The sequence below is a fragment of the Cupressus sempervirens genome, chromosome 3 (genome assembly GCF_028749045.1).
Source record: "Cupressus sempervirens isolate cs-2001-9-10 chromosome 3, ASM2874904v1, whole genome shotgun sequence".
In the NCBI taxonomy this organism is placed as follows: Eukaryota; Viridiplantae; Streptophyta; class Pinopsida; order Cupressales; family Cupressaceae; genus Cupressus; species Cupressus sempervirens.
This window is the reverse complement of record NC_143120.1, coordinates 805,067,414-805,211,592: the sequence shown is the minus strand read 5'-3', so window position 1 is coordinate 805,211,592 and position 144,179 is coordinate 805,067,414. Positions and strand designations below refer to the sequence as shown.

The window sequence follows — 144,179 nt, the reverse complement described above, 5'->3', positions numbered from 1 at the left end:
ATAAAGGTATCAATTTTCTAGTTTGGTATCATGATGGGTGGGAAAAAAATTGGAATAGATTTGGAAATGCTTTGAGGCATTTCAAAACTACCTATTTTTCAGATCACCACTTTTTGGCACACCATGGTTGTGCACATACCCATTAAAGTTAAGGATCTTAAGATGTAGGTAAGTGGATATATGTAGATTGGAGAAAAGTTAGGGAATTAAGAAGGACTCATTGAGCTTGATGGTGATGAATTGAAACATTTAAATGATGAAATGGTGTGGTAACTCTGACAGTTGTAGAAGCAATAGGTACTAAGCTCTAGGTATTTTATTGAACTTATTAGTAATTACTAGAGTCTACTTTCCCAATTGTAGAATAATAATTTATAACATAGTCTAATGTCAAACAAAAATCTATGCTAGATGATATTGTCAATCATTCAACTCTTACCATTAATATTGATTTCTACTTGTGTTATTAAGCTCATATGATACATTTTTATAGTATAATTCTTGTATTTTCATTTATTTATTTTTAAAATATAGCAATTCATATGATATGATTCATATTGATTCTCATTAATTTATACACACATGGTAATTGGTAAAATTCAATGAATTTATTTTGGAAAAGTTAAATTTTGTTACATAATTTCAAAATAATAACCCTTAGAGTTAGAAAATGATCATGAATTCCATTTTTATAGAAATTAGGGAGAAAAAATACCTTCATGTCAATGTACCTCATGGGAAGAGTGGCAAAAAATTCAGTATCACAAACATATTTGCATTTAAAAAGCAAGTCAACAAATTAGCATATGGATTTTGTAACATTTATAATGTTAAAGAAACAAAGTACAAACTTTAAACTCATATCAAATGATTAGAAAGAGAAATAAAATATAGACTATAATATGGGGTAAGTGCACAAAGTTGTGGTGCCAAAAGGGGGGTATAAGTGGACACCTTTTTCCTGAAATCAGCAAATTCTGGACTTCAACAAGAATTTGAAGATAGTTACGCTCAAAATTTTAAGATATGACAAAAACAAAAGTTGTAGTCCTTTGAATCTAGTTTCTAAACTACTAATTTTTTTTCAAAATTGTTTAGTTTTAGGTCCTCAAAAAAGGGGGCCACAGAAAGTGGTACTGTTTATTCCAAAAAAACATAACATAGTACAAAGTGTGGCCCCCCTAAAATTTTAACTTTTTTTTTGAAATTATTTAATCGCTCTGGTCAAAAGTTACCTAACACTATGAATTTTATCCTAGATTTTTCAGGTAATTTTATAATGTGTATTTTTTTTTAATGAATTTTTAAATTAGATCCATCCCAAAAATGTGAAATATCTGTGTGCTCCCCCTAGAAATGATTGAAAACTAATCTAAAATCAAAACTTCTTTTTTTCAAAGTGTGTATAATGGAGTCTAGTTTCTAAAAAACTAAGTTGTTACAAAATTCGATGAATGAGCTAAAATCTACAGCCCAATTAGTACATGGTGGTTTTTGACAAAAAATGAACATACATTCAAAAGAAATTATAGATGAAAGACTTAAAATAGTTCAAATTAAAAATAAATTATATGGTTAGATAGCTAACACAGAGACCTATAATGTTATGTAACCTGATCTTATTGATACCCAACCACGAAAAATCTTGAAGGGGAGCACACAAGAAAAATCAATCATTTTTTGTATGTTTGCTGGGAAACACGTCTCAGACCTATTTATAAACTCCAAACCTTTGGGTTGGATCTCTAATGCAAAACCAAGCCTTAGGCTTGGTTTTAATGCAAAGCTTTGAATAGTGTGTGCGCCCTATAGCGCGTGCACCCTATAGCGCGCACGCCCTATTAAAACGCTATTAAATTCGAGGTAGTGCGCATGCGCTATAGTGCGCATGCACTATTGAGACCTAAATTGCAAACCAAAACCAAGAGAGAGCTGGGGGGGTGGGGCGAGGGAATGGCTATTTGTGTGTGTGAGACAGATAGAGAGAAAGTAGGGGATGGGAGAGGGGAGAGAGGAAGTGAGAAAGAGTAGGGGTGGCAGAGAGAGTATAGGATAGGAGATAGAGGAAATGTGAGAGAGTAGGGGTGGCAAAGAGAGTACAAGATGCAAGAGAGAGGAAGTGTGAGAGAGAGAGTAGAGGTGGCAAAGAGAGAGTATGGGATGGGGGAGAGAGATTGAAAGTAGGGGATGGGAGAGAGAGAAAGTGTGAGAAAGAGTACAAGTTGGGAGAGAGAGATTGAGAGTAGGGGATGGGGGAGAGAGAGAGTAGGTGGTGGGAGACAGAGTGGGAGAGGAAGAGCGAGAGAGAGGAGGATGGGAGTGCATGTGTGTGAAAGAGAGAGAGTAGGGAATGGGAGAGGGGGAAGATAGAGTAGCTTGAGAGAGAGTAGGGGATGGAAGAGAGAGTAGGCGATGGGAGAGGGAGTGGGAGAGGGAGAGAGAGAGGGGGATGGAAATGTGTGTAAGAGAGAAAGAGAGAGTGTGAAAATGTGAGAGAGGGTAGGGGGTAGCAGAGAGAGAGTACAGAGGGAGAGAGTGAGAGAGAGAGAGAGAGTCTGAGAGAGTGAGAGTAGGCAGTGGGAGAGGGAGAGCGAGTGAGAGAAAAAGTAGAGGATGGGAGAGGAGAGAGGGGGGATGGGTGTGTGTGAAAGAGAGAGAGTAGGGAATGAGAGAGGGGAGAGAGAGATAGAGAGAGTAGGGGATGGGATATAAAGAGAGTAGGCAATGGCAGAGGGAGTGGGAGAGGGAGAGAGAGGGTGGATGGAGGAGAAAGAGATTAGGCAATGGTAGAGGGAGTGGGAGAGGGAGAGAGAGGGGGGCTGGAAGTGTGTGTAAGAGAGAAAGTAGGGGATGGGAGAGAGTGAGAGAGAGAGTAGGGGTGGCAAAGAGAGAGAGTGAGAGTAGGGGATGGGAGAGAGAGAGGGAGAGGGAGAGAGAGATAGTAGGCGATGGGAGAGGGAGAGGGGGAATGGAAGTGTGTAAGAGAGATAGAGTTGGGGATGGGAGAGAGTAGGCAATGGGAGAGGGAGTGAGAGAGAGAGAGAGGGGGGGGAATGGGAATGTGTATAAGAGAGATAGAGTAGGGGATGGGAGAGAGTTTGAGAGTTTGAGAGAGAGTAGGGGGTGGTAGAGAGAGCTTGTACAGGATGGGTGAGAGAGAGAGAGAGAGAGTATGAGAGAGAGTAGGGGATGGAAGAGAGAGAGTGAGAGTAGGGGATGGGAGCGAGAAAGTAAAGAGGGAAAGAGAGTACTTGAGAGAGAGAGAGATAGTAGGTGGTGCAAGAGGGAGTGGGAGAGGGAGAGAGAGGGAAGATGGGAGTGTGTGTGACAAATCTAGAGAGTAGGGGATGGGAGAGGAGAGAGACAGGGGGGGATGGGAGTGCGTGTCTATGAAAGAGAGAGAGTAGGGGATGGGGGAGAGGGAGTGGGAGAGGGAGAGAGAGAGAGGGGGAATGGGAATGTGTGTAAGAGAGACAGAGTAGGGGATGGGAGAGAGTGTGAGAGTGTGAGAGAGAGCTCGTATGGGATGGGAGAGAGAGAGTGAGATTAGGGGATGGGAGTGTGAGAGAGAGTAGGGGATGGGAGAGAGAGAGTGAGAGTAAGGGATGGGATGGGAGAGAGAGAGAGAGAGTAGAGAGGGAGAGAGAGAACTTGAGAGAGAGAGATCTAGTAGGTGGTAGGAGAGGGAGAGGGAGAGAGATAGGGGGGATGGGAGTGTGCATGACAGATGTAGAGAGTAGGGGATGGGAGAGAAGAGAGTGGGGGGATAAGAGTGTGTGTGTCTGTGAAAGAGAGAGAGTAGGGGATGGGAGAGAGTGTGAGAGTGTGAGAATGAGTAGGGGGTGGCAGAGAGAGAGTACGAGATGGGAGAGACAGAGTGAAAGGATGGGAGAGATAGAGTGAAAGGATGGGAGAGAGTGAGAGAGAGAGTAGGGGGTGGCAGAGAGAGAGAGAGAGTATGGGATGGGAGAGACAGAGTGAAAGGATGGGAGAGAGTGTGAGAGAGAGTAGGGGATGGGAGAGGGTGTGAGAGAGAGTTTGGAATGGGAGAGAGAGAGTAAGAGTAGGGGATGGGAGAGAGAGAGTAGAGAGGGAGAGAGAGAACTTGAGAGAGAGAAATAGTAGGTGACCTGGGAGAGGGAGTGGGAGAGGAGGAGAGAGAGGGATGGGAGTGCGTGTGACAAATCTAGAGAGTAGGGGATGGGAGAGAAGAGAGAGGGGGGATGGGAGTGTGAGTGTGTGTGTGTGTGTGTGTCTATGAAAGAGAGAGTAGGGGATAGGAGAGAGTGTGAGAGTGTGAGAGAGAGTAGGGGGTGGAAAAGAGAGAGTACGAGATGGGAGAGACAGAGTGAAATGATGGGAGAGAGTGTGAGAGAGAGTAGGGGATGGGAGAGAGTGTGAGAGAGAGTTGGGAATGGGAGAGAGAGAGAGAGTAAGAGTAGGGGATGGGAGAGAGAGAGTAGAGAGGGAGAGAGAGAACTTGAGAGAGAGAAATAGTAGGTGACCTGGGAGAGGGAGTGGGAGAGGAGGAGAGAGAGGGATGGGAGTGCGTGTGACAAATCTAGAGAGTAGGGGATGGGAGAGAAGAGAGAGGGGGGATTGGAGTGTGAGTGTGTGTCTGTGTCTGTGAAAGAGAGAGAGTAGGGGATAGGAGAGAGTGTGAGAGTGTGAGAGAGAGTAGGGGTGGCAAAGAGAGTACAAGATGGGAGAGACAGAGTGAAAGGATGGGAGAGAGTTTGAGAGAGAGTAGGGGATGGGAGAGAGTGTGAGAGAGAGTTGGGAATGGGAGAGAGAGAGAGAGAGTAAGAGTAGGGGATGGGAGAGAGAGAGTAGAGAGGGAGAGAGAGAACTTGAGAGAGAGAAATAGTAGGTGACCTGGGAGAGGGAGTGGGAGAAGAGGAGAGAGAGGGATGGGAGTGCATGTGAGAAATCTAGAGAGTAGGTGATGGGAGAGAAGAGAGAGGGGGGATGGGAGTGTGAGTGTGTGTGTGTGTGTCTGTGAAAGAGAGAGAGTAGGGGATAGGAGAGAGTGTGAGAGTGTGAGAGAGAGTAGGGGGTGGCAAAGAGAGAGTACGAGATGGGAGAGACAAAGTGAAAGGATGGGAAAGAGTGTGAGAGAGAGTAGGAGGTGACAAAGAGAGAGAGAGAGAGTACGAGATGAGAGAGACAGAGTGAAAGGATGAGAGAGAGTGTCAGAGAGAGTAGGGGATGGGAGAGAGTGTGAGAGAGAGTTGGGGATTGGAGAGAGAGAGAGAGAGAGTAAGAGTAGGGGATGGGAGAGAGAGAGAGTAGAGAGGGAGAGAGAGAAATTGAGAGAGAGAGAGAGAGATAGTAGGTGGTGGGAGAGGGAGTGGGAGAGGAGGAGAGAGAGGGATGGGAGTGCGTGTGAGCGATCTAGAGAGTAAGGGATGGGAGAGGGGAGAGAGAGAGGGGGATGGGAGTGTGTATCTGCAAAAGAGAGAGTTTAGGGGATGGGAGAGGGGAGAGAGAGAGAGTAGCGGATGGGAGTGTGTGTAATAGAGAGTAGGGGATGGGAGAGAGTGTGAGAGAGAGTAGGAGGTGGCAGAGAGAGAGAGAGTAAGAAGTGGGAGAGGGAGAATGGGAGTGTGTGTGAGAGATCTAAAGAGTAAAGGATGGGAGAGGGGAGAGAGAGAGTGTGTAGGGGATGGGAGAGGGGAGAGAGAGTAGGAAGAGAGAGAGAGAGTAGGGAGAGAGAGAGAGAGAGAGTAGGGAGGGTGGAGAGTGATGTGTTCTAATATAGTTATGTGAAATCACCTAAAAATGGTCAAAAAGCAACTTTAGGGCCCGTTTCATTCATTCTCTACTTTTGTTCTATTCTACACTCTGTTATCTCGACAGAAATCATGGGTTTCAACACAACAAACATTCTTTCAAAGTGGAAAACACTATTTCAAGCTAACAAACACTATTTCAAGGTGGCAAACACTTTTGGAAGCTAACAAACACCAAATTCAATCATTGGATACACAATTTGAAGACTTTTTGAATATTCCTTGTATAGAAAAGGTTAGTGCAATCTATTTTAAATATTGTTTGTTGATATATAGATACAAATTTGATTATAATTTGACATGTTGTTTAATATATAGTGAATTCATTGAAATTTGTATGTTTCAATGAAATGTTATTTCAAAATGGTTACAAATTTGACAAGTCATTTTATATATATATTGTGTATTCATTCAAATAATTATAATTTTTATATGTATTTGAATAATTTGTAATTTACACATTTTAAGTAATTCAAATGTTTGAATAATTTGACATGTAAAAATCATCATCATGCCAAGGAAGAAACCAAAAAATCAAACAAACGAAGATAGGGAGAGAGATTTGGCAATTAAAAGAGATAAAATGAAATTACTACATGAGCAAAGAAAATTGCAAAGCAATAATGAAGAATTAACTTTCGAAGAGGATCAAGAACCACCGGTACCAAGAAACAAAGAGGAAGAATTGGAAAGACAAAGAGAACGAATGAGACGGTTACGCTCAAGAAGACAATTGAATTGTGAAGCTACACCATCTTCTAATGTTGGAGTCATATCGTCCGCTACACCATCTTCCAATGTTGAAGTCATATCATCCTCTCATGTTGAAGAGACACTAATTTGTAGATCCGACGATATACACACTCCATCATGTCATGTTGAAGGCACAACATCAACACATCAAGTAGGTGATATTCCATCTTTTTCATCTTATTGCCAAGGCACATCATCTTCGGTTCAAGGTACGCAATACACTCAACCTTATGTTGATGTTCAAAATGTTGAGAGAATTGAAGAGATTATAACACCTTCTAGAATTCATTTTAGAAGACCAAAATATTTGATTGATATTGATAGTAACATTTTGAAATCAATGCCTGACAAGATTAGCAAGCGTACTTGTCAAAGAAAAGTTAATCGTATGTGGAGATTATTTTTTGATGAATTAAATATTACAGGTCAATGCCAATTATTTGTTGAAATGATGAGGAATTTAAAATTTAGGCCTATCATGAAGATTCTTGGGCTAAGAACGATGGATGATTCAAATAAAAAAAATACTGTAAAGAATCTAATGAATGCTTATGAAAAAGTGGGTTCTAAATCACACACCAAAGATAGTAATATCGCAAGACAAGTACTTACATCGACAATAGTAAGTAGCCAAATGAACAAAGCTCGACTCATGAGAAAGACAAGAAAAATATTAAAAATTGGTAGAGGTACTCTAAGGAGAGCCATGCTAAGGCGTGAGAGATTGGAAGATCCAACAAAAAATGAGTTATGGACATTTAGCGGTAGACTACCGCGAAAGGATAAAGAAATTAGTGAAGCCTTGAAATCATTGATCGAAGATTTTTGGAAAAATAACACACGTGTTTCCCCTAATCAAAGAGATGTTGTAAGAAGGAGGATTGGTAGCCAAAATCGCGAGCCACATGCAAAACATTTTTTGGACACAACTTAGACACAATTTTTTGCAAAATTTATTGGTATGTATCCTCAAATTCGAATAAGTCAATGATTTTTTGAGATGGGTAAACCTTTTTATGTGAAGATAAATCACACACGCACAACTTTTTGTTGTAGGATACATATTGAATTTTCTAACCATTTTGATGTTTTTAGGCATATATGCATAATTTTGCATTCTCAGTTTGTTTTGCAGGATTGTGACATAAATGAGCCACCAAAATCTTCAAGGGAATTCATATCCAAAATTTTATGTGAAATAAGGGATGGCCAACAATTTTACAAGACATCATGCTTGGGTGGTACGTGCTTATTTTGTGGTTCTTTGCAACTTTTATCAACTTGTCAACATATGGATAGTACACATGCAATTGGAAATGAAATAGTAGATTATGGAAAATTTAAGACAGTGACATATGCTCTAAAAGATGGGAAACATGGTAAAAGATGTGATTTAGTCATTGAAAAGATTCCAGTGTTTGAGTTCATGAAGATTTTTGGTGAAAACATTATTTACGAGTATGCAAGGCATACCCATAGAGCTCGATGGCTGGATTTGCAATTCAAGTTGTGCAAGGATACGTTTCCATTGGATACCATTGTTTTGGTTGTAGATTTCATAGATAACTACACACTACAACCACAAAATGAGGTGCAAGAAAAGTATTATACTTCTCAACAAGTTTCCATATTTGTTCACATAACATTCATGCATTCACCTACAAGTACAGAGGATGACAGGAAGATTTTGAGGGAGTACCATTTTTACATCAGCAATAATCGATCACATTCTATGGAGTTCGTACATGGTTTTTTTCAACTATTTTATGGAGATTTGGCTAACAGGGGCATCACATATCGTCAGCACATTATTTGGTCAGACAATTGTGCATCTCAATTCAAGAATGCACGGATGTTCTATTGGTTGAGCAGGATGCACAAGTTGTGTAGAATTCAATACATGTGGAATTTCACAGAGGCTGGTCATGGAAAGGGAGAGCACGATGGTGCAGGCGCATGCATCAAAAGAGCCTTAGCTCGTGAAGAACTAAAGTACAAAGATGGAGCAATATTGATAGATGCAAAATCCATCGTCCAGTGGTGTAACGCTACAATGGGTCCAGGTAAGGAAGGTGAGTCTATGGTTCGTAGATTTTTTTGTTTGATAGATAATACTAACATTGCACCATATCAGGATTGTTGCACACTAACAGGATCCAGTGAGTTGCACTCTTTTAGAAGCTCTGATGCAGGTTCATGGAGTATCCACACACGAAAAATGGCATGCTATTGTCCATCATGTGCAGAGGAAAATTGGGATGACTGTGAGTCGACTGAATGGGTGGACAAATGGGATATACGAGTTTTGGACCCAATTGACAGCTATCATCCTCCACAAGCACTAGAAATGGTATAGATGGAATCGTCTATTGACTTTGATTGCTTGTCTGATCTAGTGCAACCTGGTAATATATATTTATATATCTTTGTAATTTCAATATGTAACTTTATAAATTTTACACAAGTATTTTCTGAATTAATGACCGCATTTTGTACATTTGTCACTGCAGGCCATGTTTTTGTTGTTATTGCACCTGAAGAAAATGAAGAAGGGACAGATTATTATTTGTGTCATTGTGTTCAAGCCAAACAAAAATTGGATCACTTGGTTATAGATGGTGAAGGTTTAGAGTACCATGTCGGTGCGGTGGTTGTAACCGGCACATGGCTTAGACAATATTCTATGAAGAACCCTAACTTGTAACCCTCGCTTTACAACTCATCAATATTTGCATCATCTATAGTAGTTGTTTCTTGCAACTCATCTCTTATACTTTCTCAATTTTGCCTCTTCTAGGCTTGTTCCAACTAGCCCTTGCCAGTCCTAAACTATTGGGTGATTAAAATACCCTTTTCCTCACTCTAAAATATACTCCAAAACCAACTACACTTGTTTTGTAAAATATCACTCAAAACTGGCTATTTCAGTCTGCCAACTAGGCCTAGTTTGAGGCCATTTACAAAGCAACTCACAATCCCTTGACTTTTTGAACTCCCATGACCCAAAAAAGTCTTAAGACACGACTCAAATGCAAGGATTCTTTTATTTTTTTGGTCTCATGATCAACTTTACAATGGTTTTTACAAAACCCTCCTTTCTAGCCCCTTTACCCTAGGGCTTTCTAGAACTCTTACTTTGCAACATCTCTAGAACCCCAAAATGGTTCAACCACCTTCACTTTGGTTATATTAGATGACTTCAAACATAAAATGCAACTCTTGTTTGGAGAAAACACTAAATCCACCTTGGGAGCAATCACATACCCCTTTTTATGCACTCAAATTTTAGGGAAAACTATGCAAATACTTCTTAAATGGTTTCAACACTCAAGTTTTCAGATGGAAATGGTTATTATAGACTCAAACCAATAAGAAAAATCCCAAACTTGAGGTTTCTCAACACTCAACAATCAAATTTCAAAACTATAACCAGCACTTACTACTAGGACAATTTCTAGTTTTAATGGTCAAACTCCCAAACCATACAAAGGACCCCCCACTATTTTTGCATTTTTAAACACTCTTTTTGGAGACCTACAATAACCTCTCTCACTTTTTGGAGATCACACTCCGTTTTCATTTTACGATGCCATCTTGGGTGATGCTGAAACTTGCAATGTCGGCTAGTACAAAGTTGCCAACTGCCAAATCTCTCTTACCTTTCCTCGTGGGATTGAATTGTCTACTCTGTTAGCTTCATGTGGTTTTTAAACCCTATCCCAAACCTCATCCTATCCCCTTCAGTGCTCGAACGTTCTCAGGCACGCCAATCTAGAATGTCCCCAAGGGTCACTAAATGCCATAGGGCTTCGATCTTTGATGGGGCATATCTCGGAGCTCGTGTCAGGTATGGATGCGATTCTAGTTCCTACAAGACTATGTTGTGAAGACCTACAATAACCTCTCTCACTTTTTGGAGATCACACTCCATTTTTGTTTTACAACGCCATCTCGGGTGATGCTGAAACTTGCAGTGTGGGCCAGTTCAAAGTTGCCAACTGCCAAATCTCTCTCACCTTTTGTCGTGGGATCGAACTGTCTACTCTGTTAGCTCCGGGTGGCCGAGAAAACCCTATCCCCAACCTTGTCCTATCCCCTTCAGTGCTCGAACGTTCTCAGGCACGCCAATCCAAAATGTCCCCAAGGGTCACTAAATGCCATAGGGCTGCGATCTTTGACGGGGCATATCTCGGAGCTCATGCGAGGTATGGATGGGATTCTAGTTCCTACAGGACCGTGTTGCGGAGACCTACAATAGACTCTCTCCCTTTTTGGAGATAACATTCTGTTTTCATTTTACAACGCCATCTCGGGTGATGCTGAAACTTGTAGTATTGGCCAGTACAAAGTTGCCAACTGCAAAATCTCTCTCATCTTTCATCGTGGGATCAAACTGTCTCCTCCATTAGCTCTGGGTGGCCGGGTAAACCTTATCCCCAACCTCTTCCTATCCCCTTCAGTGCTCGAACGTTCTCAGGCACGTTGAACCAGAATGTCCCTAAGGGTCACTAAATGCCACAGGGCTGCAATCTTTGATAGGGCATATCTCGAAGCTCGTGCGAGGTATGGATGCAATTCTAGTTCCTACAAGACTATGTTGCGGAGAGCTACAATAACCTCTCTCACTTTTTGGATAACACACTCCATTTTTGTTTTACAATGCCATCTCGGGTGATGCTGAAACTTGCAGTGTGGGCCAGTACAAAGTTGCCAACTGCCAAATCTCTCTCACCTTTCATCGTGGGATCGAACTTTCTGATCTGTTAGCTCTGAGTGGCTGGGTAAACACTATCCCCAACCTTGTCCTATCCCCTTTAGTGCTCGAACGTTCTCATGCATGCCAATCCGAAATGTCCCCAAGGGTCACTAAATGCCATAGGGCTACGATCTTTGACGAGACATATCTCGAAGATCGTGTAAGGTATGGATGCGATTCTAGTTCCTACAGGACCGTGTTGCAGAGACCTACAATAACCTCTCGCACTTTTTGGAGATCACATTCTGTTTTCATTTTACAACACCATCTCGGGTGATGCTGAAACTTGTAGTGTTGGCCAGTACAAAGTTGCCAACTGCCAAATCTCTCTCATCTTTCGTCATGGGATCAAACTGTCTGCTCCATTAGCTCCGGGTGGCTGGGTAAAACCTATCCCCAACCTTGTCTTTTCCCCTTCAATGCTTGAATGTTCTCAGGCACGCCAAATTTTAGAATGTCCCTAAGGGTCACTAAATGCCATAGGGCTGTGATCTTTGACGGGGCATATCTCGAAGCTCGTGCAAGATATGGATGAGATTCCAATTCCTAAAAGACTGTGTTGCAGAGACCTACAATAACCTCTCTCACTTTTTGGAGATCACATTCCATTTTCATTCTACAATGCCATCTCGGGTGATGCCGAAACTTGTAGTGTTGGCCAATACAAAGTTGCCAACTACCAAATCTCTCTCATCTTTCGTCATGGGATCAAACTGTCTGCTCCATTAGCTCCGGGTGACCGGGTAAAACCTATCCCCAACCTTGTCTTGTCCCCTTCAATGCTTGAATTTTCTCAGGCACGCCGAACCAGAATGTCCCTAAGGGTCACTAAATGCCACAGGGCTGCGATCTTTGATGGGGCATATCTCAGAGCTCGTGCAAGATATGGATGAGATTCCAATTCCTACAAGACTGTGTTGCAGAGACCTACAATAACCTCTCTCACTTTTTGGAGATCACATTTTGTTTTCATTCTACAAGACCATCTCGGGTGATGCTGAAACTTGTAGTGTTGGCCAGTACAAAGTTGCCAACTGCCAAATCTCTCTCATCTTTCGTCATGGGATCAAACTGTCTACTCCATTAGCTCCGAGTGGCTGAGTAAACCTTATCCCCAACCTCTTCCTATCCCCTTCAGTGCTCAAACGTTCTCAGGCACGCTGAACCAGAATGTCCCTAAGTGTCACTAAATGCCACAAGGCTACGATCTTTGACGAGGCATATCTCGGAGCTCGTGCAAGGTATGGATGTGATTCTAGTTCCTATAGGACCGTGTTGCGGAGACCTATAATAACCTCTCTCACTTTTTGGAGATCACACTTCATTTTTGTTTTACAATGCCATCTCGAGTGATGCTGAAACTTGCAGTGTGGGCCAGTACAAAGTTGCCAACTGCCAAATCTCTCTCACCTTTCATCATGGGATCGAACTGTCTACTCCATTAGCTCCAAGTGGCCAGGTAAACCCTATCCCCAACCTCATCCTATCCCCTTTAGTGCTCGAACGTTCTTAGGCATGCCAATCTGAAATATCTCCAAGGGTCACTAAAGGTTGTGATCTTTGATGGGGCATATCTCAGAGCTTGTGCAAGGTATGGATGCGATTCTAGTTCCTACAAGACCGTGTTGCGGAGACCTACAATAACCTCTCTCACTTTTTGGAGATCACATTCTATTTTCATTTTACAACACCATCTCGGGTGATGCTGAAACTTGTAGTGTTGGCCAGTACAATGTTGCCAACTGCCAAATCTCTCTCATCTTTCATTGTGGGATCAAACTGTCTGCTCCATTAGCTCCAGGTGGCTGGGTAAACCCTATCCCCAACCTTGTCTTGTCCCCTTCAATGCTTGAATGTTCTCAGGCATGCTGAACCAAAATGTCCCTAAGGGTCACTAAATGCCACAGGGCTGCAATCTTTGATGGGGCATATCTCGGAGCTCGTGCAAGATATGGATGAGATTCCAATTCCTACAAGACTGTGTTGCAGAGACCTACAATAACCTCTCTCACTTTTTGGAGATCACATTCCATTTTCATTCTACAATGCCATCTCGGGTGATGCTGAAACTTGTAGTGTTGGCCAGTACAAAGTTGCCAACTGCCAAATCTCTCTCATCTTTCGTCATGGGATCAAACTGTCTGCTCCATTAGCTTTGGGTGGCCGGGTAAACCCTATCCCCAACCTCTTCCTGTCCCCTTCAGTGCTTGAACGTTCTCAGGCACGCTGAACCAGAATGTCCCTAAGGGTCACTAAATGCCACAGGGTTGCGATCTTTGACGGGGCATATCTATGGGCTATCAATACTTTGACTATACTTTAAGTCAATGATTATCAATATGTGAAAAAATGGAACTCGTTGTATTTTGAAGTACTGAGAAGATGGCCTTGCCCTTCCCCAGGAGTTTCAGAAATGGGAGACAGTAGGTAAGAGAGTGAAAATGTTACTATCACTTCAATGCACATGATGCAATTGGAAATGCAAATTTTGATGGTAATCATTTTGTGATAAGGGAGAGACTAGGGATGATCATTGTTACTACCTCTTTAGTAGTGGAATTTTTTTTTCTCTTGAATTTGGTGGTGGGGGATCAGTGGTAAGACTCCTTGGATATTCCTTCTTATGATGTTAGTGACAAGTGTTGCTCTTTGAAAACACTTGTACAATCTTTTTTAAATTATTAGATAAAAAAAGAGAATTGTAAGTATTAAACATGATTAGCCTTTAGTTCCTAGAAGATCTTTATTTCCCCATCAATGCATTTAGAAAGTTAAGTTTGAAGAAGATCATAAATAGAAAAAATTAGAGAAGCGATTTAAACATTTATATTGATTGGAAACATGTGAGTCTTGAGTTTCCTCTACCTTTTAAAGAATGTTCCTTAGCTAGCAGACCTAATTCCACATTCCATAAGACTGTCATTGCACTAAAGATTTAGGAAACCAACTGCTCTAAGATAAAGCTTCCCGGTCAATAATAATCTAGCCTATTGAGGTACATAATACTTCTCAATTAAACTTGTGTTAATTCAGTATTAATTTTGTAATTAACTACAATTTCAGTATCTGTGTACAGGGGGTGACTAAGAAAACTATTTGAGGTCCAATTTGAAAATATATTTGTAAGGATCTCGACCAAGGTTCACAACTTCGATGATTAATACATTCATTCAGGCCAGAACCTCACTACAAAAAAATAATATATAAAAAAGGTAGTGAATAACGTCATGTCTAGACCCAAATCAACCAATGAAAGTCAAATTAGCATAATGTGGAACGACAATATATGCATTGAGTGGGTTGTCATAAAAAAGCTTCATAATAAAATTGATGTCTAGAATTAAAAGACCTTAAAGAACATTGATGCTTGTAACACAAATGGCCATTCAAAACTAAATATGATTACAATATGTGAAATAGCATTACAAGAACTTGTAATGCTCTTGTGAACATCGTGTTAATTCTTGTAAGAATCCCTAAGATGCTTGTTATACTCAAAATTTTGTTGAAATTGAATTAATTTTTATCCTGTCGGTTAATTGGCTTAGGGTGATATATGCTTCTTGGATGGAATAATGAGTTCATGATTAACTCTGTATTAAGATTCATAGCATCTTCTAGTTATTTGCAAAGGAAATTTATAAATTACCTTCTAATGTCATATGGCTTGCTTGAGAAAGATGTCTGTGTTCTTATTGATGGGTACTAATGACTATCCACATTTAGTTCTTTAATATCCTATTTGACAAGCTTTCCATAGACATTTCTTTGCCATACTAAGTATTTTTGAAAACATATTTGAGTAGGACTATAGTAGATACTACCAGAAACAACTTCTTTGCAATTTTTAAGAAATACTAATAAAGCAAAAAAGAACATCTACTAGTTGGTAGACATAATGGCAACTCTCTAGCAATTGAATTTAATTTCATACATGCACATATCTAATTTAATGTCATACACGAACATATCTAATTTAACGTCATACATTAACAAACATATAATATAAAATGATAACCAATAATGTCATATACATTAACAAACACATAATATATTATGATAACCAATAATGTCATATATGAACAAACATATCATATATTAACCAATAATGTCATACATCAAATATGTCATACATCAAATATAGAATGTCATATGTACATCAAATGTGTATCGAATATGTCTCTCAGATGCCTATATATATACATGGGGAAGGAAACAAGTCTCTATATATATGTATCAAATATCTCAACTACATCTTTTCCTTCCCACGAGGGGAAGGAAACAAGTCTCTCGATGTCCTCTGCCGTCGTGTGGAGGGAGACAGTGGAGATGACGGGGCCTTCCTGACACACTCACTTGACCTCTTGTTGAGGCTCTTCTCCAAGTCGAACTAATACAAAGAAAGTAGATATGAATCAATATTTATTATATGTTGAAATAAAATATATGTACTCACAAAATCAATTATTTTCTTACCGCCAACAAATAGTCACTCTGTAAGTCCACCTCAAATGCTCGTGGATGATCAGGCGTGGCAAGACCCTACAACAATTCAATAAATATAATCACTTATAAATAACATTAGAAATTTTGAGATTAACTATTATAAACAACAACTAAAATGAATAAAATTCTTTCATACCTCCGTCAGTGGCTATGAGCTAGCCACAGCTGCGGCCACTCCACTATCAACAGATTGTCGCAGATGAGGAGGTGTGTCCGACATCATGAGCTGCACGTCATACAATACACGTTATATCTAACATGAAACATGGAATAAATATAATTAAATGAATTAAATTAACATGAAACAACTGTACCTGTGTGAAGCTCATATGATGTCTCTACTCTGCGTCTGTGGTAAAGGTTGAGGGTCCTATGGAGAACTGATGCACATGCATATTTTTTTTGGTCAATCCTTAATATGATTACGTAATAAATATATGTATTAATTAAAATGATTAAATTGATACATACCTCAGGACTCGTTGAAGGGACAAAAAATGGGCCTGGAGGATCACTGCTATGCCCAGGAACACTTTGACCCTAAATTTTGAACAATGTCAATAAATCCTAATTAATTAATCATTCACTATACATATGAAATGTGATCAAATTATTAATTTACCTGTGTGTCAATGCCAAATGTCTCATTCAGGAACTGATCGGTGACAAGCCCATCATCTGCACCATCTCCGACATGAGTGCCAAATGTGCATAGGGATCCACATGAAGTGCACATGTGACCATGACGTATAGAAGGCTCCCCCTTAACTAATGGGCCCGTGGAATGGATGAGGGTTTGTGTCAAAGCATTAATGGTCCCTAGAGTGTTGGCCTCTACATGTTCCTTCACAACTGAAGGAATAATCACATGCTCACGTTGTGGATGGACCATGGGTGCCCTAACTACATTAGGGTCACGACGTGCTTCGGGCCTCTCAAATGATGACCCCCCACCTCTACCCTGGGAGTCTAACATATCAAAATAATTGGGGATCTCCCCAAGGACAAACTCACAATATAATTTCTTCAAAAAATACATGGGGACCTCGTGATTGTTGCAAGGAGGGGCATCAAAAACCATCCACCATCTATCCCAAAAATTATTTCTAATAGCATCATGTATGCACCAATGGATGGGGAATCATTTAGTACCCTCTCTAACAGTATTTTTCTCACCAGGTTTTCTAAATAATGCACATATAGTACCTTTTGGTATTTCCTTTTTTTTAACATCTTCATATGACAATTTATTTGCATAAAATCTTTTTTGTTCATCCCTCTTAGCTTGCCAAATATCTAACTGACCACTAACTGAGGCTATCTGAGTGTTAATGGATTCGAGGGATGATGCCAATTGAGCCCTCATTGGATTGGTTTGTCCGGATTCTTTCAACCGAGCAATGATTCCTTCTAATTCAGTTTTGCCTCTCTCTATTTCATTTCTTAGATTTTCTTGTGTGCCTGGTGGAGGTCTTGCAATTGGTTTGGGTTGTGGAATTTGTTCTTCTTCTTGAGGAGGGTTTTGGTTTTGGGGTTCTTGAGGGTTTTGATGTTCTTGTGGATTTTATGGTTGATTATGAACATTTCCTGATAAAAAATCAATTGAAATTCAAATAAATAAACAAATCTAAATGAAATTTGTAAAAACCCTACAAAAGAATATAAAAAACTTACAAAACAATATGAAAAATATATCAAACAATGCAAAGTTAGGTTTATATCACTTACGGCGTCGTCGTGGGTGCGCATGTGGTCTTGGATTTCGTCGACGAGGAGGCATTTTGGCAAATGGTGGTGCAAATGTTGAGTCTTCAAATCGCATACACGCTGCTCCCTGTAGGAGTAAAAGAAAATGGTAATGAAAATGATGGGCTATGGGTTTGTAGCCCATCATACATACTTTTTATTTTTTAGAAAGTGTGTACGCGCTATAACACATACGCACTATAGCGCGCACGTGCTATGGCTTGGGTTGCCCAAGCCATAGCATGTGCACGCTATAGTGTGTGCGCGCTATAGCGCGTACGCGCTGTTTAAAATAGGAAAAAAAAATTTCGTTGTCACCTTTTTGGCACCACAACTCGGTGCATATGTCCTATGATTAAAAGTATTTTCAAAGTTTCACATACTATGATCAATAAATTTTGACATGATTCTCTCATTTTTTTAAGGATGATCAATTTTCCTTTTCCTAGAAGTTGAATATTTGTTTTGTTATAGTAAATGACATGCAACTTCATTAGATATCTATATTTGGAATATTTACTTGAAATTAATGTTGTATCCAATAGTCCAATCATATTTTCCAATGGTTCAATGTGATTCAGAATCCCTTAGGAGTAGTTTCCTAAGGAAACTTAACTACTTCAGACTTCATTGTGTTATCTAACTCCTTTATCTAAGCTTCCCTTCCAATGAATTTCCTTGATGAGTTGCTAGGACAAGGATTTGGTAAACCAAGACTTGTTATTTTTCCTTGTTCATTTATCTTGATGAGCTTTCTCCCAAATAACTTCAAATATTAATCTCCTCTTATTTTGTGGCATTTTTGCAAGATATATGTTGTCTTTATTTTTGCACGAATGTAGTCAAGAATTCTATTTCTTGCCAAGTACCTATAACTATTTGTGTTGATTATGTGTAAAATTTTTCTTTTAATGTTCTTGAACTAAAAAGGTTTATGTTCTTCTCAACGTACTCTCTCATGCTCCCATAAATAAATCTAACACTTTCATGCAATTCACACCAATCACACAGCCTATCACTATTTTCTTAATTTCCCTAAAAATGTTATCTTCAATTTTCTTGACAATTTTTTTAACTTTATCATTTGAGTCATTCAAGTTGTTTTTGTAGGTTGTGATTGTTTTATTCGCATCATGTAGCTCTTACACAAATTTTGACAACTCATATTCACCAAGTTTCTTTATTTCACTACTTTATCTTCCCACTATATTTATTTTTAAACCTAAATCTCTAGTTCCTTATTTAAGTTTTCATTTTCCTTTTCCATAGACTCCACCTTTATACCACACTTAGTGAGGAGGCTTTTTCATCCTCAAATTTTATATTGTTTTCTTTAATTTTTTCCTTATCTTTTTGAGTTCCACTTCTTCCTCCATAATCATATTTACATCACTATGTTTTTAATTCCTTTCTTCCAATTATTCCTTCATCTTCTTCTTCCAAATTTAAATGACTTAGTTTGTTGTTTCTTCCTTTCAATTGTTCCCTCAAAAATATTATTTATGCCTCCTTATTTTATTGTTGTGCAATTTTTTCTTTGGTATGTGCATGATCATGGTGTTGTAGTGGCAGAGAAGAGAAACGCTATAGGAGGCAACATTGTTGAAAATGTAATAGGAAATTTAATGTTATGTTTTAAATGCTTTTAGTTTTTGAAGTTTGTAATAACATCCTACATGTGGTGGCATACCTAGAGTAGCAGTTCGATAAGCTCTCCAGATATAGCCACCTAGGACCAGGTGTGTGGATCTTAAATTAGAATAGTTTTTTTTTAGTTTGTAGGTGGAGTGTTTAATGAGTTTTAGAATCCAATAATAGGTAGTAGGCAGTTTTTGGAATATTCCTGACTTAGAAAATGACTATCTAATATTGGTAGAAAAATGTTTCAGATTCTTATCCTTTTTTTGGATAGAAGACATTCTTCTTTTCTAAAATAAGAAGAAAACGTTTCACATCCTTTAATAGGAAAAAGAAAGTCAATTTTAAGGGTGAGCCAGTCGGCTATGTAAGACAGGAATCGAATTTGGAGAGATATGGAATGTTTTTTTATTTCGTCTTTGTGCAAGTTTTCGATGGTCTGGGTTTTGAACGGATTTTTCTTATCTTCTCACTGGAAACAAGTTGATAGTTTGCAAAAGATTAAAAAGTTTTAGTTTTGGGTCAAATTCGGTATGTTTGCAGAAATTAGTCTCAGTGTGTGGGTAATATCTCCAAAATGCATTGTTTTATTTTCATGAGCTTTGGATATGTTATTATAGGCCTAATTACGCCCATCTTGACTAGAGCGATTGAATATTTTTGATCTAGTTCAAGAGTTATTCATGTCTGAGTGCAGGCTTATCTAGAGATAGCAAGAAGCAATGTTTTGCAGAAAAATATACTCTGATGCGGGGTCAATATCTCAAGTTTGAACTGTTGGATTTCTCTCAAATTTTTATATGTTGTTTAAAACCTAGTTACAAAAAATATCAATGGTTGGATTGAGTAAATCTTTTCTGGTTCAAAACTTATTCATGTCTGAGTGTGGGTCTATCCGAAGGCAGAAAAAAGATATTTTGGGGGATTTTATTTTCAAAGTTTTGTTTATTGAATCTGATTTTAGTGTGTGATCCTAAAGGTTGTAGATGCCCCTTGAAGCAACTCAGTTGAGTGACTGAATCCTCCTGAGTTTTCCAAGGTGTGGCTCTGCATCATTTTTGGTATCAGAGCTCAGCAAAAGTTTTGGGAAAAAGTAGTTGTGTATATGTTTGTGTGATTGTGAAAGATTGAGAGAAATAGTCTGAGAAGAAGTCCAGGAGACTAGATAAGAAGAAAATAACCTAGCTGAGGAATGATGGGACAAGAAGAAGCAGCTTTATTGTATCTTTTTAGAAGGTATTAGCAGAGAAAGGATTCTAAATGGAAGGAGATAGAGGAAAAGAAGAAAAGAGAGAAAGAAGAAAGGAGAAAAAAAAGAGAAGAGCTAAGCAAGATAGAAGAGGAGATAAACAATTTGAGAAGGAGACTTGAGGAGAATGACGCTAAGTTGAAAGAGAATAAAGCTAAGTTGAAAGAAGTGCAACAAGAACACAAAGTGCAACAACAAGAAGTGCAACAAGTATCTCTTTACGAGAGTAGTAACAAGACAAGCCCTATTGGATTTGAATGCAAACAATCTATGGTTGGAATAGTAACATGTCCTTTGAAAATAGAGAAGAGTACAATGCTGGAAGGTACTCCTATGGAAAATATTTTAGAGGCAACCCATGAAGCCTTAAATATGCATAATGAAGAAAAATGTCAAGAGGAATGGCATGAAGAGGAAGCTAAGGAATGTGTAACAGCAAGTTCTAAAGAAGAATCTGATTTATGGGAAAAATTTGCAGCCATTGTGGGAGAATGGAAAAGGCATGGAGGTAGTATGGAAACTCAGCTTCAAGAAGAAAGGAAAGAGTGCAATATCGTTATTGTTCAGGAGAAAAGTTGTAATAAGAAAGAGATATTTGAAAGTGAGATTACTACAGAAGATCAAGATGATGATAAATTTTTAATAAAGGAAGAAGAGATAAATATGATTCTTAAGATTCAAGATGTGAAACTGGTTGATAGTCAAGAAGCAGATAAGTTTATGGTTACTATTGATGAAGCTAGATATGATGCACATTTCATGGTGTATAAGGAAGCTCATATTCAACAAGAGAACTCAAATAATCTTAATGTTGATGATATGTTTTCTTCTAATAATGTTTATGCAGGGATGCAGATTTCATGTATAGTGAATCATGCTGGAGAATTTTTTGTGACATTTACAGCATTAAAGAATCAAAGCTACAAGGTGGAGAAGTTGGATATATATTTTTTTTTCTTGTAGATATGCTCATCCTAGTTCAAATAAATTGGAAAGTTCGAAAGAAGAATGAGATTCATTTCTACAACACATCATCTCAAGAGGACTTGAGATTCATTCTACAGGGGAGTATGCTACAGTGGCAGAGAAGAGAAATGCTATAGGAGGCAACATTGTTGAAAATGTAATAGGAAATTTAATGTTATGTTTTAAATGCTTTTAGTTTTTGAAGTTTGTAATAACGTCCTACATGTGGTGGCATACCTAGAGTAGAAATTCGATAAGCTCTCCAGATATAGCCACCTAGGACCAGGTGTGTGGATCTTAAATTAGAATAGTTTTTTTTAGTTCGTAGGTGGAGTGTTTAATGATTTTTAGAATCCAATAATAGGTAGTAGGCAGTTTTTGGAATATTCCTGACTTATAAAATGACTGTCTAATATTGGTAGAAAAATGTTTCAGATTCTTATCCTTTTTTTGGATAGAAGACATTCTTCTTTTCTAAAATAAGAAGAAAACATTTCACATCCTTTAATAGGAAAAAGAAATTCAGTTTTAAGGGTGAGCCAATCGGCTATGTAAGACAGGAATCAAATTTGGAGAGATATGGAATGTATTTTTATTTCGTCTTTGTGCAAGTTTTCAATGGTCTGGGTTTTGAACGAATTTTTCTTATCTTCTCACTGGAAACAAGTTGATAGTTTGCAAAATATTATAAAGTTTTAGTTTTGGGTCGAATTCGGTATGTTTGTAGAAATTAGTCTCAGTGCATGAGTAATATCTCCAAAATGCAATGTTGGATTTTCATGAGCTTTGGATATGTTATTATAGGCCTAATTACGCCCATCTTCACCAGAGAAATTGAAGATTTTTGATCTGGTTCAAGAGTTATTCATTTCTAAGTGCGGGTCTATCTGAAGGCAGCAAGAAGATATTTTGGGGGATTTTATTTTCAAAGTTTTGTTTATTGAATCTGATTTTAGTGTGTGATCCTGAAGGTTGTAGATGCCCCTTGAAGCAACTCAGTTGAGTGACTGAATCCTCCTGAGTTTTCCAAGGTGTGGCTCTGCATCACATGGTAGGCCAAAAAGTGGTGATGTGAAAAAACAAGTCTAAATACTTCCAAAAGTGCTTTGGAAATAGTGTTCACTTTTTCCCCACAATCCTATTTCCGAAGAAAAAAATCATTACCTCAGTAAATCATTTACCTGATCTATTAGGTACCCGATCCTTTGTTGCTCATACTAAAGAAATCTCATGAAAATTGGAGGGTTTGGATTCTAACTTAGTGAGAGGTTAAGATTATCTCCTCCTTGATCCATGTGATTAAAATCTAATTGGTCAGCTTTATGACTTTTTTATTGTTATAGAATGAGACAAATAAATAAATTTTTCTTTTAATGCTCTTTTTAATTATAGATTGTTGCATATATGTAATATTACTAGTTTATAGGATATTACGAGTTTGTAACATATATTGTATAGGATAGTACTATGTTAAATATTAAATATTATATAGGATATAGGATATTATATGTTTCTATATATAATATATATTTTAGCATATATAGTAATTATAGAGTGTAAATTTAATATACTATCTATATTTAATATATTATATACAGTTAGGAAAGAGCCTACAACACAATGGTAAATTGTGAACCTCTTAATTGGAGGTCTTGGGTTCAAATCTATTCAAGCTTAACTAATAATAAAAAATAATTAGTCACAACAAATAACAATAATTAACCTTGGCTTTGGTGTCTTATCGATAAAAAAGTTATATATATTAGAGTATATATATTATTTTATAGTATATATTAAATTATATAGTATATATTATAATAATTATATAATGACATATCTCATTTGTTCAAATGTGTAGAACCATATGACCCCTTTTGATCCATTTGAACACAAAATATGTCCCTAGGTGTCCTACAAACCCTAGGGACATTTCATTTGTTCAAATGGGTCAAAAGGGGTCATAGGGTATCCTATGACTTCTTTTGACCCATTCCATGACAACATATATCCTTAGGAGTCCTAGGACCCCTAGATACATATCTCATTTGTTTGAATGGGTAGAAAGGGGTCATAAGGTATCCTATGATCTCTTCTAACCCATTTCATGACAACATACATCCCTACAGATCGTAGAACCCATAAGGACATATATAACATGATTAAATAGGTTGAAAGGGGTCATCATGTATCTTATGATCCATTTTGACCCATTCCATGATGAGACATGTCCCTAGAGATCCTAGGAACTCTAAGGACATATCTCGTTGGTTTGAATTAATCAAAAGGGGCTATAGGGCATCCTATGACCCCTTTTAACCCATTTGATGACAACATATGTCCCTAGGGGTCCTAGGACCCCTACAGATGTATCTCACATGTTAGAAAAGGTTGAAAGGGGTCATAGGTTTCCACCCATTTGATGACAACATATGTCCCTAGGAAAACCTATGACCCCTTTCAGCCCATTCAATAACTACATATGTCCCTAGGGAGCCTAGAACCCCTAGGGACACATCTCATATGTTCAAATGGATTGAAAGGGGTCATAGGATACCTTAGGACATCTTTCAACCCATTTGATGACAACATATATCTCTCATGGTCCTAGGACCCCCTAGGAACATACTACATATGTTTGAATGTGTCCAAAGGAGTCATAGGAAAACCTATGATGCCTTTCAACCCAGTCAATGACAATATATATCCCTAGGACCCCTAGGGAGATATCTCATATGTTTGAATGGGTTGAAAGGGGTCATAGAGAAAGCTATGAGCCCTTTCGATCCATCTGATGACAATATATGTTCCCAAGTGTCCTAGGACCATTTAGGACATATTTCATATGTTTGAATGGGTTAAAATGGGTCATAGAGAAACTTATAAACCCTTTCAACTCACAACATATGTCCCTAAGTATCCTAGGACCACTAGAGACATATATCACATGTTTGAAAGGGTAACCTATGACCCCTTTCGACCGATTCAATATAAATATATGTCCCTAGTGGTCCTAGAACCCCTAAGAACAAATATTACATGTTAAAATGGGTTTAAAGGGGTCATAGGGAAACCTATGACCTCTTTTGATCCATCTGATGACAACATATGTTCTTATGGGTCCTAGAACCCATAGGGACATATCTCACATGATCAAAAGCATCAAAAGGGATCATATGATAACCTATGACCCCTTTTGGCTTATTCAATGATAACATATGTTCCTAGGAATCCTAGTACCCCTAGGGACATATCTTATATGTTTTAATGGATTGAAAGGGGTCATAGGGTACCCTATGACCCCATTCAACACAATTGATAATAGCATATCATATATGTTAGAATGGGTTAAAAAGGATCATAGAGAAACCTAGGACCCCTTCTGACCCATTCAATGATAACCTATGTCACTAGGGGTCTTAGGACATTTGGAGACATATCTCATATGTTTGAATGGGTCAAAAGGGGTCATAGGGAAACCTATGACCCCTTTCAACTCATTTTATCAAACCATATGTCGTTAGAGGTTTAGGACCTTTAGGGACATATCTCATATGTTCAAATAGGTCAAAAGATGTCAAATGGTAACCTATGACCCCTTTTGACCCATTTGATCAAATTATCTATGTATCTAGGGGTCCTCAGTACTCCTAAGGTACCTTATGATCTCTTTTGATCCATTCAATGATAACATATATCCCTAGGGGTTCTAGGACCCCTAGGGACATATCGCATATGTTAAAAAGGGTTGAAAGGGATCATAAGGAAACCTATGATCCCTTTGGATTCATTCAATAACAAAATATTTCCCTATTGGTCCTAGGACCCCTAGGGACATATCTCAGATGTTCAAAAGGGTTGAAAAGGGTCATATAGAAACCTATAACCTCTTTCAACCCATTTGATGATAACATATGCCCCTAGGGGTCCTAAGTCCCCTAGGGACATATCTAACATGCTCAAATGGGTCCAAAGGAGTCATAGGGAGAGCTATGATCCATTTCAACATGTTCGATGATAACATATGTCCCTAAGGGTCCTAGGACCCCTAAGGACATATCTCATATGTTTGAATGGGTTTAAAGGGGTCATAGAGTAACCTATGACCCCTGTTGACCTACACAATGAAAACATATATCCCTAGGGTTCCTAGAACACCTACGAACATATTTCATAAGTTTGAATAGGGGAAATTTATGTTCCTATGGGTCCTAATGCCCCTAGTTACATATGTCATATGTTTACATGGGTTAGAAGGGGTTATACGATAATTTATGATATCTTTCAACTCATTCTATGATAATATATGTCCTTAGGTGCTCTAAGAATCCTATAGACATATCTCATATGTTCCAATGGGTCGAAAGGGGTCATGGGTACCCCATAACTACTTTGTACCATTAAGTATATAGATAGTGTCTTCCAGTGGGTAAAAAGGGGTCATAGTGTACCAAATGACCCCTTTTGACCCATTCGATCACATTATGTGCACTTATGGGTTTTAGGACCCTAAAGAACATAAATTATCTACTCAAATGAATCATAAGGGGTTATAGGTACCCTATGACCCAATTTGACCTATTCGATCATATTATGTGCTCCTTGGGGTCCTCAGACCTCTAACAAGATAGAAAATGTGTTTCAATGGTTCATATGGTAACCTATGATCCCTTTTAACCCATTCGATCACATTATCTATGCTTAAGAATCCTAACATCACTAAAGACTTAGTTAATGTGTTTCAATGGGTCAAAAGGGGTCATAAGATAATAGATGAACTACTTTGATCCTAGTATCCCTAAGGACATAGGTAATGTGTTTGAATGGGTCAAAAGGGGTCATAGATTATTATTCAACTGTCATTATACATGATGCTAAATGGTAGGAATTTTGTTAAACTCCTCTCTTGAAAATTTGATTGTGTGAATCAACTCCAAGGTTCAAGTGATCTTGCAACTTGCTGGAATTTGTTTAGTTGAAGATCAATTTTTTTTGTTCATGAGGAGGCCTTTGCTAGTTCTGATGACTTTGGATAAGATGTAGAATCTTCTCACTGCTTCAAAATGAGACATGCAAAATAACTATGTTTTTGTATTTTTTTGTTTTTTATGAATGCAACCTAACAATGTAGTTAGTATGAATTCCTATTTTAACAAGGGGTTAGTAAAGAAAACAACAAGAACTTTGAATAAAATAATGTGAAAGTAAAATCCTAATGGACATAAGTTACAGAAACAACACATCTGTGAGTCAAGCTTTCGAAGAAATTGGTAGGTAACCAATGAAACTAGGAGCAGTGCTTCCTTCATTCCACTAATGTAATCGTCGATGGTAAATTTAATAACCATATGATTTTTCACTCTTCATAAAATCAAAAGGCCACAGAAATTGTGCTTATGTGAGACAAAAAGTTATGGATGCACAATTTGGTGATTTCGTCTTGAGATAGATATGTTAGCGGAATTGGTCAAACCATAGCAAATACCAGAACTAAAATATCACACAACAAGAAATATTGCAATAAATTTTAGGCTCAATCACAAGTCCATGAACATAAATTCACAAAAATATGACACATTTAGGAAAGAAACACTACACTCCAAATGCGAGTACCTAAAGCATAATATTATTGCAAAATAATGACAACCTCAATTACATATTACATTCTTGTATTTATAAGAAATCATCCCCTCAATTTGTGTTGAGAGTGAGAGATATCTTCATGCAATCATATGCACCTAAATTAATAAAACAAATTAATTATATACAAAATCACTATCTAACTAGTGCTTACTAGGACTCCATCCATTTTTATATCATCAATTGGGTGCATGAGTCTTTACGGGTAAGTGCACCAAGTTGTGGTGCCAAAAGGGGGGTATAAGTGGACACCTTTTTCCTAAAATTAGAAATTTCTGAATTTTAAAAAGAATTTCAAGATAGTTACACTCAAAATTTTAAGATATGACAAAAAAAAAAGTTGTAGTCCTTTGAATCTAGTTTCTAAACTACTAATTTTTTTTCAAAATGGTTTAGTTTTAGGTCCTCAAAAAAGGGGGCCACAAAAAGTGGTATCGTTTATTCCAAAAAAGCATAACACAATACAAAGTGTGGCCCCCCTAAAATTTTAACTTTTTTTTGAAATTCTTTAATCGCTCTGGTCAAAAGTTACTAAACACTATGTAGTTTATCCCAAATTTTTTAGGTAATTTTATGATGTGTATTTTTCTTTTAATGAATTTTTTAACTAGACACATCCCAAAAATGTGAAATATTTGTGTTCTCCCCCTAGAAAAAATTGAAAACTAATCTAAAATCAAAACTTTCTTTTTTCAAAGTGTGTAGAATGGAGTCTAGTTTCTAAAGAACTAATTTGTTGCAAAATTTGATGAATGAGCTAAAATCTATAGCCCAATTAGTACATGGTGGTTTTTGACAAAAAATGAACATATATTCAAAATAAATTATAGATGAAAGGATTGAAATAGTTCAAATTAAAAATAAATTATATGGTTAGATAGCTAACACAGAGACCTATAATGCCATGTAACCTGATCTTATCGATACCCAACCACGAGGAATCTTGAAGGAGAGCACACAAGAAAAATCAATCATTTTTTGTATGTTTTCTATAAAACATGTCTTAGACCTATTTATAAACTCTAAACCTTTGGGTTGGATCTCCAAGGAAAAACCAAGCCTTAGGCTTGGTTTTAATACAAATCATTCAATAGTGTGTGCGCCCTATAGCATGCACACGCTATTAGAACCATTTGAATTCTCAATAGCACATGCACACTATAGGGCACATGCACTATTGAGGCCTAAATAACAATGCAAGTGCAAGAGAGAGCTTGGGGGGGGGGGGCGCAAGGGAATGACTGTGTGTGTGTGTGTGTGTGTGTGTGTGTGTGTGAGAGAGAGAGAGAGAGAGAAGGGAATGGGAGAGGAGAGAGAGTACGAGATGGGAGAGAGGGAGTGAGAAAGAGTAGGTATGGGAGAGAGGGAGTGAGAAAGAGTAGGGATGGTAGAGAGAGTACAAGATGGGAGAGAGAGGAAGTGTGAGAGAGTAGGGGTGGCAGAGAGAGTACAAGATGGGAGAGAGAGGAAGTGTGAGAGTAGGGGTGGCAAGGAGAGAGTAAGGGTGGTAGAGAGAGTATAGGATGGGAGAGAGAGGAAGTGTGAGAGTAGGGGTGGAAAAGAGAGAGTACAGGATGGGGGAGAGAGATTGAAAGTAGGGGATGGGAGAGAGGAAGTGTGAGAGAGAGTATAGGTTGGGAGAGAGAGATTAAGAGTAGGGGATGGGGGAGAGAGAGAGTAGGTAGTGGGAGAAAGAGTAGGAGAGCAAGAGTGAGAGAGAGTACAGAATGGGAGAGGAGGGGAGAGGGGGGATGGAAATGTGTGTAAGAGAGAAAGAGAGAGAGTAGGAGATAGCAGAGAGAGAGAGTAGAGATGAAGAGAGTGAGAGAGAGAGTAGGTGGTGGAGAGGGAGTGGGAGAGGGAGAGTAAGAGACAAAGTAGGGGATGGGTGTGTGTTTGAAAGAGAGAGAGTAGGGAATGAGAGAGGGGAGAGAGAGATATAGAGAGAGTAGGGGATGGGAGAGAAAGAGAGTAGGCAATGGCAGAGGGAGTGGGAGAGGGAAAGAGAGAGGGGGGATGGGATGTGTGTAAGAGAGAAAGTAGGGGATGGGAGAGAGTGTGAGAGTGTGAGAGAGTAGGGGTGGTAGAGAGAGAGTGAGAGTAGGTGATGGGAGAGAGAGGGAGAGAGTGAGATTGAGAGAGAGATAGTAGGTAGTGGGAGAGGGAGTGGGAGGGAGAGAGAGGGGGAATGTAAGTGTGTAAGTTAGATAGAGTAGGGGATGGGAGAGAGTAGGCAGTGGGAGAGGGAGTTTGAGAGAGAGTAAGGGGTGGTAGAGAGAGCTCATGCAAGATGGGGGTGAGAGAGAAAGAGAGTAGGGGATGGGAGAGAGTGAGAGAGAGAGTAAGGGATGGAAGAGAGATAAGGAGAGTAGGGGATGGGAGAGAGAAAATAGAGAGGGAGAGAGAGTACTTGAGAGAGAGATAGTAGGTGGTGCAAGAGGGAGTGGGAGAGAGGGGGGATGGGAGTGTGTGTGAAAAATCTAGAGAGTAGGGGATGGGAGTGTGTGTGTCTATAAAAGAGAGAGAGTAGGGGATGTGAGAAGGGAGAGAGAGTAGGGGATGGGAGAGAGAGAGAGAGAGTAGGCAATGGGAGAGGGTGTGGGAGAGGGAGAGAGAGAGGGGGGGAATGAGAATGTGTGTAAGAGAGATAGAGTAGGGGATGGGAGAGAGTGTGAGAGTGAGAGAGAGAGAGTAGGTGGTGGTAGAGAGAGCTCATATGGGATGTGAGAGAGAGAGAGTGAGATTAGGGATGGGAGAATGTGAGAGAGAAAGTAGGGGATGGGAGAGAGAGAGAGAGTGAGAGTAAGGGATGGGAGAGAGAGAGAGAGTAGAGAGGGAGAGAGAGAACTTGAGAGAGAGAGATGGTAGGTGATAGGAGAGGGAGTGGGAGAGGGAGAGGGAGAGAGATAGGGGGATGGGAGTGTGTGTGATAGATCTAGAGAGTAGGGGATGGGAGAGAAGAGAGTGGGGGGATAAGAGTGTGTGTGTCTGTGAAAGAGAGAGAGTAGGTCATGGGAGAGGGGAGAGAGAAAGTAGGGGATGGAGGATAGAGAGTAGGTAGTGGGAGAGGGAGAGAGTGAGAGTAAAGGATGGGAGAGAGTATGAGAGAGAGTAAGGGATGGGAGAGAGTGAGAGAGAGAGTAGGGAGATGGAGATAGAGAGAGGGGGATGGGAGTGTGTGTGAAAGATCTAGAGAGTAGGGGATGGGAGAGAAGAGAGAGAGGGGGATGGGAGAGAGTGTGAGAGTGTGAGAGAGAGTAGGGGTGGCAGAGAGAGAGTATGGGATGGGAGAGATAGAGTGAAAGGATGGGAGAGAGTGAGAGAGAGAGTAGGGGGTGGTAGAGAGAGAGATTATAGGATGGGAGAGACAGAGTGAAAGGATGGGAGAGATTAAGAGAGAGAATAGGGGGTGGCAGAGAGAGTATGGGATGGGAGAGATAGAGTGAAAGGATGGGAGAGAGTGTGAGAGAGTAGGGGATGGGAGAGAGTGTGAGAGAGAGTTGGGAATGGGAGGGAGAGTAAGAGTAGGGGATGGGAGAGAGAGAGTAGAGAGGGAGAGAGAGAACTTGAGAGAGAGAGAGATAGTAGGCAATGGGAGAGGGAGTGGGAGAGGAGGAGAGAGAGGGATGGGAGTGTGTGTGAGAGATCTATAGAGTAAGGGATGGGAGAGGAGAGAGAGAGAGGGGATGGGAGTGTATATCTGTAAAAGAGAGAGTTTAGGGGATGGGAGAGGGGAGAGAGAGAGAAAGTAGCCTGAGAGAGAGAGAGAGAGAGAAGAGAAGATGGGAGAGAGAGACTAGGTGGTGGGAGAGAGAGTGGGAGAGGGAGAGGGGGGGATGGGAGAATGTGTAAGAGAGAGTAGGGGATGTGAGAGAGTGTGTGAGAGAGTAGGAGGTGGGAGAAAGAGAGAACGGGATGGGAGAGAGAGTGAGAGTAGGGGATGAGAGAGTGTGAGAGAGAGTAGGGGATGGGAGAGAGCATGATAGAGAGTAGGGAGAGGGAGATAAAGAGAGGGGGATGGGAGTGTGTGTGACAAATCTAGAGAGTAGGGGATGGGAGAGAAGAGAGTGGGGGAATGGGAGTGTGTGTGTGTGTGTGTTTCTATGAAAGAGAGAGAGTAGGGGATGAGAGAGAGTGTGAGAGTGTGAGAGAGAGTAGGGGGTGGCAGAGAGAGTACGGGATGGGAGAGACAAAGTGAAAGGATGGGAAAGAGTGAGAGAGAGAGTAGGAGGTGGTAGAGAGAGAGTACAGGATGAGAGAGACAAAGTAAAAGGATAGGAGAGAGTGTGAGAGAGAGTAGAGGATGGGAGAGAGTGTGAGAGAGTTGGGGATTGGAGAGAGAGTAAGAGAAGGGGATGGGGGAGAGAGAGAGAGTAGGCAGTGGGAGAGGGAGTGGGAGAGGAGGAGAGAGAGGGGGGATGGGAGTGTGTATCTATAAAAGAGAGAGTTTAGGGAATGGGAGAGAGGAGAGAGAGAGAGAGTAGCAGATGTGAGAGTGTGAGAGAGAGTAGGGGGATGGGGGAGAGAGAGATAGATAGTAGGAAGTGGGAGAGGGAGGATGGGAGTGTTTGTGAGAGATCTAAAGAGTAGGGGATGGGAGAGGAGAGAGGGTGAGAGAAGGAGAGAGAGTAGGTAGTGGGAGAGGGAGAGCAAGAGAGAGAGAGAGTAGGGGATGGGAGAGGGGAGAGAGAGTAGAGAGGGAGAGAGTAGGGAGGATAGAGAGTAGGGAGGATGGAGAGATGTGTTTTCACATAGTGCATACACACTATAGTACGTACGTGCTTTATAGTGTGTACATGCTATAGTGCATATGCACTATGTGAAATCACCTAAAAATGGTCAAAAAGCAACTTTGGGGCGCATTTCATCCATTCTCTTCTTTCTTTCTATTGTGCACTCTGTTATTCTGACAAAAATCATGAGTTTCAACATAGAAAACACTATTTCAAAAAAAATTGAAGCTAGCAAACACCAAATTCAATCATTGGATACACGATTCAAAGACTTTTTAAAAATTCCTTGTATAGAAAAGGTTAGTGCAATCCATTTTAAATATTGTTTGTTGATATATAGATACAAATTTGATTATAATTTGACATGTTGTTTAATATATAGTGAATTTATTGAAAATTGTATGTTTGAATGAAATGTTATTTCGAAATGGTTAGAAATTTTACAAGTCATTTGATATATATTGTGTATTCATTCAAATAATTATAATTTTTATATGTATTTAAATAATTTTTAATTTACACATTTTAAGTAATTCAGATGTTTGAATAATTCAACATGTAGAAATCATCATCATGCCAAGGAAGAAACCAAAAACTCAAACAAATGAAGAAAGGGAGAGAGATTTGGCAATTAAAAGAAATAAAATGAAATTACTACATGAACAAAGAAAATTACAAAGCAATAATGAAGATTTGACTTTAAAAGAGGATCAAGAACCATTGGTACAAAGAAACAAAGAGGAAGAATTGGAAAGATAAAGAGAATGAATGAGACTGTTATGCTCAAGGAGACAATTGAATTGTGAAGCTACACCATCTTCCAATGTTGGAGTCATATTGTCTGCTACATCATCTTCCAATGTTGAAGTTATATCATCCTGTCATGTTGAAGAGACATTGATTTGTAGATCCAATGATGTACACACTCCATCACATCATGTTGAAGGCACAACATCAACACATCAATTAGGCGATATTCCATCTTTTGCATCTTATTACCAAAGAACATCATCTTTGGTTCAAGTTATGCAATACACTCAAACTTATGTTGATGTTCAAAATGTTGAGGGAATTGAAGAGATTATAAAACCTTCTAGAATTCATTTTAGAAGACCAAAATATTTGATTGATATTGATACTAACATTTTGAAGTCAATGCCTGACAAGATTAGCAAGCATACTTGTCAAAGAAAAGATAATTGTATGTGGAGATTATTTTTTAAAGAATTAAATATTACATGTCAATGCCAATTATTTGTTGAAATGATGAGGAATTTGAAATTTAGGCCTATCATGAAGATCATTGGGATAAGAATGATAGACGATTCAAATGAAAAAAACATTGTAGACAATCTAATGAGTGCTTATGACAAAGTGGGTTCTAAATCACACACCAAAGATAGTAATATCACAAGAAAAGTACTTACATTAACAGTAGTAAGTAGCCAAATGAAGAAAGCTCAACTCATGAGAAAGACAAGCAAAACATTAATAATTGGTAGAGGTACTCTAAGGAGAGCCATGCTAAGGTGTGAGAGATTGGAAGATCCAACAAAAAATGAGTTATGGACATTTAGTAGTAGACTACCATGAAAGGATAAATAAATTAGTGAAGCTTTGAAATCATTAATCAAAGATTTTTGGAAAAATAACACGTGTTTCCCCTAATCAAAGAGATGTTGTAAGAAGAAGGATTGGTAGCCAAAATTGTGATCCACATGTGGAATTGTTTTTGGACTCAACTCAGAAATAAGGGATGAACAACAATTTTACAAGACATCGTGCTTGGATGGTACATGCTTATTTTGTGGTTCTTTGTAACTTTTATCAACTTGTCAATGTATGGATAGTACACATGTAATTGAAAATGAAATAGTAGATTATGGAAAATTTAAGATAGTGACATATGCTCTAAAAGATGGGAAACGTGGAAAAGATGTGTTTTAGTCATTAAAAATATTCTAGTAAATGAGTTTATGAAGATTTTTCGTGAAAAGATTATTTACGAGTATGCAATGCATACACATGGAGCTCGATGGCTAGATTTGTAATTCAAGTTGTGCAAGGATATGTTTCCACTAGATACCATTGTTTTGGTTGTAGACTTTGTAGATAACTACACACTACAACAACAAAATGAGGTGTAAGCAACGTATTATACCTCTCAATAGGTTTCCATATTTGTTCACATAACATTCATGCATTCACCTACAAGTACAGAGGATGACAGGAAGATTTTGAGGGAGTACCATTTTTACATCAACGATGATCGATCACATTCTACAGAGTTTCTATAGGGTTATTTTCAACAATTTTATGGAGATTTGGTTAACAAGGGCATTACATATTGTCAACACATTATTTGGTCAAACAATTGTGCATCTCAATTCAAGAATGCACAAATTTTCTATTGGTTGAGTAGGATGCACAGGTTGTGTAGAATTCAATATATGTGGAATTTCATAGAGGTTGGTCATGGAAAGGGAGAGCACGATGGTGGAGGCGCATGCATCAAAATAGCCTTAGCTTGTGAAGAACTAAAGTACAAAGATGGAGCAATATTGATAGATGCAAAATCCATCATCCATTGGTGTAAAGCTACAATGGGTCTAGGTAAGGAAGGTGAGTCTACAGTTTGTAGATTTTTTTGGTTGATAGATAATACTAACATTGCACCATATCAGGATTATTGCACACTAACAAGAGCTAGTGAGTTGCATTCTTTTAGAAGCTCTAATGCAGGTTCATGGAGTATCCACGCATGAAAAATGGCATGCTATTGTCCATCATGTGTAGAGGAAAATTGGGATGACTGTGAGTGGACTAAATGGGTGGACAAATGGGATATATGGGTTTTGGACCCAACTGACACCTATTGTCCCCCACAAGCACTAGAAATGGTAGAGATAGATTCTTCTATTAACTTTGACCACTTGTTAGATCTAGTGCAACCTAGTAATATATATATATTTTTTTTTATTTTTTTGTAATTTTAATATGTAACTTTATAACTTTTACCTAAGTATTTTTTGAATTAATGACTACATTTTGTACATTTGTCATTATAGGCAATATTTTTGTTGTTATTGCACCTGAAGACAATGAAGAAGGGATAGATTATTATTTGTGTCATTGAGTCCAAGCCAAACAAAAATTGGATCACTCAGTTATGGATGGTGAAGGTTTAGAGTACCATGTCGATGTAGTGGTTGTAACCGGTATATGGCTTAGATGATATTCTATGAAGAACCCTAACTTGTGGTTATTCAAGGATTGGCAAACAAAGAGGAAGATTCTTCATTATTCAAACCTTGTTGTTGCATCAAATGTCCACTTGATAAAATATGGTGGAAAACCACATAATAAGATTCTTTGGAAATTTTGCAAGTCAGACCACGAGGCAATACTTGAGACATTTAAATGTCGAGCAGATCCAATTGGCTCATTAGATTGAATAGGGAGAGAGGGAGAGAGAGAAAGAGTGATCAATTGGATCCAAATACAATGTTGCAACCTCTTCCCCAAGATTGTCCACATGACTAAGGTGGACCATATTGTTATGATGTGTAAGTGATGAGATTTAGTTTAAATCATAGATTTTATGTTTTGATTTATTGAGAATCTAGATAATTATTTGAATTTTTATTAGATTCTTTAATAGGGCCCACTTTTAGATTAGTAGTTTGTCTAAGTGAAAGTTTATAATTTATTTTTTAGATCAAAATATGATGAAGGAACATGAAAATTGTTAGAATGGGAATGCTTTGTGTGCATGTAACCAGAAACTTCAAACTGGCAAAAGCAAGGATACAATGGGAGAAGTTTTCAATACTCATCAAGGGTTATCATACAACTTAGAAAGCAAGGATTTGTACAAATGGATAATTCTTAATCACAAGCCAAATTTAATTTTTGTCATTCTCTAATTTTAGTGGATTAATCTTATCTTAGATTTTTTTTATTGTGCTAATTTTTTATTTGCAAGTCACCAAAGAAGAGGGCTAATAAAGTTGAAGCACCAGTGATAAAGGGTGAGATGCCAAAATCATCTGCAAAATGATATTATCAATTCACATCCTCAATATTTATTAGTGCTTTTTGTTCAAGTACCATTGTGTGTTAATCATCTTATGCTTGGAATTGCAGAGGATTTAGGTATAAAAAGGAGATGTGTTGAATTGGAAATTGTTATATATTCTTAGGTTCAACTTTGTTCACCTATTCATCATTTCCTATAGTAGCTCCCCCATTTAGTTGTATAAACTATGTTCTTGAAGAATCACATGTTTAAGATTTTATTTTTTGAAGAGATGATCTTGGAAAAATGACTAACAAAGTCATGTGCTCTTGTTTCAAATGGACCTCCATAAGATTTACATTCATGATGGTTGCATAACTATCTCCCATAATACAAACCACACCCTTCTAATACCCTAATTTTCCTAGTGGTAATAAAATATCTAATGAATAGCCAACATGGTGAAATTGAGGTTAGTTACATATTATAGAGATACAAATATGATGATTTTGACACTGAAGATATATGTCACAATATAGATTTAATTTCTTTTATGTATACTTATCTTAAAACTCTATTACTATGATGGAAAAAATTGTCATAAGAGAAGAAAATGGATAGTGTGGGTAGAGGAATGAACAAATGAAGGACACATTTTTAGAATATTTAGACATAAATCCAAAACTATAGGAAGTCAATTAGGGCATACTTGAGCTATTAGATGGAGACTCCCCTAACTAAAGGTTGGAACTATAAGCAAATAAATTTGAGGGAAAAAGCCACTCATTAAATGCCAAAGCTACATCCTTTGTTTTAAATATAGTTTGAATAAATCAAACATTGTAACTCCTCATTAAGTAGAAGAAAAAAGATAAATAAAAAATGACCTAATATGGTCAATCTAGTCATGAACAAAATTCTTGAAACATTCTTCAAGAACCCTATTTACAATATTAAAACAATGATCAAGCTGGAGAAAAATTGACTAAGAGTATATACAACTCGATCAAAAGATCTTGTGCCAAATCAATGATGGAGACAAAAAATTCCATAAATTTTTTCTTCTACACAACCTAATGATGGGAGGGATACATTATCAAGTGAAAATATATTTTTTGAAACAAGTCATTCCAAGATTTTGTATAGTGAATATTAAACCTAGTTATTATGCAGATTTTAAACATGTCATTCCAAGGTTTGAGTAAAGCAAATTGTATCTCGTCAGAAAAACCATAAACTTAACACTATGATTTGAAAATTGACTATGATTTTTGCGTATATCTAATAAACCATATTAGATATTGTTGGCATATGTTTTCTATGTAACCCATGTTATTATATATCAAAGAACAATATAAGATTTTTATGGTTATTGTAATTATTGTAGATCATTCTTTAGATTGATCTATTACTATTGCTATATTAAATATTTTCCACCACTGTTATTTGTCCTTGGACAATCTATCAAATAGGACTTTCTTCAAATTTTCTTTCATTTTGTAATGTTTTTTTTTCTATATTTCAAACTGCATATATGAAGATACATGGAAAATTGATTAACAATTTCCAAAATGTTGTGAGGTGAAGGGTCCAGATAAGTTCATCATTATTGGTGTTGATTTGAAGAAAGAACCTTTAACATTGGATAGGTAATCTTATAAATTTCATCAATAGAATCCTTTCTAAATTCATTTTTATATCTAAATCTTATGATAGGCTTGTTCAAGTGACATATGATGAGGTTTTCTGTACAATGTAATGATTGAGTTGAAGTGATTTATGAAGTAAAGGGCTATTTAATGTAGCTATTTAAATCATGCATATTTGATGGCCATTTCCCTATATTTTGTAGTCCTTTTTCACAACACTATTTCTAACATGGTGTTAGTTGTTCAAGTTCATGAATGATCACAATATTTGTGACTATACAACAAGTGTGTGTGTTTGATGCAGAGCCCTCCTATAATCCCCTAGGAACCAGAACTCAACTTTGGGATTCTCTTGTATTCTTGGAATCTACCCAAGGAATTATAATCTACTAGGGCTCAAGAGAAGGTCTCTGACTTTGTAAAATCTTCCTACAACCATTTCTAAGAGGTTATAACCCAAATCTTTAGTTTGTCTTCTAAACACTCACATTGTTCACCATGCACCTAGTGTACCCTGGTGCCTCCAACATACCAAAACTCATCCTTAGCTTCATACCATGACCCAAAAACCTTGGATAATCTCAAAAAATCCCATCTAACATGTTCCAACTCCTTGTACACTCTTAGCAACTCATCTCTTACACTTTCTCAATTTTGCCTCTTCTAGGCTTGTTCCAACTAGCCCTTGCCAGTCACTAATTTGTTGTTTTCTCCAAAATTTCCCACAGAAATTCCTAAAATATTGGGTGATTAAAATACCCTTTTCCTCACTCTAAAATATACTCCAAAACCAACTATACTCATTTTGTAAAATATCACTCAAAACTGGCTATTTCAGTCTACCAACTAGACCTAGTTTGAGGCCATTTACAAAGTAACTCACAATCCCTTGACTCTTGGATCTCCCATTACCCAAAATAGTCTTAATACACAAATAAAATGCAATTATTCTTCTATTTTTTTGGTCTCATGATCAACTTTACAATGGTTTTTACAAAACCCTCCTTTCTAGCCCCTTTACCCTAGGGCTTTCTAGAAATCTTATTTCACAACATCTCTAGTATGCCAAAATTGTTCAAACACCTTCAATTTGGTTATATTATATGAATTCCAACATAAAATACAACTCTTTTTTGGAGAAAACACTAAATCCACCTTTGGAGCAGTCACATACCCCTTTTGCACTCTTTCTTACTCAACCCCATACCCTTGGGCATCAAAAACTCAACTCTAGATTCTTCCCTGAACATGAATGATTAAAGAACATATTTTAAAATATTCCTGACCCATTCCACAAGCCCCAATAATCACATAAATTAGAATGGGTCAGATTCACAAAATGACTCTCAAACCCCTCTTAAACTATCACCTACAACAGATTTTAGGATAGTCAATATGAAAAATACAAAATGATTGATTAAACCTTCATAATAATTCTAATTTAAAGTTAAAAAATTTCCTTATCACCTCCAAAAATAATTAGATCAAAAGGTATTGTGAAAATCAAATTATAGTAGTTACAAGTTTAGATTTTTGATCAAAATTTTAGGGAAAACTATGCATTCATTGCTCAAATTTCAAAAATCTTACATTACCAATCAATTTTGACCATCCAAACTTGTCTTCCACACATTGGAATGAGGTTTTAAACTCATTTATACTCTCAAAACCAAATGAAACCTCTCTAACTACCCCTCTAACCACCTTTGTGCATTAATCACCTTATTTTGTTATCATATTGACACTTTTAGTTGTCAATTGACAAGTTTTTGATCTTCCTTGCTACATGAATATACCATTACATTAATATGGTCATTTTAGACCTTATTAAACAAAAAAAATTAAACAAAACTCATATCTACCCTTTGAACCTGTTACATGAATACATTAAGCCTATTTTGGCTTATATTGCACTTTTAGTGCCTTTTACATCTTTTAGAGGCTTTGATAGCCTTATTACATTATTCAAGAAATTTATAGGTGTTTTCTATCCACCCCTAACCTAGGATCAATCCAAATCCATTCCTAGTGACCCCTAGGTACCTTGTAGGCTCAATAATGCCATTAAGGCTTACATTAAAGCTTTCATTACAATATGATCAATCTATGATCAAAAAAAGATCACATGTCCATGATTAAATTCATTAAAAGTTTTAATGACCTTAGAAGGCCATTTTTATTCCAATCCACCTAAGGATCCATCAATGTCCCAACTGCTCATCTTGCCTTCTACTTGTGACCTTGGTGCTCCTGCACTAGTGTTGGCCAACAATTGGAAAATTTGTGTTATCGATTGAGCTACTAGATCATGTCATTTTCATTTTTTTCCTTGAGAAAATTCTTACACTTATCATAGCTACTATCTTTCAAAATTTCTTCCTTATCCTTATAAATATTGGATTTGGGTGTAGTTTCAATATTTGGTAGCTTATTACCAAGAGTAGTCATCTCATAGAAAAAAAGTCTTCCAATCTAAGCTTCTCTTGAAACTTGTTTTATAGATCTTAATTTCAAAATAGATATGACTTTTTCATTGTAACATGTAGGCAAAGATCTCATAATTTTACTCATGTTCATAATCATCGCTTAATGGTGTAGGGGCACCAAGTTCATTCTATGAAGTTACATTCATTGAAGACACCAAGGACTAAGGAGGAGATCTTGACAGAAAAGCCAATAAATTGGAATATTTTGAAGCCTAATATGGCCTTTTGTAATGAAAAATGCAATGTAATGAATAAATGTCCAAAAGGTCCTAATAGAGACCTTAGATCTAAAATGTAATGTAAATGGGCTAATAATGCCTTAGGAGTCTAGAAAGACTTATCAATATATTTAATCAAGTCATAGGATCAATTGAAAGGTATTAGTATTCATTAGGAGTTAGTTAGAGTCTTTTTGTTAAAAAGTTTCAAATTTGAAATAAGCCTAACAGCTAGTTAGGATTTTGGGCTTTCTAGGATTGTTTTAATGTTTTATTAGTTGTAAAGGCCCAAAACCGAATAGAGGAGGTTAGAATAAGAATTTATAAATCTTAGAGAGGCCTAGGATCTAAAAAAGAAGAAGAATAAGAGGGCACTGTATGGAAATTCCAGATTTGAGTGAATAAAGTTCAGTTTTTCTTGTCATTTGCACTATTTCTTTGAATGATTTCATTATATCTTCATTGACTATTGCATTTAAATCTTTTAGGGATTAATTAAGACTTTCATATATTCATTTCATGGTTGTTTAAAGTGATCTTGAAGCATTAAAAGTCTCATTGTCTTGTTATTTACACTAACAATGTTGTAACAGTCCCAAAACATTAACTGTTTTGAGGGGTTTTATGATGATCTGATCCATTATTTGGGTATTTTATTGCTGTTTCCTAGGTTATGTATCTATTATAACATGTTTCAAATGCTGCTAACTAATTTTAGTGTAGGAAGAAACATTTAAGGGGTGATCACCATGACTAATAGTGGGAAAAAGAGAGGAAAATGCTGCTACAAGTAAACTAGTAGAACATTTACCTTGATGAGGGTATGATTTTACATTTAGATGAGGTATGGCATGTCCTAAATATGGTTTTTAGTATTTGAACAAGTTTTAGAAGTGATTGGAAGTGGGAGAACCATAAAACCCTTGTTTTGCACCATTTAATGAGAGGGTTTGTTGGAAAGCATGACTAGAAGAGTCAACTTGGCAAAAGGACTGTGGAATCCTTAGTTTGGTATCAAAATACCATACTATAGAACGTTTGGAAGTCTAGAGCTAAGTTTAAAGCACACTTGCTTTGTGAAAGTGGCCTAATTAGGCCTAATTCTGAGACAAACTACCATGTTTCGCACAATCTTTACAAAGGAGTGATATCTTGTTTTTAGATATGCTATACAAATTTGAAAAGGATATCTGAAACAAGTGTTTATTTTCTTAATGTTTTGGAAATTTTGTGAGATAAGTTCAAAAAAAAGTGTTTGTTGACCTAATAGAGAGAGCAGCCTAGTCAAGGGGGGTAACTTGGTTTGTGCATGAACTTGAGTTTTGGGGTTATAAAACTTGTTGAAACATGTCCATTTAAGTCTATATATTCTTTATACATTTCATGTTGCACTAAATTTTCCATATTTTGTGAATCCTCACCACATGATCCTACTTTGTACTAGTAAATATACTTAAGATTTAATGCCTTTGACTTGGTCAATTTATCCTGTAGCTTTTATTAGCTACTCACTTTGATCATCCAATAGAAAATATTTATACCTTCTAAATGTCTTTTCCTCCATGAGCTTAACATCACATCTAAGTATAACTCTTCTAGTGTTTGGAAGAAAATTCCTATATTCCTTTGAGGTTTTACTATACCAAACAAAGTACCCCATATCTATAGTCAGATCTTACTTAGTGCATGTGTATCACTTGGAATATGAAAATATATCAAACTTCCAAATATATTGAAGCAACTAACATCTAGCTTCTTCCCTATGAAAGCTTCCTTTGGTGTCATCTTCCCTAGCATCTTGTGTGGAGATTTGTTGTATGTGTATACTATTGTACTACATGTCTCTTCCCATAGGTAACAAGGCATGTCCTGGTCATGTAGCATATAACACTTTCTACCTTATATATAGAATGATTCTTTCTCTCAACAACTCCATTCTACTATATATTATAAGGAATATTTCAATCTCTTTTGATTCCTTCCTTGGTATTCCCTTTATACTAGATCAAGAACAACCTCAAATCGAGTGTCACTCATTAGAAAAGATGCTTTTTTAAACTTCCCCAAAAAATATGCTTTACATGCATCATAATGATCTATGCTTATCTCTAGAATACATGTCACTATCTCTTGAAGAAATTTAAGTTATCCATGATGAATAAGGCCCATCCTCCTATTCCATATCTCTCTAAGACAATGCTAATGGATCAGCATTAATTCATACAACAAGACACTTAGCAAAGGGCCACACTATATTTTCACCTCTTTAGAGACCCTTTAACCACTTCTTAGAGATTCCAAAAAATCAAACTCTGACTCTATTCCAGCACCAACACCCACTTTGAGTCATAGACCTAATTGGTGAAATTAGGCTAGGTTACAAAGGAAGTATGAGTACTACCAATTCGTACATACCAACCATACCAAAATTTCACTACTATGAATTTGTACAAGCCGTACAAAATTGAAACAACAGAGAAAAAGGTAGAAATTCTATGTTTTATTCAATGTTTTCTGCTCAATGGTCAAGTTGATCACATATAAGTATGTATATCTAGTATGGTTGGATAGCTTTGTGAATCTTCTTTCTGTTGCACTTGGAATGAGGTTCTAATTCACTTTAAAACTCAAGATATTACCATTTTACTAACTATTGCCCCCATTTTGTGTCATTACCTAGGGTTTCATCTATTTTCCCTCATATCTTGAGATTCCACCATGAGAAATTAATGACCCTTGGTCGAATCTGAGTTAGGAGAATATTTTTAACGTTCCTTTTGGTTTTATGTCAAAAGAATGAGGCTAGAGAGAAAAACTTGATGCCCTAGGCATGCAAGATCCATGTGCATGCTAGAAATTTGTAGCAACATCTTCCATAACTCGCTACAAAGAAGGTTTCAAGGCTTGAAAATTAGTATGTGATCATCTTACATGATTCCTCTCATGTTCCAATTTCTATTTTGAATTTTTTCTCAAGGGGTAGGGTACTTCCTTTGTTAATGGATGCCTAATTGCCTACATTCCTAAGTGAGCCTTAAAAAACTTAGTTGTTGCATACTTCTCTTGAGATCCCAAGGATTTAGTATGTTGTATAAAACCCAAAAGGGTATCCAAATCCATGCTTTTTTTCTTTGAGTTGTGAGGAGATGTTTGTAATTTTCCATGTTCAAGGCTAGAAGCCTAGTCTTGAGTTTGTGAAGCAAATAGCCAATAAATATAACATTGGATTCATGTTAGTTTGGACTGAAATAGACCCTTTCCATGCTTGGAAGTCACCCCTGGTCATTATTTGTATTTGTGGGGTTTTGTGTCAAATATGCCTATGGGCCACTTTTTAGGCATAAAAGTGAGCAATATAGGTGATTTTTCAAGGCAAAAAATAATTTTACATTTCTTAGAAGGTTATAAATGTCCTTAGGGTCATTAGGTTAAGTTTTAGGTGTCTAGGAGTTAAGATGTCAAAAATTGCAAAAAATTGCAAAAGTTGTCAAAGCAAAATTGTAAAAATGTTGACAACTTTGCAGGAGTTTAGAAATTGGTAAAGGGATGAGCATTTGAAAATAAGTTATTTTACTATTTCCAAACCTTTTCTAAGTCATATAATTGGAATCAAGTGAAAAATGTAAAAATTGTACTTTTTGTGCAAAGTTGCATTGTTGAAAGTTGTAAAAGTTGCTCAAATTTTCAACTTAGTGGAAAAAGGGTCATGGGATCGAACTGTCTACTCCATTAGCTCCAGGTAGCTGAGAAAACCCTATCCCAAACCTCATCCTATCCCCTTCAATTCTTGAACATTCTCGAGCATGCCGAACTAGAACATCCCTAAGGGTCACTAAATACCATAGGGCCACAATCTTTGATGGGGCATATCTTAGAGCTCATGCAAGGCATGGATGTGATTCTAGGTCCTACAAGACTATGTTTTAGAGACCTAAAATAACCTCTCTCACTTTTTGGAGATCACACTCTATTTTCATTTTATAACGCAATCTTGGGTGATGCTAAAACTTATAGTGTCTACCAATACAAAGTTGCCAACTACCAAATCTCTCTCACCTTTTGTCGTGGGATCGAACTGTCTACTCTATTAGCTCTAGATGGCTGGGTAAACCCCCTCCCAAACCTCATCCTATCCCCTTCAGCACTCAAACATTCTCAGGAACACCGAACCAGAATGTCCCTAAGGGTCACTAAATGTCATAGGGCTGTGATCTTTGATGGGGCATATCTTAGAGTTCGTGTGAGGTATGGATGTGATTCTAGTTCCTATAGGACCATGTTGTGGAGACCTACAATAACCTCTCTCACTTTTTGGAGATCACACTTCATTTTTATTTTACGACACCATCTTGGGTGATGTTGAAATTTGCAGTGTTGGCCAGTACAAAGTTGCCAACTACCAAATCTCTCTCACCTTTCATTGTGGGATTGAACTATTTACTCCATTAGCTCTAGGTGGCTGGGTAAACCCTATCCCCAACCTCATTCTATCCCCTTTAGCACTCAAACGTTCCTAGGCATGTCAAACCAAAATGTCTCTAAGGGTCACTAAATGCCATAGGGTTGTGATCTTTGATGGGGCATATCTCAGAGCTCATGCAAGGTATGGATGCAATTCTAGTTCCTACAAGACCATGTTGTAGAGACCTACAATAACCTCTCTCTCTTTTTGGAGATCACACACAATTTTTATTTTACAATGCCATCTTGGGTGATGCTAACACTTGTAGTGTTGGCTAGTACAAAGTTGCCAACTAACAAATCTCTCACACATTTCATCATGGGATCGAATTGTCTACACCATTAGCTCCAAGTGGTTGGGTAAACCCTATTCCCAACCTCAACTTGTCCCCTTCAGCACTCAAATGTTCTCAGGCACACTGAACTAGAACATCCCTAAGGGTCACTAAATGCCATAGGGTTGTGATCTTTGATGAGGCATATCTTGAAGCTTGTGCAAGGTATGGATACAATTCTAGTTCCTACAGGGCTATGTCATGGAGACTTATCATAACCTCTCTTTCTTTTTGGAGATCACACTCCATTTTCATTTTACGACACCATCTTGGGTGATGCTGAAACTTATAGTGTTGGCTAGTACAAAGTTGCCAATTGCCAAATCTCTCTCACCTTTCATTGTGGGATCAAATTGTCTACTCTGTTAGCTTCGAGTGGCTAGATAAACCTTATCCCCAACCTCATCCTATCCCCTTTAGTGCTTGAACTTGTATTTGAACCAGTGGAATTCTCTAAGATTCCAAAAAATTCAAGTAAGGAGGGTATAACTATATATTCCTAGAGCTCAAGAAGTGTCTCAATGGAACAACCATGTTTGCATTAGTCCCTAAGTTGAATAGCTTAGTGTATTTAGGTAGGATTGAGACCAAAAAGATTTTAAATTGTTGAATTAAATTTATGGGTGTAGTTTAGTGGTCTAAGGCCATGCACCAATTATCTAGTAATTAATTTGAAAACCAAACCTAGTGTGACCTTATTAGGTCTATGTACTTTGCATGGGTTAGGTGCTACAGGAATGGAATTGGGAATCTAGGCTTTGGAGTCTTAAATAAATTCTAAAAGGGTCTCTAAATCTACCCATAGAATAGTTAGATTTCAACCTAAGAGGAATTTAAGTCCAAAAAATTAGAGTAGGAGACCTACATGGAATTCTATGATAGTCAACATTTTGTACTGTACGAAAATTGGAGGGTTAAACCAAGAGTTGATTCTTGATCAATTCAACATAAGGAAGGTGTCCCAATAGAAACTTGGGGTTGGTGAATCCATTGGTGAAGAGTTACAGTTATTGGCTTGGAATAGGGCTAGTGTCCCTAAAACAAAAAGGTGCAAGATCTTGATTGGAGAAGTACTCACCTTGGAGGAGTTCACAAATGACCCTATCACTTTGGATAGGCCACAAAAATGATATCCTAAAGGAGTAAGATATTAGGAAGGCCACAAGTTTAGTTTGGTAGATTAGGAAGAAGAAAGTGCTTAAACTTCACTTCTTGCTCAACATCTCTACATTAGTGAGGGGGAGATAAAGAGGATAAATGGCTACATATATATATGGAAAAAAATAGATATGGAAAAAATAGAAATATAAAGAGGGGGGAAATAAGAGAGAGTGAGATACAATGATAGAGAGATATGAAAAAATTTAATATAGAGAGATAGAGATAGAGAAATAGGGAAATATAATTATAAAGGGAAAAGGAGAGAGGGAGAGAAGGAAAGATGCATAGAGATAGAGGGAAACAAACGAAGGTATAGGTAGACATGAAGATTAAAGGAAATAAAAAGATAGTGATAAATGAATAGAGATATAAGAAGAGGATGAATGTGAGATAAAATAGAGAGAGTTAGGGAGATGCAGAGAGACATCTAGATGGTGATATAGATTCATAGAGATCATCATATTAATACTTAGTTTTCTCTAATTCAAAAAATATTAAAGATATCATGCTAGAACTCTCATATTGATTTTGTATTGACTTCATACTTAATTTGTCTTCTTTAGGTCATCCTTTTTAGGTTTAAGTGTATGTGGATACATTAATGATTATTTACAATTGTAAAACTTGATCTTCTTCTTATGTAACAATATTTAAGATTAACCTAAATAATTAAATTTACAAATTTTTTACATAGAAAGAATCATTTATAACCATTGCATTCTACTAAAATGAATGCAATATACACATTAATCTAGGACACCTACATGGTTGATTATTGTTTGTATGAATACAAAATTATTGTAGTTGAAGAATTTGACCTTGGATAACACAAGATAACACAAATCTTGCAATCTAGTGATCCCTCCAAAGTTATTTTCCATACCACTAATCCTAACAGAAAACTTAAGACATAAAATATATGGGTGAAATAGAGGGTAGGAGCATAGTTATAATATCACTTTTTGGATTGGGTTAATACTATAAAGGGTAGGGTTGGTGCAATGTTGATTTGTAGGTAATACCATTATAGATCTTGCATTGTTACTATGCTTATTGGGGCTTGTATTATATTATCAACTATTTTATCTAATGCTCAGTGTATTTTGAATTTGATTGCTTTGATTTTGAATAAACTAGTAGCATATATTATTTTTGTTAAGGGAAGTGTTAGGTATATTACAGTAATGGATTTCTTTCCAGGGCATTTGATCATTTTGTGACTACCTCGGAAACAAGTCAAGCTATCAAGCATTGCCTCTTAAAGTTTGTGAGATTGGTCTTGACTGATAAAGTTTATTACCAATCAATATTGTATCAAAAATTCAAACTAAAAACAAATGACAAAGAAGGAAAACTTTAAACATGAACAAGATCATAAATCATATGACGATGACATATTGGAAATGATTAACTTATGCTTAAACAATGATAAAGTTTATTGTTAATCAATATTTTATCAAAGTTTTGAACAGCTTAGGTATTGAATTTAATGTCATAAATGAACAAACATATAATATAAAATGATAACCAATAATGTCATAAGTCGAATAATGCCATACATCAAATGAATGTCATACATCAAATATAGAATGTCATATACATCAAACGTGTTTCAAATATGTCCATTGATGCCTATATATATATATACATGTCTAGATCAACTATATCTTTTCCTTCCCATGAGGGGAAGGAAAAAAATCTCTCGAGGTCTTATGTCATCATGTGGAGGAAGACAGTGGTGATTATGGGGTCCTCTTGACACACTTACTTGTCCTCTTGTTGAGGCTCTTCTCTAACTCGAGCTGATACAAAAAAAAGTAGATATGAATCAATATTTATTATACATTGAAATAAAATATATGTACACACAAAATTAATTATTTTCTTACCGCCATCAAATAGTTTCTTTGTAAGTCCACCTCAAAGGCTCGTGGATGATCAGGCATAATGAAACCCTACAACAATTCAATCAATATAATAACTTATAAATAACATTAGAAATTTTGATACTAACTATTATAAACAACAACTAAAACCAAGAAAATTCTTTTATACCTCAGTCAATAGCTGTGAGCTAGCCATAGCTGCAACCACTCCATAATTGACAGGCTGTCAGAGATGAGGAGGAGTTTTTGACATCATAAGTTGCATGTCATACAATACACATTACATGTAGCATGAAACATGAAACAAATATAATCAAATGAATTAAATTAACATGAAACAAATGTACCTACACATACCTCATATGATGTCTATGCTCTGAGTCCGTAGTAAAGGTTGACAGTCCTATAGAGAACTGATGCACATGCATAATTTTTTTTCTCAATCCTTAATATGATTACTTAAAAAATATATGTATTAACTTAAATGATTAAATCGATACATACCTTTGGACTCGTGGATGGGACATAAAATGGGGCCAGAGGATCGTTGCTAGGCTCGCCAACACTTTGACCTAGAATTTTGAACAATGTCAATAGATGCTAATTAATTAATCATTCATTATACATATGAAATATGATCAAATTAGTAAATTATAATTGTAATTTGCCTGTGTGTCCATGCCAAATGTGTCATTTAGGAACTGATCAGTGACAAGTCCATCATCTACACCATCTCCAGCATGAGTGTCAAATGTGCATAAGCATCTGCATGAAGTGCACATGTGATTGCAACATGTGGAAGGCTCCCTCTCAATTAATGGGGTCATGTAATGGATGATGGTCTATGTCAAAGAATTAATGGTCCCTAGAGTGTTGGCCTATACATGTTCCTTCACAACTGAATGGATAGTCGCATGCTCATGTTGTGGCTTGACCATAGGTGCCCTAACTACATTAGTGTCACAATGTGCTCCCAGCCTCTCAAATGATGACCCACCACCTCTACCTTAGGAGTCTAATATATCAAAATAATTGGGGATCTACCCAAGGACAAACTCACAATACAATTTTTTTTTAAAAATACATAGAGACCTCATGATTGTTGCAAGGAGGGGCATCAAAAACCATCCACCACCTATCCCAAAAATTATTTCTAATAGCATCGTGTATGCACCAATGGATAGGGAATCATTTAGTACCCTCTCTAATAGTATCTTGCTCATTTGGTTTTCTAAATAATGCACATATTCTACCTTTTGGTATTTCTTTTTTGTTAACATCTTCATATGACAATTTATTTGCATAAAGACTTTTTTGTTCATCCCTCTCAACCTGCATAATATCTAATTGAGGCTATTTGGGTCTTAATGGATTCAAGGGATGATTCCAATTGAGACCTCATTGGATTGGTTTGTCCAGATTCTTTCAATCAACCAATGAGTCCTTCTAATTCAGTTTTGCCTCTTTCTATTTCATTTATTATATTTTCTTGTGTGCCAAGCGGAGGTCTTGCAATTGGTTCAGGTTGCAAAATTTTTTGTTCTTCTTGGGGAGGGTTTTGGTTCTAAGGTTCTTGAGGGTTTTGAGGTTCTTGTGGATTTTCTGGTTGATTATTGACATTTTCTGATAAAAAATCAATTGAAATCTAAATAAATAAACAAATCTAAATAAAAATTGTAAAAACCCTACCAAACAATATTAAAAACCTACAAAACAATATGAAAATGTATCAAATAATGCAAAATGAAGTTTATATCACGTATGGCGTGGGCGTGGGTGTGCTTGTGATCTTCAATTTTGCTGATGATGAGGCATATCAGCAAAGTGGGTGGTGAAAAGTTTTGTTTTATCCAACTCATGTACACGCTGTTATTGGAAAAAGCTAAAAAATTGAGATAAAATAAATGGGTTGCAGGTATGCAGCCCATTTATAAAATTTTACTTTTTAAAAAGTGCATATGTTTTATGACTTGGGTTACCCAAGCCATAGTGTGCACGTGTTATAGTCCATACATGCTATAATGCATACACACTATCCAAAAATGAAAAAAAAAGGTTGTCACCTTTTTGGCACTACAACTCGGTGCATATACCCTTACATGTCCTAAAATAAAGAAATAATGAGAAAATAAGAAGAAGAGAAACTTTAGTCCATGTGGAAGTGTTTGGAAGTGTCAAAAATGGAAGCTAACCCTTCACTAGGTGTCTGTTAGAATTAAAATATAGTCAGAATGTGTTTTTGATGCATGGAAAGCTTTAATTTTGGGAACTGGCAGTTAATTGTTAGTGCATCTCTGGAAAAAATGTACCTCAAAAGAAAATGCATCAACATACCTACATACCTCTAACTTTTTCAAAATTCTTCCAACACTTTGTGAAAAAAACCACACTAGTGCACCTGATTCAACACTACACCAGTGCACCAGTGCACCTCAAAGGTCCAAAATTGCAAAATTTTACTTAGTGTCAAAAATAAAATTTCATCTTCTAGGTTTTGTCCCTCTTCATGCCAGAGCTATGTTTGGATGCTTGCCCTTGAATTTCTCAATAATCTTAATTATTTTTACCACATTCAATAAATCTAAAGCATTATAATTATCCTTGACCTTCTGCTTGTAGTTGTCTACCTCAATATGGGTTTCAGCAAAATCCCTGAGTTTAGTATCCAACTCTATCAAGGCTTCTTTTGTCTTGAATGCCTGCCAAATATCTTCATCACTGGAAACCTCATAAAAAATATTCCTAAATTTTTGCACTACTACCTCTACCAGTATCAATTTCTCCCATTCATTGTCTTCAAAAATGCCCAGACATGCATCACTATAATGTTTCTTTGCTTCCAAAATTTGCTCTCAGGCTTGGTCCTTGAGGTGGTGGATCTATGCATATAATGACTCCATTACTTTATTGCTATATGCTATCTTTTCTATCCAATCATCAATTAAATCTGGTTCTTTTGCAATATATACATCCATGAGCATTCTATATCTCTAGCCCTTTATTTCCTATAGAACCTATAAATCTTTTCCCCATGCATGTACCTCATCCATAATATTGAAATCTTGTTTCAAAATTGCTACCATTTTATCCACATTTTCTTTCTTAGCATGAAGTAGCTTCAAATTTCCTTGGATGATAAGAATGCCTTTTTCCTCAAAATGTTCCTATTATTTGTGATAGGCATTCAAAAATGGATCTAATTGTACCCCTCTCCTATCTCTTCTTTCAAGTGCAACATTCAGAGTCTCCTTGAGGTGTTCAGGATCCAAGGGACCAACAATTATAGCTAAATATCCTTTTAGGATTTCATTTTTCCTTTGAAGTGCTATCAATTCTTCCCCTTCCTATTTCAAACTTCTAAATAACTCCTTCATCCCCATTGTAACCATTAATTTGGCAGTGTCCAATGTGGGCTTCCTAAGCATAACTTCTCTGATTTGATAATCTTGTGGATCCAAATCTTCTATTTACGAATTAGGAGGAGTGATATCCCCTTGCACAAATAAATCCCGGTTCCAATCACTATTAATAAATGTCAATGCTCTTCCTTCTTTTGATGGGGACTCAAGTTTCCTCAGAGCCTCAATCAACTCTATCATATGTTCTTCATCAACATTGAATTGTTGCTTTTTACTCCTTATCATTTCTTTTCACAACCATATTGGGATGCATTCCATCAAAGGCCTACCCTTTGATGATTAAAGATTTTGTTCTACTATCCCCTTTCCCTTATCACTCCTCTATGGGGTTTTCTCCCTCTATGATGTTTTTCCCTTTGTAGCCTCAGTTTTGGTAGAGCCTACAGTTCTTACCTCTATGTCTTGGAAGGCTTGCTAAGGATCTTCAACCACTTGCCCTTCTCTAGACACTTCATCAGTTGATACCTGCTATGGCTCTTCCTCCTATTCCTTTTGAACTTTTTCTTCATCCATACTTGGTGGCAAAGAATTAGCAAAGCCTTTATCTACAATAACTATGAGTTGTAATGGGGATGGAGTAACTTTAGGAGCTTGTGACTATGGTGGCATCTGATCCCAATCCTCCTATTGAGTTTCATTAGTTGGTGTATCTCAGATCTTGTCCCCAAATAATTTGGTTCCCATGGGCATGAAATAAAAATATGACATCTTAAAGACATCAGTAGCCTCTACATCCTGCTCATCAATCCATTGTTTGATTTCTTCCTATGATGTAGTTGGTTGTAGAGGTTCTTTCAGGATTGGTGGTGGTTTAGTAGTAGAATTTCTTCTCGTTTCCTATTCTATGGCTCTTGCTAGCTAGGTTCTTCTATTCAAAGGTACATCATCCTCATCATCCTCTTCTTCATCTTCCTCAAGAATAGGTTTTGAGATTGATGGGATAGGGACTACTTTCCAGATCACCCTTTTCCTTTTCTTGACTAGAGTCTTGATATTTCTTCCCTTTTTAGGAAAGGAAGGGGATGCTTGTTCTATTTGTCAAGAAGGGGAAACCTCTTGAATCTCATCTTTTGTCTTAGTTTGGTTGGGTGTAGTAGCTGGTGGCAATTGTGGGTCATTATAAACTTGTGATGCCCTAGTATCCTTTAGCCGTTCTACATTTACTTCTCCTTGTTGTGGGGGTGTCGAGATTTCACCCTCTTCTAGTTCAACTCCCTGATGGGAACTTCTTTTCCTCTTACCCTAGCCTCTACTCTTCTGATTTTAATAATAATCCACTGGGCTATCAAGTTGATGCATAGTTTCAGGCCTTATTGGAGATTGAGCTGCAAAGGTAGGGATGGTGACTTTCTTCCCTCTACCTTTGGCTGGGCAGGTTTGTGCATGGAAGATTACTATTTCAAGTATTGAATCAAGTTCAAATGGTTTCTTGATCCAATCCTACATCATTTTAATGATGTGCCTCACCCTATGGTTGATATCTAAGTTTTTCTCCCTATCAACCTTTGCATTCATAATAGGCCTATCACCTATCCTATCCCAATTGAATAGAGGATCAAGTAGCTTCTCAAAATCTTGTTGCAATATCTTCAAAGGAGTCTTTATCTTCAGGGCCTTCTTTGAAAAATACAAATTCATCCTACAATAATCCCTTATTCAAATATTGTAGTCATTTGTAGCATTCATCTGATCATCCTCATTAGCTTCTTCATGTTGAAATGTCTTCCCTGCCAAATATTGTACTCTCATAATATTATCAAAACATGGCCTTGGAGAATTGTACTCTTCTAGGGGATACTGATCTTATTCACACTCAAAAGAAGAAATGTCTTACTTCCTATCCACCCTAAATGGTCCTACAGTCAAAGGCCACGTCCAAAAATGTTTGTGTTGCTTTCAAAGTCTATCATAGGCAGACACAATTTGTCAAGAAATTGTTAAAATAAACCATGGATAGAAATAAAAACTACATGAAAATATAACCAATAATAGAAAAAAATAGATCACATAGAAATGAACACAAAGCACCAAGATTCAACGTGGTTCACCCAATCCCTCGGCTATGTCCACCAAATAGCAAGTCTGATCTTATTAAAATCTAGTGATTACAACCTGATTACAATATGTAATCCCTTACAGCCCAATATCACCGTAAGAACCAATTTTGCATAACAACATAAATTTAAAAATACCCAACCCTAAACCCTTTTATACAAGTATTAAATCACTTTAGGGTTATAACATGTCAGCTATAATTAGCCATAACTTTAGTGATGAATCTATGAATGGTGAATAGTACCAAAAAAAAATTCTACAAATGGCGAATAGTACCAAAAAATATTTTTTCAGGGTGATGCCCCAAACCCCACTAATTATGAAGTATGTACAATACTTTCCTGATTAGTCACCACAATCTAACAAAAATCTCTACGAGGACAAGTCTATCACAAGAATATCTTAGGAGCTTCTTGGTGTTCACTCTTGTACCTACTACCCTCAAATATGTGAAAGTTTAGAATTGAATATAATATGCTCCAAGTACTATTATCTATGCAATTGCATCATATAATAACCTCTTTGCATTATTCCCTTCTATAAATTTGATTATAGAAAATATAGATGCATCATTTTCAATTTTGTACTCTTTGCTTTATTCTGAGAGCTTCTTCTTCACCAACTGTGGGTACACAATGTATGGCTAAGAATTAGGATCTTGCATGCTACCCTTTTTGTACAACCATGGATAGTCTATCACTCTTGCATCCAACAAATACACCAAATACAATGTCATATAGAAATTCTTTTTGTTCTTTACCACCACCAATTATTCACACAAATTCTCTCTAAGAATGATGGAGTAACCAATATCCTCAATCATGTATCCCCTAGTCATATCAACCTTACTAGTCTTCTTCCCCAGGGGAGTCTTTTCTATGAGGTACATGGACTAAATTATTTTAAAGGCTTCCTCAATGTGCTCTCAGTGCGACCTTTCCACTTGTTTGCAGGTAAGCCTGATGAACTAATCTACCCTTGGGAGATGAAATATTTTCTTGATATTCTTTGGATGCACATCAAGGACAATTTCTTATGTCATGCTCTTCACTACCTTTTCCTCAGGGACCAAGTGTTTTGCATGTGTCATAATGAGCTCTGAAGATTGCACTGATATTGAATGTGAAGCTATGTTGACTAGTCTAGATTGGATAAGTGTCAGAACCATTAGTGCCCTCTTAGTAGGTTTGTTGCAAATCTTAGAAAATTCTCCCAAATCAGTATGCCCTAATTCTATATCCTTGATTTTTGAGTAGTCATCCTAGAACCTCAATCTTGTTGGAAGACCTTGGAACTTGCAAACTATAGGTTTCAATGCCATTTTCTCACCCAAGGAAGCTAATGAAGATGCAATTATATCTACATAAAAAGACATCCATTAGTTCAAGGTTGGAGAAAAATTATTAAATTGCACCCTAAAACTATCCTAAACAAAACCCAAAAAATTCGATTACTCATAAAAACACCAAAAACCTAATTCTTAACCTAGGATAAAAAAATGGGTGCACCTGGTGTGCCTCTTATCACAATACAACTCCAATGTTGTGATGTGCAGTAGTGCACCTTATGAGGTGCACTGATGCATTCCACATAGTGAATTTAGGCAAAGAGAGTTTCAAGAAATGTAGGTATGCATCAGCGCACCTAAATTTCTTTTGTTTACATGTTATATATATATATATATATATATATATATATATATATATATATATATATATATATATATATATATATATATATATATATATATTATATATTTATCTATATGTATGTATGTATTTTGGTTTTACAAAAATGGGTGTGCATTAGCACAATCGGGTAGGTGCATTGATGCACATCCATTTTGGTTGTTCTTCATGTTTAATGTATTGTCTTCGTGCAAGTGAGAGGGAAGAAGGCACACCTTGTGAATGCGGGAGCTGCAGTGTTGGAGTGTAGAGGAAGAAAATAAAGACTTACCAAAGGAAAAATTAAAGGTAAGGAGAGGATAGACCCCACCCCCCCTTTTATATAGACATGGACCTTCTCCCATGTAGTTGTATAGGTGCACCAACTACACAGCTATGCATTTAAATGACAACTTCACACAATTTTTGCATATCAGCACAGCTAAGGATATGCACCTAAAAATACAAAATTACTTGTTCCCTTAGAAGTTTGATTTCTTGACCTCTAGATTTCTCTATCAGGAACTCGACAATAACTAGGGCACTAGGTAAGACCTCAAAATGAATCAGACCTTGGACTAGGGCCTAAAAAAAACCAAAAATAAAGTGGGGGTCCCCATTTTTGATTGAAATGGAATTGTGCATTATGGAACCACAACAAATAGCCCTGAAAAAAGGAAGAAATGACAAAGGCATTTCATCATCAGTAAACATTCCTTAGACATGTGTCAAACATCAACTAAATCTTGAACATCCCAAGCGCATTTCGAATGAATTCACAGTGAAAACTTTAGGATCCAAAACCTCCAAGCTTGATGTGTGCTCCATGTATTCATTTCCTTCAACACCTTAGGATGTAGTCTATCAAGATTTTCTGACAAGATGGAAACAATCTTCCACCCCATTTGGCTCATCCATCAGAATCTCCATGAAGGTCATTTATTGATCCTTTGCCTAACTAGATAAGAGAATCATTTTGAGGGATCTTGGTAGGTTGCCACCTTTCTTTTAAATTTCTTGGTAATCCTTTGAATAATTTCTTCATGTAGCTCATAATTTCTTCATTTGATTCTTCAACAAAGCAATGTCTTGGTACTAGATAGCTCATTTTGTATCTATTTATCAGATTACCCCTTTTAGATCTTTTAGAATCCTTTAGTCTTAACAGTATTCTCTATCTTTTTTATTTTTATTTTTCTCTCTTTTTTTTGTTTTTTTTCTCTTCCATATCCTGACTATGCTTAGATTGTGTAGCCAAGACATTGGTGTCATTTCTTGGATTTGATCTTTTTGTGATCATCCCTTCCATTCCTCTTTTAGAACTTTTGGAAACTCTCACACCAAACAATGATCTTAGTAGTCTCTTTGAAAAGACCCTTCCATTTGAACTGATTGGGGTTTGGATCATCCGTTTCTATCTTCAACCTTAATTTGACAATACCTGGAAAAATCGATCTTTAAATTTGCAAAGTGTTGAGAACTTATTGGTCTAGAATCCTAAATTCAAGACTAAAAGTCCCCCTATTACTGCAAGTAACATCCATTCCTTAGTTGGTATAAGAGACACAATAATCAAAATGTTCTAACAAAGAATTACCTCTTCCTAAAATTGGAACCAAATGAGTAGTTAGTAAAATATGTCAAGATAAAATCTCAAGTACACCTACCCCCTGGACTGATGCAACTTTGAAAACAAACATGGGACTTAAAGCATATACTTGCAAAAAAAAAACACATTTGTAGAAATGAAATCTAACTATATTTTTATTTTTATTTTTTTGGGTCTTCTAGGCTTCAAAATGTTTCTAAAATTTTGCATTAACTAGCAATGGAACTAATTCCCCTTGTAAGGAACTAAGCCTAAGAGTATTTTTTTTGAGAATCTTGGCAATTTGATAAGGACCAATCCACAAGCATTGGAACTTAGTGTGGTTGCCTAGCTTTTCTCTCGCCTTATCTCCAAGTAGAACAATGTCAAAATTTCTAAAGGATTTTATTGTGGCCCTCTTGTTGAACCATCTCTTGATGACTAATTTATTTTTACCCACATGTGCTCCAATGCAGCTATCTGTTTCTCATCCATTTCTAAAAGATTCATCAATCTGATTTGTACTCTATCAACATCTTCAGCATACCCACTCATGAATTTCAAAATAAGAATCTTGAGATTAAGTGGGAATACTGACTTTTTTCCACAAACAAGCAAATATGGAGATGTCCCCAAAGCATTCTTGACTCGCACTCGATCTTTCCATAGAGCATATTTGAGTTGTGTATGCCAGTCTTTAGGATTCTCCTTCAATAACTGTCTTATTACTGTGATCAAGTTCTTGTTTGTAAATTCAACTACCCCATTTCCTTGTGGGTAATAATTCAAAGAGAACTTGATAATAACCTAATTTTAAAATACCCATTGAGTCAAGAATACTAATGCAAAAGCTGATCTGTTATCACATACTAAGGCGAATGGCATCCCAAATCTAGTAACAATGTGTTTCTCCAAGAAGTCCATTACCACCTTAGCAGTGAAATTTCTAAAAGTTTTTGCCTTGGTCCATCGTGTACAATAATCAATGACTCTTAGAATAAAAGTGTGTCTAGTTGATGATGGTGGATTGACTAGACCAATGAAATCCAACCCCCACTTTGTGAAGGGGCATACATCATACACTGGTTGTAATAACATTGTTGGGTGCTTTTCTTTGCTAACACTAGTTTGAAAAATATGACAAGAATGTATGTGCTCAAAATTATCTTTGAATATCATGGGACAAAAATAACCTAATCTTAAAAATTTAGTGAGAAGGTGCTTCTGCCAAACCATGCCATGTACCATACTTTTTATGAAATTGTTCCAAAACTTCCTTTGCTTCCTCACGTCCTAAGAATTTTAGGTAGATTCCTTCATAGTTCCTTTTGTACAACTTTCTATCATGTAGCATATAAGATTCACACTTCATTTTAAGTCCTCTACATTGTGAACTATTCATCTAGTTGGGGCACTAATTCTGGAGAAGATAGTAAATGATATCCTTGTACCATACATCTATTACTACTCCTTGACCAATATCAACTTGAAACACTATGATATTCTTCAAGTCATTGTCATTTGTTTCATTTTCAAACTTAAATTTCTTTTCATCTCCAATTTGGTTATCAACTATCATTCTTGATAATCCTTGATCCCTGACTAACCTCATGGGTTGGATATCTAGATCAAATTCTTGCAATATTGCCATCCATTTACCTCATCTTTCACCAAGTTCATTTTGCATTAATAATGTCTTTACTGTTGGATCAAGAACAATAACATACACCTTGCTTCATAGGGGGTAGCTCATGAAAGCAATAGGTCTTTCATCTTCCTTTTCCTTCTTCTGGGTTAGGATCCCAATGCATGAATGTTCTGAAGAAAATGAATATATCTTAAAGGGAAGCTTGTAATTAGGACTTACCAGTATTGGAGCCATGGAAGTGGCTACTTTGATATCCTTAAATGATTTCTTTACCTCTGGAACCCATTCTATTTTAGCCCCCTTCTCAAGTGAATCATTAAGGGGATGCACTATCTCTGCAAATTTCCTTATGAATTTTCACACAAAATTTATCTTTCCAAACAAAGACTTGAGCTCCTTTCGACTGTGAGGAGGTGATAACTTCAAAATGGCTTTAACTCTATTAAGATCCATGGAGATGCCACCTTCATAAATGACATGAGCTAGGAGTTTTCCCTTAGTAATCCCAAATGAACATTTCTTGGGATTGAGAGATATTTCATATTTGCAACATCTATTGAATACTTGTCTTACATTAGTAATGTGAGTACTTCAATCCTTTGAAAAGATAATTAAGTCATCCATGCAGATAACTATACACTTATTTATCAATCCCTTAAAAGCTTTGTCCATGGCATGCTGAAATGTCACCCCTACATTAATCAATCCAAATGGCATTCTCCTATAGGTGAAGGTTCCCCATTTTGTTGTATAGGTCATCTTTAGCCTATCTTTTTATTCTACCATTACCTGATTATATCTTGATTATCCATCCAAGAAAGACATCATCTTTAAACCATTCATAATTTGCAAGACCTCATCTAGTGAGGGTAATGGATAGTTTTCCTTTTGAGATGCCAAGTTCAAGTTATGAAAATCTACAAAAAGTCATATCTCCCCAGTCTTCTTTCTTATAGGAACTAGAAATTAGCCACCCACATAGAGTGGTGCACGAGGAAAATAATCTTACCATCTAGTAACTTCTTGACTTCCTTCATTATCAAAGGTTCAAGGATAGGATTGATAGGTCTTTGCCTTTGTCAAAAAGGTTTGAGTGGAATAATTTGAGGATCATATGTCTTTAGTTATTCATAGCTCCAAGAAATGACATCGTTATACTCTACAAGCAATTTGAGCATGTTTTCCCTTTCTTATGGATTGCATTCTTTCCCAATCCTTACCAATTTAGGATTATCATTCATACCTAAATTATATGAATTGTATTCCTTGGTCCCTTTCTCTTTAGCGATCCTTTTATTAAATTTTGATTCATCATGATAAAAAATGTTCTCCAACTAGATCATCCCCTTAGTAATAGTATTAGTTTTCAAATTTAGGATTCCATCTTCATCCTGAAGCTCATTGTCCTTAGGTGTATCATCTAGAGTGTCATCAATTTCTTATCCCTTAAAGTGGTCACTACACATAATAAATTGAAGTATATGTTGATCATCTTGAAAAACTTGAAAGTTTGTGATATTGTTGTAAATAGATGGAGTAGCAACCAACTCAACTAAAAATCATTTCAATTTCATTCTCTTGATTGGTTGTAATGCACTTGCTGAAATAGAAAGGGCATTTGCTACCATGTTTTTCGTTCTTGGAATAGACTTTATGTTCAAAGCCTCAAAACCATCTAGTAAATCCCATACCCTTTTTCTATAAGCAAACAACCTCTTATCATTATAGGAATATAATGACTTGTCGAATAACCAACTGAGAATCCCCTTCAACCACAAGAGTTGTAACTCCTTTCTTGAGTTCAAAAAGAATTCATTGAATCAACACTTTGTATTCTACAACATTGCTAGTACATCTAAACTACAATTGATATGCTGCATAGAAAGACTTACCTCTTGGACTAATCAACTCAATACCTATAGTGCCTCCTGATTTGCATTTGGAATCATTGAAGTGAAGTGTTCAAATTGGGTTTTCCTTTGGTTTTCTAACCTTATGCTTATTTGTCCTCAAATTTTCCTTTACCTGAGCTTGGAAGGATTGTCTCTTGGGTACCCATTGTAGTCTTTCTCAGGGTGGGCTCACTGATTTTCCATTGTTGTTCCTTAAAATTGGGAGTGTATGTTTTTCCTATTTGTCTTGAATTTCACCTATCAATTCTTTGATTTCATCCACTTTAGGTTTAGGATGGATGATTACCAAAGTCCACCCTTGGCCTAAATTTATGTATCATCTTCTTCTTTGAACTTTGATCATTCCGGGTGGAGGAGAGGACAAACCTCCACCATCTGAAGAAGTATCACTATATGATGCATTTAGATCTTTAGTTTCCTTTTCAATCTCTTCAATGACATTAGACATATTTGTAGAACTTTGGTTTTCTATGGGTTCATTTTTTGGATCATTTCCTTAGCATTTGTGTTAATACCTTAGCAACTGCTTCTTGGCATGATGAACATTTGAACTCTGAATGGCTAACTTTATGCAATCAAAAAAATCTTGGAAGGAGGATATTGAAGTCAACTTCCCCTCCTAAACACTATAAATTAGCCATCATGTTGTCTATAAATTGTGGTATGACCTCATCTTTCACAATTGAAATTGTGGGGCCCATATCTTGATCATTTGATATTTTGATCGAAGTTGAATAAAAAATGGTTACCTTGTGGGAGCCCAAATCTATTTGTAGGAAGGCTACCTCATTAGGAGAATTGTATTCTATTATCATCTTTTTTAACTTTGGCTTTGCATCTATTTTGATTTGATTGTTTAGACCTTTCCATGGTAACCAAAGCTGAGTAAAATCCATGGAAAACCATCCCCTTAGGCATTTCATCCATTCTCTACTTAGGAGTAATCCATATGTTTCTAGGATATCAACCACATGTATTTTAAGGACATCTTGAATTTGTGGGTCGACTATTAACTATATCCAATCATCTTTTAATATGCCAATGAATTTCACCTTTATTTTGTCCAACTATATCACTATTCAGTTGGGAGGTTGAGGGCTGACTCCTAACCTTTGCACTATAGACAATAGCATTATGTTACATGAAGCTCCTAAATCAATTAGGAAATTGTGAAGATTCTTCCCATATATCTTGATGCTGAGCAAAAATGAGGGTACCTCCACCTTGTCTTTAAACATAGTGGGCAATGCCTTCACAAAATTAACTTGTTGGGATACCATCTTTTAATGACTAATATTCATAGTGTGGGATGTCTTTGTATGATCAGCATCTTCATGAGTGCTTCTTGTTGTTTTGGATAATTTTGCAACATGTCAAACATAGACATGTTGGCTTTTGTTTTCTTTAGGTCTTTGACAACACTATACTTCTTAGTAGGCCAAGCAGGATTTTTTAATATCATTGGTACATTTCCTTGGTTTTGATTTTGTTGTCCTCCATACAGTGATTTAACTGGTACCAGATTGTTACTCATTCTTGGATTAGGAGGAGTTGGTTGTAGTGCTGGGGGAATTCCATCTATTACAGGTTCTTTTCTACTTCTCAAGTTGTACATGTTCTAATTGTCATTGCAAAAAACAAGCATCTCTTCATGATGAAGGTTAGGTTCTTAGCTAAATGGGAATAATATTTCTTTGTTAACTAGCTATTCTACCTGTGCACTTTGTGTAGAATCATAGGATTCTAATAACATGGCATTAAATTGCATAGGAGGATTTTTGTTTGCTTGCAAATTTTGAGCCATTTCTTGATTTCCATCATAGTATGAACCATCATTGTTAGATGGATTTTGACCATCATCATATTGATTGATATCTATATATTGAAAATTGGTATTGTTATTATCTACAGGAATGCTTCTATTATTCAGATGAGTGTTCCATTATTAGTTGTCTTTGGAAGCCATTATTATGGTGAGGAGGATTGAAGTTGTTCCCTCAATTATTTTTTCTTGTATTGTTGTTTCCACTCTTGTTGTTCCCACTAAAGTTCCTATTATAATTTTGGCCATAATTGTTGTTGTAGGGGCCAAAATTGTTCCTTTCAAAATTGTTATTTTGTCCCTGTGAAAACCTTAGACAAGTTAGCTCGTTGTTCATTTGTGACATAGTCTTTTTAATTTGACCAAATTCAAAAATAAAGCTACTATCTACTTTGGCAAAAACTATTTCCTTTTGTTCAAAGAAAGTAGCTTTCAAAGGTTCATACCCTGGATATGTTAGAGTAGGGTTTTGTAGAGTGGATGCCTATTGTAATGGAAATGGATTCATAGGTAGGAATTGGCTAGGCATCATGGGTACTTTGATAGGGTATGTTGCCATCATTGTGACAACTTGGGCTAGAAGCATCAATCCTCATTTATTGGGATTGGCTTGCTTAGAAAAGTTATTGCTTCTATGAAGACTTTTTCCAATGTATCAATATTTGTTGCAAGAAGTCTTCTTAGAAAGATAGCAGTAAGAGGGTCCATAGCATTTAGATAAATTTTAATATTTTCTTCTACTATTATAGTATATGGTGTTTCTAGTTTTTGATATGCCATGTGAAAGCGATGATTGAAGCACGAAACCATCTTAGCTAGGTCCCTTTTGATTGATATGAATTTTTGATGTATCACCGCTAGGTTGATAAAAGTTTTGAATTGTTCTAAGAACAATTTTTTGAAGGTATCCCAACCTCTAATACATCCAAGTGGGAAATTAATGTACCAATTGAAGGAAACTTCCCCCAAAGAGTAAGTCAATAAATGAAGAACCAAATTGTCATTGGCAATCTATTTTTGGTTGCAAATTTCTTTGAATACTTTGATGTGATCTTTGGCAGTTTGTCTTTCTCCATAAATGAACCTTGTGTAAAACTTCTCAGGATTCTTGGGAAGGTCATGGAGTGCACCTCTCAAGTTGATTGGTGAGTCTACAAAATTTATAATAAAGGCCATTGGAGGATTTGGTGGACCTAAGGGTAGTTTTTGTGGAGGTGGAGTTGAAGAAGATGATGAAATGTTGAATGGAAGTGGTTGAATTTGAGGTATCCCTTTGTCACTGCATGGCTTGCAGAATTGGCTAAGCCTGAGAAACTCATGTGTACTTGGGTAAGATCTTAAAGCTCACTAAAATGGGGATTTTGGATCAAGATCCTCTAGTTTTCATCAAATCTAGAAAAAGTGCATCTCTATAGAAGCACACTTTCTCACAAATAAGACACAACTTAGAACTTAGTGTAGTAGCACACAATCGCACTGGTGCAACTGAATTTCTCAAAAAAATCAGAAATTTTTTTGAACTTGTAAAAAGTGCAAAATTTTGAAACTTTGGCAGATTTTTCTTCTATTTCAAAAATCAAAATGGTGGTCCTCCTTCTAGCACCACTTTTGTTGAGTTGTCATTATGTACGATGCTAAATAGGAAGAGTTCTTTCAAACTCCTCTCTTAAAAAGTTGATCATGTGAATCAACTCCAAGGTTTCAAGTGATCTTGTGACCTACTAGAATCCATTTAGTTGAAGATAAATGTTTTTATTCATGAGGAGGCCTTTGTTGGTTCTAATGACTTTAGATAAGATGTAGAATCTACTCACTGCTCCAAAATGAGAAATGCAAAACAACTATGTTTTTGTATTTTTTTGTTTTTTTATAAATGCAACCTATCAATGCAGTTAGTATGAATTCCTATTTTAACAAGGAGTTAGTAAATAAAATAAAAATAAATTTAAAGAAAATAACATGAAAGTAAAATTCTAATGGACATAAGCTACGAAAACTAAACATCTATGAGTTTAGCTTTCAAAGAAATCAATAGGTAACCAATGAAAGTAGGAGCAATGATTCCTTCATTCCACTGATGCTATTGTCAATGGGAAATTTAATAACCATATGAGTTTCACTCTTCATCAAATCACAAGGCCATTTAAAGTGCACTCATGCAAGACAAAAAGTTATGTAGGCACAATTTGGTGATTTCTTCTCAAGCTAGATACGTCAGTGGAATTCGTCAAACTGTAGCAAACACCAAAACTAAAAGATAGCACAACCAAAAATAACACAATAAAATTTTAGCTCAATCAAAATTCCATGAACATAAATTCACAAAAATATGACACATTCAGGCAAGAATCACTACACTCCAAATGCGAGCACAAAAAGCATAATATTATTGCAATATAATAGCAGCCCTGATTACATATTACATTCTTGTATTTATAAGAAATCATCCCCTCAATTTTGTGTTGAGAGTGAGAGATATCTTCATGCAATCATATGCTTCTAAATTAATAAAACAAATTAATTATATACAAACTCACTACCTAACTGGTGCTTACTAGGACTCCATCCATTTTTATATCATTAATTCGATGCATGAGCCTTTACATGTCCTAAAACAAAGAAATAATGAGAAAATAAGAAGAAGAGAGCCTTCATTCCATATGGAAGTGTCTGGAAGTGTCAAAAATAGAAGCTAACCCTTTACGTGGCATGTTTTAGAGTTGAACTATAGTTAGAATGCATTTTGGATGCATGCAAAGCTCTAATTTTGGGAATAAGCAGTTAACTGTCGACACATCTTTGGAAAAAACACACCTTGGAAGAAAACACATCAGCACAGCTGCACACCTCTAACTTCTTCAAAATTCTTCCAATACTTTGTGACAAAAAGTGCACAAGCACACCTCAAAGGTTCAAAATTGCAAAATTTTACTGACTGTCAAAAATGAAATTTAGGCTTCTGGGTTTTGTCCCTCTTGTTGGAAATAATCTAGACTAACAAGGTTACTGAGAGGGGAGGGGTGAATCAGTAACTCTAAAACTTTAATTCAACTCTGCATAATAACATTTTTACCATTCATCCATCTAATCTACTGTATGCATGAAAAGATAAGCATTTGTAACATATGAACACACAGATTCGGTGACCCAGAAACCTTCCAATTAGAAAGTAAAATTGGGGTGGGGATGATACCCAAAAAACTTCAATATTGTAGTATAAATTTGGCAAGTTAAGGCTTACAATGATCGCTTCTAATGATCTACCCTGTTAGGAGCAAGTGAGATTGCTAGATCCACCTTATTAAAGGATTTACAAACATACAATGAAGTACGCACTCTGTTAGGAGATTTACAAAAGACTGTCAAGTCTACCTTGTTAAGGGATTTAGCAAACTGATTCACCTATTAGGATGAAGTAGTGGATCTGGTTTATGATTGATTGTTGATAAGATCCTTTGTGCTCTGATCACCTGATGTGATGGATATATCTTTTCTGTATCAATGTTGACCTTGCTGTATTCCTCTGTTCTGCTAGTGATTCGCTTTCCTTTTTCTCAAATTATTGCAACACAACACAACCAATGATATTAAACATCTCATCATTTCAAATGCTATATACCATACCAATATTTACACTGGCAAGGTCGGCCAAACACAAGTGAACAAGCATTACTGAGTCGGCCAAGTGGTAGAAAACTCAGGTTCCATAAACTGACTTGGTGACCTTCTGATACTTGGTATCCACTACAATACACTGCATCATCATGCACTCGGTAAGAGTAGAGGCACAGTCCATACTAATCATTCTAAGTAGCTTGGAACTTGGTAACCATTGGTGACTCAGTGAATATTGTGTTACACGGTAAAAAAATTGAATCCATTGATAACCTTCTTCACTTGGTAAACACTAATTCCTTTGTTTACCTTGGTCACTCAGTAAACACTAAGTTCTTTGTTTACCTTGATCACTCAATAAACACTAAGTTCTTTGTTTACCTTGATCACTTGATAAACACTAAGTTCTTTGTTTACCTTGATCACTTGGTAAACATTAAGTTCTTTGTTTACCTTGATCACCCAGTGAGCACTGACTGCTTGGTAACCACTAACTGCTTGGAGAACACTGTTCTGCTTAGTAACCACTGTTCTGCATGATAACCACTAACTACTTGGTAAATACTGCTGAACTACCCATATGCTTGATTTCCAAAGGAATGCTCGGTATCAACTGTTTACCTGCAGAATTTATAAGGTAACCACTGAATGCTCAGTGTGAACTATAGACTAGGTGATGAGCTTGGTAAGCATTCAAAATTGAATAAGTGTTGTGACTAATGAAAAATATATCATAATTCCAACACCTCTTCATACCAGAGCTATGTTTGGATGCTTGCCCTTGAATTTCTCAATAATCTCAGTGATTTTTTCTGCATCCAATAAATCTAAAACATTATACTTATCCTTGACCTTCTACCTATAGTTGTCTACCTCAATATGGGTCTTAGCAAAATCCCCAAGTTTAGTATCCAACTCTAGCAAAGCTTCTTCTATCTTGAATGCCTATTAAATATCTTCATCACTAAAAACCTCATAAAAAATATTCCTAAATTTCTGCACTGCTACCTCTGGCAGTATAAATTTCTCCCATTCATTGTCTTCAAATATGTCTAGACATGCATTTCTATAATGTTTCTTTGCTTCCAAAATTTGCTCTTAGGCTTGGTGCTTGAGCTGATGGATCTCTACATGTAATGACTCCATTACTTTATCTACTATCTTTTCTATCCAATCATCAATTAAATCTAGTTCTTCTATAGTATATACATCCATGAGCATTCCATATCTCTAGCCCTTTATCACCTCTAGCACTTGTAAATTTTTTCCCCATACATGTACCTCATCCATAATATTGAAATCTTGTTTCAAAATTGCTACCATTTTATCCATATTTTCTTGCAAAACATGAAGTAGCTTCAATTTTTCTTGGATGACAAGAATGCCTTTTTCCTCAAAACTTTCATGTAATTGCTGATAGGCATTCAAAAATGGATCTAATTGTACCCCTCCCCTATCTCTTCTTTCAAGTGCAGCATTCAGAGTCTCCTCAAGGTGTTCAGGATCTAAGGGACCCAAAACTTCAGCTAAATATCCTTTTAGGATTTCATTTTGCCTTCAAAGTGCTATTAGTTCTACCCCTTCCTGTTCCAAACTTCTAAATACCTCCTTCATCCCCATTATAACTATTAATTTGGCAATGTCTAATGGGGGCTTCCCAAGCATAATTTCTTTGATTTGATAATCTTGTGGATCCAAATCTTCTATTTCCAAATTAGGAGGAGGGATAGCCACTTGTGCAAATAAATCCTAGTTCTAATCATTGTTAATAAATGTCAATGCTCTTGCTTCTTTTGATGGGGTCTCAGGTTTCCTCAAAACCTCAATCAACTCTATCATATCTTCTTGATCAACATTGAATTGTTGCTTTTTACTCCTTAGAATTTCTTTTTGCAACCATCTTGGGATGCATTCTACCAAAGGCCTACCCTTTTATGATGAAGGAGTTTTTTCTACTATGCCTTTTCCCTTATCACTCCTCTGTAGGGTTTTCTCTCTTTGTGATAGCTCTCCCTCTGCAGCCTCAATTTCGGTAGAGCCCATAGTTCTTACCTCTATGTCTTGGGAGGATTTTTGAAAATATTCAACCACTTGTCCTTCTCCAAACACTTCATTAGTTGATACTTGTTATGGCTCTTCCTCCTATTCCTTTTGTACTTGTTCTTCTTCCATACTTGGTGGTGGAGGAGTAGTAGAGCCTTTATCTACAATAACCATGAGTTGTAATGGGGATGAAGGAGTAACTTCAAGAGCTTGTGACTGTGGTGGCATTTGATCCCAATCCTCCTATTGAGGTTCATTAGTTGGTGTATCCCGCATCTTGTCCCCAACTAATTTTGTTCCCATCGGCATGAAATCAAAATCTGACATCCTAAAGACATCAGTTCCCTCTACATCTTGCTCATCAATACATTGTTGTATTTCATCCTCTGATGTAGTTGTTTGTAGAGGTTCTTATAGGATTGGTGGTCGTGTAGCAATAGAACTTCTTCTCCTTTCCTATTTTGTGGCTCTTGATAGCTGGGTTCTTCTATTCAAAGGTACATCATCCTCTTCTTCATCTTCCATAGGAATAGGTTATGGGATTGATGCGATAGGGAATACTTTCTAGATCACCCTTTTTCTTTTCTTGATCATAGTCTTGATCTTTCTTCCCTTTTTAGGTGTGGAAGGGGATGCTTCTTCTATTTGTCAAGGAAGGGAAACCTCTTGAATCTTTAATTCTATCTCCATTTGGCTGGGTGTGTTAGCTGGTGGCAATTGCGGGTCATCCTGAATTTGTGATGCCCTAGTATCATTTGGCCCTTGTACATTTACTTTCCCTTGCTGTGGGGTTGTTAGGATTTAACCCTCTTCTAGTTCAACTCCTTAAGGGGAACTTCTTTTCCTCTTACCCTAGCCTCCACTCTTCTAAGCTCAATAATAACCCACTAGCCTATCGAGTTGATGCACAGTTTTGGGCCTTATTGGAGATTAAGTTGCAAAGATGGGGATGGTGACTTTCTTCCCTCTACCTTTGGTTGGGTGGGCTTGTGCATGGAAGATTACTATTTTAGGTATTCAATCAAGTTCAAATGGTTTCTAGATCCAATCCTACGTTATTTTAATGATGTGCCTTGCCCAATGGTTGATATTTGAGTTTTTCTCCCTCCCTATCAACCTCTGCATTAATAATAGGCCTATCATCTATCCAATCTTGATTGAAGAGAGGATCAAGTAGCTTCTCAAAATCTTGTTTTAATATCTTCAAAGGAATCTTTATGTTCAGGGCCTTCTCTACCAAGTACAAAGTCATCATACAATAATCCCTTATTTGAATATCGTAGTCATTTGTAGTGTTCATCCGATGATCCTCAATAGCTTCTTCATGTTGAAATGTTTTCCCCTTCAAATATTGTACTCTCCCAACATTATCAAAACACGTCCTTGGATAATTTCACTCTTCCAGGGGATACTGATCCCATTCACACTCAAAAGAAGAAATGTCTTACTCCCTATCCACCTTAAATGGTCCTATAGTCAAAGGCCACATCCAAAAATGTTTGTGTTTCTGTTGAACTCTATCATAGGTAGACATGATTTGTCGAGAAATCTCTAAGAGGACAAGTCTATCACAAGGATATCTTAGGAGCTTCTTGGGGTTCACTATTGTACTTGCTACCCTTAGATATGTGAAAGTTCATAACTAAATATAATATGCTACATAAAATGTTATCTATGAAATTGAATCATATGATAACCTCTTTGCATAATCCCCTTCTATAAATATGATTATAGAAAATATAAACGCATCATTTAAAATTTTGTACTCTTTGCTTTGTTTTGAGGAATTCTTCTTCACCACTGTGGGTACACAATGTATGGCCAGGGATTAAGATCTTGCATGCTAACCTTTCTGTACAACCCTAGATAGTCTGTCACTCTTGCAACCAATGAATACACCAGATATGAGGTCATATAGAAATTCATTTTGTTCTTTACCACCACCAATTATTCACAAAAATTCTCACTAAGAGCATAAGCCCAATCTAGTGGCATTTCTACTTTTTAGATTGAATCTAGTGGCATTTCTGCTTTTTAGATTGTTTCAATGAAATGTACCATGAAGATGTTCAAGTGCCTAGCTGTCGGTAGACCCATAACTCTACTCAAAAGAATGATGGAGTAACCAATATCCTCAATTACATATCCCCTAGACATATCAACTTTACTATTCTTCTTCCCCAAGGGAGTCTTTTCTATGAGGTATGTGGACTAAATGATTTCAGAGGCTTCCTCAATGTGTTCTCGGTACCACTTTTCTGCTTGTTTGTAAGTAAGTGTGATGAATTGATCTACCCTCAAGAGATGAAATAATTTATTAATATTCTTTGGGAATAGATCAAGGAAAATTTCCCCTATCACACTCTTCATTACCCTCTCCTTAGGGACCAAGTGTTGTACAAGTGTCATAACAAGCTCCAAAGATTGCACCAATATCAGATGTGAAGCTGCATTGACTAGTCTAGATCGGATAAGTGTCAAAACCATTGGTAACATCTCAACAAGTTTGTTTAAAATCTTAAGGAATTATCCCAAATTATAATGCCCCAATTATATATCCTTGATTTCTAAGTAGTCATCCTAGAACCTCAATTTTGTTGGAACGCCTTGGAACTTGAAAATTATAGGTTTCAATGCCACTTTCTTGCCCAAGGAAGCTAATGAGGATGCCATTATATCTGCACAAAAAGACATCCATTAGTTTGAGATTGGAGAAAAATGATGAAATTACACCCTAAAACTATCTCAGACAAAACCCAAAAAATTTGATTACACAAGAAAACACCAAAAACCTAATTCTTAACATAGGATGAAAAAATAATTGCACCTGGCACACCTGATAGGTGCGCCTGGTGTGCCTCTTATCATAATACAACTCCAATGTTGTGGTGCACATTAGCACACCTTATGAGGTTCCCTGATGCACACCACATGATGAATTTAGGCAAAGAAGGTTTCAAGAAATTTAGGTGTGCATCAACGCACTTGGTTAAGTGCGCTGATGCACACCTAAATTTCTTTTGTTTACTTGTTTATATATATATATATATATATATATATATATATATATATATATATATATGTATTTTTTTTTTACAAAAATGGGTGCACATCAGTGCACACTAGTAGGTGCATTGATGCGCACCAATTTTGGGTGTTCTTTATGTTTAATGTATTGTCTTTGTACAGGTGAGAGGGTAGAAGGCACACCTTGTCAATGCAAGAGTTGAGGTGTTGGAGTGTAGAGCAAGCAAATAAAGACTCAATGGAGGCAGAATGAAAGGTAAGGAGAGGATAGACACCCCCCCACCCCCATATAGACATGGATATGATAGACCCCCCTCTCCCCCCACCCTTTATATAGACATGGACCTTCTCCCATGTAGCTACATAGGTGCACCAACTACATAGCTATGCATTTAAATGGCAACTTCACACAATTTTTGCACATTAGCACAGCTATGGAGGTGCACCTGGTGCACCCAAAAATAGAAAATTACTTGTTCCCTTAGAAGTTTGATTTCTCAACCTCTGGATTTCTCCATTAGGAACTGGACAATAACTTTGAACATGTAGCTGACAACTATTTTTTCACCTGAATTTGATGAAATGAAAAGGGTTTCTTAGAAATGTTTTCAACCTTCTATATATATAAGTAATTTTAACTTATATATATATATATATATATATATATATATATATATATATATATATATATATATATATATATATATATATATATATATATATATATATATATATATATATATATATATATATATATATATATATATATATATATATATATATATATATATTGTATTTTTTTTTACAAAAATGGGTGCACATCAGCTCACACTAGTAGGTGCATTGATGCGCACCAAGTTTGGGTGTTCTTTATGTTTAATGTATTGTCTTTGTATAGGTGAGAGGGTAGAAGGCACACCTTGTCAATGCAGGAGCTGAGGTTTTGGAGTGTAGAGCAAGCAAATAAAGACTTAGTGGAGGCAGAATGAAAGGTAAGGAGAGGATAAACCCCCCCCCCTGCCCTTTATATAGACATGGACCTTCTCCCATGCAGCTACATAGGTGCACCACCTACATAGCTATGCATTTAAATGACAACTTCACACAATTTTTGCACATCAGCATAGTTAAGGAGGTGCACCTGGTGTGCCCAAAAATGCAAAATTACTTGTTCCCTTAGAAGTTTGATTTCTCAACCTCTGGATTTCTCCATTAGGAACTAGACAATAACTTTGAACATGTAGCTGACAACTATTTTTCACCTAAATTTGATGAAATGAAAAGGGATTCTTAGAAATGTTTTCAACCTTCTATCAATATAATGCCTATCAAGTTACAAGTTCATTAAGTAATTTTTACTTATTTTCTAAAGGAGTTAGCTATGAAGTGTTGATTGACACACTAATTAAAAAATAACTATAACTTTCAAACTGAAAAATATTTTTGAAATCTAAAAGATGCATCACATTCTATGCTTCATCTACTATAATTAAAAAAAAGTTTAATTTTTCTAATATTTTGAATTAGTTAAGGTGGTGAGACATGAGCCTTTTTTTTTTTTTAAATATTTTAGTGGGAAATTTAGAATTAATTATTTTCTTGGAATAAAAATATTCAAACATATTTGTCACATTTGGACATGAGTCTACTTCTCATATGTATAATATTATTAAAAAATATTATTATTTGATTTTTATCAAGGTGGTCATGCATGCTTCCACTTCTTATTTTTGTCTTGAAAATTTTGTACTACTACATTAAAATATGAATTTCTGATCAATCAGATTAAATTAGTTTTTAGATAAGACCTAGTAGTTTAGAAACTAAAATTAATTTCCTACAGATTCTATTCTTACAATTTTTTAATATAAGTTACTTCATAAGTAGTTCAAAATTACATGTCAAGTTGACATAAACCTGATTTTCTAATTTTACACTACCACTTAATGTTATAGTTTCGTACACCATGATCCTGGATATACCCTCTTGAAAGGAGGAATTTTTTGTATATATTTTTTTTTCATTCTTTAGACTTGGTATCTATTGCTTTCCCCTTTCCCTTTTTGTTTTCTGGTCTTCTTGTAACATTTCAATTACTTTATCTATCCCTTTTTGTTCTCTTTGTCCATCTTAAATAGTGCACCATAGACAACAATTCACTGGTCTTTTTTGACACACTGACTTTGTCCACATTTTTTACTTCGAAGAAATAAATTGATATAGTACTGAAAAGAAATTTTTTTAGATCTATCTAACTAATGGATTATTATCTCTTTATGGGGGAAAAACAACCATGAGCTCGGTAAGTGCACCAAGTTGTGGTGCCAAAAGGGGGGTATAAGTGGACACCTTTTTCTTGAAATCAGTAATTTTTGAACTTCAACAAGATTTTGAAGATGGTTATGCTCAAAATTTTAAGATATGACAAAAACAAAAGTTGTAGTCCTTTGAATCTAGTTTCTAAACTATTAATTTTTTTTCAAAATGGTTTATTTTTAGGTCCTCAAAAAAGGGGGCCACAAAAAATGGTATTGTTTATTCCAATAAAACATAACACCATACAAAGTGTGGCCCCCCTAAAATATGAACTTTTTTTTTTGAAATTCTTTAATTGCTCTAGTCAAAAGTTACTTAACACTATGTAGTTTATCCTAGATTTTTCGGGTAATTTTATAATGTGTATTTTTTTTTAATGAATTTTTTAACTAGACACATCCCAAAAATGTGAAATATATGTGTGCTTCCCCTAGAAATAATTGAAAACTAATCTAAAATAAAAACATTATTTTTTCAAAGTGTGTAGAATTGAGTCTAGTTTCTAAAAAACTAAGTTGTTACAAAATTCAATGAACGAGCTACAATCTATAGCCCAATTAGTACATGATGGTTTTTGACAAAAAAATGGACATACATTCAAAATAAATTATAGATGAAAGGCTTGAAATAGTTCAAATTAAAAATAAATTATATGATTATATGGCTAACATAGAGACCTACAATGTCATGTAACTTGATCTTATCGATGCCCAACCATGAAGAATCCTAAAGGAGAACACACAAGAAAAATCAATCATTTTTTGTATGTTTGCAACAAAACACATCTCAGACCTATTTATAAACTCCAAACCTCTGGGTTGGATCTCCAAGGCAAAACCATGCCTTAGGCTTGGTTTTAATGAAAATCTTTGAATAGAGCATATGCCCTATAGCGTGTGCATGCTATAGTGTGCATGCACTATTTAAAGCTTTTGAATTTGGGTCTCAATAGCATGTGCATGCAATAGTGTGCATACACTATTGATACCTATTTAGTGCATAGAGAAGGAAGAAGCGATGCAAAGCAAGAGTAATAGAAAGGGGGGGGATGGCTATGTGTGTGTGTGTGTGTACGTGTGTGTGTGTGTGTGTGTGTGTGTGTGTGTGTGTGTGAGAGAGAGAGAGAGAGAGAGAGAGAGAGAGATAAATTAGGGGATGGGAGAGGGGAGAGAGAGCAGGGGATGGGAGAGAGAGGAAGTGAGAGAGAGTAGGGGTGGCAAAGAGAGTACAGGATGGGAGAGAGATGAAGTGTGTGAGAGAGAGATTAGGGGTGGAAAAGAGAGAGTACGAGATGGGGGAGAGAGTAGGGGATGGGAGAGAGAGGAAGTGTGAGAGAGTGAGTAGGGGTGGGAGAGAGAGTACATGATGGTAGAGAGAGATTAGGTAGTGGGAGAGGGAGTGAGAGAGGGAGAGAGGGAGAGAGAGGAGGATGGGAATGTGTGTGTGAGAGAGAGAGTATGGCATTGGAGAGAGTAGGGGTGGCAAAGTGAAAGTAGGGGATGGGGGAGGGAGGGAGAGAGAGAGAGAGAGAGAGAGAGAGAGAGAGGGATAAGGCAGAGAGAGAAGAGAGGGAGATAGTGAGAGAGAGAGAGAGTAGGTAGTGGAAGAGGGAGTGGGAGATGGAGAGAGGGGGGGGGATGGGAGTGTGTGTGAGAGATCTAGAGAGTAGGGGATGAAAGAGGGGAGAGAGTGGGGGATGGGAGTGTGTGGTGTGTGTGTGAAAGAGAGAGAGAGTAGGAGATGGGAGAGGGGAGAGAGAGAGAGTAGGGGATGGGAGAGAGAGTAGGCAGTGGGAGAGGGAGTGGGAGAGGGAGAGAGGGGGGAATGGGAATGTGTGTAAGAGAGAGAGAGTATGGGATGGGAGAGAGAGGAAGTGTGAGAGAGAGTAGGGGTGGTAGAGAGAGTATAGGATGAGAGAGAGAGAGAGATTGAGAGTAGAGGATGGGGAGAGAGAGAGAGAGAGAGAGAGTATAGGATGTGAGAGAGAGATTGAAAGTAGGGGATGGGGGAGAGAGAGAGTAGGCAGTGGGAGACAGAGTGGGAGAGGGGGAGAAAGAGAGAGGAGGATGGGAGTGAATGTGTGTGAAAGAGAGAGTAGGGAATGGGAGAGGGGCGAGAGAGAGAGTAGCTCAAGATAGAGTAGGGGATGGGAGAGAGATAGAGTAGGTAGTGGGAGAGGGAGAGAGAGGGGAGATGGAAATGTGTATGAGAGAGAGAGAGTAGGGGATGGGAGAGAGTGTGAAAATGTGAGAGAGAGTAGGGGTGGTAGGGAGAGAGTAAAGAGGGAGAAAGTGAGAGTGAGAGAGAGAGAGAGTAGGTGGTGGGAGAGGGAGTGGGAGAGGGAGAGAGAGTAGGAGATAGAGTAGGGGATGGGAGAGGAGAGAGAGGGGGGATGGGTGTGTGTGTGAAAGAGAGAGAGTAGGAAATGGGAGAGGGGAGAGAGAGATAAAGAGAGAGTAGGGGATGGGAGAGAAAGAGAGTAGATAGTGGGAGAGGGAGAGGGAGAGGGAGAGAGAGGAGGGATGTGAGTGTGTGTAAGAGAGAGAGTAGGGGATGGGGGAGAGTGTGAGAGTGTGATAGAGAGTAGGGGTGGTAGAGAGAGTGAGGGGGGGGGGATATAAGAGAGAGAAGAGAGAGAGAGAGAGAGAGAGAGAGAGAGAGAGAGAGAGAGAGAGAGTAGGTGGTGGGAGAGATAGGGAGAGTGGGAGTATGTGTAAGAGAGACAGAGTAGGGGATGGGAGAGAGAGTAGGCAGTGGGAGAGGGAGGGGGGGGGGGGGAATGGGAATGTGTGTAAGATAGAGAGTAGGGGATGGGAGAGAGAGATTGAGAGTAGGGGATAGGGAGAGAGAGAGATTGAGAGTAGGGGATGGGGGAGAGAGAGAGTAGGCAGTGGGAGACAGAGTCGGAGAGGAGAGTGAGAGAGAGGAGGATGGGAGTGCATGTGTGTGAAAGAGAGAGAGTAGGGAATGGGAGAGGGGGGAGAGAGAGGAACTCAAGAGAGAGTAGGGGATGGGGGAGAGAGTAGGTGATGGGAGAAGGAGTGGGAGAGGGAGAGAGAGGGAGAATGGAAATGTGTGTGTGTGTGTGAGAGAGAGAGAGAGAGAGAGAGTAGGGATGGAAAAGAGAGAGTAGAGAGGGAGAGAGTGAGAGTGAGAGTGAGAGAGAGAGAGTGAGAGTGAGACAGAGTAGGTGATGGGAGAGGGAAGAGGGAGAGTAGAGAGAGACTAGTGGATGGGAGAGAGAGACTGGGTGGTGGGAGACTAGGTGGTGGGAGAGGGAGAGAGTAGGAGATGGGAGAGTGAGAGAGAGAGTAGGAGGTGGTAAAGAGGGAGAGAGAATGGGATGGGAGAGAGAGTGAGAGTAGGGGATGGGAGAGAGTGTGAGAGAGAGTAGGGGGATGGGAGAGAGAGTGAGAGTAGGGGATGGGAGAGAGAGAGTAAAGAGGGAGAGAGAGAGAGAGAGTGAGAAAGAGATAGTAAGCAGTGGGAGAGGGAGTGGGAGAGGGAGATAGAGAGGGGGGATGGGAGTGTGTGAGAGATCTAGAGAGTAGGGGATGGGAGAGGAGAGAGGGTGAGAGAGAGTAGGTAGTGGGAGAGGGAGAGAGAGAGTGGGAGAAGAGTAGGGGATGGGAGAGGGGAGAGAGAGAGAGAGTAGGGGATGGGAGAGAGAGGAAGTGTGAGAGAGAATAGGGGTGGCAGAGAGAGTACAAGGTGGGAGAGAGAGAGATTGAGAGTAGGGGATGGGGAGAAACAAAGAGTACAAGATGGGGGAGAGAGATTGAGAGTAGGGGATGGGGGAAAGAGAGAGTAGGCAGTGGGAGATGGGTTGAGAGAGGGAGAGTGAGAGAGAGGAGGATGGGAGTGCATGTGTATGAAAGAGAGAGAGTAGGGAATGGGAGAGGGGGGAGAGAGAGAGAGTAGGGGATGGGAGAGAGTGTAGGCAATGGGAGAGGGAGAGAGAGGGGGGATGGAAATGCATGTAAGAGAGAGAGTACAAGATGGGAAAGAGTGTGAAAATGTGAGAGAGAGTAGGGGGTGGCAGAGAGAGAGTAGAGAGGGAGAGAGTGAGAGTGAGAGAGAGAGAGATTGAGAGTGAGAGTAGAGTGAGAGAGAGAGTAGGTGGTGGGAGAGGGAAGAGAGAGTAGAGAGAGAGGCTAGGTGGTGGGAGAGGGAGTGGGAGAGGGATAGATAGAGGGGGGATGGGAGTGTGTGTAAGAGAGTGAGTAGGGGATGGGAGAGAGTGTGAGAGAGAGAGAGTAGGAGGTGGTAGAGAGAGAGAACAAGATGAGAGAGAGAGTGAGAGTAGGGGATGGGAGAGAGTGTGAGAGAGACTAAGGGGATGGGAGAGAGAGTGAGAGTAGGGGATGGGAGAGAGAATAGATAGGGAGAGAGAGAGAGTAAGAGAGAGAGAGAGAGAGAGATAATAGGCAGTGGGAGAGGGAGGGAGAGAGGGAGAGAGAGAGAGGGGTGATGGGAGTGTGTGTGAGAGATCTAGAGAGTAGGGGATGGGAGAGGAGAGAGGGTGAGAGAGAGTAGGCAGTGGGAGAGGGAGAGAGAGAGTAGGTGGTGGGAGAGGGAGAGCAAGAGAGAGAGAGAGTAGGGGATGTGAGAGGGGAGAGAGAGAGAGAGTAGGGGATGGGAGGGGGAGAGAGAGAGAGAGAGAGAGTAGGGGATGGGAGAGAGAGTAGCCAAAGGGAGAGGGGGAATGGGAGTGAGTGAGATAGAGAGAGTAGAGGATGGGAGAGGAAAGAGAGTGAAAGAGTAGGGGATGGTAGAGAGAGAGTAGGTGATGGGATAGGGAGTAGGAGAGGGAGAGTGAGAGAGAGAGAGAGTAGGGGATGGGAGAGGAGAGAGAGACTGAGAGAGAGTAGGGGATGGGAGAGGAGAGAGAAAGTAGGGGATGGGGGATGGTGGGATAGGGAGAGATATGTGTTTTAACATAGTGCATATGTACTATGTCAAATCTCCCAAAAATGGTAAAAAAGCAAGTTTGGGTCCCATTTCATCCATTCTCTGCTTTTAGTTTGTTGTGCATTTTGTTGTTCCAATAGGATACACAAGTTTCAACATAGCAAACACTATTTGAAGGCTTTTTGAAGCTAGCAAACACCAAATTCAATCATTGAATACAAAATTTGAAGACTTTTTGAATATTCTTTGTATAGAAAAGGTTAGTGCAATCTTTTTTAAATATTGTTTATTGATATATAGATACATATTTGTAATAATTTGACATGTTCAATATATAGTGAATTCTTTGAAATTTGTATGTTTGAATGAAATGTTTTTTCGAAATGGTTAGAAATTTGATAAGTTGTTTGATATATATTGTGTATTCATTCAAATAATTGTAATTTTTATAGCTATTTGAATGATTTGTAATTTACACATTGTAAAAAATTTAGATGTTTGAATAATTTGATATGTAGAAATCATCATCATGCCAAGGAAGAAACAAAAAACTCAAACAAATGAAGATAGGGAGAGAGATTTGGCAATTAAAAGAGATAAAATGAAAGTACTATGTGAACAAAGAAAATTGCAAAGCAATAATCAAGAATGGACTTTCGAAGAGGATCAAGAACCACTAATACAAAGAAACAAATAGAAAGAATCGGAATGACAAAGAGAATGAATGAGACTGTTACACTCAAGAAGACAATTGAATTGTGAAGCTACACCATCTTCTAATGTTGGAGTAATATCATCCTCTCATTTTGAAGAGACACTAATTTGTAGATCCGACAATGTACACACTCCATCATGTCATGTTGAAGACACAACATCAACACATCAAGTAGGTGATATTCCATCTTTTACATCTTATTGTCAAGGCACATCATCTTCAATTCAAGGTATGCAATACACTCAACCTTATGTTGATGTTAAAAATTTTGAGGGAATGAAAGAGATTATAACACCTTCTAGAATTCATTTTAGAAAATTAGAATATTTGATTGATATTGAGACTAACATTTTGAAATCAATGCCTGACAAGATTAGCAAGCGTACTTGTCAAAGAAAATTTAATTGTATGTGGAGACTATTTTTTGAAGAATTAAATATATAAGATCAATGCCAATTATTTGTTGAAATGATGAGGGATTTGAAATTTAGGGCTATCATGAAGATTCTTGGGCTAAGAACAATGGATGATTCAAATGAAAAAAGGATTATAAAGAATCTAATCTGTAATGTCCCTTTATTGATTTTTTATGATATTTCTAGCCTCAAATCAGAACTTTAAAATCAAACAACCAATATTACAAAGATCTGCCAATTTTCCAATAAAACCCAAATCGGGTATGTCCAAATTAGTGCCAAAAACTTCACAACTTCACAAATTATTAATAAATCTGAAAATGAACATTTTTATAAAAATTTCAGCAGCATAACAGCCTAAAAAATGACATTTCCAGATTTGTATAGCCTTTACACAACAGCTCACAAATGTAGGGCAAAACTATGCTCAATCGGGCTCCCGAAATTAACACCAAAAATGCCCGAAAACACCACAAAACACTCATAAACTATCTCAGAAGTTTAATCATGACCCAATACATATATTCAGCTCTATTTTAACATCATAAAGTCTGAAATATAGCAGCAAACCAAACTGATATGAAACACTCAACTGAAAACCCAAACTCAAACCAAAAACAACCCTGAAAACACCCAAATCGGCACTATTCAGCAAAAAGGCAAACTCTGTATGAGCATGCACATGGAATGGCTTCAAAATTCCATCCTTAGCCTTCCTATAAACCTGCAAATGCCTATTCTTGGGTCTCCTTCTCCACAAGTTTGGCAGCCTCTGAAGAACAACAAGAAAATTAGCAAGAATCAAGATGTAGAATGAGCCCAAAATGCCTCCAAACCCCTTTTAAAGAGGGAATAACCCTAACTCATGTCCAAGAGGGGTTAATAAAATATAATTTAATAATAATTTTTATTTATTAGTCCATTGGTTTCCAAAGATTAGCCCCTTTTTCCGAAATTTCACCTTTTTGGAGCCTGCCTGCCTTAACAAAGTTTTTTTTTTTTTTAAATTATTTGAATAGGGGACATGAAAAGTCCTCCCCTCCCAAATATTTCTTGTCCTCAAGCAATGAAGGTTGGAATTCTCAATAATATGTGCTCCTTCCCAAGTTGCATTCTCTAGTGGTAATCCTTTCCATTTGACCAAATGCTCTATGATGCTCCTATTTCTCAACCTTTTCTCTCTTGTATCCAAAATCTCTTCTGGTATCAAAACTAATTTCCCTTTATCATCAAGAGGTGGTAAATCAATAGATACTATGGTTTGCTGGCCTAGAACCTTCTTTAAGCAAGATACATGAAAAATATTATGTATTTTTCTGTTTGGTGGGAGCTCCAATTCATAAGCTACCTCTCCTACCTTCTTGATGATTTTATAAGGCCCATAGAACCTTGGCTTGAGTTTCTCTGCCCCACTTCTCTTCAAGGTGCTTTGCTTATATGGCTGCAACTTAAAAAATACCAAATCTCCCACCTCAAAAGATCTTTCAATCCTTTTCCTGTCAGCATATATCTTTTGTTGGTTTTGTGCATGTTGTAGATTATCCTTGAGGGACCTTATTGTGTCTTGGCTTTGCTTGATGAAATCACTTGCTGCGGGTACTTTGCTATCAAAAAGTATTAGATCAACAAAGGAAAGGGCATCATAACCATAAAGAGCATGAAAAGGAGGCATACCAATAGATATGTGATGAGATGTATTGTAACAATACTCCCCTAGGTGTAACCATTTCACCCAAGCATGTTGTTGATTTGAAACATAGTTCCTCAAATATCCTTCTATCCATTTATTAACTATCTCTATTTGTCCATCTGTTTGAGGGTGATAGCTAGTACTGGGAGTGAGTTCAGTTCCTACCAAATGAAAGAGCTCCTTCCAAAAAGAGCTGAGGAATCTACTATCTCGGTCACTAACAATGTTTCTAGGCAAACCATGTAATCTAAAAATTTCCTTGAAGAACAATTCGGCCACTTGTGATGCCTTGAAATCAGATGTGATAGGAAAGAAATGTGCATACTTAGATAGTCTATCTACCACCACATATATGCAATCCTTACATTGAACCTTGGGCAACCCAGTGATGAAATCCATGGAAATACTTTCCCATTTTTGTTCGGAAATAGGAAGTGGCTGCAACAACCCTGTAGGAAAATTTTGCTCACTCTTGCTTTGTTGGCATACCATACATTCCTTAATGTGTTTAAGGACATCCTCCTTCATACCCTTCCATGAAAAACGCTCTCGAATTTGCCTGTATGTCTTGAAGTATCCCTGGTGACTAGCCAAAGGTGTGTCATGAAAGGCCCTCAATATCCTCTCCTTAGTTTTTGACCCTGGCACTAAGAAGATCCTATTCTTGTAATAAATCAATTCATCAACAACCTTGTACCTGTTATCATCCACTAACTTATCCAAAATCTTGGTGGCAAATGAATCTTTAGCATACTCTAAAATTATGGAGACTTTCCAATTAGCAGAGATAGATGATAAGGAACACAAAGTGGGCTTTCTTGAGAGAGCATCAGCAACCACATTATTCTTTCCTTTCATGTATTCAATATCAAAATCATAAGCTTGCAATTTGCTTACCCATTTTTGTTGATGATCATTCAAATCCCTTTGGTTCAAGAAGAACCTGAGGCTATTATGGTCTGTCTTTACAATGAATCTCCCACATACCAAATATTGTCTAAACTTATGAATTGCATGCATGATTGCCAACATTTCCTTATCATAGATGGAGTAACCTTTCTCTGATTGATTTAATTTTCAACTCTCAAATGCTATTGGATGTCCCCTTTGAGTTAGGACAGCCCCTATACCTTCTCCAGAAGCATCACATTCAACAACAAAAGGTAAAGAGAAATCTGGAATTGCAAGCATAGGGCATGAACTCATTACCTCCTTAAGCTTATCAAATGTTTTTTGTGCCTCTTCTGTCCAAAAAAAAGCTCCTTTCTTTGTCAAATCAGTCAAGGGGGCAGCAAGCTGAGAAAATCCCTTGGCAAATCTCCTATAGTAGCTACACAACCTGAAGAAACCTCTCAACTGTGTAAGATTAGTGGGTGGAGGCCAATCCAAAATTGCCTGGATTTTTTGTTGATCAACCTGTACTCCTTTAGAGCTTATAATATGTCCCAAATATAGGATCTCTGTCAAACCAAACTCACATTTAGATAGCTTAGCATAGAAGGATTGCTGCTCCAAGATTCCCAAAATAGTGTCTATGTGCTTTAGATGCTCTTCCCATGTTTTACTGTATATCAAGATATCATCAAAAAATACCAAAACAAATTTTTGAAGATGCTGACTAAATACCTTATTCATACAAGATTGGAATGTTGTAGGTGCATTAGTGAGTCCAAATGGCATAACAAGAAATTCAAAGTGCCCATAGTGACATCTGAAAGTAGTCTTTTCCACATCTTCACTCCTCATTCGAATTTGATGGTAGCCTGATCTTAAGTCAATTTTTGAGAAGTATACAGCACCATGTAACTCATCAATGAGTTCATCTATGCATGGTATGGGATACCTATTTTTTATGGTATTCTTGTTTAGAGCCCTGTAGTCTATACACATTCTCATTGTACCATCCTTTTTCTTGACAAGTACCACAGATGATGCAAATGGACTAGAGCTAAGCCTTATGAATCCCATGTCCAGGAGTTCTTTAATAATTTTTTCAATTTCTTCCTTATAACCTCTTGGATGGTGGTATGGGGTTGTTATAACTGGTTTGGCACCCTGTTCTAACTCTATAACATGCTCAAAACTTCTATCTGGTGGTAATCCTGGAGGCAAATCATTGAAAACTATACTATGCTTATCAAGAATATTTTGAATTTCAAAATGGAAATTACCTTGATTCTTTGGAGAGCTTGTTGGTTGGATTATGACTCCTGTTGCCCATGTTACTTGTCCTCTTCGAAAAGTCCTCTCCATCCTCTTTGCAAAGACCGCCTTAGGTGCTCCATTCGATAACCCTCTCAATATGACTTCTTTCCCATTGGAATGAAATTTAAACTCCATAGTTTGATGGTTCATGTAATAGCCTCCGATAGAGTGCAACCATTGAACACCCAATACAAGATCTGTCTCCCCAATACCAACCACATAGAAGTCATCACATAACTCATAATCTCCTAAGGACATCTTGAGTTGTTTCACCACCCGTGTGCAAGGCATAGTGAATCCATCAGCTACAGTAACATTGAATCCCTCAAAATCTTCTACTTTAAGCCCTCTTTTCATGACAAATCCCTCATCAATAAAATTGTGAGTTGCCCCACTATCAAGAAGAACAGTCAACCTTTGCCCTGCTAGTACCCCTCGAATTCAGAAGGGATGGTATCTTGGGACTCCTGATAATGCTGCTAAAGTGCCATCCTTGCTGATTTCTTTTACTTTCTTTCTTCTACCTCCTCCTTAGTATCATGAAATTCCTCATGCTCATCTGAATCAGATTCTGAAGCAACTTCAATATAGTGCACTTGACCTTTCCCCAAACATCTGTGTCCAGGAACCCATGGTTCTCTACAAGTAAAACAAAGCTTTTTCCTTCATAATTCACTCCTAGTCTCTTCATCTACCTTCTTTTTTGCCACATTTGTCACATCTTTTGGTGGTAGTGTTGGGAAAGTCTTTTTCTGAAAATTTCTCTTATGTTGCCAAAGATTTGGGGGTTTTTGATTAGTGATTGATTTCATAGGCATGCAAGTTTCAAGTTGCAAGCTTCTTTTGATAGCTTCCTATAAGGTTGAGGGTGAGAAAGCCTTAACCAAACCCTTAACAGAATCTTCTAAACCATCAAGAAAAAGATAAAGGATCCTCTTTTCACTCATATCAGGTACCATAACAGCCACTTTTTGAAATTCTTCTATATACTCATTAACTGATTTGGTTTGCTTCAACTTTGACAATTCTTTAAAGTACTCTTCATCATCCTTGAGGTCAAATCTATCTATCACCCTTTGACTGAAATCTTCAAATGTAGTTACCTGATCATGACCTTGAGTAGTCATTCCATGATACCACCAATCATAGGCTGCATCTTCCAAGTGTAGACTTGCAAATTGAATAACATCACTCTCTTTCATGGGGTTAAGTGTGAAGAAAGTTTGTAATTTTTGTAGCCATGCTCTAGCTGAAATTTTATTTGTTCCATCAAAAGTAGGTGCTGTAAACTTGCTTATTTTATTTTTGAGCTCTCTTCCACTTGTGTCATGCTCCCTCCTATTCTCTTTCTTGGGCATCAAAGTGTTCATCATATCCACATATTCTCTAAAAGGAACTGAACTATGAAAGTCATCATCTAAGCCATTGTAAGTAGCTCTTAATGTAATCAAATTACCTGTAACCTCTTCCACTGGATTAATGGCTAGATTTGGTACTGGTGGCTCATTTGCAGACAAGAAAATAGATTTGGTTGATTTAGATGGTGTGGATCTCCCATTTCTTGGCTCCTCTGAAGTGCTCCCTTTCTCATTAATAGATGCAATCCCTTGTAATTTTTCTGTCAATATTCGCAAAGCCTCTCTAGTTTCCGCCAAACCATCCACTGTTTTCTTTTGAGTATTTTGGATGTCTTGGAAGAATTTCTTTGCCATCTCATCTGGATCAGCCATACTTTTTTCTTCCTTGGATTTTGTACTTTTGCTTTCAACTGGGGGTTTGATCAAAATTTCTTTATTCTTTTCTCGCTGCAAATATCTTTTTTCTCTTTCACTTAGTTGCATGTAATCATAAAATATGACATGCAAGATCTGGGTAGTTATCAAAACTTGACATGCAAGATTTGGGTAGTTGTTAAAACTGACATGCAACTTTTACAAACCCTCAGGCTGGAAAGATCACGTGCTTTGATACCACTGTAATGTCCCTTTACTAATTTTTTATGATATTTCCAGCCTCAAATCAGAACTTTAAAATCAAACAACCAATATTACAAAGATCTGCCAATTTCTCAATAAAACCCAAATCAGGTATGTCCAAATTAGTGCCAAAAACTTCACAACTTCACAAATTATTAATAAATCTGAAAATGGACATTTTTATAGAAATTTCAGCAGCATAACAACCTACAAAATGACATTTCTATATTTTTATAGCCTTTACACAACATCTCACAAATGTAGGGCAAAACTATGCTCAATCAGGCTCCCGAAATTAACACCAAAAATGCCCGAAAACACCACAAAACACTCATAAACTATCTCAGAAGTTTAATCACGACCCAATACATATATTCAGCTCTATTTTAACATCATAAAGTCTAAAATATAGCAGCAAACCAAACTGATATGAAACACTCAACTGAAAACCCAAACTCAAACCAAAAACAACCCCGAAAACACCCAAATCGGCACTATTCAGCACAAAGCCAAACTCTGTATGAGCATGCACATGGAATGGCTTCAAACTCCTATCCTTAGCCTTCCTATAAACCTGAAAACTCCCATTCTTAGGTCTTATTCTCCACAGGTTTGGCAGCCTCTGAAGAACAACAAGAAAATTAGCAAGAATCAAGATGTAGAATGAGCCCAAAATGCCTCCAAACCCCTTTTAAAGAGGGCATAACCCTAACTCACGTCCAAGAGGGGTTAATAAAATATAATTTAATAATAATTTTTATTTATTAGTCCATTGATTTCCAAAGATTAGCCCCTTTTTCTGAAATTTTACCTTTTTGGAGCCTGCCTGCCTTAACAAAGTTTTTTTTTTTTTTTAATTATTTGAATAGGGGACATGACATAATGAGTGCTTATGACAAAGTGGGTTCTAAATCACACAAAAAATATAGTAATATCACAAGACGAGTACTTACATCAACAATAGTAATTAGCCAAATGAAGAAAGCTTGACTAATGAGAAAGACAAGCAAAACATTAAAAATTGGTAGAGGTACTCTAATGAGAGCCATGCTAAGGTGTGAGAGATTGAAAGATCCAACAAAAAAATAGTTATGGACATTTGGTGGTAGACTACTACAAAAGGATAAAAAAATTAGTGAAGCTTTGAAATCATTGATTGAAGATATTTGGAAAAATAACACGTGTTTCCCTTAATCAAAGAGATGTAAGAAGGAGGATTGGTAGCCAAAATTGCAGCCCACATGCAAAACATTTTTTGGACTCAACTCAGACACATTTTTTTGCAAAATTTATTGGTATATATCCTCAAATTTGAATAAGTCAAAGATTTTTTGAGATGGGTATACCTTTTTATGTCAAGATAAATCACACACACATAACTTATTGTTGTAGGATACATATTGAATTTTTTAATCATTTTGATGTTTTAAGGCATATATGTGTGTTTTTGCATTCTAATTTTGTTTTGTAGGATTGTGACATGAATGAGCCACCAAGATCTTCAAGGGAATTCATATCCAACATTTTATGTGAAATAGGGGATGACCAATAATTTTACAAGACATCATGCTTGGATGGTACATGCTTATTTTGTGGTTCTTTGCAACTTTTATCAACTTGTCAACATATGGATAGTACACGTGCAATTGGAAATGAAATAGTAGATTACAAAAAATTTAAGATAGTGATATATGCTCTAAAAGATGGGAAATAGGGAAAAATATGTGATTTAGTCATTGAAAAGATTCCAGTGTATGAGTTCATGAATATTTCTCATGAAAAGATTATTTACGAGTATGCAAGACATACACATAGAGCTTGATGGTTGGATTTGCAATTCAAGTTGTGCAAGGATGCATTTTCACTAGATACCATTGTTTAAGTTGTAGATTTCACAAAGAACTACACACTACAACCACAAAATGAGGTGAAAAAAAAGTATTATACTTCTCAACAAGTTTCCATATTTGTTCACATAACATTCATGCATTCACCTACAAGTATAGAGGATGAGAGGAATATTTTGAGGGAGTTCCATTTTTACATCAGTGATGATCAATCACATTCTACAGAGTTTGTACAGGGTTGTTTTCAACTATTTTATGGAGATTTGGCTAATAGGGGCATCACGTATCATCAACACATTATTTGGTTAGACAATTGCGCATCTCAATTCAAGAATGAATGGATGTTCTATTGGTTGAGTAGCATGCACAAGTTGTGTAGAATTCAATATATGTGTAATTTCATAGAGGTTGGTCATGGAAAGGGAGAGCACGATGGTGTAGGCCTATGCATCAAAAGAGCCTTAGCTCGTTAAGAACTAAAGTACAAAGATGGAGCAATATTGATAGATGCAAAATCCATCATCCAGTGGTGTAACACTACAATGGGTCCAAGTAAGGAAGGTGAGTCTATGGTTCATAGATTTTTTTGGTTGATAGATAATACTAACATTGCACTATACCAAGAATGTTGCACACTAATAGGATCCAGTGAGTTGCACTCTTTTAGAAGCTCTGATGCAAGTTCATAGGGTATCCACACACGAAAAATGACATGCTATTGTCCATCATGTGCAGATGAAAATTGGGATGACTGTGAGCCGACTGAACGGGTGGACGAATGGGAAATACAGGTTTTGGACCCAATTGACACCTATTGTCCTCCACAATCATTGGAAATGATAGAGATGGATTCATCTATTGACTTTGACTACTTGTCTGATCTAGTGCAACTTGCTAATATATATATATATATATATATATATATATACATATGCATATACATATACATATACATATACATATACATATACATATATATCTTTGTAATTTTAATATGTAACTTTATAACTTTTACCTAAGTTTTATCTGAATTAATGACTATATTTTGTACATTTATCATTGTAGGCCATGTTTTTGCTATTATTGCACCTGAAGACAATGAAGAAGGGATAGATTATTATTTGTGTCATTGTGTCCAAGCCAAACAAAAATTAGATCACTTGGTTATAGATAGTGAAGGTTTAGAGTACCATGTCGATGCAGGGGTTGTAACCGACACATGGCTTAGATGATATTCTATGAAGAAACCTAACTTGTGGTTATTCAAGGATTGACAAACAGAGAGGAAGATTCTTCATTATTCAAACTTTTTTGTCGCATCAAATGTCCACTTGATAAAATATGGTAGAAAACCACATAATAAGATTCTTTGAAAAGTTCACAAGTTAGACCACGAGGCAATACTTGAGAAATTAAAATGTAGAGGAGATCCAATTGACTCATTAGATTGAATATGGAGAGAGGGAGAGAGAGAAAGAGTGATCAATTGGATCCAAAAACAATGTTTCAACCTCTCTCCCAAGACTATCCACATGACAAGGTGGACCGTATTGTTATGATGTGTAAGTGATGAGATAAGTTTAAATCATAGATTTTATGTTTTGATTTGTTTAGAATCTAGATACATTATTTGAATTTATATTAGATTCTTTAATAGGACCCATTTTCAAATTAGTCATTTGAATAAGTGAAAGTTTAGAATTTGTTGTTTAGATCAAAATCTAATGAAAGAACATGAAAATTGTTAGAATGTGAATGCTTTGTGATGTAAAGTCATGATTGTGTGCATGTAAAAATTGTTACCAATAATGATATTATGAGTAACATGATTTTATCTTTTAATAAAATTCAAGAGCAATCTAGTAGTTGAAATGCTGAAAGTGAGTTTGCTAATAGAGGGACATTTAGAGGTAGAAGATCCAATGGAAAAGGAATGTCTAGTGGAAGAGGGCCTAGTGTGTTCACTAGTAAGTGCTTTACTTGTAACCAAGTAGGACATTAGTCCTTTAGATGCCCTGAAAAGAACAAACAAGGATATTACATTGATTTGGTTATGTTCCTTCTTACAATTTTTATTACCTTATGTGTTTTGGGTTCAAATTTGAAAACAAGACACTCTCATGTGTCCTTTCTTAAATTATTGATGCAGTGTCACAGAAAATAATTCTTTTCAAATTAGTTTCTTTCTAGAGTTGACCAATATGAAATATTATTAGTATATTCTAAAACAAGTAAGAGAACCTATAAATGATGCCTCTTTTTCTTTCAGTTATCTTCATTCCTCTAACAACGATCTCAATCTCAGCACTAAAGATAATGCACAGTACAAATCTACTCATGCAAACTATTATTATTATTTCTAAGAAAGAGATGGAAAAATAAAAGTAATCCAACAGGAAGTAAAATAAAAATAGTTGAAACAATCAAGGGAAGTTAGCCATGTGGGACCTTTATATACTTCACCACAATGTTATAAATGTATATATTGTTGCCTCATGAGTACCCTCTTTTAAGTGCCTCTTCACCTTCCATGTGACCATGGTCTATTCCTTAACTTCTATCACACTCCAAATGTGTGCTCTTTTAATGCCCTTGAATTAATTAAATAATTCATTATTATTATTATTGTATACACAATGTTGCTTTTAATTGCCCATGATCACTTGATGTTTTAACTAGAGCATTTGCTAACTTTTAACCTAGCAGCAATTTCCAATTCCTTTTGAATGTTTTAAAATTTAATCAAAGTCACTATTTTGCACATCCACATAACAGTCACAATTTTTAATACTTTTACCTAACAGTTATATTGATCTCTTTAATGTAGAGGATCCATTTTATGGGATCAAGGGCCCTGAGACCATGAAATGGCAATGATTAACCTTGTAGTATATAAATCTAACATTTTATATGTAGAGAAATGGATGGGAATGTGAACAAGCTAAAAAAAAATCCTAGTTTACTTGGGGGCACAAGGCAATAAATATTCTTCCATTTTAGAATTAATAACTTAGCATTCGTATTTTGCATTTTTTATTTCAAATGAAATTGATTTGAATCATGTTTTCAATGATGCTTGTATTTTCAGTATTTGAATTCAATTCCTGCACAATATTTATGAAAGACATCTAACCAAATTTTTAAAAATAGATGTAACAAGGATCAAGACATTATTCATGCTTAGTGTTTCCTTTGATAGAAGAACATAAGTAGGGATAAATATGATGAACTTTTCCTCTTGGAATCTATTTTTCTTTGAGCTTGTGTTTCTATCCATTCTGAGTTAACTGATTTTTATCATGAATTGTTATTCTCATTCATACTTTACAATATCTTTTATTGTTCAATGATGGTGAAACCTGTAAATCAGTAGGTGACCTAAGAGTACATTTATGGAAGTTAGAAATAAGTGAACAAAGCTTCAATATCATTTCCCTGAAGCCAACCAACATGCAAGAAATTACTAGTAGCTGGTGCTTCTTCTTTTTTCTTTTTTTTTGTAATACACTATAACTCTACAATAGGATTTTGACAATAAATGGTAGTTCTCACCATTGTTTAAAATTAGTTTATCTTTATTATCTTCAGTAGAGATGAGGTAGTTTTTAATAGGAATGATTAAGTTTTAGGTTGAAATGATTTTAGGATTTTCTTCAGGTGTGATGGTCTATCCAAAAGATGTAGAATTAACTCTATAAAAATTATCTTGCTTGAATAGAAAACATCTCTCAGTGAAACAAAGATTTTGCATTCCCCTTCACCCTATGGCCAACATCAAAGTTTGAAAAAAGGATGATTTTAGTGGGTTTTGTTTTAGAATCTATTATAGCAACAATCCCTCTTTCTTGGGTATAGGAGGAGGTAAAAACTATTGAAAGAGTGCAATGGTGTTCAAAAGGTTCATTATTTTTTTTTCAGCATTTGGTGTCTTTACTTGCTATAATGATTTATGAGAAATCCATTCAAAAATTAGATTAAGCTTCTTAGAATTGCTATAGTAGATTACTACTATCATCTATATTAGGCTCTAAAAGGGTTGAACTGTTTCCATATTATATGAAATTTAAGTTTTACGATAAAATGATAGATGTTTTACCATGATTCTTGGATCAAATTTTCCAAGAACAATGTGGCTGGTCTGGGACCAAACTAAATTGTAATAGGCCTGAAACATTGATGAGGTCTATTGAGAATGTTCAATGTAAAATTTTAAAAAATAGTATAAATTTCTTCTAGGAAGATAGTTTTGAAAAAGTTTATTTTGACTAAATCTAATGAAGTAACTAGGTGAAGGATAGATGTAGTAAGATTTGAGATTTTTCTATACTTTAATGTCAAGAAAATGAAGCAATTAGCTATCTATCATTAGCCAAGTCATGGAAGGTTAAAGCATTTAGTTTCATATTCTATCTTTCATTACTCAAGTCAACCAAGTTACTCCTTAGACCATTCAACCACCCTTCTCAATCTGTAGAGCACATGGGAAAATGAAAATGTATTAGTTTTGAGCCAATAAACTAGTAAATTTTATTGAAATAAGCAAAAACAACCAACCTGTTCTACTGGGAAGGTTGGAGCATACATTTATAAGCATGTTTGACCAATCAACTACCTAGGGAACAATTATAATTGGTTCAAACTCCTTCATTAGCAATATGCAACTTTTAAGCAAAAATTACTTTGTAGCTTTTGAAAATTGCATAGCAACTTTTTTGTTGCATTTGCAATTTTGATTGAAATTGACTATCTAGGACCTCTAAACTATTCTAGGACCTTTATTAACCTAATATAAGGCGTTTTCACCTATTACCTAATTACTTAATGCCCTATAGGCCTTGGGGGTTACCAAATGAGCCTCAAGCCTTTACAAATGGGCTTATAACATCATGAAATTATTCCTAACATCCTAAAACCTTATTGTCTTTCTCATGAATCCTTTAGGAATGTGGTGCAGTGTAGGATCCTTGTGGAATACCCAATGATGACTTTTGTGCTATTGGAGGGCTACTAATTTTTCATAAGTTCTTCTCCTATTAAAAAAAATGGTTCTAAGGTCTTTTATGCCTTTTTCAAGTTTGATTGTAGCATTTTTGCTTATTTCTTGCAATTTGACCCTATTGTGTGAACCCTTGACAACTTCGGTATTTCTATAAACTAGTTGATTCATGAGATCATAGGGGTCTAGTAATCTCTTAAAGTCTTATTAGGAGTCTTAGGAGATGTTGGTATCTTTAGAGGTCATAATAAGGTCACAAAAAGCAAATAAGTTGCATAACTAGAACAAGAATGCAACATTTATGCATATAATAAGGATTATTGTTTGTAATGGTTTGCTCCAACAGTCAAAACCTTTGAAAATTGGTTGGAATAGTTGGAGGAAGGTCTTCATAAGCCCTTACAGGTGGGTGGAAGGCATAGATGTACTTTTTCTTTGAAATCAATAAAGAAAATCATCATTTTCTTGCAAAAAAAGCTATTTTTCCATAAATTGTAAGGATTGTATGAATTAGGGGGCCTAGAGAGTTAGTTTTTATTGAAGTTTTCTGAATCACCTTTCAAATGAGCCTACACTAAGCTCTTGAAACATTGGGAGGTGCAAGATATAAGGTTTTTTGTGAAAGTTGCTTTCAAACCCTCACTACCTAGGGGTTTGAACAAAAATGTTGATTTCTCCCATTTCCACCATTGGAAAATTTTGATTTTTGGTGGAATGGGAGGTTTTCATATGTACTTATGATTTTGGTGGTTTCTAGGCTGGAGATGATGGTGGTTGTATGGAATTTGCATTAAAGAGTTGGCATTATCATGTGACAACTTTGTTGCATTATGAAACTCGTGGATTTGCATGTCTTGGGTTTTGTGCTAGTAAATGAAACTCTGGAATTTTCCTTTCCTTGTCATTATCTAACTATTTGAGGTTTTTTTTGGTCTTTCCCATTGGATTTTTGGTACTTCCTTCATTAAGGTGACCTAATTGAAGGAATTAGGCCTATAGAACAGTCTAGTTTTGGAAGGCTTGTAGTTGGTGTTAGAACTTGTCCTTTTTGGGATTTAACAAATTCCATAAAGGGTATTTGAAATGCCAATTAGTTCTTGAGGTCCTTTGGATGATATTGTATTTGTTGTACATTTTGTCTTTGGAAGGGTTAGTAGCATCGAAAGCTACATTATCTAGATAGAGTTAAGAAATCTGAGTTTTGGTTGCTATTTGGCCATGGTTAGTTGGTATTAGTGTCATGGTGAACCCCTTAAATATGATGATTAACCTTTTTGGTGAGAATTTACCACTCTTGGGTGTTGAGTCAAGTTTCTAAGTGTCAAGTTATATAGATTAATGCTGATCAATTAGTATTGTCTTTCTCTAACGGTGTAGAAGTTTTTGGTGTATGTCTGTCCTTTTGGATTGAAACCAGCATTGTGCTTAACATACCCTAACCTCTGCACCAGATTATAACATCATGAAATTATTCCTAACATCCTAAAACCTTATTGTCTTGCTAATGAATCATTTAGGAAGGTGGTGTAGTGCAAGATCCTTGTGGAATACCCCATGATGACTTTTTTGCTATTGGAGGGCTATTAATTTGTCAATTAGGTCTCTTAAGACACCTTGGAAGAATTAGGCATTGGGAGTTGGGTATACCCAAGTGGATGGTTAAATCCAATTGAATTCACATTATATAACTCATAAAAGTCTTATTTAACCCTTGGTTAAGGTCTTTGCATATTTAGAGTTATTTTGAGTCATATGGAGTTTGTAGGTGTTTTTGGAAACTTGGATAACTTTCTTCCTTGAAGAAGTTTGGAAGTGGAGTAAATCTTGTGGATCCAAAGGTGTGGAGTTCAATGGGTTAAGCCTTTTGAATGATTTTCCTCTGTTAAAAGATTGAGTGGGTTGGGTTATTGTTTTAGTTACACTTGAGGAAGATATAAGGGCATTGTTTCAAAGCAAAGGGATAGTTAGTTGTTTCTAAATCAAATCATTGGTTGAACACTGACCTCTACATCACTTAAGGTACCATCTCTACTTATAATTGAACAAACTATATCATTCACTCTCTACATAAACTATGCTAATTCTTCATTTTTAGGTCACCAAAGAAGAGGGCTAATAAAGTCGAAGCACCAGTGATAAAGGGTGAGATGCCAAATCATCTACAAAATGGTATTATCAATTCACATCCTCAATGTTTATTAGTGCTTTTTGTTCAAGTACCATTGTGTGTTAATCATATATAGTATATAGACAATCAATTTACACTTCCATAAAATGGTTCCTATGTTAACAACTTTTACTATATTTCTTGATTTTGTTCCAGCATTTAATGTGATTATAATATTGGTTTGTAACTAAAGGAGGACAAATAAAAAAGTGTAAACAAGTTGCATCTATGAACACACCTACAAATGGAAGTGGAAGAAAATTTAAGGGAGCTAAGGAAGTAAAAACTCTAACAGATTAGGACCAAATAAGGATATCATCATATACATGTGCAAGGAGTTCAAATGACGAACCTTTGGTATGTAAACTCCAAAAAACTATTTTTGGTTTTAAACTAAACTTGAGTATGCATTTGACTTATTTATCCTAAAAATGTAGAATGCATGGAGATCACGTGCATGCATTCATTAGTAGACTTTCGGAGTCAGGCTTCACTTCAAAAATATATGAAGAACATGCATAGGTATTGAACTTCTCAGATTGCTTAACATACCCCTCAACCTTAAAAATAGTTTTTACAAAGACAATACAAGGCATTTCACAAGACATTGCAGTGATCCTTCATATCACTACCTTCCTAAGTGGCTCATGATGGAGGTTATAATGTTTTAGAATGTTAGGACTAATTTCAAGTTGATATCAACCCATTTGTAAAGGCTTGAGACTCATTGATGTTTCTATAAACCTTGAGTCCTTAAGACCTATAGGGAATTTAGTATCTAGGGAAATAGGTAGAAATACCTTAAATATTGTTAATCATTTTGGTACTATTCAGTCTTTGAAAAATCTGATTTTGAGACAGTTTTGTATAGATTTCATGTTGTGAATGTCATTCTATGAATGTAGCACTTTGATTCTCATATAATGGCATCTTATTACCATACATAATATCAATTTAACATGTATAGTATCTTACAAATATTGGAAATGCAATTTTGATTAATTTATGTGGTGATCACCATAAAGAGGACTAAGAAAATAAGTGAATTTGGAGGATAGGCTGAAGGTTAGAGAGTTTTGGCCAAATAAGGGCACTATTTTATGATGGAATGTGTATAGAAATTTTGTATACAAGGTGTTTTTTGGGCGTTCATTTTGCATGAGGTCAATGGCAGGAATCCATAGTGTAATTCCTCTCTTGAAAAGAAAATCTTTTAAAGGATCCACTCCAAGGTTTAGTGTTTGTCTTGCAACGTACCAAAATCCACTCAGTTGAAGATAAATGTGAATGTTCATGACGAGGCCTTTGTTGGTTCCAAAAACTCTTTTACCTTGGAATCAAGTGAAATCTGTTCATTGTCTCAAAATATCACACCAAAAGAACAATATTTTTCTATTTTTCTATTTTGCAATGAATGCAACTCTAATAATGCAGCTACTATGAGGTCCTATTCTAACAGGGGGGGTCAGCAAGGAAAATAACAAAACTGAAAGCAAGTAACATGAAATCAAATAACTTGAAAGTGAAATTCCTAAATGGACATAAGCTACAGAACACAACACGCTATGAGAAAACCAATGAAAACAGGAGCAGTGCTTCCTAGAATCCACTGATGCAATCATCGGTGGGAATCTCTAACAAATCGAATAATGTTTCACTCTTCATCAAATTGCAAGGCCACGGGAAGTGTGCTCATGTGAGACAAAAAGCTATGTAGACACAATCGGGTGATCTCTTCTCAAGCTTGTTACATCAATGAAATTCATATATCTATAGCAAACACCAGAACTAAAAGATCACACAACCAGAAAAAATGCAATAAACCTTTGGCTCAATCATAATCTCATGAATAAAATCCACAAAACAATGACACATTTAGGCAAGAATAACTACACTCAAAATGCTAGCACCAAAAGCATAACTTTATTGCATAATAACGGCAGCCCTTTTTACATTTTACAATAGGGTATTTATAAGAAATCGTCTCCTCAATTTGTATTGAGAGTGAGAGATATCTTGATGCAATAAAATGCTTTTTAATAATAAAAGCAAACTAAATATATACAAACTATCAATCTAACTAGTGCTTAGAGGGACTCCATCCATATTTTATTCATTAATTGGATGCATGAGCACTTTACATGTCAAAAACAATGAAAGCACGAGAGAAAAAGTAGGAGGAAGCCATCAGTCAAAGTAGAAGTTCATGAAGACACCAAAAATAGAAGTTGCCACTTCACTAGGCGTGTGTCAGTGTTAAACTTGTCATCAGAATGTGCTCTCAATGCATGGAAAGTGATATTTTTGGAACTGGCAGTCAACTGTCAGTGTACCTCTGAATTGCGGAGCTACAGACCTGTGGAGCGATGTACCTAAGAACCTACGGAATTGCAGAGCTCATTTTGCCAAAAAATAAAAGTTCTCAATTTTGAAAATAGTTTCTGGGTTTTTCTCAAATGAGTTTTGAGATTACTTTTTGTATATGCTCCATGCCCCTTTCTAATGATTTACACCCTCTTTATAGCCAATTACTTTCATAAACTTGCACTTTCTCTGCTTCTTCAATAAAAAATCTCAAGGCACCTACATTGAATCTTGTCCCCAATAGCTGCATAAGATGAGGAACCTGATTTTCTTTATGTGTCCAACCTCTGTATCTTTGACCTTTGTCTTCTCTCCACTTGTCTAATCCTTCTATTTTAGGGACTAAAATTAGATCTTTAGTTCTTCTTTCCAATGGTGTAAGCGGTTCTGAATTCTGAGCCTGAGTCAAAAGTTATGACCTCGACAAGTTGAGGATGCCATTTTTACCTACAAAAGAAGCAAACATTAGTCCATAGAGTTAACAATGCATAGCAAAGACACACTAGTTACTCAAACAAAACTAGAGATGAATCTTGAAATCTGGCTAAGTCTGAAATCTTGAACCCCTAAATTTTAGCTAAGTCTGAATTCCTGAAGCCCTAAAATTTGGTTAAGTCTGGATTTTTGAAGCCCTAAAATTTGGCTAAGTCTGGATTTTTGAAGCCCTGAAATTTTCTAAAATCTTTACCTTATCTCCGGGAGGTCTGAAACCTATCTCAAAAGATTCGTCGCATATATTAAAATATATCTTAAGTATAAGGAATTGTGAGTTTGGGAGTCAAAAAAAAAGGGGGGTCCCCATTTCTAGTGAGGAATGGGGCATGTGTTGTGGACACCACAATAGTGTTCCAACCTTTATTTGTTGTAGAAAACTTTGGGAAGCATGACATTGAGGAAGCCCTAAATTTAAGGGTTTCAAGGGTACAATTTGGTGCTTTGGTACCTAGAAACCTCTTGGAGTCAAATTGACTTCATATTACTTTGATTTTAACCTATTGATGACACTATACATAGATTTGGAGCCTAGGAGTTAGAATGGTTAGCAATACCTTTGTGAATGCATGAGAATTAGGCCTTAAAAATCTAAGAAATAGTGAAAATAGTCATATACCTTCTAAAGAAACCTACCCTATCCTTTTGATATGTTAAGGTACTCCATAAAGGTACTAAAATATATGAAAAGTCCTTGTGAGTGCTATTGTAGGGCTACAAGGCATGCTATTAGACCTAGTTTGAGGATTATTGAAGTTTTGGTGTCTAAACCATTGAAGAAAATCTAAAAGATATTCAAGTACCTTGGATTGCATATTTTAGGGCTATCAAATCACATCATAAGACTTGTTGGTGGATAATTTAGCATTTCACTTATTGAAGGCACTTTTGGTCACTAGATTCAATTATGCATTTGATTGAGTTTGTATTTGGACCTTTGATCCACCATATTCTACCCTAGAAGTGGAGTCCACTATACATGCCCAACCCTCAAACCTAGGGTTCTCAACTAACTTAGATCAATCACAACTTCTTAGGGACTCCCCTTCTCCAATTGGCCTAAAAAGGAAAACTCTCCCATAGATGGGTTTAGAACTCAACTTTCCTGATAAAAAAGGTTTTTGTGGACCTAATCTCTCAAAAACACCCAACTTTAACATTCTCAAACCCCCAACAACTGATTTGCATAATTGTTATTAACATTTCTAATAGGGCTAATCCTAGATTTCTTGGTCAAACTCCCAAACTTTTCATAGGGCCACACTATCTTTTCACCTCTTTAGACACCGTTTAACCACCTCTTAGAGATTCCAAAAGGTCAAACTCTAACTTTGTTCTAGCACCAACTAACACCCGCTTTGAGTCATAGACCTAATTAGCCAAATTATCTTGGTTCACAAAGGAAGTATGAGTAAATGGGTTCATAGACTAGGCTCCACCCCTTGGAACTCTTATTCACATCCAATTAATCCTCCTAAACCCTTCACCTAGGTCAAATCAATCAGTTTGGTAGCCTAGACCTTCTTTCTTCTTCAAATCTAGACAAGACATTTAGCAATGTTCAATCTAGGGCTTGCTAGTAAAAATAGGTAATATACACCTATAGTTCTAAATCTCTACCATCTTGAATTACCCTCTCCTAACTTGTATTCCCCAAAGTGGCATTGAAATCCCATAGTCAAATTGCAAGTTAGGAGGCCATCTTGAAGAAACCCTTAGATTTAGGGTAAATCTGGCCAACCTCTACAAAAACTGATGTCACTTTTGTTGTAGATAAGATAAAGACATCAAACCAAATGAAATGGAACACTAACTTAATCCTCTATCCAACCATACAAAAATTTCACTCCTACCAATCTATACAGGCCATACAGTATTGAAACAATAGAGAAAAAGATAGAAATTTTGAGTTTTATTCAATGTTTGCTATTCACCCGTTCACACAATGGGTTTCTCCTCTTGTGGAAACCATAAATAGATGTCCTCCAATGGTCACAACCACTTATCAACACTAACACTAATCATTTTCACCACTAATCAACAAGAACACTAAAATATTGAACTCAATCATAACAAAAGATAGATTATTATACTCAAACTCATGAAAAACACTAGCTCATTGATCAAGTTGATCACATATAAGTACATATATCTAGTATGGTTGGATAGCTTTGTGAATCTTCTTTTTGTTGCACTTAGAATGAGGTTCTAATTTTCTCTACAACTCAAGATATTCCCATTTTACTAACTGTTGGCCCCATTTTGTGTCATTGCCTAGGGTTTCATCTATGCCCCCATTTTGTGCCATTACTAAATGCCATAGGGCTACGATATTTGATGGGGCATATCTCAGAGCTTGTGCAAGGTATGTATGTGATTCTAGTTCCTATAGGACCCTATTGTAGAGAAATACAATAATCTCTCTCTCTCTTTGGAGATCATACTCCATTTTGATTTTGTGATGCTGTCTCAGATGATGTTGAAACTTGTAGTGTTGGCCAGTACAAAGTTGTCAACTACTAAATCTCTCTCACCTTTCATCATGGGATCAAACTGTCTACTCTATTAGCTCTAGGTGGCTAGGTAAACCCTATCCCCAACCTCATCCCATCATGTCTAGCATTCAAACATTCTCAGGCACACCAAACCAAAATGTCCCTAAGGGTCACTAAATGCCATAGGGATGCAATCTTTGATAGGGCATATCTTGGAGCTTGTACAAGTTATGGATGTGATTGTAGTTCCTATAGGAATATGTTGCATAGACCTACAATAAGCTCTCTCACTTTTTAGAGATCATACTCCATTTTGACTTTGCAATGCCATCTCTGGTGATGTTCAAACTTGTAGTGTTGGCTAGTACAAAGTTTCTAGCTGCCAAATATCTCTCACCTTTTGTCATGGGATCAAATTGTTTACTCTATTAGCTCTAGTACTGGGTAAACCCTATCCCTAACCTTGTCTCATCTTGCTCAGTGCTCAAACATTATTGGGCATGCTGAACCAGAATGTCCCTAAGGGTCACTAAATGCCATAGTGTTGTGATCTTTGATGGGGCATATCTTGGAGCTCATGTGAGATATGGATGTAATTCTAGTTCCTATAGGACTATGTTTCAGAGACTTACAATAACCTCTCTCTCTTTTTAGAGATCATACTCTATTTTGATTTTGTGATGCCATCTCGGGTGATATTGAAACTTGTAGTGTTGGTTAGTAAAAAGTTGCCAACTACCAAATCTCTCTCACCTTTCATCATGGGATCAAATTGTCTGCTCTGTTAGCTCTAGTTGGCCGAGTAAATCCTAACCCCAACCTCCTCCCATCTCATTCAATTCTCAAACATTCTTGGATGTCAAACTAGAATGTCCCTAAGGGTCACTAAATGCCATAGAGTTGCAATCTTTGACAAGGCATATCTTGGAGCATAAAGCATGGTAGAAGACTTGGAATAGTGCATGATTTGGGATTCACAATTCATTTGGTTTGTGTTTTGATGATCACTAGCATGTGGTATAAAAATTACTACTCCTAGGAGTTCATAGGATGGTGTGGTGTATTGTTTGGATTGGTGAGTGTTAATTGATAAGTAGGAATCCAATGAGTCCTAAGTGTTCTATTCATTCTCATGAGAGATGGGTTCATGCAAACTGCTACTCACGCAACATGGGTCAATGAATTTGACTTAGAAACAACATAGTTGAATCTTGATATAAATATCACAATTTGACATATTGTGGAATATATATGTTACTTATCAATTAACAAGCTTAAGGGGATTACTAATGAATGGTTCATAAGGCACACCACTTGATGAAGCTTTTACAAATGGAGTTGCAAGAAGAGTGGTTTTAACCATGGGGGAAGCTTTTTAGTTAAGTACACTTGAGTTGGAGTAGTACTAGGATGGGTGACCTCCCAAGAAGTATTGGTACTTCACCTTTCTAAGCATCAATTAGATTCAATGAGTGTTAAGTGTTCTATTCATTATCATTAGAGATTAGTTCATGTAAACCACTACTCATGAAACATGGGTCAATGAATTTGTCTCCAATGCTACATAGTTGAATTTTGATAGCAATATCACAATTTGACTTCTTTTAGAAATGTCTCCTACTTATCAATCAATGAGCTTTAGGGGAATTCTAATGAATGGTTCATAAGGCACAACACTTGGTGAAGGTTTTGCAAATTGTGTTGTAAGAAGAGTGGGTTTAACCATAGAGGAAACTTTATAGTTGAGTGTGCTCAAGTGAGAGTAGTACTGGGGTGGGTGACATCTTAGGAAGTCCATGTACCTCAACTCTATGGGAATCACCTAGATCCAATGAATGCTAAGTGTTCTATTCACTCTCATGAGAGATGGGTTCTTGTGTCCCACTACTCGTGAAACATGGGATAATGAGATTGACTAAAAAATTACACACTTGAATTCCATTAGAACTATCACAATTTGACTTTTGAAAAAATATCTAAGCCTACTTATCAATAACATAATTTTCTAGACCATTTGACCTATCCTAGCATATACATAGATATCCAATCTTCATGGTGATAGATTGATTGATTTATGAGGTGCACACATACACAAATAGGAAAATCTATGAGAAGAAGCAAAGTATTTTCTAATAGGAGTGTGCCAGAAAAACCTCCTAAACCATTCAATTATATCCTTTGTCTAGTTCATATTGAAACACACAAATATTCCTAAGGAAATCATACCCCTTTTTGTTTTTTGTTTTGTTAATGATGTTCCTCTTGTCATGATTTTGGATTGATAAGGAATCAAGTCTATAGGGGGTTTGATTGTTTCCTTGTCTCTTAAGTTTTGACAAGATTATCTTATGCATTTGATCTACTTTATGGAATTTTCACAAAATGAGTTGGCATTACCATGTGACAACTCTACTGCATTATGGAACTTGCTAATTTGCATGCCTTTGGGTTTGAACCAATAAGTGAAACTTTAGAATCTGCCTTCCCTTGTCTTAAACTAATCATTGGATGCATTGGTTTGGTCTTTATTACTAGATTTTTGGTACTTCCTTTGTTAAGGTGACCTAATTGGGGAAATTAGGCTTGTATAACAGTCCAATTTTTGAAGGCTTGTAAATGGCTCCAGTACTTGCCCTTTTGGGGATATAACAAACTCAATAAAGGGTACTTGCAATGCTAATTAGTTCTTGAGGTCTTTTGGAAGATATGGTAGTTGTTGCCTAATTTGTATTTGGAAGGGCTAGTAGCCTGGATGTTGCATTATGAGGATGAAGTTATGAAATTAATGTTTGGGTTTCTGTTTGGCCATGGTTCCTTGGTTTTAGTATTGGGATGAACCCCTTAACATGTTGATCAACCTTATTTTTGAGAATCCACCATTCATGAGTGTGAAGCCAAGTTTGCTAGTGTAAAGTTGTATGGATTAATGATGATCCCTTAGTGTTATTGTTGTGTAAAGGTGTAGAAGTTTGGGTGTATAATCTATCTTATTGGATTCACATCAGCAATGTGCTTATTGTACCCTAACCTCTACATCATTCCACCTATAAAATTCTATCTTCTATAAGGTACAACATTGACCAATTGTGCATATAAGGAAATATATGCATTGGAATACATGTGAGTGCTCATTACAATTGGTATTCTATGATGGTAGATCTAACATATGTAATTAATGGAACCTTGAGAATCCTATTAGGCTCTACATCATAACTAAAACTTGGAATTAATGTAATGTATTGTTTTCAGTTTTAGATTTGTTATATGTTTGTAATAATAATTTATGATATATGTTTAGATGCAAAACATAGAAGGAAGGCTTTAAACATTAACAAGAAGATCATAAATCAATATGACAATGACATAAATTGCAAATGATAAATTTTTGGCTATATGTAATAATTTATGATTTGAATTGAATATTTTTTTAAACTCTTGAAGTATGATTATTTCTAATATATATATAAGTTATTTAAAAAGTAAAATAGACTAGTAGTAAATTTAACTTGCTTGTAAGTTTTGTGGCCTATCTACACCTAAAGAATCAAAGGCATCACAAGTCTCAATTTAAATAACTACAATATTACAATAAATCCATCCAGTAATCTAAGAAATCTAGAGAGTAAGTCTTCCTTGTATCCCCCTGGCAAGGAACCTAAGAAATCACATAACTAATAAGGGTAAAAGTGGAATAAATTTTATTCTATTTTTAACACAAAATTGAAGCACATACATTTCATTTTCAATTCTTCTAACATTAAATATTTTTATATAGCTCATTGATTAAATATATGAATATTCTATATTAACTCAACAACCAAGTTCTTATAGGTTCCCAAACATCACTACTAGAAATGCATACATAAGTTCCCATAAGTAAAAACCATCATAAATATATGAACAAGATTTCATTATAAATAATTGAATCCATTATTACAATTAGATAGTGTAAAAATCACATAAGCATACCAAGGATAATCATCCTGATATACCCATTCTTCTTTATTGCAACTAAGCATGTTTACATATACATATTACAAGGACCAGGTAATCATTATATATCATGTTTTCATATACTTCTAACATTTTTCTCCTGCAACATGATCTCTATACAAAATGGATACATAAGTATTATATCATAGTCATGATACAAAAATATGATGTTACAACATCTAGTCACACACAAAAAAAGATGCAAAATTGGAATGTGTGAAGAAAGATCATCCAAGGCTCTTGAAAAACTCTGAAAAAATACTCAATGGATAAAATAATTTCCACCCAACCATGGAACCTTACTGCCCCACTCCCCAAAGCTAGGAGATAACACAAGGCCCCATAGTTGGATACAATTTTTTAATTGTGTGTTCTCTTTGATGTTACACAAATGTCATATTAGTTATCAGATAGAGTCTACCGAGCTCAGATGGTTACCAAAGTGAAATACAAAGTCTACCTAGCATTTCTAGAAGTTACACTATTGAAATAGTTTCTACCGAGCTCACTCAAGTGGTGAAGGATTCTGTGACAGAAGTTAGTTTCTAATAAGCTCACAAGGTCATCAAAGGAAAGATAGTGTCTACCGAGTTCACTCGGTCTCCAAAGGATTTTGCAAAGTTTGTAGTGTTTACCAAGCTTCACTTGGTTAACATTGGAAATCATTTTTGGAGAAATGTTTACCGAGCAAGGTCAGCCAATGAAGGATTTCATTATTTTGGAAAATAAAATTTAATTGTTTCATGTAATGTTTTTAGCCAACTGATATATTGTTTATTGGTAAATGTAACTTTTAAATGAGTCAACTTGACAATTTGTAATGTATAAATAAAAGGTCAAGTTGTGAATTCAAATGTATGGATGGATGAATGAATGAGTGAGTATGCAAGTGAGTTGATTGTGTGAGAAAAAATTGAAGAAGGATCAGATATCCTTGAGGAATAGCAAAGTTGCATTTGATTAGAAAGGATCTAGTGAAGCAGAACAAAGATCTATATCGACAAATTTCAGTTGCATCTCATTCAAGTCACTTATTGTTACTTTCTCACCATTGTAGCAGTAATTCTTAAATCTCTTAACAGAGTTAGTCTAACAACCATTTTTTTAAATCCTTTAACAAGGTGGATAGTTCTACTGAATTGTTTTAAAGTCCTCTAGCAAGGCCACTCCTAGCAAGGTGATTAAATCCTCTAACAAGATCACACCTAACAATGTGTTTTGTAACCTTTAACATGGTTAGCTCCTAATAGGGTTCACTTCAGAAGAGTGAAAATTGGTAGCTAGTTCCTTGCTAGTTTTTCCCATATTGGGTTTCCACATTAAATTTGGTGTCTCTTATGTTCATGTTATTTCCTTTTGCACGCATGTTAATAATTGTGAATCATTAAAGATCAGTAATAAGTTAATACATAGTTCATCTACCGAGTTACATCATTTTTCTGTGTGGCTATTGAGTGACAGTAGTAACTAGTTATTTAAGACATCTAAGGGATTTGTGAAATTTTTTACATGGCAACTAATTCACCCCCCCTCTCAATTACTCCATCTACATTTCCAATAATTGGTATCAGAGCTTCAAGTGCTTGCAGGAAGGATTTCTAGGATATAAGCTAAAGATCAAGATGTCTTACAAGAGGGAAATTCCAAGGCTTAACAGGGGTAAATTTTTAGCATGGCAAGGTCTCATGAGACTCCATCTGGTTTCCATTGGAGATAGGGGATTGAAATATCTAGATGAAGCATATGTAACTTCTTCTGGTACATTATCTGCTAATGACATTGCTGAGAAGAAGATTCATAACACCATGATGATAGACATTGCATCTGTCCTAAGATATGAAGAATTTGATGATGTCAAGGACTACAAAACTACCTTAGAAATGTGGAACAAGTTGAAAGATATCTATGGAGGTGATGATAATGTGAGAAGAGCCAAAGTAGAAATTCTAAGAGGACAATTTGATTAAATGAGGATGAGAGAATGTGAAAACATTGCCAAATATGTTGAAAGAGTCAAAGTAGTTGTTAGTGCAATCAAGGCTTCTGGAGGAGACATTGAGGAGGAAATATTTGTAAGTAAAGTTCTTAAAACATTACTTCCCATTTATGCAATTAGAGTTTTTTTAATTCAAGAAAGAAGATGTGAAGCAAATCATAAGATAAATTTAGAGGCCATAATATGAAGATTGACTACATTTGAGCTAGATAACTATGATAACTATGTTCTAGCTTACAAGAACATTGAATCAGCATTTGAAGCCAAGCTTTCACTAAAACAAAAAGGCAAAAAGATAAAATATTTTTAGTCAAAAAGTGAAGAAGAATAAAAACAGAGTTCTGATAGTGATCTTGAGGTGGTTGAAGCATTGCTAGCAAGGAAATATTCTAGAGGCAGAGCAAAATACAAAGGTAATGTTCCTCTAATCTATTTTTCTTGTGAGGAAATTGGTCATATTGCTGTTAGGTGCCCAAACAAGAAAAACAAGGATGAGAAGAAAGGTCACAAGTGCAATGGTAAGAAAGAATTCAAATCATTCAAGGACACAGGTAAGAAAACATATTTCATGGCTAAGGCTTCCAATGATTCTAATGATGAAGAAGATGAAATTGTTTACATTGCTATGAAAGATGAATCTAACAATGATGAGGAAGAAAAGATGGCACTTATCTCTCATGTGAGCAAAAATGATACATGGATTATAGATAGTTGTTGCTCTCATCATATGACTAGTTATAAAACAAAGTTAGAACATTTTGAAGATTATGATGGTGGTAGTATGAGGTTGGTAATAATAAACCTTATTGCATAAAATGAAGAGGAAGAATCTCACTAACTAGAGAACTTGTATGTGATAATTCATATTGGGTAGAAGGACTAAAACACAATTTGTTGAGTGTGGTATAGCTACTCAATAATGAATTCAAAGTGGAATTCATGCATGAGAAATGATGCAGGAGCATCCAGAGGTATAAGGGAAATCTTGTGTCACCCAAAAAAATGTACTTAGACTTAGTTTCTATTTTATGTCTTTACATTTTTGGATACCCATTTGGCTCAAATAAAGGTTCCAACTCTCATAGTTCAACTATCAGTGCATTTGAAAATCTTGAAAAAATAAGAGCATGTATTTGGGCCATCATTTCAGTAAACTAGAAGTTGTGAATTGGCCAGATGAATGTAATCATGATTTAGAGCATTCCAAAAAAAGAATTAGGTCAATAGGCCCCACGGTTTGAAAGTTATTGCAGTTTTTCGAGTTTTGGAGACCTCCTCAAAATGCTTCAAAGTCAGGTTTGGGGCATTAAATGACCTCGAAAAGGGTCAAAAAATGGGGGACAAGAAAAGCTTGTCCATAGGGCTATAGATCACTTCGAGAGCTTTCCAAAAATGTAAACGGTTTGTCAATCGGAGCTACGGTTCAAAAGTTATGCCTCCCGAAAGTTCGACTACCGTTTCTGGATTCTTCTAGATTTGCACCGACTTCTAACGCAGCTTCTGGAACCTTCTATTTTGTCGGTGGATGCCTACTAGAACTTTCTAGAATGTACTCCTAGTCCTTAAACCTTCGAGGTCTATTTAAGGATATTTCTGGCATTGTAAAAGGCAGTTCGGATTAGAGCTTGAGAGGAGGTGCTAAAAGGAGAAATATTCTCCAGATTTATGCTATTGTAAGCCCATAGGGCATGTTTTGAAGTTTATTTTCTCTGCACTGTTTGTACTAGCTTATTTTCTCAGTTAATATAATTCCCCTTTTCTATTGTGTCCATTCTGTTGTTGGGTTGTAGCCCCATCAAGTGGTATCAGAGCGGGTTTTCCTGAGTGTGTAGACAAAGCGCTGACTGTGAGGCAGTTTGCACCAGGACTGTGTGGTTGTGGGATCGAGTTAGAATATGCCTCCATGAAGAGAGTGTGGTGGAAGGGCCAGAGCTATTGATCCTAAGGAGGTTAGAGCCCTCCAGAGACAAGTACAAGCATTGCAAGAGGAGCTTCGTAGAGGAGCAAATGTTGCCGCAAATGACAATAGTGAGGATGACAATGAAGAGGAAGTAATGCAAGTTGACGGGGAAGTTCTGAATCCTGTAGAGGAAAGGCTTTTTAGGGCCATTACTAAGTTTTGGAAAAGACCTACAATTGAAGTGGGTATATTTTTGAGAAATTTGAAACCAGATGAGTTGATCGATTGGATCAATGAACTGGAAGAATACTTTGAGTATGAGGATATAAGGGACCCAGATAGGGTTAAGTTTGCAAAGGCCAAACTGAAAGGCCATGCCAAAATCTGGTGGCAAGAGATTCAATTGGAAAGACTTAGAAGAGGAAAGGAGAAGATCACAAGATGGGATCGCATGGTGGACAAATTGAAGAAGCAGTTCATTCTTGTGGACTACGAGCTTGATCTGTTTAAGAAGACGCATGGGTTAAAGCAAGCACGAAGATTAGTCCAAGAATATACAGAGGAGTTTTACCGACTCTTGATTAGAGCAGGGCATGCAGAAGAAAATAAGGAGAAGGTTGCTCGTTATATCAGTGGGTGATGACCTAGCATCCAAGAGGAATTAAGTCTGGTAAGAATGACCAGCGTTGAAGAGGCATACCGGTTTTCCCTATGAGTTGAAGAGAAGCTGAATAAAAGGTTTGAAGGAAGACAAAGAGGGCACGGTCAAGGAGGAAGGGGAAGTGGTAGATCATCTGGAGGCCGCAATGAAACCCAAAAGAAAAATGAAGATGTGTGTACTAGCAGAAACCAGAGGAATGAGGGTTTCAATCGCTCCCATGATCAAGACTTTGGAAATCAAAGAGGAAGAGGTAGAGGATGTGGACAAGGAAGAGGAGGCTTCCGTGGTACCTGTTTCCATTGCAATGAAGAAGGTCATCGTGCCTTTGAATGCCCTCAACGACAAGGAAGGACAAATAGGAGAGCTAAGGGCCAAGCTAGGGTTGCTCATGTGGATGAGGATGCACAATCATCATATTCAGAGGATGCAGAAAGAGGAGAGACCTTGGTAAATGAAAGAGTCCTACTAAGTGGTGAGAATGAACCAGGACAATGGAGGAGTTTGTTCCGTACCAGATGCAAGTGTGAGGATAAATATTGTGATGTGATCATTGATGGTGGTAGCATTGATAACTTGGTATCAGAAGAGATGGTCTCTAAGCTGAAGCTCAAGAGGGAGAAACATCCCTAGCCCTATTAGATTTCTTGGGTAAAAGATGATCATAAGGTCCTGGTAAGTGAACAATGTTCAGTAAAATTCAAAATTGGGAGTTACCATGATGAAGTTCTCTATGATGTTATTTCGATGGATGTTTGCCATCTATTGTTGGGTAGACCATGGCAGTTTGATAGACATGCAATACATGATGGACATGCAAACACATACTCTCTGAAAAAGGATGGAGTTTGCCACAAATTGAAGCCCATGAAAAAGGAAGGTGAAAAGGTATGTAGCAGTGCTAGGATTTGTCTTGTTGATGGAAGGAAGTTTTTAGATGGCATGAAACATCAACGTATGTACTATGCTTTGATTCCTAGGAAAGATAAAGAAGGTAGTAGTGAAATACCATTTGAAGTTTTAGATTTACTAAGGGAATTTGGAGATATTATCTCTGATAATATTCCAGATGGATTGCCACTAGTAAGGCAAATCAGTCATCAGATAAATCTAATTCCAGGAGCTAGTTTGCCTAACAAGGCTGCTCATAGGATGACTCCTACTGAAACAGAGGAGCTAAATAGACAGGTTCAGGAGCTATTGAGGAAGGGCTTGATTTGAGAGAGCCTGAGTCCATGTGCAGTATCTACAGTACTTGCACCAAAGAAGGATGGAGAGTGGAGGATGTGTACAGATTCTCGAGCTATAAATAGGATAACCATCAAGTACCGATTTCCTTTACCAAGGATGGATGATCTTATGGACTGCTTGAGTGGAGCTTAGTACTTCAGAAAGATAGATCTGAAGAGTGGCTATCATCATATATGGATTCGAGAAGGAGATGACTGGAAAATAGCCTTCAAGACCAAGGAGGGTCTTTATGAGTGGTTAGTCATGCCCTTTGGATTGATGAACGTTCCAAGCACTTTCATGCGGTTCATGAATGAGGTACTTAAGAAGTTCTTGGGAAAATTTGTTATTGTCTATTTGGATGATATTTTAATTTTCAGCAAGACTTTGGAAGAACATTTACTGCATATTCGTAGTGTCCTTGAAAGGCTAAGGGAAGAGAAACTGTTAATTAATCTAAAGAAGTGTGTCTTTGCAAAAAGGGAGTTAGTCTATTTGGGATTTGTTATATCACCTGAAGGTCTCAAAATGGATCCAGAGAAGGTAAAAGCCATCTTGGAATGGCCTACTCCAAGGTCTGCTACTGAGGTAAGATCATTTCATGGTCTGGTTAGTTTTTACAGGAAGTTTATTAAGAATTTCAGTGGCATATGTGCACCTCTAACTGATACGATAAGAGGGGATAGAAAAGAGTTCAAATGGACTGCAGCAGCTGCGAGAAATTTTGAATTGCTGAAGAAGAAGGTGACTGAATAGCCTGTGTTGGCACTTCCAAATTTTACAAAAGTATTCCAGGTGGATTGTGATGCTAGTGGTAGCGCTATTGGGGCTGTATTAAGCCAAGAAGGTAAGCCTATTGCATATTTTAGTGAAAAATTGAATGATGCAAAGAAGAAGTATTTTGTTTATGATCAAGAGTTCTATGCAATAGTTCAGGCCTTAAAGAAATGGAGGCATTATTTATTGCCAAAGGAATTTTTTTTGTATACTGATCATCAGGCATTACAGTACCTAAATAGCCAAGGTAAATTGAATCAGAGGCATATGAAGTGGGTAGAATTCTTGCAAAGTTATACATTTGTGTTGAAGCATAGAAGTGGAAAATCTAACAGGGTTGTAGATGCATTAAGTAGGAGACAGTTGTTGCTTACAACAATGCAGGTTGAAGTAGTTGGGTTTGATGAACTCAAGAATTTGTACCCCGAGGAACCTGATTTTGCTGAAGCATGGAAAGCTTGTAAAGAACCTATTGTTGTAGATAGAACCAAGTGGTTAGACTATTTGATTCAGGATGGCATGTTGTTCAAAGGTAGTCAATTGTGCATTCCAAGGAGTTCCATGAGGGAAAATCTAATTAAGGAGAAACACAGTAGAGGGATGGCAGGACATTTTGGTCGGGATAAGACCATTGCCATTCTTAGAGAACATTATTTTTGGCCTCAAATTACACAGGATGTGAAGAAGTTTGTACAGAGTTGTCAGGTTTGTCAAGTTGCCAAGGGGTTTAGTCAAAATACTGGCCTATATCAGCCATTGCCTATTCCATCAATACCATGGGAGGACATAAGTATGGATTTTGTTCTTGGATTACCAAGAACACAAAGGGGTAATGACTTAGTATTCGTGGTGGTTGATAGGTTCTCCAGAATGGCACATTTCATTCCATGCCACAAAACTCATGATGTTGTCCATATTGCAGACTGGTTTTTCAAAGAGGTGGTAAGACTACATGGTCTTCCAAGGAGTATAGTTTCTGACAGAGATACTAAATTTGTGGGGTATTTCTGGAGGAAATTGTGGAAGAAGTTGAGAATAGACTTGAAATTCAGTTCCACGCATCACCCACAAACTGATGGCCAAACAGAAGTGGTAAATAGAAGTCTGGGCAATTTGCTGAGATGTTTAGTTGGAGATAAGCCCAAGGGATGGGATTTGATTCTACCACAGGCAGAGTTTGCTTATAATAACTTTGTAAATAGGAGTACTGGAAAATCATCATTTCAAATTGTATATGGGAATAGCCCAAGGACTGCACTAGAATTGAGTAAGATAGAACAAGGGGAGAGGACAAGTGCTGAAGCTGAGAAATTTTCTGAACACATCAAGCGTCTACATGAGGAGGTTCAAGCACACATTATCAAGATGAATCAAGAGTATAAAGCTAGGACTGATCAAAGGAGAAGACATAAGGAATTCCAAGTAGGGCATCTAGTCATGGTGCACTTACAAAAAGAAAGATTTCCAGTTGGTACTTACAACAAGCTGAAAATGAAGAAATTTGGCTCCTACAAAGTTTTGAAGAAACATAACTCAGGAAATGCATATGAGGTAGAGTTGCCAGATGGTATTCACATTTCTCCCATTTTCAACATTGCAGATTTAACAGAGTATCATGATGATGGTGCAGATGAGGAGCTAGTTTTAGAGCCATGTCCAATTCCTGCTTCTAAGAAGGAGGAGATAGAAGACATTCTAGATCATCGTGTGGGTAGGAATACTAGAAACAGGCAGTATGAAGAGTATTTGGTCAAATGGAAAGGACGACCAATCAAGGACTCAAATTGGATTTCAGTAGCTGAGGTTTCCCATTTTGGATTTCCTCTACCATCCATAAAGTGACAGGGTCACTTTTCAATCTACCCTGGGTGTCTGATGCAGGAGCATCTAGAGGTATAAGGGCAATCCTGCGTCACCCAAAAAAATGTACTTAGACTTAGTTTCTGTTTTATGTCTTTACATTTTTGGATACCCATTTGGCTCAAATAAAGGTTCCAACTCTCATAGTTCAACTATCAATGCTTTTGAAAATTCTAAAAAAATAGGAGCATGTATTTGGGCCATCATTTCGGTAAACTAGAAGGTGTGAATTGGCCAGATGAATGTAATCATGATTTAGAGCATTCCAGAAAAAGAATCAAGTCAATAGGCCCCATGGTTTGAAAGTTATTGCAGTTTTTCGAGTTTTGGAGACCTCCTAAGAATGCTTCAAAATTAGGTTTGGGACATTAAATGACCTTGAAAAGGGTCAAAAAATGGGGGATGATCAAAGCTTGTCCATAGGGCTATAGAGCGCTTTGAGAGCTTTCCAAAAATGTAAACGGTTCATCAATCGGAGCTACGGTTCAAAAGTTATGCCTCCTGAAAGTTCGGCTACCGTTTCTGGATTCTTCTAGATTTGCACCAACTTCTAACGTAGCTTTTGGAACCTTCTATTTTGTCGGTGGATGCCTACTAGCACTTTCTAGAATGTACTCCTAGTCCTTAAACCTTTGGATCTATTTAAGGAGATTTCTGGCATTGTAAAAGGTAGTTTGGATTGGAGCTTGAGAGGAGGTGCTAAAAGGAGAAATATTCTCCAGATTTATGCTATTGTAAGCCCGTAGGGCATGTTTTGAAGTTTATTTTCTCTGCACTATTTGTACTAGCTTATTTTCTCAGTTAATATAATTCCCCTTTTCTATTGTGTCCATTCTGTTGTTGGGTTGTAGCCCCATCAAGAAAGCAAGACTCCTGGATGACAAAGGAAAGCTTATTGGATCAAGCATACAAAAAAAAGGTAACTTGTTCTATCTTGAACTTGGTGAATGTTCATATTTTATTGCTCAAGTTGAAGAAAGTTTGTTATGGCATAGAAGGTTGTGTCATGTGAACTTTTATAACTTGGTGAAAAATAAAAAAATTTAGGAAAGTAAGAGGCATTCCTAGTATAAAGAAACCTAAGGTTGGTCTATGCAAGAATTGTCAAATTGGTAAGATGGGAAAGACTAGCTTTAAAAGTAAGAACTATTGGTCTGAAGAAATTTTAGAAATTGTGCATACTAATTTGTGTGGACCTATTAGAATTGAAAGCTATACTAGAGAAAAGCTCTTCATTTTTTTTGTTGATGATTACTCAAGAATGATGACTATCATGTATCTAAGAGAGAAATTAGAAGCATTTGAGAAGTTCAATTTGGTATTTTGCCAAAGTAGAGAAGGAAATAGGGAAAAGACTAAAATTTTTGAAGTCAAATAGAGGTGGTGAATTCATCTCTTATGAGTTCAATAACTTTTGCATTGAAAGGAGAATCAAAAGATAGGTATCAGCCCCTGGAACTCCCAAGCAAAATGGAATAATTGAAAGGAGGAATAGATCTATCATGGACTATGCAAGAACCTTAATGATTGAAAAGAACATTTCTATCAAATACTGGAAGGAAGCTATCAACACTACAGTTCATACCTTGAACCAAGTATAGTTGAAGAAGGACTCATTCAAAACCCCTAATAAGTTATGGTATGGCTATAAACCTAATGTAAGTTACCTAAAAGTATTTGGAAGAAAATGTTACATTTTGAAAGAATCTAGAAAAGGTAAATTTGATGTGAAAGGTGATGAAGGAATATTTTTGGGATATTCTTGCAAGAGTAAAACATATAGATGTTTGAATTTGTCTACTCACAAAGTCATAGGAATTGCACATGTGAAAGTTGATGAGTTTGTAAAAAGGATTGAAGAAGAAAGAAAAAAGGAAATAGAAGACTACAAGAGATTTGTTTTCATTGAACTAGATATAGTACCAGATGCATCAATCAATCAGGAATCTTTTACTTTTGAATCTTCAGTAACCGAGTTGCAGGAAGTCCAAACTGAGTTGAAGGAAACCAAGTCACATTTAGATGCTACCAAGCCAATGCCTATCGAGTCTGAAGGACCTGAGCAATAGATAGAACAACCAAAACCTGAAGTTGAAGTGCAAGAGGATGACAATGTAATTCATTCAAAAGGCAAGGAATTTGTATTAGCAAAATATGTCAGGAGACATCATGCACTAGATCAGATCATTGAGTCAAATCTAAAGGTACTATGATAAGAAGTAAGTTGAAAGGTACTTGTTTGCTTACTAATTTTGAACCTAGAAGTGTCAAAGATGCATTAGAAAATGAAAGTTGGATTGAGGCTATGAATGAAGAGATAAAGCAGATAGAGAAAAACAAAACATGGACTATTATACCCAAGCCTAAAGATAAAAATGTGATTAAAACTAAGTGAGTATTCAGAAATAAGTTGGATGAAGATGGTAAGGTGTCAAAGAACAAAGCTAGACTAGTATGCAAAGAATACTCTCAAGAAGAAGGAATAGACTATGGAGAGACTTTTACTCCTATTACAAGATTGGAAGGTGTTAGGACCTTACTTGCATATGCTACATACAAAGGATTTAAGGTTTATCAGATGGATGTCAAGTTAGCATTTCTCAATGGTATACTAGATGAAGAAGTCTACATTGAGTAGCCTGAAGGTTTTGTTGATCCAAACAAGGACATGGTTTGCAAATTACACAAAGAATTGTATGGTCTGAAACAAGCCCCTAGAGCATGGTATTAAAGATTGCATAACTATCTTATTTAGATTGATTTTTAGAGAAATAATGATAGAAATGGTTTATATATCAAGGAAGGACTAGATAATAAGATTATTTTGGCAAAAATATTTGTGGATGATACTTTGTTTATAGGAAATGATGATCTTTGCAAAGAATTTTTAGAGCAAATGAACAAGGAATTTGAGATGTCAATGTTTGGAAAGATCAAATTTTTTGTTGGTCTTCAAATTCAATAGTGTAAGAATGTCATCTACATCACTCAATCTAAATACATCAACGAGATACTGAAAAAGTTTGGTATGGAAGATTGTAAACTAGTTGGAACTCCTATATGCACTAGTTTAAAGCTTACCAAGGATGATGAATCAAAGGAGGTAGATCAGACATTGTATAGATCAATGATTGGAAAGTTGTAGTATGTAGTTCATATAAGGCCATATATTGCTCTTGTAGTTATTATTGTAGCAAGATTTTGAGCAAAAACAAGAGAAAATCACATTATGACAATCAAAAGGATCATGAGATACTTGAAAGGCATTGAGGATTATGGATTATGGTACAAATTTGGAGGTAATCTAGATTTGAAAGTGTTTACTGATACAGATTGGGCAGAAAACATTGATGATAGAAAGAGTACAATTGGTAGTACATTCTTTCTTGGAAAGAGGTTGGTTTCTTGGACAAGTAAAAAGCAAAATTGTACATCCCAATCTATAGCTGAAGTAGAGTATGTTGCAATAGTAGTAGACTATTCTAATATTGTTTGGTTCAAACAATTATTGGAAGGCATGAAGGAGGAAATCAAAGAACCTCTTGTTATGTTTTTGACAATACAAGTGTAATTAACATATCTAAAAATCTAGTGATGCATTAAAAAACCAAGCACATTGCAATAAAGTACCACTTTGTTAGAGAATTGGTGCAAGACAAGGAAATAAACTTGGAATATGTCCATACAAAAGAACAAATTGCTAACATATTCACCAAACCTTTACCTTAGGATGCATTCTTGTATCTAAGAGGTAAGTTAGGGGCCATTCCCCTATCTGAAGCTCACTAAAATGAAGTTTTAGTGATGCATCAATAGGTATCAAGTTGAAGATCTTTCAGCTGATGTAGAATAATCATGAGAACATTGCATATGAATTAGTACATAAGGTACATTGTTATTCATTTTCTTTGTGTTGTCTTTGACATGTGTTGTCAAAGAGGGAGAGTATATTGGCATATCTTTTTGAAATTTGAATTTTTTTGTGAAGAGTTTGATGTTTGAAAAAAAGCTATGTAATTCTTTCATAGAGGGAGATTACTATATTTGAGAAGTTTGTGGAATAAAATCTAAGAGGGAGAAACATTCTATTAGAAAAAGACTTGTTCTCAAATTTCATTCTGCTACAACATGTTGTGTTGCCATCAATGCTAAAGAGGGAGATTGTTGGATACAATTGTTTAATTTTGTGTTGTCTTTGATGTTACATAAATGTCATATCAGTTATTAGACAGAGTCTACCGAGCTTAGATGGTTAACAAAGTGAATTACAGAGTCTACTGAGCATTTTCAGAAGTTACACTGTGGAAACCGTTTCTACTAAGCTCATTCGGGTGCTGAAGAATTTTGTGACAGAAGTTAGTTTCTAACAAGCTCACAAGATCATCGAAGGAAAGATAGTGTCTATAAAGTTAACTCGATCTCCAAAGGATTTTGTAGAGTTCATAGTGTTTACCAAGCTTCACTTGGTTAATGCTAGAAATCATTTCTGGGGTAGTGTTTATTGAGTAGGGTCGGCCAATGAAGGATTTCATTATTTTGGGAAATAAAGTTTAATTATTTCATGTAATGTTTGTAGCCAACTGATGTGTTGTTTATTGGTAAATGTAACTTGTAAATGAGCCTACTTGAAAATTTTTAATGTATAAATAAAAGGTCAAGTTGTGAATTCAAATGTATGGATGGATGAATGAATGAGCGAGTATGCAAGTGAGTTGATTGTGTGAAAAGGAAGTGTAAACAAATTTTGAAGAAGGATCAGATATCTTTGAGGAGTAGCAAAGTTGCATTTGATCAGAAAGGATCTAGTGAAGCAGAATAGAGATCTGTATCAACAAAGTTAAGTTACATCTAATTCTTGTCACTTATTGATACTTTCCCACCATTGTAGTAGTAATTCCTAAATCTCTTAATAGAGTTGGTCTAACAACCATTTTTGTAAATTTTTTAACAAGGTGGATAGTTCTACTAAATTGTTCTAAAGTCCTCTAGCAGGCCACTCCTAGTAGGGTGATTAAATCCTCTAAAAAGGTCACACCTAATAGTGTGTTTTGCAACCTTTAATAGGGTTGGCTCCTAAAAAGGCTCACTTCAGAAGAGTGAAAATTGGTAGCTAGCTACTTGGTGGTTTTTTCCATATTGGGTTTCCACATTAAATTCGGTGTCTCCTGTGTTCATGTTATTTCCTTTTGAATGCATGTTAATAATTGTGAATGCTTAAAGATCAGTGATAAGTTAATACATAGTTCATCACAGTTCATCTACCAAGCTACAACATTTTTCTATGTGGCTACCAAGTGAGAGCAGTAACTAGTTATTTAAGACATCTAAGGGATCTGTGGATTTGTTTTTGTGGTAATTGATTCACCCCCCCTCTCTATTACTCCATCTATATTTCCAACACCCACACCAAGTTCAAACGTAAGCAAGGGTATAAAATAGCTATTTTAACACTGATAAAGTTTATTGCTAATCAATATTGTATCAAAAATTCAAACTGATTAGGTATTTAATTAAACTTGATAAACAAATGACAAAGAAGGAAAACTCTAAACATGAACAAGATCATAAATCATATGATGATGACATATTGAAAATGATAAACTTATGCTCAAACAGTGATAAAGTATATCATTAATCAATATTCTATCAAAGTTTTGAACTGATTGGATTTTGAATATAATGCCATACATGAACATATCTAATTTAATGTCATACATGAACATATCTAATTTAATGTCATACACGAACATATCTAATTTAATGTCATACATGAGCAAACATATAATATCAAATGATAACTAATAATGTCATGTACATTAACAAACACATAATATATTATGATAACCAATAATGTCATACATGAACAAACATATCATATATTAACCAATAATTTCATAAGTCTAATAATGGCATGCATCAAATAAATGTCATACATCAAATATAAAATGTCATATATACATCAAATGTATATCAAAAATGTCTACTAACATAAAATTGAACATATATGTCTGTTGATGCATATACATGTACATGTCTATCAACTATATCTTCTCCTTCCCATGAGGGGAAGGAAACAAATCTCTGGAGGCCTTTGGTCATCGTGTGGAAGGAGATGATGGTGATGATTGGGTTGTCCTCACATGCTCGCTTGTCCTCTTGTTGAGGCTCTTCTCTAACTCAAGCTAATACAAACAAAGTAGAAATGAATGAATAATTATTATACATTGAAATCAAATATATATACACACAAAATTAATTATTTTCTTATCACCATCATATAGTCAGTTTGCAAGTCCACCTCGAAGGCTCATGGATGATCAGGTGTGACAAGACCCTACAACAATTGAATCAGTATAATCACTTATAAATAACATTAGAAATTTTGATACTAACTATTATAAACAACAACTAAAACTAAAAAAATTCATTCATACTTTAGTCAATGGGTGTGAACTAGCCATAGTTGCAGCCAATCCATGATCGACGGACTACCGAAGATGAGGAGGAGTCTCTGATGTCAAGAGCTGCATGTCATATAATACAAATTAAATGTAACATGAAATATTAAAAAAATATAACCAAATGAATTAAATTAACATTAAACAAATGTACCTCTATAAAGCTCATGCTGCATCTAGGCTTGGAGTCTATAGCAAATGTTGATGATCCTGTAGAGAACTTATGCATATACATGATTTTTTTGTCAATCCTTAATATAATTACTTAATAAATATATGGATTAATTTAAATTATTAAATCTATACATACCTCTGGACTCATGGATGGGACAAAAAATGGGGTCGAGGGATCACTACTAGGCCCACCAACACTTTGACCCTGAATTTTGAACAATGTCAATAGATGCTAATTAATTAATCATTCACTATACATATGAAATGTGATCAAGTTAGTAAATTATAATTGTAATTTACCTATGTGTCAATGCCAAATGTCTCATTCAGGAACTAATTAGTGACAAGCCTATCATTTGCACCATCTCCAGCATGAGTACCAAATGTGCTTAAGGATCCACATGATGTGCACATGTGACTGCGATGTACAAAAGCCTTCCCCTCAACTAATGGACTCGTGCAATGAATGAGTATCTATGTCAAAGCATTAATGGTCCCTAGAGTGCTAGCCTCTACATGTTCCTTCACAACTGAACGAATAGTCACATGCTCACCTTGTGGCTTGACCACAGGTGCCCTAACTACATTAGGGTCACGACATGCCCCTGACCTCTCAAATGATGATCCCCCACCTCTACCCTAGGAGTCTAATAAATCAAAATAATTAGGGATCTCCCCAAGGACAAACTCAAAATAAAATTTCCTTAAAATATACATGGGGACCTCATGATTGTTGCAAGGAGGGGCATCAAAAACCATCCATCATCTATCCCCAAAATTATTTCTAATATCATCGTGTATGCACCAATGGATGGAGAACCATTTAGTACCCTCTCTAATAGTATTTTGTTCACTAGGTCTTCTAAATAATGCAAATATTCTACCTTTTGGTATTTCTTTTTTCTTAACATCTTGATATAAAAATTTATTTGCATAATATCTTTTTTGTTCATCCCTCTTAACTCGCCAAACATATAATTGACCACTAATAGAAGCTATGTGGGTCTTAATGGATTCGACAGACAATACCAATTGAGCTCTCATTGGATTGGTTTTTTGACATTATTTCAACCAACCAATGAGTCCTCTAATTTAGTTTTGCCTCTTTCTATTTCATTTATTATATTTTCTTGTGTGCCAAGAGGAGCTCTTGCAATTGGTTTAGGTTGTGAAATTTGTTGTTCTTCTTGTAGAGGGTTTTGGTTTTGAATTTCTTGAGGGTTTTGAGCTTCTTGGGGATTTGTCAATTCATTATTGACATTTCCTAATAATAAATCAATTGAAATCTAAATAAATAAACAAATCTAAAGAAAAATTGTAAAAATCCTACAAAACAATATAAAAAACCTACAAAAAAATATAAAAAACATATCAAACAATGCAAAAAGGAATTTAGATAACATACAGTGTGCTTGTGATCTCAAACTTTGATGGCGAGGAGGCATATTTGCAAGGTGGGTGGTGAAAAGCTTGGTTTGTTGCAATCTGTGTACACGCTGCTGCAAGGAGAAGTAGGAAAAATAAGTGAAAATGAATGGGTTGTAGGTATGCAACCCATTTATAATATTTTTTATTTTTTAAAAGTGTGTACGTGCTATGGCTCAGGTTACACAAGCCATAGTGTGTGTTTGCTATAGTGCATATGCGCTATTGAAAATAAAAAAAATAAAAAAAATGTGTCACCTTTTTGGCACCACAACTTGGTGTACTTACCCAGCTCTCTATCATTTCTTTATTTTGTTCATAAATGGGAACAACCCTACTCAATTCAAGTTTTGCATCATGAGCTATAGGAGGTACATTCCTCTTATTATTTTGTATTAGTGTATTTTTCTCATTGAAAATTACTTACAAATTTATTAAATTGAAAATCTTGGTTTGTTGAAAAATTATGATGTTTGAAAGGAGAAAAAGAACTTGCACACCTAATGTACTTTCCTCCACCTATGCCCATGTTTCTAATAATTACACTACAAGTATTAGCAATGATATCACCCATTCCTAATCATGTCTCACTACCAATAGCAAGCATAGTTTTTGGACTATCCTAAGGATTTTTCCTAAAGGAATTGGGATTAGATTAGTAGTGAGAATTGCTAGACTCACTATTGGCATTGTATTCATCACCTTTTTCTTCATTGTACTACCTTGTTGGCTAAGATCCCCTTTTTTCTTCATGACTAATAGTAATGTCCTTTTTGGACCACTAGAACTACACATGCCATCCACACTAGTGGAAAAAGAACTTGTTTTAGATTGAATTTGGTCTATAAGTTATAATTGGTTATTCTATAGGCCTTAAAATACTTTTCACAAACTCAAGCTCTTTAATCTTTTAGATCACTAGCTTGGTAATCAGATCTAATAATCAACTCAACTATCTAGAAAACTTTTAACTTTATACATTGAATATTAGAGTAAATATTTCTTTATACCAATTTGAAACAATAAATAGTAAACTTGAAATAAATATGCAACACAATTAGCATCCAAAAAGGTTTCATGTGAAAGTATTTAATGTAGAAACCCTATTAAGGGAAAACCATCTAGAAACTGACAACCCAAAAAATTCACTCTTCTGAAGTGAGCTTTGCTAAGAGTTGCCCTTGTTAAAGGTTAGAAACATATCATTAATATGACCTTGTTAGATGATTTTTACCAAAGATCATATAGACCTTATCACTCCATGAAACATCTATAAGAGTGGTTTGATTTAAAGGAATTATAAAACATTCAATAGAATATCACCATATAATGGATTTAAATATAAGACTATTAAGTCCACTTGGCTAGGATATTTTCTACTACAATTGTTAGAATGCAACAATGAAATGATCTATTAGGTTTAGCACTACCTTTCTTGTTCATATCTTTGTTTTATACTATCTCTTTCCTCCCTCTTCTTTCTAATCACTTTAGGATGTTCCACTTACTCACACATCCACTTAGCACTTCTTTTTCTTGATCTTCACAATGTAGTTCTTCTCGATTATCCTCTAGGATAACACTTTCTTCTTCTTTGATTAGAGAAATTGAACATCGTATCCATACCTTAAATAGAAAAAAATTGCTCCTCTAAAATCTTGCAAAAAAAACTTGCTTAGTCACAATTGTATAACTTTATCTAGTCCATATTCATTAAATCTAGACACTCAATTAGTGTGCCTTCACCTTGAGATTTGTCTTTTGATTCAAATCATCAAATCACCTTCATCATATCTTCCTTGAATTTAGCTAGTCATCGATCTATTTACTAACTTCATTTTTATCTTCAAAATTTCACAAACAATCTTAATTTTTGCCAAACGTTGGTCTCAGATTGAATCTTTTCGTTTCCATTGCTTGGTTAACATTACATGTGCTTGGTTAACCCTAGACTTAGTTAACACTAATCTTTCATGATTAATACTACACTATCTTACTTCTTTATGAGGTGTTCTGTGACAACTATAGTAGCTCATTTAACACTACTTTTCATCTTTCATTGACTAAATGGTCTAGCTTAAAGATGATCTCAACATGTAATCAAATCATATCAAACCAAATTATCCTATAAAATTCTAACTCATTCAAGTTTCCATTGAATACCATACACTTACATCATCATTATACTTTCTTCAAATCCTCTTCATCAATAAAATGATATGGCACTCTACTAAATTAGCATAATATGTCACCAATTAAGGCTTGACATCAATGAAAATGTAATAATTGAGATGAGGTAATCATATATATTAACAACATTATCAGTTGGGGCTAACATTATGAGTTGAGAGTTATTTGAGATTTATTGAAGATAGAGTTATGGCAGAGTTCCTAAGAAGCGACTACTATTTTTTTGGAATCTCCTAACATGGATAGAATTTAGTTAAGCATAGTTATACAAAGGTAGAAGACATAATGAAGATGGTGTAGCTGATCATGCTAAGAATGATGTTGTAAATGTGAAGGATTGTAAATATTGTGATTCGACATTGTTATGTAATTGTAAAAAGATGCAATGTAATATGCATTCTAATATCTTGATGTGGTCATATATTGATTATAAATTGAGAAAGCCTCAACACTAACTCAATAATTAGTTTAAGGACTTGGTATAAAGGATGGTTATTTTCCTTGTGGTACTGTGTATGGAAAGTGTGATTCAAGCATATGGATGTGTAATGTGAGTATGTCAACTTGGATGTGAGATCTAGTGAACCTAATATCGAATATCTTGATATCAAAGAAGTGTTTGGTGTAGTTAAGGCATGGAGAGCTGACAAAGAGGCTTTATTTAGCAAAAAGACTATAGTGGAAAGTTATTTAGCTATATTATTCTATGGAGAATAGTCCTAAGACTAGTTGGACACTGAGTTTGGTGGTCTTACCCCTAAAGCTATTTTTATAGTGGGTTCTACCTTCCATAGCTCCTAACATGGTTGACACAACTCCTAACAAGATTGGGAAAACTCCTAATAGGATTGGAATCTCCTCACGGGGGTTCAAAACCTCCTAATATGGACTAATATTTACTTTTAATGCATTTCATTGAATCCTAATAGAATAAATCCTCTTATAAGGAACTTATATATTATTACATCATTTTTTGGGTACCATCTCCACTGGGCTTTCCCTTGATCAAGGGTTTCCCTAGTTAACAAATCTAGTGTTATTGTGTATGGTGATCTTACTATGGTTGTTGCACTTATTGATTACATGTTTCATATTTAATAAGTTGATAAAAAAAATTTAAATTGGATAATTGGTTCAAAACGCCCCCTCTTAGTTGTCTTGGTGGACTTTACTTTCTAACAATTGGTATCAGAGCATTAGGTCCTTGAAGGAAAAGCTTAATAGCTTAAGGAAATTTGTGAAAAATCATTTCAAAAAAGAAATTTTTAAGTTTTATGGAACCGACTATGGCATTTGGAAAGAGAAGATGAAGGCACATCTTCTATGCATGGGTGTAGGATATTGTTTGATCACTAAAAATAATAAGGAAATCATTGATGAAGACAAGTTTCAAACTTGTATAGAAGGTTAGAGATATTTGTTTATGTTTAATATGCTTGCTTCAGAAGCATTTTAATACATTTTCCTAAAAATGAGTACTATCATGAAAAATATTTTAATTTAGCACATAAGCTTTGGAAAGCTTTGGAATCTACTTATGAAGGTGATAAGCATGCTAAGAAGGTTAGATTCCAAAATTGGATATATTTATTTCAACAAGATAAAATGATGGAAGATGAATTTGTATGAAGCTATATTTGTAGAATATCAGAGATTGTTGCAAGAATTAATTCTTTTGATAGAATGAAAGATGAAGATGAAATTGTATGGAAGATATTGAAGACTTTGATGCCTGCGTATAAGAAGATAGCACAGATGATTGAAAAATTTATACTTTGCACATCAAAGTTCACTAGAGAGACTCTTCTTGGAAGATTGGAATTGACTAAGATAAGTTTGAGACAAAGTGAAGATCTATCTAGAGTTGAGACTATTTTTAGCACATTGAGTGTTCAACCTACATTGACAAGAAGTGCAAGTACTAGTGGAGATTATGCTAACAACAGGAGAGGAATATCTAAAGAAGACAAGAATATTGAAATAGGAATTTCCCTACTTGTTAGAAGAGAACTAGAAGGTAAGAAAATATTTCAATATTGGACTTGTAATGAATATGGTCATTATGCTTCTAAGTGCCCTAAGAGAGTAAAGAAGTATAAGAGGAATTTCAAGCCTAGGAAACCTAGAGAATATCTTTATGCAAATGATGAAGATATGAAAGGTAGTGTGGAAATATTTATGAGTGAAATTGATAATGAAAGTGATGAAATAGGATTTATTGCAATTAAAAAGGAAAGTCTTGATAAATCTAAGAAATTAAATAAATAAAGGAATTAGTCTCACAAGTTGAAAAGAAGAAATCTAATTGGACCATAGATAGTGGTTGTTTACATAATATGACTAGTGATATGAATAATTTATTTTAATTTGACAGTTGTGATAGAGGAATTGTTATAGTTGGAAACTATGCATCCTATCATGTAAAAGGAATGGGATCTATTACTCTTAATGCAAAAACTAACATTGATGGTATTTATTTTGTTGATGGTTTGAAACACTATCTTTTGAGTCTTGAAGAACTAGTTGACAAGGGATATTAGTTATAGTTTACAAAAAATACATGCATTATCAAGGATAAAGATGGTAATCTTATTAGTAGATGTACAAAATCAAGAGCTAATGTTTTTTAGTTGAATCCTACTAAGATGAAATGTTTAGTTTCTAAAGTAGATAATAGATGGTTATGGAATAAGAGGTTTTGTCACATAAATTTTGATTACATTGTGAAAGTGAGCACTAAATTTGTTGTTAGATTTTTTTCTAAAATTGTGAAGCCTTCTAACATGTTATGCAAGGAATATGTTATGGTAAAGCAAGAGAAAAGTTATTTTCCAAGCAAGAAGTTTACTACAATAGAAAAGTTAGAGATAGTAAACAAAGACTTGAGAGTTCCTACAAAGACAAGAGTAATCTATGGTGAAAAGTATTCCATGAATCTTTTTATAATTTTACTAGGATGATTTGGATGGTATTTCTTAGATAGAAATATAAATAATTTAAGAAGTTTATAGTGTTTAAGAAAAGAGTTGAAAATGAATCTAGATTAAGGATTAAATGCTTGAAATTTGATAAAGGTGGAGAGTTTACTATGAATTATTTTAATAGTTTTTGTGAAGTAATTTATGGCATTAAAAGACATCTTTCAGCCCCTAAGACACCTGAGAAGAATAGTAAAAATCATACAAGGTACTATTAAGACCCCAAGAGCTTTGATTTGGACATACACCTTTAGTTAAGTATTTCAAAATCTTTGGAAGTAAGTGTTATATTGAGAGAGAAGATGATATTGGTAAGTTTGATGCAAGAAGTGATGAAGGTATGTTTCTTGGTTATTCAATCAAAAAAAAAGCTTACAGATGTTTTAATCAAAGAACTAAGACTATTGTTGAGAGTGCAAATGTTAAGGTTCATGAGAAGTTTGGTATTCAAGAAAGAATGTTTGATTATAATTTTGATGAAGAGACTAATCAAAAGGCTACTAAAGATAATGTTGAGTTGTTTAATTAGACTAGCATAAATTTGTAGAATGATATACAAATTATGGAATAGAGAGAAGAAACAATAAGTGAACCAAGAGCTAAAGTTGGAGTTGAGATAGTGACACCAAATAGGAATATGATTAAGAATCCTCCTATTGATTAGATTATTAGTAGCAAGAATAAATAAGAAATAATAAGTTCAAGGTAAAAAGAGAAGAAATATGTTTGGTTTCATAAGTAGAACCTAAAAGTGTAGATGAAGATAGTTAAGATTATTTTTGGATTAAAGATATGAGAGAAAAATTAGATCAAATTGAGAAGAATGATACATGGGAATTGTTTCCTAGACCCAAGGACACAAATGTTATAGGAACTAAGTGGATTTTAAGAAATAAAATGAATGAACAAGATGAGGTTGTGAGAAACAAAGAAAGACTAGTATGTAAAGGTAATTCATAGCAAGAAGGTATAGGTTATGAGGAAATATTTGCACCTATTTCTAGAATAGAGGTGGTTAGAATGTTTTTGTCTTATGCGGCTAACAAGAAATTGAAATTGTATCAGATGGATGTCAAATTAGTATTTTTGAATGGGGAACTTGAAGAAGAAGTCTGCATTGAGCATCCTAAAGGTTTTCCTTTGACAAAAGAAGGAGATATGGTTTGTAAATTGAAGAAAGAATTGTATGGATTAAAATAACAACCTAGAGCCTGGTATGTGAGATTGGATAAAGGTACTACAAACAATAATGTATATTTGAAGGATATTGTAAATGGTTAATTAATTATTGAAGTATTTCTAGATGATATAATCTTTGGAGGAGATGATGAAGAAAATGAGGTTATTTTTGGTGAAATGAAGTATTTCTTGGGATTGTAGTTTGTGCAGAATAGTGATAGTGTTTTCTTATCATAGATTAAGTATCTAAGATATTTGTTGAAAATATTTGGTTTGGAAAGTTGTTAACTTGTTGGTAAACCTATGGTAATTGGTCACAAGTTATCTAGCAAAGATGAGTCACCTACTATTGAAAAAAATAAGTACAGATCAATGATTGGAGGTTTGCAATATTTGACTCACATAAGACCATATATAGGAAATGTAGTTGGTATTGTTGTGAGATTTCAAGTCGGTCCTAAAGAATCACATTATATAGTAGTAAAAAATATTTTTAAATATTTGAAGGGTACACCCAATTTTTGGTTATTATATGATAGATGAAATGAAATTACCTAATGTGCATATATTGATGTAGATTGGGAAAATAATATGGATGATAGAAGAGTACAAGTGGTGGAACATTTTTCTTAGGAGGAAGATTGGTTTCTTGGCTAAGCATGAAATGAGATTGTGTTTCACAGAGCACAATAGAGGAAGAGTATGTAGCAACAACAAATAATTGTACTCAGATCATGTGGATGAAGAAAATGTTGGAATACATTGGAGTTTAGTTTATAAAGCCTCTCATCATACATTGTGATAACATTTCTAAGAATCTTGTATTACATTCAAAGACAAAGCTAAATATCTATCAAGTTGCAACGAAAGAGATCAAACTGGAGTATAAAAGTACAAAGGAGCAGATATCATATATATTTACAAAGCCTTTGTTGAAGGATACATTTGAGTGCCTAAGAGGCATACATGGGATCATGCCCATGCCTACTTCTAGGTAGTTGATGCAGAGATTGCATCAGTCCAGTGGTACAATGCACTATTATTTATTTGGACTAGATACTTGATGCTTCCTCTACGAGGGAGTATCTATGACTAAGATGAGTCATGAAGGAATCTTGGGAACTGGTATTTAATAGTGTCTTTGAACACTTGAGCTTATTGAAGATCTTATGCAGTAAATTGACATAATTATACCTTTGTTATTGATGTCAATGGGAGAGAATATGTACATGAAAAACATCTCATGGTACATGGAATTGATAAGTATATTAATGGGAGAGAGGACCACTGATGGAGAGTTATTCCTTAGATTCATATTTGATTGATGAAGAGGATTTGAAAAGAAAGATTACAATGAAACAATTGCAGCAAAGATATATGTTTGGTATTCATGAAAGTTAAACATTATATATATATATATATATATATATATATATATATATATATATATATATATTCATCAATGCTAAAGGAGGATATTTTTAGCTAGCATGAGTGTTAATGATATTCCTATGGTGGAGTATCCTAGCATTTCTAGAGAATTGAGAGATTGTTAGCATGACTATGTGTTGCATTCATTATTGTGTTTTTCATTTATGTAAATATACTAATGATTTTGTGAAGATTGATATAGAAGGAAAAAAAGATTAAGATCATGAAGTTTGAGGGTTCATGATGAGGCTATGTGCACTTAATTAGATGTTCTATAGAGTGTCATGATGACCTGGCTAAGTGACCACGAAGAAATATGTGGATAGTTGATAATTATTTGAGATTTATTAAAGACAGAGTTCTTGAGAAGCGATTACTATTGTTTTGATTATATCTTCTAATAGAGATAAACTCTAGTTAAGCATATTTTTATAAAGCTAGAATACATAATGAAGATGGTGTGGCTGATCACGCTAAGTGTAATGTTACACATGTGAAGGATTGTGAAGATTGTGAGTCAACAGTGTTATGTAATTGTGAAAAGATGTAGTGTAATGTGTATTATATTATCTTAATGTTGTCCTATATTAATTGTAAACTGAGAAAGTCTCAATCAGACTCAATAATTATTTTAAGAACTTGGTATAAAGGAAAGTTATTTTCCTTGTGGAAGTGTGTGTGGAAAGTGTGATTCAAGTGTATGGATGTGTAATGCAAGTATGCAAACTTGGGTGTGAGATCTAAGGAACCTCATATAAAGAATATCTTGAGATCAAAGAAGTGTTTGGTGCCATTTAGGATAATGAGCTCACTTAGAGTCTTTTTTTGGAAAAGAGGTTGGTGTCGATAGTTGTTTATTTGTATTATTCTATGAATAATAGTACTAAGGTGAGTTAGATAGTGAGTTTGGTGGTCTTGTACATGAAGCTATTTGGACAATAGGTCCTTCTGCCTTTCACAACTCTTAGCAGGGTTGGAATCTCCACACATGGATTGAAAGTTTCCTAACAAGGCCCGATATGCACTAAATGTATTTTATTGACTCCTAGCAAAGTCCATCCTCTTACAAGGAACTTATATATAACTACATTATTTTGTGGGTACCATCCCCATTGGGGTTTTCCCTTTAATCAAGGGTTTCCCTAATTAACAAATTTTGTGTTATTGTGTATAGTGATCTTATTATGGTTGTTGCACTAATTGATTACATGTTTCAAATTTAATAAGGTTGATAAAATTTATAAATTGGATAACTGATTCATCCCCCTCCCTTAGTTATCTTCGTAGATTTTACTTTCTAACATTAACAATATAAAATATGTTTAAAAATGTTTGTTTTTATGTGAATCCTACTTAGTCTTAGAGATTAATATAAATCCCTACTTCATTCGACATAGTTTTCACCTAGATTTGTCTATGGGGGGGGCTTGGGGGTAGCACTCCCAAGACAGGGTCAAGGAGAAATGCTCCTTGTGGGGTCCTAGGGTAGAGACTTATTGTTGTAAAAGGTATCAAGATCTATTTTTCTATTGGATGACATATTCTAAGCAAAAAAAAATAACTACAAAAAAATTGCTTAGGGTTAGGGATTTTATAATGTATGATGATTTAGTAGCTTTTTGTGATGGTATTAAGCTATAAGGAATTAGTGGATTGTGATTAGGTTTTAATCACTAGATAATAATGATCTATGACTTATTGTTTGGCAGACATAGCCCAAGGATTGGGTGAACCATGTTAAATATTTGTATCTTGTGTTCTCTTTTTTGTGTATTGTTATTTCTAATATTGCTTATGTTTGCATGTAACTGATGCTTCTCTCTTGTTAATCCTAAAAATGTCATGACATTACACAAATGAAATAGTTAAAAAAGAGACATGAAAAGAAAGTGGATAGAAAAAACTAATAAGTGGAGGTAGGATTGATAAAGAAAAAATATTTCCCATATTTCACAATTTCTAGATAGTTGAACATTGAGAAATATAATTTGGCCAATGTTTCTATCTTTATGATGACCCAAAGTATCATATTCTTACAATATTTTTATAGTTATTTAGAATTATTTAAAATGCTAAAACATTTGATTTTTTATCTTTTAAACTCAATATTTCTTGCAATATTAGATACATAATTTTATTAATATTTCCCAAATTCTATAAGTTATCATACAAATTAAATTAAATTCCCAATAATATATCATATTTATTAGGTAGGTACATATCACCAATCATTAGTTGTCATCATTGATTTACAATGTAATTTGATCTCCCTCTTTGTATTCCATTAGCAAACCTTTACCTATAATTTGTAGTGATCATGAGATTTAAAGTTTCTCTTGGATTATTTTTTACTTGAGTAAATAGCTTTTGAGTGGACCCTCAAACTTATTAAAAGAAAGATAGCTATCAACAAATGAAATGAAACCAATGAAAAAACTCGACCTATTATTAAACAATGCTAAGACTAAACACACTAAAAAAATTCTATGAGGCAACATCCTTATTAATTTTTAGAACTTCATGAACAATGTTAGAAGAGGAACTTCTAATTCTATAAAAAATCTATAAATATATAAAAATATTTTAGAGTTCATCCTATAAAACTATCAATTTCATCTTAACCTTTGGGCTCTATCTTTTTATAGATTTTTTAGAAATGAAGGAGTAATCATTCTAATTAAGAATTTTCCTATCATTTTCCGAGATTCGCCAAGATTTTCTTAAAAAGGAAATTTTAAAAGATTCTCCAATAAAACTTAACACATTTTTTTAGAATATGTTGACAATGTGCCAACATCCTTCATAGGATTTGCAACATGGTTTGACCACATCCCATGGATACTATAAATCTAGTGTTTGTAGCAAGCATTGACATGTCAATCTTTTGGTGCAATGGAAACCACACTTTTAAAAGGTGGCATCAAAGCTTAGTCATATGTTCAAATATCATGTATGAGTAGTGCATGCCTACAATGAGTGATATGGGGGGGATTTTTGGTAGTGCACTAACTCCCCTCATGAGATTCATAACATATTTTAATCTCCTTATTAGGATAAACCATAAATAGAAATAAAAAACTACATGCAAATATAACCAATAACAGAAAATAATAGATCACACAAAAATGAACACAAGGCACCAAGATTTAACGTGGTTCACCCAATCCTTGGGCTATGTCCACCAAATAGCAAGTTTGATCTTATTACAATCCAGTGATTACAACCTAATTACAATCTGTAATCCCTTACAACTCAATATCACTGCAAGAAGCAATTTCACATCACAACATTATGAAAATACCCAACCCTAAACCCTTTTATACAAGTATTAAACCGTTTTAGGGTCATAACATGTCAGCCATAAATTAGCCATAACTTTAGTGGCGAATCTACGAATGGTGAATCTATGAATAGTACCAAAAACAATTATGGAGTATGTACAATACTTTCCTGATCAGTCACCACAATCTAACAATCTCCCACTTTGGGACTGATTAGGCTCCACACTAAACAACAATCTCCCACTTGGAGACTGATCTTGTAAAAATACGACTACCACATGGGGCTCCCACTCGATCAAACCACCCTGGACTCTGTTGTTCTTTTATTCATGTTCAGTCAAAAAGGCTAACCAAAGCTAAAGAGTAGTTCAGCTTCTCCCTTGTTACAATTGTTGTCAACATATCTACTAGATTGTCATTTGTATGTATATTCTCCAGCTTTAACTATCCATCCTCCAAAATTTACCAAATGAAATGGTACCACAATTGTATGTGTTTGGTCTTAGAATGTAGAGCTAAATTCTTTGCAAGATGAATAGCACTCTAACTATCTGTGAACAAATAATTATCCTTTTGTGGATGTCCCAATTCTTCCAAGAAGAACTGAAGCCATATTATCTCCTTGGCTACCTCTGTAGTAGCAACATACTCTGCCTTTGTAGTGGATAAAGCATTAATCTTCTATAACCTAGAAATGTAGCTCATGGCTGCCCCACCAACAGTAAAGACATAACCTGTAGTACTTCGCTTGGTATCAATATCCCCTACCAAATTTGAATCAACATAGCCTTGTAAATCAGGAGTAGAGCCCCCAAAGTGTAAACACTTATTGGATGTTCCTCTCAAATATTTGAGAATCCACTTGATAGCATTCCAATGCTCAAATCCTGGATGACTCATATACCTGCTAACGACTCCCACTGCATGGGCAATATTTGGCCTAGTGCATACCATAGCATACATCAAGCTTCCTACAGCTAAAGCATAGGGTAATTTGGACATCTTATCCTCCTCTTCCTGTGTCTCAGGACACATCTCCTTAGTCAATTTCAAATGACTAGGTAAAGGTGTGCTGATAGCTTTAGCATTCTCCATAGAGAAACATTGCAACACCTTCTCAACATAATCAACCTGAGATAGTGTCAATGTTTTTTTCTTCTTATCTCTGCAAATATTCATACCAAGGATTTGTTTTCCTGCGTCCAAATCCTTCATAGAAAATGCATGTGCTAATTGGCATTTCAACCCCTTAATATGATCCATGTTAGACCTAGCTACAAGCATATCATCAACATATAAACATAAAATAATGTAGCTATCATCATCCAACCTCTTAAAATAAACACAATAATTTGAATGACACTTGTTATAGCCATGATCATGCATAAACCTATCAAATTTTAGATACCATTGCCGAGGTGCTTGCTTCAAGCCATATAAACTTTTCTTCAATTTGCACACTAAGTTCTCCTTACCTTTGACCTCAAATGCCCATGGCTGAGCCATATATATTTCTTCATCCAAATCTTCATGAAGAAAGGCTATTTTAACATCCAACTACTCTAAATGAAAATCTTCAGTAGCCACAAGACTTAAAATAGTATGGATAGAAGTCATTTTAACAACAGGAAAAAATATCTCATCAAAATCAATTCCCTTTTTTTGTGCAAATCCTTTTACAACTAACCTGGCCTTAAATTTTTTCTTACCTCCTTCCTCTTCTTTCAACCTGTAAACCCACTTATTCTGTAAAGCCTTTTTACTTACAGGCCACTTGCATAGATCCCATGTCTTATTCTTCAGCAAAGAGTCCATTTCATCTTTCATTGCAAACTCTAACTGAATCTTAGTATCCACTTGCACAACTTCATCATAACTTTCAGGTTCACTAGCATCAGTAAGTAAAATAGACTGCAAAGAGGGAGAAAATCTTTGTGGAGGTCTAATTTGCCTCATTGACCATCTAACATTCACTGGTGTGTGTGGTATTTTTTGTTGCAGTTGTTGCACATCATGAGGAATGGTTGGAACATTAGCTTTTGGAGTATCATCCAGCACTACATAATCATCTTCTTTCTTCTCATGTTGCTGCAACAAATCTTTGTACAACACTTTCTCATTGAATATGACATCCCGACTTCTAAAAAATTTATGATTTTCAAAATCCAAAAGCCTATAACCAAATTCATTAATGCCATATCCAACAAAGACACATTTCTTTGATTTAGCTTCTAGCTTGGTTCTATTTTTAGAGTCTATATGAGCAAAAGCTTCACAACCGAAGGTCTTGAGAAAAGAATAACTCACCTTCTTACCAATCCATGCCTCCTTTGGAATACCACAGCCCAAAGGAGTAGAGGGACCTCTATTAATCAAATATACTATAGCATTGACAACCTCCACCCACATGTGTAAGGGCAAGCCAGCATGCAATCTCATGCTCCTTGTGCACTCCATTATAGTCATGTTCATGCGTTCAACCACTCCATTTTTCTGTGGAGTCCTTGGAATAGTTTTCTATCTATGAATACCATTAGTGGAGCAATAATCTTCAAATTCATGACTGCAATACTCACCACCATTATCAGATTTGAGACATTTTAATTTCTTACCAGCCTCATTTTCAACCAAGCATCTCCATTTCTTAAAAGTTTCAAATACATCAAATTTTTGTCTAAGGAAATAAACCCATACTTTTCTAGTTGCATCATCAATAAATGTAACATAATAATGAGAGCCACCAAGGGAAGATACCTGAGCTAGTCCCCATACATCTATATGCACAAGCTCTAATTTCTCCTTTTTGTTTTCCTTCCAGTCTTTACAAAACTCACTCTCTTTTGTTTTCCATACACACAACTTTCATAGAAATCCATATTAACACATTTCAGACCTGGTAAAACTTTCTTTGAATAAATTACTTTCATACCTTTCTCACTCATGTGCCCAAGTACCTTTCTCACTTATGTACCCAAGTCTGTTGTGCCACAGTGCTGTATCAGAATCTACAACAGCTATTTGTTCTCCCTACTCAACTACAACAATTGTTCCCGAACATTCATTTTTCTCTGGAACAATCAAAGTAGAAGGAACAATATGACCTGTACAAAGATATAAGGTGCCTACTTTCACGACTTTTACTACTACAAGGGAACCTTTTGAAACCTTCCAATTTTTATCATTAAAAGTAACTACACAACCCTCATCAACGAGTTGCCCCACTGAAATTAAATTCCTACTTAGCCTTGAAATATGTCTTACCTCATGTAGTAGCCAATGATTCCCATTCTGCAACTTAATCTTGATTTTTCCCTTTCCAACAATTTGATAGGGTTCATTATCCCCCAAATAAACAAGCCCAAAATCCCCTTGGACATAATTAATGAAATAACCTCTATGAGGTGTAGCATGAAATGAAGCACGAGAATCTAAAACCCATGAATCATCAACACTTTATAAAGATAGAACCAAAGCATCCTCTTTGGAGTTGTTACTTACCACATTTGCCTCCTTGTCTCCATCTAATTTATCTCCTTCATTTTTCTTGCGATTTCAGCAATCTTTCTTTTTGTGCCCCGATTTCCCACAGTACCAGCAGTCATTTGGTCCTCTCGATTGAGACCTCTTCCCCTTTGACTTTCTTCTTGATTTCCCATGATTTCCAGAGTTACTTCCTCTCTCAGTCATTCTGCCCTTGCTTTCTGCATTCAAAGCACTTCCTGATGTAGATCCACTTGAGGATTTCCTACGAGTTTCCTCACTGAAAACAACACCAATCACATCATCATATTTTAGGGTACTAGATCCAAGAACAGAATTACTCACCACCATTACCAAGCCATTCCAACTTTTAGGCAAAGAACACAAAATCAAGAGAGCCCTAATTTCTTCATCAAAATTGATACCCACAGAAGATAACTAACTAGTAATAGTATTAAACTCATTTAAATGATCTGCAACAGATCCACCTTCTGCCTTTTTCATATTAAATAAACGCTTCATGAGAAATACCTTGTTTGAAGCGGAGGGCTTTTCACACAGTGTCACTAGGGTTTTCATCAAATCTTCTGTCATCTTTTCTTTTGTAATATTAAATGCCACCAATGGTGCCAAGCATAATTGAATGCTTTCGAGTGCCTTTCTGTCCAAAATATCCCATTCAACATCTAACATAGTTCCCTGATTCTTGGCTTTGCCTTCCAACGACTTCCATAAATCCTTCTGATATAGATAGTCTTCCATTTGCATCTTCCATAACTGGAAATTCTATTCATTAAACCTGTCAACCCTCAACTTACCCTCATCTGCCATTGCTCCCACTCAACCATGAGACTTCCACTTAACCGTGAGACTTTCCTGCAAAGGATAACTGAAAGACAACCTCACTCTGATACCACTTGTTAGGATAAACCACGAACAAAAATAAAAAAACTAGATGCAAATATAACCAATAACAAAAAGTAATAGATCACACAGAAATGAACACAAGGCACCAAGATTTAATGTGGTTCACCCAATCCCTGGGCTACATCCACCAAACAACAAGTCCAATCTTATTACAATCTAGTGATTACAACTTGATTACAATCTGTAATCCCTTATAGCTCAATACCACCGCAAGAAGAAATTTCACATCACAACATTATGAAAATACCCAACCCTAAACCCTTTTATACAAGTATTAAACCACTTTAGGGTTATAACATGTCGGCCATAAATTAGCCATAACTTTAGTGGCGAATCTACGAATAGTACCAATTTTTTTTTTTTAACCCCACTATTTATGGAGTATGTATAGTACTTTCCTGATCAATCACCACAATCTAACACTCCTCTTGTGGATTCTATAAGTCCAGTGGTTTCATAAGATATTGATAGGTCAATCTTTTGGTACAACAATAGCCGCACTTGTAACAAAATATATGTTTTTTTGTGAATAGAAATTAATATTTTTTTGTAAAAAAAGAATACCTTATCTAATATATCATTTTTTGGGTGGATTGATGGTGGATTAGGGTGTAATTTCCTAATGTTATACCTAAAAGGGATTGTGTCTATGAAGGATAACAAAGTTTGCTAACAAAATTTTAAGCCTCATTAATTACTTAGTTGAGGTTGATGATGAGGTGAACATTTGATATTATTTTTCAAATAAAAATAAAATATAGAGGAGAATCTTTTGGTATAATGACAATAACACTTGCAACAAAATATATGATTTTTTTGTGAATAGAAATTAATCTTTTTAAAAATATATATATTTATATTATATATCATTCTTTGGGTGGGATTGTGTCTACAAAGGATAATAAAGGTTGCTAACAAAATTTGAAGCCTCGTTAATTACTTAGTTGAGGTTAATGATGAGGTAAAAAAATTGATATTATTGATCAAATAACAATAAAATCTAGAGTAGAAATATAGTTGTCCCAACTTGCATAACAGTTATCCCTCCTTAGCTGCCACTTCTAGGTAAGTTGGTTATTCTTCGAGGTTTTCTCACCTTCATAGTGGAGAAGGGTTATGGGTCAGTTTCCCTTAAGGGAATTATGTGTCAAGTACCTGCTCTGCTGGTCCAAGGTATAGAACTAGACTTTTCCTCCAGCATAGGGGAAACACTTAAGCCAAAAGAAAAACATTTATCCCTCCTTTATTATATTTCTCCTACAAAAGTATCAAAGAGAAGCCCCCTTAAGCATTGCATTAAAATATTTATCAATTACATAATATTAATACACATGTTAAGAAGATCTTGTCATGAAGAAGTAAATTCTAAGAAAGGAAAGGATCCATCGAGGTGTCTTGTAATCCTTAGAAAGGCATAGCTTTGAGAAATGTTCTTAAACTCTTAGTCCTAAACTCTTAAATTAAAAAGTCTTCAATAATTCAACAACCTCTAAGAGCTACAATAGAGGTCTATCAATTTCAAATGATTGCTAAAAGATATTTAATTCACAATTAATGCACACTCTAAATCCTACTAGACTAAAAGTGTTAAATATTCAAATTTGAATATTTATTTCCAAACTGAGCTTTTTCCTTAGCATGTGATACTTAAGTAGTGTCATTACTTTGTACTAGATCCATCATAAAGAGAAGGGTCAAATTTGATCTCAATTGTGCATGAGTTAAGTATGGATGTGTGATTGAAATCACAACTTTGAACCCAAAAATGATGCATAAGCCTCAAAAGAATAGATACATACCATGAACAAAATTCTACTCACACTAGTTGTGGACTAAACAATCTTCAACTACTACCCCTAAATTATTTGACTTGCCTCTAAATGAAAATCGTTCTTCCTTCAATGCTTTTGTTTAGTAAGTAGAAAATAAATATATTCACACACCCTTCGTAATTTCCATGCTAGGAGTTTGTTCCTCTCAAATCATATTAGGAGGTGAAAATTTGATATTATTGGTCAAGGAATAAGTAAATATATAGAGGTTGTTTACAGTTTTCCTTACTGGCATAGTTGTGTATGTAATATGTGAACAATTATAGAGTATTTATTTTGTCTAATTATTTAAAAGTATTTTTTTTTCTTCATTAATAAGGAGTTGAATGAATGACCGCCAAGAATATGTGTAGTGAATGAATGTTTTGGAAAGATAGGTTTTCCAAATGCTCAATATAAAAACCCTTGATGATTAATTATTAAATTTCATAAAAAATGTTAAATGTCAATTGTGCTTACACATGTTTAAACATTGGATGTAGAGGCATATGAATTCTAGTAGTCTAAATTTTAATAAATTATATTTGCAAGTGATAGTTCTAATCTATATATAGGTGCATATCTATACTCACAAATGTAGAATGGTGGAAAAATAATGTATTAGTTTTCATGATCTAATATATTTATCTAAGAAAGTGCAAAAAGTCTTAGACTTTGATGAATCACTTTCAAATTTCAACATGTTCTCATTCTAAAAATCTAACAAAACATCATTTCTTATTTATTTCAATAATCAAACTTGAATTTTTAAATCTGAAATTTTTATTATTCTTCATTTATTTGTCTTATGATAAGATTTAATGGAAAACACATCATCCACTACAATATATTAATCAATTTATTAATCACAATGAAAAATTGAAAGTGACCATTAAAAAATCCATCTTTAAATGTCATATATATATATATATATATATATATATATATATATATATATATATATATATATATATATATATATATATATATATATATATATATATATAAATTCCATCTCATAATCCCAATATCTACATCTTGAATTGACCTTCACTACAATGATACATAGGGTCTTTCTTTGACCTTTGCCTCACATGCATTAAAGAACTACTAAAAATGACACTAACTTAGTTGATTAAAACATTATTTGAAAAGGTGAAGAAAAGATCACGCATTGAAATATTTTATCTGGTCTAATGACGGTAGGCCACTAAATGGGCCACGCCTTTATAAATATCAACCAAAGTTAAATGATTCTATGGTTTGATTTGGTTCATGGCAAACAAAGTTTCCTCCATTATTATTATTATTGATAATAATGGGGAGCATATATTAAAGTGCAACGCACTTTGGATTGATTAATCGACTGATAACAAAAGATCCAAAGCACGATTCGCCACCCATCATTTAATGCTTTTCTAAGTCACGTATGGCCAAACACAGATAAGCAAATCTAATACTTCTAGGGTATTCTATTCCAATATTAGCCGCGTGGGAATATGAGGAGGAATAAAATATTGAACGGTTAATCAGCACAAAATAAACCCCATGTTTTCTCTTATCGGTATAATAGTTTGTATTCTATTCAAAAAGCGATAAATACAGGCATCATCAGAGCAGGAGCTTAAGGAAATCTGTGGTTTAATTTGAAAGGGATAATGGCTGAATTTAGAAAGTGTTTATCATCAATTTATGAAAATTCGAAGCCAAGCTTGACCATGATACTAGTTCAGATTTGTTTTGCTGGCTTGAATGTATTATCAAAAATTGCCCTCAATCAGGGAATGTCTCACTTTGTATTAGTATTTTACAGGCATTTATTTGCTACAATATTTACGGCTCCTTTGGCATACATCTTGGAAAGGTGAGGAAAAATACCAATAAATCTTTGATGATAAAACTTGTCTTAGTTATATTTGTCTATCTTCAAGATATATTGATGAGTTGTATCATATTATTGTTGTTGATTTGGTTTAGGTTTCAAGTAGAACGAATGATATTTTATTCATCAACCAAAAAAATAATCTAAATACAAACATTTATTTTAATAAAGATTTTAATTTAATAACAGGCAGTGTAATCTGGAGACTCCCACTCCCCTCCCAAACTTTGAAGTACCCATCTCCAAGATGTATCCGCACCGGATACTTAGAGTGCCCAAGCACCCTCACCTCTGCCATTCCACAATTATGCCGTCACTGGGATGTGTATTTGAATTTTTATTTTTGAATGTTACTATTGGATATGTAATACATTACTATGTTGAATGCCAATGGTTCTAATTCATGTTGCAATTTTGCTATGTTCAAGTATTTTAATTTGGTATGTTCTAGTGAACTACTGATTCATAACTAGCATTTCAAGTTCTATATGTATACTATACAACACCCTTCTCTAGCCCGTCCTCCCCTTGTCGTCGTCCCTTGGCCATCCCCCATCATCCTGAAAATGAGACCATTTTCCCACATCCCGGAAACTCGCCCTGGTGTCCCACCGTCCCAAAGTAACCGTACTGGTATAACACTGATAACAAGAATCATAATAGCTTAACCAGGACATTATGTCTTTACTGATGAAAACCTTTCTCTTTGTTATCTACTTGCAAAATATTATGAGCACAAATAATTTTTGTTTTGTATTGTTTTATTTGGAACAGGAAAACAAGGCCAAAGCTAACAATGAGAATCTTTGGTGAAATTTTCGTGTGTAGTTTGTTTGGGTAAATATTCATAGCTTTATTAATTGTCTTATGTTTTGATTTAATAGTTTTATTGCTTTCTAATCTGATTCTATGTATGGCAGGATTTCATTGAATCATAATTTTTACTACACAGGATTGACTTATACATCGGCAACATTTTCAACGGCATTGCTCAACCTAGTGCCTGCCATTACTTTTCTAATGGCTATTGTTTTCAGGTAAGGAATGGGACACCATAATTTCTAGACTGCTCTTCAGCATTTTAAGAAGTGTGTTCTAATTAATAAATTATATTTCAACTTTTACACAATCGATTGTAGGATGGAAAGTTTAAACATTAGGAGTCTGACTGGTCAAGCAAAAATATTTGGAACCATTGTTTGTGTGAGTGGAGCTATGACAATGACATTATATAAAGGAATAAAAATACAGTTGTGGCCATCACCTTTCAATTTGAGTGAATACACTAAAAGCAATAATACAAATGAAGATTTGACAAAAGGTTCTTTGTTGGTGGTGATGGGTTGTATCTGCTTTTCAGCATGGTATATTGTGCAGGTAATTTCTTATATCTGCGACCATAGACAGTTTCATTAGTTGATCCAATGTTGTTCTTTCTTCTCTATAGAGTTTCATGCGTTGATCTAATGTTGTTTTTTCTTCTCATTTCAGACAAGTATTAGTAAGAAATATCCAGTTCAGTACTCCAGCACTGCCATAACCAGCTTTTTGGCTACCATACAATGTGCTGTTATAACCCTCATTTTTGAAAGAGATCATTATGGGGTGTGGGTTCTAGGATGGAACGTCAAGCTTCTCACAGCAATCTATTCTGTATGTATTTTAAATTTTCTTTAAAACTCTGGTACTTATCTTGTGAAGTTCATTTTTTTGTGGGTTTTTTTTCTTTTATTTCATTTTTCCTTCTATTACATTTGGTTTCACCTCATGTAGCTACATCCAATGCCTATATTTTATGGACCTGTTTAAATTCAAATTATTTTATAAAGATTTTTTCAGAAAAATTTAAGTATTCTTTTGTTATAAATGATAAAATATATATATTTTAAATTATTACTATATTTTATGTGTTCTTTTTATATTTGTAGATAATTTATAGATACACGTGATAATCATTTAGTGAAATTTAGACTATCATTTTTATTTGTCTTTTTTTTAAAAGATTCTGTATCTTTTTAAAAGTTGTGTGAAAGTGTATATCTCTATTAATATTTCATAAATAAGAATCAAAGACTAAAGAGTATCCTTTCCAAACGTCATTCATGACATGATCTTAGATCATCTTTTACATTATAACAAGAGAGGATTTGAAATCTCAGTCAATGGTATAATCAACAAACATACCATTAACCTGAAATTTTTTTCTCAATGGAACTCATACCATTAATCTTTTTCCTTGTGATCTTCCTTAAGTACCTTAAAATTTCTTTGTTGTCTATATTGTTGCTTTGAGCTGATTTGAAATATAATTTTTGTTGGGTAATTTTTATTTTTATTTCTATTTTATCTTCAAATTGATTTGTTTTTTAAGATGGCATCATGGGAGCATTTTAACCCTTCTATATTATAGAGTGAAATAATACATTAAATTTATATAGTTCTTGAACATAATATAATTCATGAATTGTGCAGGGAGTTGTAGCTTCGGGAGTAGCCTTTTGTTTGATGACATGGTGTGTAGAGAAAAAGGGTCCAGTATATACTACTATGTTTGGGCCACTTGTATTAATACTAGTAGCCATATTGGGCTCTATACTTCTTGATGAGAGGTTTTATTTAGGAAGGTAATTATTGTTTTCTATATGGTATTGGAGATATTTTTGAGATTTCTTCAATATTCTAATTTCTATACATTTTTGTGTGCAGTGTTATTGGTGCTATTTTGATTGTTGTAGGTTTGTATATCATGCTTTGGAGTAAAAGAAAAGAATTGAAATAGATTGTAAAGATGCAAACTACACCGTCATCAATTTCCAACAATAAGGAATCGAATTTTGTGGAACAAAAAGATGATTTGATTAACATATAATCAATATAATATGAATTATTTTTTAATTTGTACTAAATATTTTACTAATTCCTACCAAAGATAGAATACTTATGGAATCATTCAATGTAGTTAAAAATTATTATTTTATTATATTTCACCATAATAAAGTATTTTTAAACATAGTCATTTTCTTATATATAGTTTTGACTTTTAAAATATTTTTATATTTTAGAAACTTGCAAGTCTTTCAAATTTTATTGGTTGTCATTGAAAAAGGAAATGAAAAAAAATAGGAATTTCCAATTCAAAAACTAGAGAAAAATTTGTAGTACTCTAATATTTTAAAAGTTGTGATTTCTCTAAACTTTCCTGAAAGTTCTAGATGATGTTGGTAAATTTCAAGGCTATGCCACAAAACAAACTGAGAGTAAAAACAAACTTGTTGGCATTCTGCACTGACAAAAACGCTATGAGAAAGATGGGGAAGGGCTTCTCTTTCCACATGATCATCCTCAAATTTACTGCAATTTAAAAACCTCTAAAATTGAAAATGATTTTTACTTTCCAAAGATGATAATAATAGTAGATCTTCTTCCTCCACATAAATGATATGAGCTCCTATGTCTTTGACAGTCTCTTCTATTAGAAATTCAAGATAACAGAAACAAAGAAGATAGAACAAAGAAATAATATGATCTCTTATATTGATCAAATGATCATTTTTTATATAATCATAGAGACAAGTCACTTTCCTATAAATTACATAAATTAACTGACAACAAACTACTTCATGATACACACATGAAAATGAACACATCTACAACTAGTTATTGTTTCAAACTAAAACTCTATGACACATACAATACAATTGAATGTATGTTGCTAGCAACTCAAACATAGGCTATCACATATGCAATTGTCACTTGTGAGTGTTGGAACATTAACTACAACACCCCCACTAAATGTGACAACTAAAAAAATATTCTATAGAAACCATTATTTTTAAGATGGTTCATAAACCAGTATGACTTCCTCAAATTGTTCCCAAATGAAAGTATAGTCATGCAAGTAATATTCAGCTTCATAACACACCATTGGACACCATTTTCAATGAAATTCCTTGTAACCCTCGTAAAGGTATGATGTCAAGCTTCTAAATTTCCAGGTCTCCCTAAACTATTGGACACCAATCCACACATTTATGTTTCATAAACCTAGTGAGGTATAGTTTCCCCAATCCCATAGTACCTCAGACTATTGACAATCAATCTAGCCTCTACTTCATCCTTTCCTACTTTTCAAATTATTAGCTTCTTCAAAATAAGACAAGAACTTCATCTTTAATGAAATCATCATGACCACCAAGATCTAGGGGTTCTTCTACAAGCCTCATCTCCTTGATAGTTTCTTCTCTAGCACACACAATCTAATAGGAAGATGACTCTAATACTATATTAGAAATCTAAAATAGCATAAACAAAGAAGATATAGAACAAAGAAATAATATACTCTCTTGTATTGATCAAATGATACTCTCCCCCATTGACATCAATGACAAAGACTTCATTATGTTAATCATTTGCACCAAGTCTTCAACCAGCTTGAGTGTCCAAAGATATTGTTCAAGACCATATATCAAGAGTCCTTGTTGACTCTTCTCATCTCAGATACTCCCCCATATAGGAAGCATCAACATTCAGTGTAGTCAAACAATAGCGTTTTCTACCACTAGAATGATGCAATCTTTACATCATTTACTCAAAAGTAAGCAGGGGCATAACCCTAAGCATACCACACAAATACTCAAACATATCCTTACATAAAGGCTTAGTGAAGATGTCTGCAACTTGCTCCTTTGTGATGACATATATCAATCTAATTTCTTTCTGCAACCTTCTCTCTCAAAACATGCTACTTTATATATATATATATATATATATATATATATATATATATATATATGCTTAGTCTTAGAATGCAATACAAGATTCTTAGACATAATCACTTTACTTGTGTTGTCATAATGTATGACAACAAGTTCTTAAAATTTTCTCTCAATGTTCTTCAACATTTCCTTCATCCACATGATTTGATTACAATTATTTGTTGCTTCTATGTACTCTACCTCAGTTGTACTCTATGAAATACAATCTTGTTTCTTGCTAAACCAAGAAACTAATCTTCCTCCAAGGAAAAATGCTCCGCAACTAGTGCTTTTGTTTCCATCCATACTGCCTGCCCAATCCAAATTAGTGTAAGCATACAAAGTGAAATCACTTGATCTATCATACCATAATTCATAGTCAGATGTTCCCTTCAAATATCTAAATATTTACTACTAC

At 35.7% G+C, this 144,179-nt stretch overlaps 1 protein-coding gene across 1 annotated transcript; it reads left to right on the top strand.

The window, feature by feature from the left end:
- The first annotated feature begins 138,751 nt into the window (after positions 1-138,751).
- Positions 138,752-141,902, top strand: LOC149569249 (WAT1-related protein At2g39510-like). Its single transcript, XM_089821999.1, has 7 exons — positions 138,752-138,989; positions 139,782-139,844; positions 139,928-140,044; positions 140,147-140,384; positions 140,499-140,660; positions 141,480-141,631; positions 141,714-141,902. The coding sequence occupies exons 1-7, from the start codon at positions 138,784-138,786 to the stop codon at positions 141,784-141,786; spliced, it is 1,011 nt and encodes a 336-aa protein (XP_089678125.1). The 5' UTR covers positions 138,752-138,783; the 3' UTR covers positions 141,787-141,902.
- The last annotated feature ends 2,277 nt before the right edge of the window (positions 141,903-144,179 follow it).

What these genes read in the sequence shown, in the direction of transcription:
- LOC149569249 (XM_089821999.1), top strand. Translation starts at nt 138,784, where the DNA reads ATGGCTGAATTTAGAAAGTGTTTATCATCAATTTATGAAAATTCGAAG. An exon ending in TTCGTGTGTAGTTTGTTTGG is followed by an intron (nt 139,845 to 139,927) that starts GTAAATATTCAT and finishes TATGTATGGCAG; the next exon opens with GATTTCATTGAATCATAATT. An exon ending in CTAATGGCTATTGTTTTCAG is followed by an intron (nt 140,045 to 140,146) that starts GTAAGGAATGGG and finishes AATCGATTGTAG; the next exon opens with GATGGAAAGTTTAAACATTA.